General features: G+C 36.5%; 2 protein-coding genes and 1 long non-coding RNA gene across 3 annotated transcripts; 2 read left to right on the top strand and 1 right to left on the bottom strand.

The window, feature by feature from the left end:
* The first annotated feature begins 32,909 nt into the window (after window positions 1-32,909).
* On the top strand, window positions 32,910-33,719 carry LOC131438650 (uncharacterized). The gene is made up of 2 exons (XR_009230962.1): window positions 32,910-33,390; window positions 33,470-33,719. It is a non-coding gene; the product is annotated as an uncharacterized LOC131438650 (long non-coding RNA).
* A 6,410-nt stretch (window positions 33,720-40,129) lies between these two features.
* On the top strand, window positions 40,130-42,197 carry LOC131434824 (guanine nucleotide-binding protein subunit beta-like protein 1). The gene is made up of 2 exons (XM_058601995.1): window positions 40,130-40,638; window positions 41,038-42,197. The coding sequence occupies exons 1-2, from the start codon at window positions 40,501-40,503 to the stop codon at window positions 41,887-41,889; spliced, it is 990 nt and encodes a 329-aa protein (XP_058457978.1). The 5' UTR covers window positions 40,130-40,500; the 3' UTR covers window positions 41,890-42,197.
* A 2,640-nt stretch (window positions 42,198-44,837) lies between these two features.
* LOC131434823 (sine oculis-binding protein homolog A) lies at window positions 44,838-114,739 on the bottom strand. The gene is made up of 5 exons (XM_058601994.1): window positions 113,877-114,739; window positions 107,081-107,618; window positions 63,727-64,318; window positions 52,512-52,829; window positions 44,838-52,456 (listed from the first exon to the last, which is right to left on the bottom strand). The coding sequence occupies exons 2-5, from the start codon at window positions 107,171-107,173 to the stop codon at window positions 51,087-51,089; spliced, it is 2,373 nt and encodes a 790-aa protein (XP_058457977.1). The 5' UTR covers window positions 107,174-107,618; window positions 113,877-114,739; the 3' UTR covers window positions 44,838-51,086.
* Between the last annotated feature and the right edge of the window lie 3,658 nt (window positions 114,740-118,397).

The raw sequence follows: 118,397 nt of genomic DNA, 5'->3' as shown, positions 1-118,397 counted from the left end.
CTGATTCATGCTGTTTAGCACGCAGTAGTAACAGAAACGCAGGTTCGTTTTGTTAGATTTAGTTTAATTGGTTTGAACGAAATAGAGCATGAGATAGTAAGTATAAGTTTAACTACGTTCAAAATTGTTCCAATTTGTAGGTCATATTTGTTGGTAGCAAACGAACCAACTTCGGCTATTTCGTTCATCTGAATCCGGTTTCGGGAGAATTGGAAATAGTGATTAGAAACTGCAAAAAGGATCTCACTCACTTTTCTTGGAGATGGCCGAATAGATTTTCACAAACTTATAGGTTCAAAAGAAAAGTTTTACAGTTTCATACGGAATTCCTTAATTTGTTGTGGATACTACTTTCGGTTCCGGAACTACAGGGTAAACAGGATTTATAGAGTTTGTGAGATTAGATCCGAACAAATTATCCTATTCCTATTCAATAATCAGTTGTTTTTGCGAATCTCACGGTTATATTTATGATGTAATGAGTAATATGAGAAAGGCATTATTACACCACTAGGTGGATTAAAATAGGTTTTCCCTTTTTTAAGGACTATTCACACATTTCAGTTCCGTGACAGTTCAGTGAATGTGCCTTCAGTGAGCCGTCAGTGTTCTTTTTTTGTCGGAATCATTCCGTTCTGTTTCCGTGCTGTATACATTCCGGCACAGCAAATGCAGTGACATACCGACTTCAGTGAAAATAAAAAAATATCGGTGACGACGAATTTGTGTTTGCCGGACGGACGCTACACTGACGACGAGCTGCATTGAAACGGTACGGTTCCGGATAGGTGTAAATGCGCGCATAGAATACGAATTAAATAATATCAGTATCCGTGCACGGTGTCGTGCCGGCACTGAACTGGACCGGATATATGTGAATAGTCCTTTATATATATATATATATATATATATATATATATATATATATATATATATATATATATATATATATATATATATATATATATATATATATATATATATATATATATATATATATATATATATATATATATATATATATATATATATATATATATATATATAATAGGTATAGAATTCGCTCAAACTTTAGAAAAAATTTCCGAGGCCCGAGGGCCGAGTGTCATATACCAATCGATTCAGCTCAACAAACTGAGCAAATGTCCGTGTGTGTATGTGTGTGGGTCTGTATGTGTGTTGTCAACAAAGAGGTTGAGATCTCAGAGGCCAAATCGAATTTCAAAACCAAAAATTCAATTTAAGGAATGTATGGTCCCATACAAAATTATTGAATTTTATCTAATCTGACTTCCGATTTTGGAAATACAGGGTAATAAGTTTTTTAAATTCTAACCGATATAGAAGATGACACTCCCACAAAGCTTCAAAGTTGGATTCAAACTATTGCAATTTACTCGTTATAATAATTTATGGCTATACGAATCCTTTTAGGTTATGCTGGTTCCTGAATACCGGCTCTAAAAGTACCCTAAATAACCGTGAACTCTAAAGTGGAACTTACTTCGACAGCTCATGGAATGTTCAATCGATTGTCACACGTTTAAATTTAAATTCGATCCGATTTGCAGTTTCGACATTACACGGTAATGTCGGAAGGACTGAAATCTGTAACTGAGTCTTAAAACGACGGTCATAAAAATAATGTAATGAGAACTAAAACACCGAAGAATAATGCATAAAACACTAAACAGGTATCATCTCACTGCTAGGTGGATTATATATATCACTGCTAGGTGGATTATATCATCTCTCCAACTTTCTAAAACATTCATTAGTTACCTTGTAACTTGACGTTTTTTGTGATATAAAATTAAATAAAAACTTGTGCGGTAAAATAACTGAGAGAATTTTTTAAAATAAATTTTATTTTCGATTTCACGAAAACTCGGAAGATATTTTTTTCAGTGTACACTTTTTCAAAAAGCTAGGTAATCATACAACCTCTTCTTAGATATATTTTTTGTAGAAGCTATAGATTTCTAGTTATAATTGTTGAAAGATAATTTGGCTAAAAACACATACACCCTTTTCAAAAATTAGTCTTGACTGAACAAAATCTCTATACCAGTGAAAAATACTTCATTTGCTCTAACGAACACACATGCAAAGTTTCATGCAAATCGTAGGGGGTCGTGCCAGGATTTTGCATTTTTCTACGATTTGGCGTGGAATTACTCAATAGCAACTTTACATTTAGTGGATAGGCTATCGTGATCCGTAATTATTTTACCCAAAACCAGATATTTTGCAATTTTAATGGTAACAACGATTACACAACACTCAAGCGTAGTACAAACAACAGCAACTTAGACTTCCCGAGAATCGTGAATGTCATAGTCATTTAATGACTATGCTACTCATCCTAGAATTCGAGGAAGGAATGGTTTCATGCATATTCGGGTACAAAATCGTCAGGAACTTGAAGGTCACGTCCGTTCGTCGTATATAATTGCAACTGACTGGAAGTGCTGTTTATCCACGTGTGTCTCTGCTAGCCGCACTATTTGATACTGAAAATGTACAATTCTGTAATTATCGTTTAAATAATTATATCCTTAAGGTGTTCCGGGACGACAGAGAAGCATAGAATGACAAATAATTACTGCACGTGGAATCTCCTTCATTAGAATAACCTTGTGAAGACAGGATTATCTTATTTCGAACTGCGAATTTCCGAACAATGCTAGATAAAGACCAGTGTCCTCTTTCAATCAGGCTCTACTTCCCAAACTATAGACACGACAACATGATTAATTAGCTTGCGTCCAAAGTCATGTGGTAATTACTTCGTAATTTAATTACAGCAATTATTCACCAAAGACGTAAGTATCTCATCATTGGACTGAGCAAGAGTCTACCTTCAACATAATAATTAATCACTCACGTGTAGTATAGAATAAGTGTGTTGTTACAAAATATAAACAAACACAACGCCACAAATCACATTCGAATAAAACTAGTCCTGAATAAATAAAATCAAAACGACAAACTGCTTTCAATAACTGTCATGTGTTGCATGGGATCAGATTTATACGTGCACTAATGAGGCCGACATTAGGAAATTAGAATATTTTCATTTCAATCTGATTCTGGTACCAGTTTCACCACAAAAATGCAATCATAATTGAGCACCCATTTATATCAACTGAAATCAGAATGAAACGCGATACTAGTATAGCCTCTGAATTGTTTGACGGTGTGATGGTGAATCCGTAAAAATGATATACTGAATAAATCCAATTTGTTTAATTACTACCCATGGCATTATTAAAGTGTTAAAACACAACACTGATTACACACAAAACAAATTTAATCTTACAGCACATGTACATGTACGTTGAATCGAAAATCTGATTTAAAACCAAGAACGATGAAAAATTAAATTGGAATGCATTAATTTTTCAATTAACAAGACTGTATGTTTGAAAATAATCACTTTGTTTTACTTTCAAAGTATATTGAAAAATGAAGAACTGTAAAGTTAATTTCCATTCAATTAATGTAAATTCACAAAATATGTTTATCTGTGTATTCTGCTGTCGTCGTGGATATGAAGGATAAAATAATTTAGTATTCATAGCCTATAAATAGAGATAAACATTGATACCTGGTCCTAATCGTGTATCGCTCTGAATCTCATTTTCATGCAGTGGATTTGTGTGGCAAACTGAATGTCATATCAAACCTGATTTATTTGTGTGCCCCTAACCGTACCGTTTGTGTGCCCGTTAAGACCGTGGGTCCGAGGGCACATGCCTCCACTATCCCCTCTGTGAAAGCGATCCTGTAACAAATGACAACAGGGGTATTGCGCCACTACAATAAGATTTCCTGCTTCAAAACATGTTTAAGGTGACCATTCATCGTATGGATCTGAGTTATTCGATAAAATATCAACTCAGAAGAAAGATTTGTGCAATGAATTGCTCACCTTCATTGGAAGTTTCTTCTTAGAATATTTTTGTTCACTCACTTCAGCATTTCAACGCGTTTTTATTACTCTTTGGCATACGCAAACTATATGAAACTCGATTGTTTATTGTTCTTCACCAATATACTTATCCTTTGATCTAAACATTTAGCGAAAAATTCTTCGGAAAACTGAAATTTGTACTTTTAAAATTTTCCAATATTCTGCGATATAAAATTTGGTTAAGTGTCATATATGAGAGAAGTTATGTTTGTCATATAAATTTCGCACAATGTTCTTAAAAGTTTCGTATAATTTTATAAGGCTTTTTATTATGTTAGAATTCCAATTTTCCGGATTTCAAAAGGCGGATAATGATTATCGAGTGGAGCGATGGTATGAAAGTTTTTAGACACTTTACCCTAATATTCCGGATCCGGAAGTCGGATCCACATGAAATTCAGAAGTTTTGTATGGGACCATAATACCATTCATTTAAACCAAAGTTAGTTGAAATCGGTCGCGCCAGCTCTAAGAAAAGCGAGTAAATAATTTCAAATTGGAATTTCTGCACTAATCACCTTATAATTCCGGAACCGGAAATTGGATACAGATGAAATTCAGAAATTTTGTGAAGGACCATGAGACCATCCATTTGAATCTAAGCTTGATAAAGTCGGTCCCGCCATCTCTGAGAAAAAATATTACACATATCTTTGATTTTGTCGTGAATACGAATCGGTTTGTTTGACCGTCTACTGATAAAAACTATCAATTGGAAAAGATTTGAGGTCGATTTAGAAATTTTTTTTAGGTTTTTCCCCATTTTCAGTGATGGTATACAATTTTTAACACACTTTACCCTAAATTTCCGGATCCGGAAGTCGGATCTGCATGAAATTCAGGAATTACGAATGGGACCACAGGACCTTTCATTTGAACCTAAGTTTGTGAAAATCGGTCGCGCCATCTATGAGAAATGTTAGAACACAAATTTTCTTTTTTTTTGCACATTTTAACCCCATAACTCCCGAACCGGAAGTCGGATCCAAATAATATTCAGGAATTTTGTATGGGACCACAAAACCTTTCATTTGAATCTAAGTTTGTGGAAATCGGTTCAGCCATCTCCGAGAAAAGTTAGTGCAAAAAAACGTGACATAGACACATACGCACATACACACACAGACATTTTGCGTACTCGACGAACTGAGTCGAATGGTATATGACACTCGGCCCTCCGGGCCTCGGTTCAAAAGTCTGTTTTCACAGTGATTGCATAACCTGTCTATATGAGAAAGGCAAAAAATACATTTATTTTAAAAAATCGCCATTTTCCGGTTCGTAGCGAACGGTGCATCGTGTAACTTTTAGGTGGACCGATTTTTTTCCATACATTATTAAGATGGAAATATATTCAGAGACCTCAAACTATTAATAAAAATTCATCCAGCTGACGTTTATCAACCATAAACACGTTTTTGCCAACTTTTGTATGGAGAGGCATCACTGTGCGGTGGTGAAGTGATATCAATAATAATAATAATAATAATAATAATAATAATAATAGTAATAATAATAATAATAATAATAATAATAATAATAATAATAGTAATAATAATAATAATAATAATAATAATAATAATAATAATAATAATAATAATCCCACTTCATGTTATATGCTGCTGCTTCATGCTGTTTAGCTTGGATTACATATGCAGAAATTTGGTGGATTTTGTTTAATTTTTTTTATTCATAAATATGTACGTTTATTTCACAGGCAATATACATGCTTTTCTTCACCGTGGCATCCACAATACATAGTAGGGAAAAATGTTCGGTTACCGGCACCTCCCCGTACCATTTGACAGAAAGCAGATAGCGTCATTCCGACGAATGCCATGTGTGTGTAATAGCAGCACGTTCTTTTTGTGCCGAATACCAAAGCAAATAGACGCTTGTACTTTTTACTGCGCTTAAAACAAATTGTAATTGCGTGAAAATCAACACAAAAGTTTTTTATGACTGTTTATAGTATAATATGTTGAAAATCAACAATCAAAAAGGTGAGTGGATTGAATATTTATGAGGTAAAATCGATCTATTTCGTGATTTAATACCGGATGCTACCAAAATTTTCGTAACCAAAGTTTTTTTCGTCATTTTTAAAATATCTACCGATTTCGGTTACCGACACCCGACACAAATCGTGAAAAATTGTCAGTGATATGCAGAGATGCCAAGTCTGAAAAATTGTCTGTAAATTATCAAATTTCTTAGTTAACATGTAAACCTATTTTCGACTAAAGACTTTGTACAGACTTTTGAAACTTCAATTGTTTGCAGAGATTCGTCAGAAATTACAAACTTTTGAAAATTGGCGCGATCTTTTGTTTTTGATAACTGAACTTATTATATTATGTGGCATCTCTGGTGATATGCCACGCGAACAACTTGACGGCTTTAATACATCCGTAGTATAAGTAAATACTTTGGTTCTATGGTTCTGTTAGCCATGGCGACTTCAATCAAATCGTCCAAGCCAAGGAAAATGAACTTTAATGCACTGATTAATGCCATTAAACGTTGTTTAGTGGATAAGAAGCCAATAAATTCGACTGCAGCATCGTATTCAATCCCGCGAAGCCGGTGGAAGACCGGTCTCATCAACACCAAAGACGCCACCATCCAAATCATTGGCCAAGAGAGCCAAGGCGAAGTCACCATCAGACAATAAAGACTTTTGTCCAAAACGCTTCCGAGAAGAATACATTCCGTTTTTTCTTTGAATAATTGCAGTTTTTACTTATATTTTTCCATTTATAGCGATATTTCTTGGGGTGCCGGTAACCGAACACCTTTTTTAAAATGGCCAAAATTTATCACTTTACTAAATTGATAATAAAGATTTTTCAATCGATTGAATCAACTTAGTTTCTTATTCAGTTGTTAGCTAGGGACCTTAGCTTTCCTTTGATGTATATATGTCCGCACAATGTGCCCTTAGTCAGAAGTTAAAAGCTTAAAAAAAAGATTCCGCTAACCGAACGCTCTCCCCTACATCAAAGCTAATACATTTCGAATATCATATTAGTATGTTGGTATTCATTAGTTAATCTAAACAGTGTTTTTATCAAGCGATTTGCTATTACAAATTACATCAAATATAATATATTTGTTTTGTACATGATCTTATAACTATTTCAGGTTTGTTTGTATCAGTTCATCACTTTTATTCAATATAATATAGTTGGCTATTGGTTGAACTTATGGAAGAAAAAGGATTCTAACATAAAATAAAATTTAAATATGAACTTCAATGGACTCAATGAAATGATAAAGAAGTTTCATGTAAAGAAGGTTACGACAAGCAAGAATGTCACGAACTGGGAGATTGGATAGTCTACCTTGGGCACGCAAGGAATTTATTAGTTGAGATCTGACATCACGACACTCCACGCATGTCCAAACGACATGATCAATATCGCGGTAACCTTCGCCACAAGCACAATGATTAGTCTCGGAAAGTCCAATTCGTAGGAGATGTGCATCTAACGTGTAGTGATTGGACATGAGTCTGGACATCACAAGATTTGATAATATGGGAGTTTGCAGTCTCTAATTTGATAATATGGGAGTTTGCAGCGCAACGAAAACAAATGCATGCATATTTCATCACTGAAAGTATCGTTGTCTGATACAATTTTATTAGATCTTCCGGGTGAGCACCCTACCAAGATCCTGTTATTGTTCGAAGAAAATTTACTCTTTGTTGGCATTTTGTTATCAGATACCTAATGTGTCCTCCCCACGTGCATTTGGAATCAAACCACACCCCGAGGTATTTGAATGTTCAAACCTGTTGGATCATTCTTCCCATCATATGAAGCTGAAGTTGCGCGGGATCATGCTTTCTTGAAAATACGACCAGCTCTGTTTTCTCCGCAGAGAATTCGATACCCAGATGAACAGCCCAAACGGACAAGTTATCTAAGGTATCTTGCGATGGTTTTTGCAGATCAATAGCTTTGGGTCCAGTAACTGAAACGGCGCCATCATCTACCAATTGTCTTAGTGTGCATTGGGTTACTAGACAGCAGTCAATGTCATTCACGTAAAAATTATAGAGGAGCGGACTGAGGCATGAGCCTTGTGGGAGACCCATGTAGCTAATTCTGAATGTTGCCAAATCGCCATGTGATTTCATTTAATTGGTTTAATCGAAATAGAGCATGAGATAGTAAGTCTAGGTTTAACTAGGTTCAAAACTGTTCCAATTTGGAGGTCAAATTTGATGCTGGTAAACGAACCAACTTCGGCTATTCCGGTCATCTGAATCCGGCTTTGGAAGAATTGGAAAAGGTGATAATAAAAACTGCAGAAAAAAATATCACTTACTTTTCTTCAAGATAGCCAAATCGATTTTCACAAACTTTTAGGTTCAAAGGAAAAGTCTTATTGTCCCTTGTAAGAGCCGTCGGCCTCGTTGGAATAATCAAGAGGATGACATCATTATGACATGCTGCGATTGACTTGCGATAACATAAGTCAATTCAATCCGATTTTTCAATGGTGTACTACTGAAACACTAAAACGACGTAGTAATACGTGTTTAAGCCAAATGTTTCCGAATGTTCGATGATCGGGTATAGTATAAACATCAGTGTATAGATTTCAATGTGTGCAAAACATTTAACGGTTATATGACAAAGTGATCAACAAGAATCAATTACCACAATCTGTACGGCCAGTAAGCCGAAACTTGTTTCGTTCGAGACGTCAGTTTAGACGTTAAACTTTTTGTGTAATAAAAAAAGTGTCTTGCAAATAGCATTAACTTTACGTCTGCTCAGCGGATTATGTTGATCCGGGGGTTCAACATAATCTGCTGACGCACTGATGAGTCAAAGACGAAACGTAAACTTAAGTTAAGAATCAATTCACCTATAGAAGCGCCTCGAGCAATCCAGCAATCACTTATAAGCACCTGCGTTCGAGCTTACATACAATGGTTATTCATGAGTGCAAAAGCGTACGCCGCAATGATTTTCATCAAATTTTCACTTGTATTTGTATACTGTATATACTAGCTTGACTGTTCTCTGTGCGATTCCCATAGTTTAACTAAGGTGCGGGTACGAGTCCTTCCTCTAAGTATTATTATTCCTGATTCCGCTGTAAGAGCCTTTTCTTATGAAATACCAAAATATTATGAATAGCTATTGTGCAAATAGCATGAATTTGATAAAATGCACAATCATAGCCGCATTATGAAATGGATACTTCGTCCTAACCTTCTTACTGCCTACTATGCATGATACCTAAATTTGCCCTAATATTCTTACCAATAAGGTCAACCTTTTCCCACGTCACCCAAAACATAACTTAATGTTAAATCGAGGATTAAACGGAACGAAGTTTACACAAGATTTTACTCTAGAGTTGTTGTCTCGAAACGACCAAATGATTACGAGAAATGTCCCACATCAAGATCGTAGCCTTACTGGGGTAGACTTTTTTTTTATTTGTGTGCATTCCCTTCTTAGGGATTCGGTTAGTTAGCAGTCTTTTATATAAAACTCCTACCACCACATACCCCTGATCCCCTTGTTAATAATCTCCCCTTGGCATACAACCACGATGTAAAATACCTGGTGATCACGTTTTTCTATGTGTTAGTGCGGTTGTCATTTTATTTTGGAATAACAGAGAGACGTGAAGAAGAAAAAACATAACAAATGACGTTTTGGGAGTTGCTTTTATGAAAATATTTAGAGTTGGTTCTGTTTGCGAAAATATTGACAGTGAAATGCAGTGTTTTGTTCCGGGATGTTTCAATCGTTTTCATCACCTGCATTTGAAATGCCACCCACAGCACAATCACTCCATTATTCATAATAACTGTAATAGATACCACAGTGCGATCCGCCAAATCCTTCCTCCAACGAAATGAACAGAATCGGATGTGTGTAAAATTTTCTATATTTCGACGTTACCTTGCAAGCCCTTGAAGAAAAAATGTCCAGATTTTCAATTCGTGCCAAAGATTTGCCAGGCTGCGCGACAACTGGAGTAACTTAGAAGTGAAATCCCGATCTGAAATGGTCATTTGTTTATGTTTACATGTTTGAATCCCGGCACGCCATACTTAATTTCGTGAGAAAATTACCAACACAACCAAACCTGTCTTACTACGCCACCAGTGTATTTTACGTCGTGGGATACAACGGCTTCTTGACTAGCCGGCTGGTCTGGTTTGCGACTGATGAACAGGGATGCCAGGCTATCTTTTCCGTCTGTGCAAAAAAAAGGTCTCGCCACTTCCGAACGCTCAAAAAATACATTTGCACTACGTTTTTAGCAATTGGAAGACTTTGGGGGGCTCATTGACAGTCTGTGATCGATTTCTGAAATCTGTGAAAATCTGTGTCATTTTTAAAATCTGTGCAGCATATTGAGAATCTGTGAAACACATATTAAACCATTATAATCCAGGGGTTCTCAAATTTGAGCCAAATGAGCAGATATCATTAATTCCGTCATATTTTGTATTAAAGATGTTGAGAAATGCCAAATCACTACTAAAAATCTTTTCTAAACGAAATTATCCTATGTTTGATATATCATACGCTGGGTCAATACAGTTGCAACAAAATTATAAGAGATGCTTATATTTTGAGAAAGGTAATTATATATATATATATATATATATATATATATATATATATATATATATATATATATATATATATATATATATATATATATATATATATATATATATATATATATATATATATATATATATATATATATATATATATATATATATATATATATATATATATATATATATATATATACATATATATATATATATATATATATATATATATATATATATATATATATATATATATATATATATATATATATATATATATATATATATATATATATATATATATATATGTATATATATACGATTTAATGTCTTAAATAGTACCGGTAGAAGTAGTATCAGAGACAATATACAATATAAACCGAAGTATTTGGTGCAATTCGTCCAAAATATACACCTTCCTTCAAGGGGCAAATCACTCTAAACTTTGTCTGAACTCAAACAAGTTTTACCGGGAGTAAAAAAGTTTAGCAGGGATCTCGCTGGATTGGAATGGGATTAGAGAAGTTTAGCCGAGATCTGGAAAAGCATTATTTTGACATAAGAAGCTGTGAACGTGGGAGCAGAGATGCCAGATATTTTTCATAGAAAACCTGTATTGTTTTGTATAAAAAATCTGTATTTATCTGTATTCAGAAAGGAAATTTCGGAAATAAAATGATGTTTGAAGATGTTATTCCATTAGATTATTGTTATAGAATGGCAGATGCAAAGAGCATTCCTTTATATAGTAAGTCCTTGCCGCACGGACATGAACATTCAACGACGAAATTTAATTGTTTTTGTTATCAACCACAATTGAATTGTAAATCCATATACTTTTTTCGTTTGAAAATGATGACTTGGAATTCAAACATGGAATTCAAACGCCCATTACGCAACGTCAAGTCAGGTCATACAACTTTTCAGTCTGACAATAAAGTTTCATGACGCTGCACGAAAAAGTTTTCATTTGAATATGGGTAATCAAACACGCTCAGACGGAAAAGTTTAATTATTTCTTTCTTACTTTTTGTGGTATCTGTATAAATCTGTATTTAATTTGAGAAATTTGTATAAAATCTGTACTCTGTATTAAATCTGCATGCGCATGTAAAAATCTGTATAATACAGATAAATCTGTATAAATGGCATCTCTGCGTGGGAGCTCGAATGACAAATACACTTCAAACAAGATTAGGCAAAACTAGGTTGGATTAGTTTTAAATTACCCAAATTTATCTAGACTAGTTGGGATCAAAAGAGATTAGAGAAAATTGTTTTGGAATGACATGAGTTTATTAGTATGAGATTGTCTAGAGTTTAGAGTGATTTGCCCCTTGCCTTCCTTTATAATATAGTTAATGTATACACAAGCTGCAATTTATAAGCTTTACAATTTACAAGCTGCATTTATAAGAAAATGGATTACCTATTTGTATTTGTATATTTGGGATATTTGTTCAACTTGTCGGGAGTATCGTAATCTCATTCAATAGTTTTCCAATGTTTAATAAGTTTTAGAGGCATTCATACTTCCTTTTCTAAGCTAGCGTTCTACTCAATATTCACGTGTTCGTCAAATCCGGAAAAGTCCTTATTCTTATCATTTATTTTTTGCAGCCATGTTTTGAAATATTGCACTTTTCAAAGATATAACAAATTGATTTGATTTTCTGATTGCAAAGAGATTTTGGAAAGACTTCAACTAATCACAAAACTCTGATTCTCGATTTATCTCTGATTTATCGGTTAACGATTTGCTTTGGGAAAAATACTGTTGTATTATCCCACCGTATGATATATCATAAGTTCAAATATTAACTACATTTTTATATTGTTTAATATATATTTTTGGAATTTCGGTACAGTAATAATTAATTTAAATCTTTGGCAATGGTTTGTTAAAAGATGGAAGTATTATCATATAAGATTCACATGAATATATTGCTTACTTTTCATTGGCCATTTGTGTGAACTTTGCAAGGTTAAAATCTAAAACAATCGTTGACAATCGAGAACAATTTTAATCTACAAAGAAATTACATGAAAATATTGTAACTATTAAATAAAATTTTGGTAAAAAGTAAGTTCAGATGAAAGTAATTAGAACTTCGTGTAAATTTCCCAAAATTATTCTATAGAATCTACAAAAAGAATCACGTAGGAATTTCGGGACACAAATGTAGATTAAAAGTTCATGAGTTCATTCTGTGTCACTCATACTTCACATAAGTATTTCAAGAAAAGTTATATGGATAAAAATCACATACGTTTTCTCGTAGCATTTGAGTTTTTCTTATTTTTATAATAACGAATATGTTAGCTAAATTGATAAACACGGTAGCGTCCACATGAAAGTAGTATTCCGTTGCCTATATGAAACGAAAAAGTCGCTGTTGTCCGACCGTATTGTCCCCAGTTGAAATCGCATTCTAATTATTTTTAGAATTTATTTTCGATCGCTCGTATAAACTTACGTTCAAAAGCTCATTCAAACAATTTCCGATCCTAAATCTGTGAGCACTTACCGCATCCTCCTCTTCGTTAGTTACTATCATTTTTATTTCAAACAATTTTCACAGCTTACAATCACGAAATTTATATTTGCTTCACACACGAAATCTACTTACGTACTTCACACATAAGGTGTATGTTCTGTACACTTAAAAGTTATCGAGATTTCAATTGAATATTATAAATTAACAAATAAATGTTACATGATGCATATGAATATAATGTGGTGGGCTTTTTTTTCAATAAGTATGTGATTTATCACGTAAAACCAACGGGAGATTTTGGCTCACTGTATACAAAACTGTTGCTCGTAGCTCGACACCTTCCGTGATTGTCAACCTACGTCACCGTCACCGTCAAAATTAGTTGAATACATTCTTATGAAGACACCGTCACGGAACGTCTTGACGGACGGATCGTGTGAACGTTCCGGTAAAGAAAGTATTAAACTAATTTTGACGGAAGCGTTCCGGTGACGGTAACGGAAGAAAGCGGACCGCCTGAATCGTACATTAAGTTCGATTCAAACGGTCCGTCACCTTCCGTTAAAGTCAACCTCCGTCACCATTTTTTGGTTAGGGTAATTTCTGGCACGAATTATCAGCAATCTTCTTTGGAACCGGAAGTGACAGCCAATTGATCTTCGAACTTGATTCACAACCCAATAGTAACTTTCAGTCGAACCTAACTTTGTTATAATCGGTTAAGCCATCTTGGAAAAAATTTAGTTTAAGAAGAATAAATGCGTTTTGTCAGTTACATAACTTATGCTTTTATATCTCCCCAATTGATCTTCGAACTTGATTCACAACCCAATATTAGCTTTCAAACCAGCCTAATGTTTTTTAAATCGATTTAGTCATCTCCGAAAAAAATGTGCGGAGAGAAAAATGCACATGCGAACATGTTCCGATCTCGTCGATTTGAGTCAAATAGTATATAATACTAGGGGTCTTGAGAGCTCCGATTGAAATTCGGTTTCTCCAGCAATTTTATTACCCTCTTATACTGCCCAAACTCGCATATCAGTACAATATCGATTTTCGCCAATTTTCAGTTAGCTTGTGGAATCAAATCTATTCTCAATATACTCTCAGAAATTGCAATAAAAGTTGAGGGTTTGTTCAGTAAAATGTGAAAAAAATATCAACTCATGTCTGTCCCATATGCAAAGTACCCGCATGTCAATCCCATTCAGTGCAAATTTCAATAATTTTATTTGCTGCAATATTGGAACAGCAAAGGTGTATTACCGATATTTCATGTAATAATACCAGGATTTAGCATTAGGTAACACAATAGATCAAAAATTCGGAAATAACATTTTAATCGTCTTTTTCTCGACTTGCGATTTTCCATATGGGACTGATATGCAGGTATGGGCAGTATAGAGAAAGCCAAAAAGAACCATTTCATTTCAAATACTTTCTGGACGGATCCCCGATAACCAGGACAACGTGCGTTAAAGACTTCAGTGTTTTTCTCGATGAGCAACTGACATTCAAGCAACACATCAGCAATATAATACAATATTCAACATATCATGTCAATTGTATGGGTGCGCAGCCCTGCTATTTTGGCGCGCACGAATTTGACATTTCTCTCCCCTACTTCTATGTATGGGATTCGATGCGGACTCACCTGAGGGCAACATGCTCGCAAAAAAGGATGTTGTCAATGATTTGTTCGGGAAATGTTAGAGCTGGATATCTTGTTAATATGATGTCTTTGGCCCAATCTAATGAAGTTGTCGTCATGGTTGTCATTTGTATGGACGTAACATGTCGTTACACATTGCTTTATGAATCTTTACATGCTAAAACTGTTGGGCACTTTCAACACGTTGCGAGCGTCCAAGTTGAAAAGGTCAAACGGTTCTTGCGTTTTCGGTGAGCTATGGAACGGTGCTGGTCCAGTTGTTGCAGGTATACCTTTATCCAATACATCTGGCCACAAAATTCATTCTCGTTTCGCATCAATTATTACTGCGGTGGCCTGATGAAACCCTTAATGGAGACTTGCTCGCTCGAGAATCGGTGGCGCATATTCTGAAGTTTAATTTCAACCTAATTAATTAATGGTGTCGGTGCTTGCGAAACACGTTTGTTTAACAAGTTGATGTGATGTGTTCACGTGTTTTTGATGAATATGGGAACGCTTTTAGCTTTGATTGGCGGAGTTGGACCCGAGAACAGGTTAGAAGGAAGTTACCGAATTTAACAACCGCTAGTCGTACCTTGATTTTCTCACGGTGGTTTGGAAACTTCTCTTCCAGTTTTATGCACGGTTCTGCTTTCAATATAGACAGATGGCTAAGTGACTTTCGAAAATGGAGACGGAGACAGTTCATATAAAAACCATTTCATGAATAATAGATTTATTTTTTCCTTTTTACCTTTTTTTATATATATATAGAAAATAGGTATAGAATTCGCTCAAACTTTAGAAAAATTTTCCGAGGCCCGGAGGGCCGAATGTCATATACCGATCGGTTCATCTCGACGAACTGAGCAAATGTCCGTGTGTGTGTTGTCAACTAAGAGGTCGAGATCTCAGAGATGGCTGGACCGATTTTGATCAAACTAGTCGCAAATGAAAGGTCTCCCCGTCACCCAGAACGCTATTGAATGGTTTTGAGATCGGAATATATTTTTATACTTAGATTCCGCACGGTAATACCTATCCAACAAGCCATTGATTGTTAAAATCCGTCCATTTTTAACGGAGATATCGAAATTATTGTGTAAGCGACTTTTTCCCCTATTCCAGCAGTAGAAGTTTTGAGCGCTTTATGGCAAAGAAATGCTTGGGAGCAACATAAAACTCGATTTTGTATACTGTTACATACATTTGTTTTTAAGCACCATAAAGACTGTGTACAGCATGATATTTTGCCTCAGACCGATTTTAGCACGGTTCGTTTTTGGAAACATAATCGTTCGAATATGCCATATGTAAACCAGATGATGGCAGAATTTTCGAATTGAAAGCAATTCCATAATTATATTGATTTAAACTACTTACAGCAATAAATGCTGGATGAACATAACACCCATATACCATTCGAATCAGTTCGTCGAGATCAGCAAATGCGTGTGACAAATAATTTCACTCAATTTTTTTCGGTTTTCTCCCAAACAAGGTTCCTGAATTATGTTTGGTTCCGACCTCTGTTTCAGGAACTACAGGATGATATGTGGAACGAAATTGAAACTGCGTAACTCATTTTTCTCGTAGATGGCTGAACCGACCTAAGATTCAAATGAAATCTAAGAATCATCTAAGATTTAAATGAAAAGTTTTAAGATTCTATAAAACATCTTGTTTTTCAGTCAAATCCAACTTCCGGTTTTGTAGATACAGGGTGATTAGTATAAAAATGTCTATTTCACAAAAATTAATCAGGTTTATCAGGTTAGCAGATTTGGATAGTCGATAACCAAAAAAACTTATTTCATTTTTGGTTGTATTCAGTTTTCGTTTCGGAAGGCACCCAAAAATTTAATTCGCACTACGATTCCTCAAAGATGTCTACATTGATTTTCAAACATTTTGAAACAAATGTAAACTATACAGCTACTCAGGTGAATTTGTCTGACTTCAGCTACACCGCATTTCGAATTCCTTTTCCAGTATCGAATCGTTTATCAAAGCTCAATTGTTTTCTCAAAAAAAGCCATATCGAATTTCAAAAACAAAAGTTCAAATTAAAATAAATCCAGATTTATCCAATTCTGACTTTCGATTCTGGAATTGCAGGATGAATTTTTAAAATTCAAAGCGATATAAAAGATGACAATCCCGAAAAGTTTTAAAGTTGGACTCAAAAATATTGCAATTTATTCGTCATATGGCCATACGAATCGGTTTGGGTTATGCTGGTTTCTGAATACCACCTCTGGAAGTACCTTAAATTACCCTAAACTCTAAAGTGGAACTTTCTTCGACAGATCATGGAATGTTTAATCGATTGTTACACTTTTAGATTCAAATTCGATCCGATTTGCAGTTTCGACATTACAGAGTAATGAGTGATTAAAATCTCAAATTGCCACTTAAAACGACGGACATTAGAATAATGTCATGAAAACTGAAACACCGAAGAACATTCAAGCAAAAATCACATGCGGATTAATAAAAAAAAAGTGTCATCTCACTGCTAGGTGGATTAGATACATTTTTTTATTTTATATTAGAAAAAGAGATGTCAAAGATATAACTGGATGACGTGACTACGAATAAAACCTGTTTTAATCCACCTAGTGGTGTAACGATGCCTTTCTCGTATTAATCATGTTATAATATAAAATACTGTGTTATTGTGGTTTGTATGGCCATCAACTAATAAGACGTATAAACCCTACTAGTTTTTATTCGGATTTTTAACATTTTATACGCTTTTGACATCGTACTCTAAACGATAGTGTAAATTTTTTATTGAATCCGAAAATATTACCCTCGGCATCTTAGAGCTAAGCTAAGGCTGTGTGCTTTATAAAATAAATCGTTAAATACAAAATAAATCCGAAAATGTGCAGTAATTTTTGGTAGGACCATAAGACCTTTCATTTGATCATATTATTATGAAAATCGGTTCTGCAATCTCTGAGAAAAGTGAGTAAAATCCATTTTTGGGCATATGGCTATTATCTCCCGTCGTTAATCGAAGACCAGGAACCAGGATAGCTTGTTTGTTTAGCTGCCTACTGATAATGGCTATCAATTTGTCCAGTCCAGCTTTGAGTCCAGTTTAGAAATATTATCACGGTATTTATTTCACCGCGTCAAGTGATGGTATAACTGCTTTAAGTTCCGCCCATATTAGGTTTTCAAAACTAAAGCATTTGGAAAGTTGCTTCATAAAAGATTTCCGATATGAAGCTGTCATAATGTTATTTGGGATTCATTTCTAGTCCCTAGAGGTTCCATATTGTGGAATTTTCTCCCATATTAAACACTGCTCGGTGCATATTTTTTTTAACTGAAAGCTACTTAATTTTGGTTTTGTTTGCATTCGTTGTATGCGCAGTTCACTATACTGATTATTTTATTAGATTTTTTCTAAACGGACTATTTTTACTTCTGATATGCATATTTCAAAGAAGAATAATTCTTATAGTCCATTGAGAAACCTTTAGAATGGCCGATTATTTGATTTTTCTGCGTCGCTCACATTTCGGTGTATTTTTCTCGAATGCGAATGACACAATCGTTCATATATTTCAATGAAAGTAACTATCAAAATACTGTACGGGACTCATTTCTAGCATTCAAAAGGACCAAATTGTAGAATTCTCTACAATATTAAACACTGTCCGGAACATTTTTCTCGAACGCTATGCAGCAAAATGATAGTTAACGTTTGTTTGGTGCACACCAAAAATGTACAAAGCTAATCAAATTATTCAAGATTTGCACTAAACTGATGATTTTTACCTGCGATTTGCAAAAAAGCAATCTTAACAGTTCTTTAGATAACATTTCGAGCCATAAGAACGGCTGATATTGTATAATGTTCCCCTTCGTTGCCCACTTTTCGTTTTCTTTTTCTCCAATGCAAACGACTACCAGCAAGATGATGCAATCACTTTTGTTTGAAGCAAAACTCACACTGCGAATGTCCAACAGAAGATATGTATGTATGCGTATGTATGTGCGAAGCCACCATCAGTTCAAGGCATTACCAGTGTAAGCGGGTAGACTTACAGTAGATCCGAATTTGATTATCAAATAGCTATCATATAATTGCTGTTAAGAAGGCAAAAATGGGTTTTGAGGACCCGGCGCCTTCCAGCAAGAACATCCGGCTATATAATAAAAAATTTCGCTGTACCAGCTTAAACCCGCCTGATGGTTTGTTTGTTAGAAGGGTGCATCTTACTCATTTCAGACCTTTAGGGAGAAACACAAAGCTTCCCCCGCGTGACTCAGGTTGGCAATCCACTCCATCATCCAGTCATTCACTTGTAAGATATCCTGATGCACTCCCTGCCCCTCCCCGTTGTCAATATACTTGAGCATAATACAATATAATATAATGTAATATAATATAATATAATATAATATAATATTATATAATATAATATAATATTATATAATATGATATAATATAATATAATATAATATAATATAATATAATATAATATAATATAATATAATATAATATAATATAATATAATATAATATAATATAATATAATATAATATAATATAATATAATATAATATAATATAATATAATATAATATAATATAATTCAATATAACATAATAGAAGATAATATATGAAATAATATGCTATGATACAATGTAACAGTTGATGTCGCAGTGTAAGTTATGCTCTTCTTTCGTCGCAGTACTGCAGGGAATATAATATTTCATTTTAAATAATAATAATAATAATTATAATAATAATAACAACACTATATAATACTATGTAATATAATTCAATTAAATATATAACAAATAATGCAACACAACCACATGTTGCAATATACTATGATAAATATTGCACTTTAGGATGTGCTTCAAACTACAAGCCTTTTCGCACACTCTCATTCTGCTACTAACACAGAAGGCGATAGCACCCAGTCGACGCCGTTCTATTGACCAAATGTCATCATAGACGCTCGGGGAGGCATGAGATAGGAACTTGTGAGGACTTAGTTATTTCACCATTTGACGACCTTAATGTACAACAGCAGATATGCTCACAAAAGAATTAGTTGTTGTTTTTCTGCGTTTAGGCTCGATGAACGGAATCTCATCTTCGCCATTGACTGAAGCACCAGTTGAATAATGCCGGGTGTCAGGCGCGTAGCCAGAGAAAATTTTCGGGGGGGGGTTTTAGAACATGGTGATAAATCAACACATGTACAATTTATATCACAATGTTTCCCATGGGTTATAATTTTTTGTTTCGGGGGGGGTTTGAACCCCTAAAACCCCCCCCTGTATACGCGCCTGCCGGGTGTAGTTCCACTGTCTTGGCGTATATGGCAGACGGCGCACACGATGTGCCTTCGTTCATGGATAATCATAGACTTGTTGGGCCTATTTTATCACTATTTAAATAATGTTTTCGTTATAAACGTTGTAGGAAAAAAGTTATTAAGAAATCAAATCTTGAGTAATTTCGTTACACTTTCGTGTCGTGAAATTTTGAAAATGCACCAAGGTTAACATAGTAAAGAAAGACGTAGTTCTACATCAAAATATTATGAAAGGACAAATTTTCTGCGGCAGTGAGCAGGTTTACTGCTTTGTGCGTGGTTATGACAGCTTTTCCGGCTATGGCAGGCAGTATATGAACGAGTTATAACTACGAGTTCAAATTTTTTCATACCAACTGCTCTTTACTCTGTGGACTATGTTTTTGAGAAGATACTTAAGTGTATTATTCTGCGAAGCTTTCGGATATTTATTGTGATATTTAATTTGGATGAAATGTTCAGTAATCTTAATTGCTTTTCAATTTAGTGCTCTGGAGGACTGCCATATTACCGTGGTATGCTTATTTCCTCAAAGATCAAAACAATGAAGAATAAAGGCTAACACAAAAGTTTGATAGAACTAATTAAAAACGTTTTATCAACCGCCTTCACAAATTATCAGATTTTCTTCTCTACGGCAAAGAAATTTACTACGCTAGAGATTTTGCTCGATTGTCACATACATTCATATTGTAACATATTAATATTTAAAAATTAAAAGTCATTTGACGTCCGTATGGTGACAATAATTCCATCTCTTCAATAAAGCTATCTCATGAAAAGCTTCTATTCACTTTGAAATTAGCACTACCCATCATAATCCAATTTCTACTGGCATGAAAATTGTCATATTAAAGCTAAATCAATGGGAAAGTGCTTTTTCGAACAACATTATCTCTTCTTTACTGCTTTCAGCGTTATGTGACCGTCTATCTCTATATCTATCTTTCCTTTCCCGAAGCTAACCTGTTGCGTTCATTGCCCCAAGAGGATAACTCGATGCTTAAAATATTTCTCCGGAAGTACTAAGGAAAATAACGACGAATATCCTGCATCCGATCTGATACATAACGATCTTCAATACGATGACTCTCGCACTAGATAAGCAACTCAATTTTCCTACACATCTGACCCCAATTCATTCTATCTCCGCCCCCATCAAAGATAGAATTTTTTTCCTATCATCCGACGGTCAAGTTGGCTTTGAACGGAAAAGCATCTTTCCAGGAAGATATCGGTACGTGAAAGAAGAGAACAAAATATGTCCAGGCTACTTACTCTCGGAACCTAATAAAATGAGTGGTTTTCCGGCCAGAGGTCGACCCATTCCGATGTCACTGAACAAGAATCGTATCAAACCATTATTATCATCATCCCCAACATTACTCTTACCATTAACACCGCCGTTGAGTTTAGAATTATTTGCACAAAAAAACTGGCTGAATCGTGAACGAGAGGGTGTAAATCTAAGAAAAACATTTCATTTGTAAAATTGTAAACAATTTTCCAATTTGTAGATTACATTGAAAACAATTTCCACACTTGAATTGCACATGATGCAAGTATTTGAACTATCACTAGATGTTGAAATTCAGGAAAATATACACTTAACTTATAAAATGAGTGTAAAAACTGTTTATATTTAGTGGAAATCAAGCTACATTTATCCGAAATGTACTTCAAAACAATAAAATGTATCGTTATATCTAGATTATGTATGAATTTCATATATATGCCACATTGTTTTCTAAATAGATTTTAGTTGAAACACGGTTAACCGAATCAAGTGTTTTACTCATTTTCCACTAGAAAATGAAGTGTTTAACATATGTCGTTCGACTCAATAGCAAAACACATCACATCCAAAGGAAAAACACATCAAAGCTAAGTCATTACACTTACTGGTAGTAAAATCCTGCCGTGTGAAAACACGGCTATCAATTATCAGGAATGTGAAACTAGCGGAACTAGATTAATTTCAATAACTCCAAACAGAAGTTCATTTTTCTTGGCATTGAAACATTTGACTATGAGGGAAGTTACAGACTATAATCACGACATTCGGGGCTATTTTAATACACTTTTGATGCTTAGGTTTTGCGATTTCGAGTGTCATGTCATGAATTTTGTTGAAAATTACTATCACCGTCAAGAATGGGGCAAGTGTTTACTTTTATTACTACAGCGTACTACATGGCTCCACCGAATACAAGCAACCACAGTTTCGAAAACCCAGCTTCTGTTAGCTCGATGATCGAGATTGATGGGCCCGAATCCACTAAACAAACAACAGACGAGAATACAAAGATACTGTATTTCTACCTCCGGTTGGAATTCGTAAAATAGTCTACAAATTCGCTGTCACGCTTATGAATAGGAACAACAAACACTTTAGAAAGCAAGTGGCACGCGGTTGTTACGTCTGTGCGGTGCGTTAGCGGCTGTCACGCATAGAATGCTTGCAAAAAAGTCCTCTAAAGTATGCTGGATTTTCCGTAACGAACTTCCTGAATGATTTATGACTTATCACGTTCAGTGCCGTGCCATTAGCCTGCGGCATCCTGAACAATATTCAAGAGCCACCAAAAGTCAACACTTTTGAGCTTTCAATTTTCCTGATGTTTGAGGTGCGGCATCGGTGTCATTTTGAGTCGTGCATTGTACTATACATTTTTAAAGCAAATGTATCTATTTTCATTTCAACAAAATAAAACAAGTGTACGATAGAAACTTATCCATACACAATATTACTGCATAGTCACAATTTCTTAAAATTATAGAAATGCCTTCCGAAAACTCAAGCATGAAACTGCATAGACAGGTTTCAAATATTTATAGCTCTGTCAATTCTGTTCTGATTAGCAATGTCATTTTTCTGCTGCTTGGAAATATTTCCCCATCAGAGTGTCGTTGAGATTTGAGGGAGTAAGCAACATACTACACTAAGATCTCTTTTCACGCGTTTTTTTTTCGCACGGTTTTCTTTTATACACGGCTTTTTTACACGGATTCCGGAATTAACACGTTTTTTATTTACACGGTTTTCGCAATCAACACGGTTTCTGATGAGAGTTTTAAAAACACTTTCATTTGTGATTTGAAAAAAAATTTAAAAAGGAAACAGGCTGTCTGTAAGAATACGATTATGAGAGCTAATTTAATATTTTGAAAGTTAACTAAAATCATTCATACAACAATTCACGGGATCGTTGACTGTCGTTCCATAAAATGATTAATCAATCTTTAGATCTTGAATCCCTGTTGTGAATTACACGACAACGTCTCTTTCACTCAGTTGTGGTGTATGATGTCAGCATCGTCATTGATATCATCGAGAATATCGTAGCGTTGAAGAACTAGTCGGAATTACTAATCTCGTCAACTCTTCGTCATATCAAACAGTACAGTATTTTTTACCCATTTAAATTCTATATTTCTTGTAGCATTATGATTTATGCCGATGAAATGAGTTTCTTCAGCATGACACATAGTAATACATTTTCTAATTTGATCCATATTCATCTCAATAAATTCTTCCCCTTTGATTCTGTCTCTGCGTGCATAGATCTTCACCCAACACCCATGTCTTTCCACTCAGTTTAGTTGAGAATTACTGTTAAGATCGTTACTGTTTACTACACAACGCACCTTCGGAAATGAAAAGAACTTATTCTCAAGCTTTTTTTTGTAGTGAATGTGTTTATGGGTTCTAATTGTACGTATTATCGTTCTTTTGAAAACTGAATGCAATATACAGAAGGCATGAGCCATTTAGAATAATTAACTTATCGTACAACGCGTTTCCTAAGTGTTCTAATTTGAATTTGTCATCCAATGTGTTTTGTAAAGCATGACTGGACCCTTCTCGTAACCTCAGGCTGTTTTTGCCTTTCTCTATAGAAAGGTATAAGAATTGCTGGAAAACCTGACTTTCGAACGGAGCATCGGAGACCCATAGTGTTATATACCATTCGACACAGTTCGACGAGATCGGAAAATGTCTGTGTGTGTATGTGTGTGTATGTATGTATGTGTGTGTGCACTTTTAGATGATATTTATACGCGCTCAATTTTCTCAGTGATGGCTTAAACGATTTTAACAAACTTATGCTCGTTTGAAAGCTACTGTTGGGCCTTTGATCAAGTTCAAAGATCAAATGGCTGTGACTTTTTGTTCCAGAGATATGATGTAACCGACAAAACACGTTGTTTTTTACCGCTCTTATACATATAAGGGTGCCAAAACTTTGGGATCACCTCTAATTTCGTAAAGCGCTAGTGCTCAAAAGTCGAAAAATGTCCTCATGCAAAATTTGAGCTTAATCGGACATGCGTAAGAGATGCTGCCGGCCGTTAAGGTTTGAAAATTTTTTTTGATGCCAAAAATCTTAAAATTACATAAAACGTCGAGATTTAGTGTTATCCCAGAATATTTTTTTTTGTTGAAAAAATAGACTTTCTGGGACTTAGAAAATTTTGATATTAGAAAAATTATAAGTCCCAAAAAGTTTTCAAAAAAAAATTTTCGAGATGACACTAAATCTCGACGTTTCATGAAATTTTAAGACTTTTGGCATTTTTCAAGATATATGAACTATGTGGACTAAGAAGAGTTTTTGCCTTTCTCATATAGAAAGGTTATGCAATCACTTGAAAAACCGACTAGTGAAAATTGGCCCGGAGGGCCAAGTGTCATATACCATTCGACTCAGTTCACCGAGCTGAGCAATGTCTGTGTGTATGTATGTGTGTATGTGTCAAATAATCTCACTAGGTTTTCTCGGAGATGGCTGAACCGATTTTGACAAACTTAGATTCAAATGAAAGGTCTTGTGGTCCCATACGGAATTCCTGAATTTTATCCGGATCCGACTTCCGGTTCCGGAGTTATAGGGTAAAGTGTGTTCAATATTGTACGCCGTCATTTAAACCGGCGAAACAAAAAACGTAAAAAATTTTCTAAACTGGTCTCAAAACTACACAAATCGATAGTCATTATCAGTAGGCAACTAAACAAACCGGTTCCGGCTATCCTGGTTCCCGGCATCCGGTTCCGGAAGTACCGGAAATAGTGGTCATATATACCAAAAAAGGTCTTACTCACTTTTCTCAGCGATGGTTTGACCGATTTCCACAAACTTAGATTCAAATGAAAGGTCTTTTGGTCCCATATGGAATTCCTGAATTTTATCCGGATTCGACTTCCGGTTCCGGAGTTATAGGGTAAAGTGTGTTCATTATTGTACACCGTCACTTAAACCGGCGAAACAAAAAACGGAAAAAATTTTCTAAACTGGTCTCAAAACTACACAAATCGATAGTCATTATCAGTAGGCAACTAAACAAATCGGTTCCGGCTATCCTGGTTCCCGGCATCCGGTTCCGGAAGTACCGGAAATAGTGGTCATATATACCAAAATGGATCTCACTCACTTTTCTCAGCGATGGTTTGACCGATTTCCACAAACTTAGATTCAAAGGAAAGGTCTTTTGGTCCCATATGGAATTCCTGAATTTCATCCGTATCCGACTTCCGATTCCGGAGTTATAGGGTAAAGTGTGTTCAATATTGTACGCCGTCATTTAAACCGGCGAAACAAAAAACGTAAAAAAATTTCTAAACTGGTCTCAAAACTACACAAATCGATAGTCATTATCAGTAGGCAACTAAACAAACCGGTTCCGGCTATCCTGGTTCCCGGCATCCGGTTCCGGAAGTACCGGAAATAGTGGTCATATATACCAAAATAGATCTCACTCACTTTTCTCAACGATGGTTTGACCGATTTCCACAAACTTAGATTCAAATGAAAGGTCTCCCGGTCCCATACGGAATTCCTTAATTTTATCTTGATCCGACTTCCGGTTCCACACTTATTGGGTAAAGTGTGTTCAATATTGTACACCGTCACTTAAACTGGCGGAACAAAAACCGTAAAAAATGTTATAAACTGGACTCTAAACCGTTATTCCCAATCTTAGGATCAATTGCAAGGTCTTATGGTCCTATCAAAAATTACTGCATATTTTCGGATACAACAAACATTTAAATCGTAATTTAGAGTGCGTACTAGTAGAGTTTGTATGTCATGTTAGTTGGTGGCCGTACGAATCGACTTTGATTATACCGGTTCTCGGGTTCCGGTGCCGGAAGTGCATATAATAGTGAACCCACTTCGTTTTCTTAAGAATGATTTACGCAATCAAAGCACTGTTTTATTCTGTATGTTATACTAGTTAATGTACAATCAATCTCTTGGTTTCTTTCATAAATGGAAGAAAAATTTTTTGAATAGAATACCACAATATTATACATGAGAAAGGCATTATTACACCACTAGGTGGATTAAAACAGGTTTTTTATATTAGCATCACTCTTCTTATACAAATTGGCAACGCAAATGTCAAGCACTAGTTTGGAAAAATGATGCTGACTGTGTGACATAAACACTGAAGCATGCTTTTGTGAACTACTTGAAGCAATCTGAATCAATTGGTGTCAAAATTAGTATCCGAAATTATATAATAAAAGTATGAAATATATTTTCATGACACTGTTATGAAAGAGGAGTAAGGCACTATCACACCACTAGGTGGATTAAGAAGGGTTTTTAGATTTCCGTTTTTATTGGGAAATAACAGTTACATTTTCACAGTTATGTGCACCTTGCATAAATTTGGGGGTTAAAAAATAATCTTTTTTCTCCTTCAAATAATCAAAAGTTATATTTCATCCAAAACAAAACAAACAAATAATCAAATCTGAGGTTTTCGAAATTATTACGTCAAATTTTCCACGCGGCTTTTTTTTGCACGGTTTCCGCAATTAACACGGTTTTCTTTTACACGGATTTTTTTAACACGGTACGTAACCCCCGTGTAAAAAGAGACCTTAGTGTAAAAAGAGACCTTAGTGTACCTCTTTAACCATCATTCTGTCATAAGAATATCATTCGATAGTCCCACGACAAAAGGGCCGAACTGCAAATGACAATTCCTCGTTTATTTTTTCTTTATTCTCATTTACTTTTTCTTTCTCGGATTGATTTAATATTTTGCGCCGTACTCTTCGCAAAACTTTTAAATGAAAATCACAAATTTTCGATTTATATTGAAAACTTTAGATAAATTGCAGTAATGGCTCCGTTATAATCAAAAGAGAAAGTAAACAAAGAGAGCTCTCATTTGTAGTTAGTCCCATTTGACGTGGCGCTATCTCATTGTAAGTCTGTAGTCATTAGTAGTTAGTCATTTGGTTAGTAAGGTATGCGTACAGGATAAAACTTACCATGGTTTATAAGCCACAGCATTTGTCAACATAAAGATGTAACCCAAACCGCTAACGCAATATAATTGGTTGTGTGTGTATGTGTGTGTATGTGTGTGTATGTGTGTGTATGTGTGTGTATGTTGTCGCATTCTCAAAACAGAGTTCCCATATTCACAGATTTTTCTGTGAACCCACAGATTTGTTTGCCTATTTTGGCACACAGATTCTTTGTCACAGAACACAGATTTTAAAATGGCAACTCTGACTCAAAGTGTTCTCTCCACAAGGTATTCACTTCTGTGAGATCGGTCAGCAAGTTATCGATCTGGTCGTCACCGTCGTAGGTAACCTTCGTGCGTGATTCCCAGAAAAACTATTATTTGCTTCCTCAAGCATTCATTCGCTATGCTCGTTATATTATATTATTGTACTTCTCTATTATACATTATAATTTATGAATAGCTGAACATTTTTAACATATATGAACACGAGAATCAGATTAACCGCCCAATTGATTGCCGAATCAGCTTATATGAAAAGCCAAATGGAATTTTTAAATGGTGGTTTCGTCAAAATTCTGCATTTGATTTTCCGTTCATCATCGTTGAAGTAGCAGTTCTGTTTGAAAAATTATAAAATCAAATGATGAAACATGTACTAAAACTTTAAGTAACTTATTTCTAGGACCCCCATGGAAAACAACGCAAAGTCCACTGTGATTAATTCCCTGCTCAAATAAACTTGCTGTAATGCTGTAATTCTTCAAGAGTTTTTAGTTTTAAACTGAAGCACATAAGGTTTCCTTTGAGCTAATTTTAATAGTATTCATCATAAGGAAATATAAATATGCGCAGTGTATGCATGTGTTTTTGGTCTTCCCTAAGACAAAATCTGACAACTGGCTTTTTAATCTTCTTTCATTGTTCTCCTTTTCAACTTAGCCATGCTGAAAATATTTCAACTGTAACTTCGGAAATCCGCGTGAAAAAGCCGCGTTAAAAAACCGCGTATAAAGAGACCCCTGTGTATTTTTTGTCTATACTATCACATCAGGCTTAATTTTTGTTTTGCTATGCGCCGGAACCGCAAAAATATCTAGTTTTCAGTACTTTCCACCTAATTTCGAGGTTCTATTCAGGAACCTAATTTTAGTTTCAATAGCTTTAAGTATTTTCCATTAGACACTTGCGAAAATATACTGAAAGGTGAGTTATATTTCAATAGTAAGTTATATTTACTCGATGGCTGAATTATATGGACTCAACTTTAGATTGATCTTAGTTTTAGCTCATTGAACGAAGCTCTCGCTGTTGTATGGTGTTGCTTTTTGAGTTTTGACAAGCAGAGAGCGAATGACTGAAAAGATTAGAAAAAAGTCAAAATTAAGATTAGAAAAAAGTCAAAATTAGTTTTTATTTTATGCGTCCCTACGCATCACAAGTTTATTTTTGTTTAACTCCGATTAAATTCATATGTGTTCCAATTGACATGGAAATACAATGCCTGTTTCACACATGTATAAAACATGTAAGAAGTGTTCCAAATTCATTTAATAGCAAGAGACCCTATCTACAGTTCTGGAACGAGGTGAACCCAGGAATTTCTCTAGAAGCTTTTGTTTACATACATTCGAGTCGATTTTGAAGGTGATAGAGTTTGAACTTTCCATATTGTTGATCTCATGAGAAGATATTTCCGGTGCTTCATAGCAACTGTAGTCGAAACCCTAAATCGGAAAAGTTAAAGCACTTCCTGCCATGATAATAATTAAAAACTTACGAACTGAAATAATCAAAGCATTGACATTAACCGTCTAAACCTCGGTTCTGCAATCACAAAAATTAACAAGTTATTGTTCACTTGTGATGCACAGCACTGAAGAATACAAGACAAAATATATACAATTCAAAAAATGCATATATTTATATACTAGGGAAACAGAGGTATTTTGGCCCACTTTAGGATTAATTTTATTTTGGCCCACTTTGTAAAAATATCTACCAAATGTTGTAATATCTTTGAAAAACCTTTCCGCAATAAGTAATTTAATGTGTTTAGCTTCAAATTGATGCATCATAAGTTACTTAACATCGGCTAAATCCATAAAGTTTGTTAGGCTAGCCAAAATATATGAAGTGGCCAAAATTACTCTGTTACCCTACTTACCCCAATACTAAAAAGGAAGAATATTTTCGGTTTATCTTAATTAAGAAACAAGCAAAAACAATATACAATTTTGTAAATACAGTTAAATGAGTGAATAAAGATAAACGAGATATTCAATTGTTATATTTGTCGAAATGCGAAATGTTATATTTGTCGAAATGATTGGACCTGTTGACAAACCTTTTTTCCTTCGATCGAAATGTCAAGCATACATAAGAATGGCAATGCCAAACAATTCAATTAGAATAGATTATAGGATAAAATAACAATCTTAAGATTTTAGTTCACATCATTCCTACTGGCACGAAAAAATGTATACTTCTTAGTATAATGCAGTTAACAGATACCTTCGGCTTTTGGCAAAGACATTATATTATCAAGGTATCCAGCTCTCACATTTCACGAACGCATCGCAAGCAGCATATTTTTTCTGAGAGCATGGCGCCCTCAAGCTGGTACATAGAAGTAGGGGAGAGAAATATCAAATTCGTACGCACCAAAATAGCAGCACTGCGCACTCATACAATTGACATGATATGTTCAATGTGATGCCGTGCGATGGCGTAGCTGAACTGAAGACTGATTTCTCTCTAAGCTGACAGGGTCTGCTTTCGGTCAAGCTCAAGCGACTGAGTTATACAAAAGTTCACTAAGCTCTGTATAAATCATTTACAGTGTATAAATACTTATCATCATTGTCAATTATTAGTATATTTTAGGATGGTATTCCAGTTCTTTTGTTCAATCAGCATCATTAGTTCATTCAAAAAAGCAAAACATCACCAATGAAATGAGCTCTCGTAAGACAATTGTTTTTCAAATATTTATAAAACCATCGATTCACTTATATTCGATAGACTGAAGAATATTCTGAAGCTGTCCACCTCAAATCTACATATATCTGTCACGTAAAAAAAAACTAATACGGAAGCTGAACTGAACATCTAAATTGCACCTTCTTTTTTTTTAATCTATGTAACGTTCAAGAGAAGAAAAATCGAACGGACATTTTTGGATCAATGATAAGACGAAAATGATTAATTCTCTTGAACATCAATCATCAAATGTTACGCACATGCATGACGCGTGACGATACTAAATTCCAACTGAGAATCATCTTGAACTTTCCTCTTGATTAAAATAATAGGATTAGGAAAAAACTCATGTCACCGATAACATAATTACAACAAGTACATTTTTGCCTTCTTTATGTGATCATATTCAAGACAAAATAGTTTAAAATGTATGCAAATAAGCACACTGTGAGATCCAAAATTTCATATGGTGTATATGTTCTAATAGATATTTACTACAAATTAAGCAACGTGACAAGTACGGCACGAAAATATGTGAAAAATATATGTGAATGACGCATCAGCATAACATCATAAATATACTGATATATTAAACGTAGATTGATCATATACATATCTCATCATTTAGTAATTTATTAATTTATTATGTAAACTAGAAGATAAGATGTATATAAAATAAATGCCTCAGTCAGTATGAACAACCAACTCACAATGTCGTATCTCACTTCTTGACCCAACTTCTATTAATCCGAACTTCAAATATTAGCAAAGTACAATAGAATCACAAGCCATGTTGGCCTGATAATGTCAAAGCATTTTAAGTTTGACGCCAAGTCCCTGCTGGGCCGCCATGTTTTTGTGACCATTACCTTTTCCGCAAAGACGAAAACAACGAAGAAGTATGTAAACATAAATAAAAAAATTTTCATGCTAAATATCTGTGATTTGTTGAAACAAAGTTGATTTTTATATGTTTGATTATGAATGTGATATCGTTATGGAACGTGCGGTGCCAAATTGCAATACTGACTTTCACAATCGATGATGTTGTATTTGTTTACTTTGCTCTCACTGACTTGCTAGCTTTGAAGGCCCCGATGGACCGAGATGTTGGTTACGATAGCACTGGCTAGAGCGCCTTATTATTGCCACCGGGCTGTTTGACGCAGCAGATCAATCAACTGGAAGCCGACAATTCTCGGTTGATTTTTCATTAGGGCGTATAAGCAAGTGACAGTTTCTCTTTGTTTACTTTTTCTTCTATTAATCACCAAGCGGTTTCCACGTTTATCACTTAACTCTTTGCATGAAATGATACCCGAAACTTTCGACTTTTAAACAGAATAGTGATTGTAGGAGAGATATGTGGAACCAAATGAAAATGTAAAGTATGCAGTTACAATACAAAATATTATAAATAAGTGAGTTCATTATTTCATATATTAAAAGAAAAACGAGTCCCTTTATAAAAAAGTAAGGAAGCCTTAATCGGCTCATTTCACAATTCGAACGTCGTTGCGAAAAGTTCTTTTCTGCCAAAGCAGTAGAAGATCGTTAGCAGCAAGCAGCAGTCTCTCTTTCTACCTCTCTCTTGCTCTATCTCCGGCAGCACGCCAGTATAAAAGAAGCCGTCTCATCGTTCATGATTTTATTCACAATTCGGACGCCGTGGCGAACACTTCTCTTCCGCAAAAAAAAGTAACAGACGGTTAGCAGCAAGCAGCAGTCTCACTCTCTTGCTCTGTCTCTGGCAGCACGCCATTATAAAAGAACCAGTTTCATCATCCACGTAGGGATGTCGGAAATTTCGAATTACTCGATTATTCAATAATCGAGTATAATTTTGAAACTAATCGATTGAAATTTGTTCGATTATCTGGGTTATTAATCGATTACTCGATTATTACTATGGGATTTTTTAAATTATTCGATTAGCGCAATAATCGAATATTAGTTTTAAGCTATTCGATTAAATATTACTCGATTATCTGAGTTATTAATCGATTACTCGATTAATCGATCGATATTACGACATCCCTATACTCGATTATTACTATGGGATTTTTTTAATTATTCGATTAGCTCAATAATCGAATATTAGTTTTAAGCTATTCGATTAAATATTACTCGATTATCTGAGTTATTAATCGATTACTCGATTAATCGATCGATATTACGACATCCCTACATCCACGGGCTCAATCAGGTAGCAGATGGCGAAACATACGGACACATTCCGGCAAACCAGCAGTAGTCTCTCCCATCTTCTCTCGCTAGCTGCAGGCCGGCACAAGGGGAACAGTTTGATTCAGCGATGCCAACCCTACGGATTTATCCGTAGATCTACGGATTTTTATCTTTTCTACGGATCTACGGATGGACCTTTAAAAATCTACGGATTTTTCATTATTTTAAAATAATGCATTTTTTCCAAGCAAAATACGGAAAATGCTTGAGTATTATCGCATCATTTATCCAGATTTTTCTTGTATGTCCAATTATAAAAACTATCAAACATCTACCGGCACTGAGTACTCGTTTTAAGGAAGCCTGTCTTTATCGCTTGGCATTCCAAGTTGATGATTTTACGTAGTTTTTTATTTATTTATTGATTTACTTGTATTTGATACGTACTAATTTTCATTCTAAACATTTTTTAGATACATTTAGTGAGTTTTCCCCATATAAGTTCACGGCAAACTCGTCTCAAAGGAGCATGTACGAGTATAATTAGACTTGGAGTCTAATCTACGGATTTGACCTCAGGAAAAAGTGGCATCACTGGTTTGATTGTTGACGAGTCTACACCGGGTGGCAAAACGTTCAAACGCGTGAAGCAGCAATCAGCCGTCATGGACGAACGTAATTCGGTTGCTACAAAAACGAAAAATCACGACAGTGATATCAAAGAAATTCTTTTTAATTACATCACAATAATCGAAATAGAGAGTGGTTAAAGAGAAACTGTCACTTGCTTATACGCCCTAATGAAAAATCAACCGAGAATTAAACAATTTGACATCTTTGCATCCATGCAGAGTGCGCAGCAGATATGCCAGGTAAAAATTTCAAATATCTGCAGGCAGGGCTTCAAAAGTCTGTAAATGTTGTTACGTTTAGTTTTTTATCACACTACAGGTGGCTGCTTTTCAGCACCGGACCACCAGTTCAGGGTCGTTTACCTTGTTGGTCTCCTGGAGAACCTTCACTTCACTATTTTTAGGGCGGACTTTTCTTCCCACCTGTGGTCACTGAGCGAATCGTTTGCGGCGGAAACAAGTTACACAAAAATAAACAAAATGGACGACACAGCTTGTATATAAAAAGACCGCACAATTTTAATCTTAGGCACTATATTTTGTAATAAAAAAAACAATAGAATATTAAACTTTTTACTACTTGCACAAGTTTATTCGTCGATAACTTCTTCTCAACACTCCGTTGCGGCCGTGATGATCGTTGGTCGACTTGATGGTTCCTGGCGACGACGAGCGGGACGGCACTGACTTCGGGGCGATGGGACAGCAACTCCAAATAAATCAGCAACTCGGCCTGTTTGTAGCGAAGGCCTATGTTCCGGAGAGTGATACTGCGCGCACTATTTTTCGTTTCACCGCAAAGCCACACACGTCGGGTTAAAGGCAAACAAATTCAACCGGTCAACTTTGTCTATCAAATGTTCGTGGGGCACCTTCGGAATACTGATCCCTTTGGATCCACTTAATTTGAACTTTTCGAACTGAAACGCGTTGTCACTTTTGGCGTGTGACTCGCTGCTGCGACCTTCACTCTTCCGGGTCAGAATAATACAAGCTCTCGCTAAAGGGTTTTATCGGCTTGCTGTCCATTTTCCATGCCAATCCCACCGCCACCTTCAAAGCAGGCCACCCCGCATTTTATGCTACGATGATGACGACGATGACAGTGTGTGGGCAGATGACGGTTACAATGATTTATCGTTTGTGTTTCAGGTTGGTGTCCTGGATTATATTTGTACCTACTACACTTGTTTCCTTTAACCGAAATAATCATAATTTGTTAAGCAAATTTGTATAAAGAAATATATGAATTTACGAATGTAAATAAATGAATAATATAAATAAATAAATAGTGTAAATAAATGATTTTAAATTTATTTATATATAAAAATGTAAATAAATAAAAAAAAGATACATATGAAACGCAATCAGTTATTGCCCTTCATATATACTAATCATGGAAAATGTTATTTATTGAAAAAATATAACTAAGACGCTTAAAATGTAGAACCGATTCAAAACAGTTCTGCCAATCTTGTATGGCAAGAATCCGATAGAAAAGAACCGTTAATAACCGCTAGGCAAAATTCTCTGCCGGAAACGGTTGTTGCATTGTTGCCAGACTTTTGCCGGAACTCTGGCAGAATTCCGGCAAAAATGGTTGGCAGACATAGCCAGCCGTCTGGGGGGAAATCTGCCCGCCGCGTACAAGTGGGTCTTACTGATAGTATCATCTCTGAACAAGCAGCGCCTCTACATTTCAGTTTTGCGACAATATGCCAATAAAAATATTGCAAATTACAACTGCCGATATGAAAATTTTTGAAAGTATCCTCCTTTTCTTGTTCTATTTTTCATTGATAGGTGTCACTACCGGTAGTTCAGTTAAATACAAATAATAATACCCCTAAGTGCCATACAAACGAACGGCCAATGTTTGGTTCACAGCCTGAACAAATAAGCCTAGCAAATTACTCCCTTTCATTGCTATAGTTTGAAAATGTGGAAGGAGATCGTTTCTGGCAACGCTTTATGCTAGTTGTTACGGTGCAAAACAAACTTGTTTGTTTATGTTTATCGTTGCTGTATTAAACTGCAGCAATCAGTCTAAATATCACCGGCACTAGCACAAAGATGAAAAATGAACACAAACACCCACTAATCTACAAATATCAATACAGCTAGTAGTATATTCATGGTGGCTAAACCATTCTAGATTATTGTTGAACTTACATTTCGCTTGTGATCATGATTATCAGATAAAAACTGTTTGTTTATTTATTTTTCACTATAATAAACAGTAATAGCACATTCAGCAGCTAGAAGTTCTATATGGAAGATCTATAATAGAGCAGAAACTGGAACGAACGTATCCCCAGCAAACCGTTCTAGTTTTATTTATTCGACCAGTTTTTCTGTCAAATTTAAAACTGGTCTACGATGCCGTTCTATTTTTTGTACATTTGAAACACGAGTGAAACACTGCTGGGGCCGAGGGGGACGACACTAAAAAACTGCACTTCGCTTCGATTAGGCTTTTTCACGCTGCATACGATTATGCACACTTTCCTTCTCTTTGCTACACATAGTAACGGTTGAATATGGATCGATCGTCTTTTCTTGGATTTTTGCTGGTTAAAAACATAATCATGGAGATATGATGTATCGTAATAGGCCATGAAACCTGAAAGTTGCAAATGTCACATGAAGATGCCAGATGCAGACAGTTCGGAGAGTTGTGAACTATCGTCCTGTAAAATCAGTTTTGTTATATTCTGGTGCATAGCGAACCCACACACCGAGAGCGTATGCTTCGGAATATCTGCCATATCCTGTCGGAATGTTGGCCATTCTCGTTTAATATCTGCGTCATTTTCCACAATTTCTATATTCAACTCGAACTAAAAATTATTCCGAATTTCATCTACATCGTACACTGTTGAGTTTCTCTTGTAGAGACGTTCCATTGTCTGATTTTTTTAACGTCTGCGATATCTGAGATATCTTCGGGTAAACCTTCAAAGGGCTACAATAAATTGAAATATATTCCATCTTCATGCTCCCAGCTACTAAGAGAACAAATTTTCAATGTTTCATTTACCAATCTGTTGACGAATCAATGTTGACGCTCAGTGAATGTCAAGACCAGTAACAGAAACTTTTTAAGAGATCATATGTTCTTTGACTTTCTTTTACACGGTTAGAAACGCTTTCAAACGGATCGATCTAGATGTTTGAATAGATGTAGTTTTTTTCGCTTTCCATTGACTTTTTGTATTTTATTTGAAAAAACCAGATCTGTCGTCCCCCTCGGCTGGGGCTGCCAGTTTTGCTTGTTTTAGAATCCAGATTTAAATTTTGTAACTGACATAAATTATGCAACTAGAACTAGAACACTACTGAACATGCCCTAACTATAGTGAACTTGTTCTTACCCTTCAGTGTTGCTAGTTTTATAGAAAACTCGTTAAAGTACATTGTCACTCTGACAGTGTATCATGACAGTGTACCGCACGATGCAAAATGTGTCCTTGAAAATTTGTCGAAGTATTCCTTATTATAAATTGTATTTGGTTCAGTTTCGCGGCAATATGCCAATACCGTTTTTGAAATGCCCGGAAATAACAAATAAAACATCCAAAATGAACAGTACACGATCGCTAAACATTCTAGCACTCGAGAAATTCATATTACACTGGTTTCTGTTTAAAAAAAATGTTGGTCCGAATAAACCTAACCTTACCCAATTTCACACATTTCTGAAGATATTCCATGTTTAATCGTAGTTTACACTAAGAAAAGTAGTAGTAATCACCTTGAAATCAATTTTCTTCTATTCCGAGTTTACTTTTATTGTTGATACTTACTTGTACTATGGAATAAACGAGAAAATTGTTGTAAATTACAACTGGCGATTTGAAAATTTTCGGAAGAACCCTCCTTTTCTTGGTTCCATTTTTCATTTGCAGATGTCGCTACCGGTAATTCAGTTTCGCGGCAATGTGGCTATCTCGAAAAATCAAATATCGGTTCAGTGAGAAAACTGATTTTACGAGCAAAAAAGTGGCTCCCCTCTATGGAACCAAACACAAAAACAGAAAATCGGTATTTATCTGTATGAAAATTGAAATATCGGTATTTTAAAAGAGCATATCTGTATTCCTGCATCGAGTCTAAAAATCTTGGCATAAGTTGGCAGCGCTGGTGAGTTTAAACAATGTAGAACGACACTAGATTTCAAAACATGAAGCCAACGTTGCCAGGTATACCGATTTCTCGATATTAATACAGATTTTTGACCTCTATACCGCAATACAGATATTTACTCCCAAAATACCCCGATAATTTAGGGATCATTCAGATAAATCCCGATTTTTTTTAGTTTGGATAGACTTGAGCAGGGTCGTCGGGAGAAAAAACCGGGCCCGGGATTATTTCAATACGGGTCCCTTCGTTTAGTGAGCAAAAACAAACGACCTGACTCTATTTTGTAGGATTGAATGAGCGAAAAAAAAGGTCCTGAGATATGATTACCCCTAAAAAGTCCATTCCGGGGGGATTCCCTTCCCCCTCCCCTCGGCGGCCCTAGGCATGAGAAAAGGTTGTCGTGGGAGCTCACCTAAATAAGCCTTGGTGACATTTTCCTGGTACTTAGGTTGAAGAGATTCTGATACCGATATGGTACAAATAAATTTTTGCACCGAATCAGAGATGCCAGATATTTTCATAGAAAATCTGTATTGATTCGTATGAAATGTCTGTATTTATCTGTATTCGCTAATAAAATGAAATTTCTACAATACAATTATGTTAAAAGTTATGTTATTATTCCAATAGATTATGGTTATAGAGTGGTAGATTAAATTTCATATCTTATATTATATTCATCGACGAAATTTTATAGTTTTTTCCTATCAACAACAATTGAATTATGGTGCCATATACTTGTCTTATTTGAAAATGTTCACTTCATAAGTAGAGATGGATTTCCAAATCCCAATATGCAACGTAATACAACTGTCAGTCTGGCAATAATGTTTCACGATGCCAAGACTTGTCTAACTTTTAAGTTCAATTTAGTTATAAATTTTAATATCAATGGATTTCAGTGTTCTTCATTAAATATCTGCACAAAAAATATATATTTTAAAAAGTGATTTGTACGTTGATTCCTAAACGTTTATCTCGTCATTGCAATCAAATACTAATAGATAGCTCAAATACTAATAGATAGTTCAATTTTTCCCTAATACTTTTGGTGAAATCTGTATAAATCTGTATTAAATTTAAGAAATCTGTAAGAAATCTGTACTCTGTATTAAATCTGTATGCGCATGTAAAAATCTGTATAATACAGATAAATCTGTATAAATGGCATCTTTGCACCGAATACAGATTTTTGGGAAAATGACCTGGTAACGCTGCAAGACGGTTCGAGTATTTGCTATTTGCTATCTGTCCTCGCTAACCCCACCATGGATGCCAGGTTCACAGATTAATGTGTTTCACACACTCAAATAAAAATTCACGTTCGATTCACTTGAAAAATCACGTAAACTGATTTCAAATGTCAAATTGAATGTTTTACGTGACGAAATTGAATGTTACACGAACATCCCCTAAAATGAATAGAGTCATCACATAAGATTTACGTGAATTGACCAAACGTCGAACAATCTACGTGAATTTCCAGTGTGAAAAACTCGAATTTGAAAATGGCGAACAGTGGCCCTCAAAGTGTGAGTAGTGTAAATATTTGAGAGAAATGGCATTTATTTGCAATTTTTTACTACATCGGCCGGACCATTCCAGTATGAAAGTTTCCATGTGTTCGATTGAACCGAGTGCCTGCGTGAATCCGGAAGTGTGCCCGCTCCTGTCGAATGCTTCAAACAGGCCATTGGTCAACCGAAAAACGAGTTCAGAATCGGTATGAAGCTAGAGACACTGGACCCATGTAATGCGAACTCAACCTGCATCGGTAGTGTTGTGGGAGTTCTTGGATCTCGACTTCAGCTTCGGTTGGGTGGCAGTGAAAACAAAACGATTTCTGAAGGCTTGTCAATTCGAGATCCCACGACGTCGTTAGTTGCTTTATATTTTCAGCCGTTAAAATACTATGCTAATTTTCTCAAATAAATGGTTTATTTTTCATGGTATTTTTCATTTCCTAGATTTATATAAAAATCTGAAATCTCCTTTTGACTTCAACAAGTATATAAAATAGTAATTCTCTGGTATCTAAATTTTATATTAACTGATAAGTAAATGTGATATGAGCAGTACATTATATTTTACCTATGAAACACGTAGCTTATACTGGATTATGCATTAAACAGTTTTTAAATGCCAGTCCATTAAAACCTACGTGAAAAGTAGGGTGGAAAATATTCACATAACTTTTCACGTAACTATAATCACAGATGATCACATGAAAATGATCACAGATTCTGGAATAAATCACAGATTTTTTAAATCGAGCACAGTTTAGCACCAAAAAGTACAGAGCGGTAGAGAGAAAAGCTTTTTTTTATCACCACATTGATTTCGATATGCTATTATGGTACGGGAAACGGACACAGATTTTCACAGACAGGTTTTTGGCTTGATCAGATTTTTGAAAAAATGACCTGGCATCCCTGAACCCCACTGCTAAAGCGATTCGTCTGACAAAATTATCGATATTTATCGATAATATCGATATCGGACTGCACAGTATCGATATTATCGATAACCGATTATTGTCGATATTTGCCATCTCTAAATTAAAACTGTAGGCAGGGATGCCAAATCATTTTTTTTAATTTGTCGTAAAAGTTTATCTGAATTTGTCAGGGTCCAATTATATACAAGGAAATTTTGACCAGGCTTCATTCTCAATAAACAACAAAAAGGTCTCACCACCTATCGTATACAAACCAAAACCATTAAGATCCGGTGAGATCTAACAATATCATGGAAAATTTGTAAAATCTGGCAAAAGATCTGGTTCGTTAGAGTGTCTGCCGAAGCGAGAAAAATCTGGCATTTATCAGATTAATCTGGCAACCTGGCAACTGACTGCAGGAGAAAGCGGCGAAATCTAATGAAAACATCTCAATTTTTTGCACATATTTCGGTGTAGTTGTGGTGAAGGTTGTAAGGAAAAGTGATTGACGTGATTGGGCTTGCAACCTAAAGGAAGAAGAAAAAGCTTTTCTCTTCGCAGCAACTTCTAAATCCGTGGCGTTCGATCAAAAGCATATTGTGGGGTCACTAAACTCCCGACTGATCCTCTATCGACGATGGAATATATCTATAGGTAGACCGGTTAAAACTATTATTCGAATTGCCCGTTTCGGATCGGAAAAATCAATTGCGTATTAGACTGCTAGAAAACAGCTGATTGCTCAATAACATAACAGTAACAAGATGGCACTGCTTCCGCCAGATCCCGTTTACTGTTTGAAATCTCCGGATCTCTGCTCATTTCGCTCGTTGTGCTTCCATAGTTCCGAACGGCTGCATGCTGGTACTACTAAGGGTACCGTCCAACTGTGGGATCTACAGGTAAGGCGATGACAATCTATACGAAATTATTTTTTCACAAAAATGTCCTGAAATGATAACGGAATTCATACTCGAAAGACATCACACATTTGTTTCAATAATTGTGGGAAATAATATATATATGGGAATTTTTCTGTTGTGTGCATCATTCCCTAATCTGCGTTTAATTTTCAAATACAAAATATTTCTGATTGGGTGAAAATGAGAAGAATCAATAAGAAAATTAACTGTAAAAATTTCATGAAATTTAATAAGCAGATAGGCCAGGCTAAGTCAATTACAAAAATACAATAGCATTAGAAATTGTCAGTGACTGCTAAAAGAAATCTGATTAGATTAGCAATCAAATCTTCTTAAACTCGGACCTAAAAATATTGTTTTCACTTTTTTTTCACTCAGAGCAACCGAACCAGCTATCAACTGTCAGTGGGCACCAGTCCCATCATCAATATCGCACACACCGAAGATGCCTTGATCACTCAGGAAAAGGAAGGCTACGTGAAACTGTGGGAACTGACCAATTCGGCGTATGTTCTTCGACACGAGATCGTAACAGGTCACGTTGGTTTCTGTCGTTTTGTTTACCTCGGCTCGCGTAACCCGGCCATACCGTCGACTGTGATAATTCCTAAGAATGGACCGAACATCTCAATTCTTTGCGCACGTACTTTTTGCGAACGTGAAAAGTTGTGTGAGCCGACAGTAAATGGAAAAAGACACCCGTTGCTCCCTCCGCTAGGTACGGTGATGTGTTTAACACCTATCGAGCTAGAAGGTGGCATCTACTTACTGGCCGGTTATGAATCCGGTACCATCATTCTCTGGGACCTGACTACATTCAAACCGATGACCCATTTACAGTTATATCGTAATGAATGCCCGATGGATCTGGATTACGATCCAGTCACGAACCGGGGTGTCTGTGGAGGATCTTCTAACGAAATTACTGTCTTCTCAATCGACCGCAAAACATTTGAATTAGAGAAAAAGTCTATGATAATTATTAAAAACCCCGGAGTTCACCGGCTGAAGATCCGCAAAGACTTAAAGGTGTTCGCTAGTGCCGGCTGGGATGGGAGAATTCGGATATTTTCCTGGAAAAGTCTACGGCCCCTAGCCGTACTTACTGAGCACAAAGGCGAACTTATGGACATTGTCTTTTCGGACGAAAAAGTATCCATGTGGAAGGCGGTCATCATGGCGGCAGCCGGTTCTGATGGGCAAATATCGCTCTGGAATCTGTATAACTAAGGATGAGTTGCATTTTTTTTATTATACGTTTCGATTTTTATTCGTTACTTACTAGATTCCCAAAATAGTTACTTTGAGTAAACTGCCGGGCAATCGGCTAATATAATTCTAGTTAAATTATTACTGTATTTACATTTATTAATATATATAACGATAACCACATTGTTGACTATGAAAAAAATCTTACTTCAGCTGGACGCGTTACTAATTTTAAAGCAGTTGCTCCTGGCTAGCTAAGAATTGAACAAATATCTGATCAACGGCGTTTCTACGACTAGAATATATATCATTATTTTTCTAAAAATTTACATGATCATCATCTGTTTCTTATGTATTCCGAACACACCTTGTACATTTTTTTTAAAATAAAGATTTTGATCTGATGTCTTCTATCAGGATAGGATTTTGTCAACCCATGCCCACTCGTTCAAATCCTATCATTGCAAAATCTCGACATTAGAAACCATGTTTCTGTTGATATATAAATACAAAGTTATTTTTAATTCAGGAAAGACGATTCCACTTTGCAAACATTCTTGCTAATCAACAGAATTTCAAAAAAAAACTATTTCCTACATGTTGTTCAGAAGGATCTCAATTCATCTAATCTTGATTCACCTTGTGGTGTGATACTGCCTTTCTCTTGTCATTCAGTTTTAATAAAACATATTTTTCGATAGGATAATCGACAATGACACGAATTTGGGCTGATTTTCAACACAAATTCATTCAGAGGTTAGTTCAGAAAAGCATGACTCAATGCTAATTTCGTATATTCGAAAATATTATCGAAACAGAAATCAGCAATAATGCATTTGAACTTGATCATTGGGTACTTTCCAAAACAAAAGTGCGGATAGAATAAATTGCGTTTTGTCGGTTACGTCACTTATACCAATATAACTTCGGTACCGGAAGTGACAGCCACTTGATCTTCGAATTTGATCAACAATCTAATATTTGATCCACAATTCAAATGAGCCTAAGCTTGTGGAAATCCGTACAGCCATCCGAGAAAATTGATCGTATCGAATGATTCTTCGAATTGTACACACCAGTGCGATAAAACTTCATTTCAATCGAATATTATTAGATGAAAATGAAATTTATTGCCGTTGACTGTCAGCATATCCCTTCTCATTCATTTTACTTTTATTGTCGAAGCTCCCAGAATTCATCGTCAATTCTTGATTTTTCATTAGGGCGTATAAGCAAGTGATAGTTTCTCTTTAATCACTCTCTCTTTCAACTCTGTCAGAATTATTGCTGTTGTCACATATATTTTATGTGTCACTCACTTACTTGAATTCATTTTGTCATGTTCATTTTGTGCCCGCAATATGGCGTCAGTTGAAAAATCTAGAACAAACAACATAGGCCAAGTCCCTTTTGACGCTTCTACGGTATTTATCACAGTGATTTTAGGGTAAATAATTTCTCATTGATTTTATCGACAGTTTTGAAGTTTAGCTAATTTTTATTATACTTTCAGATCTAATATTAGTACCAAGCAGAAGTATAATTTACCATTTAGTGAGTTTACTAAATGGCTCTGTGAACCCAATCTTCAACAACTTATTTGCATGGCCAATTGGCATTACGCGAATTCTGTGCTCCAAAAATACGAAACTGAAACACAATTCAATTTTGTTTTTTTCTACAGCGGAGTTCAAAAGGCAAATCCTCTAGATTGTGTTCCAGCACATAAATCACATCTTGAACTACTAGTTTCAGCTGAATGCATTCCTTAAAGGGAACAATGTTTGCTTCAGTTTAGCTGCTCCGGAGAAAGGATTTAGAACAATGCATTCTATATTTTTGATATTTTTCGAAAGTGATTCAACAGAAACGAATTTAAAAGTAAAATTTTCAGAATATCTGCGTGCGAACAATATTTATCGCAATGTTATGTCCAACAGACTATGTAATCTATTAGTTTTTAATACCAATATACATTATTAAGTTTCAATACAGAACTTTATAGTAACAATTACATGAAAATATTGTGACTATTAGGTAAAATTCTGGTAAAAAGTAAGTTCAGATGAAATAAATTTTACAGCACAATTTAAATGAACTTTGTATAAATTTCACAAAAGTATTTTATAGAGTCTACGAAAAAAGTGACGTAGATACTACGTGATACAAATGTGGACTAAGAGTTCATTCTGTGCTATCTATACTTCACATAAGTATTACAAGAAAAGTTCTATGGATAAAAATCACATACGTTTTCACGTAGCATTGAAGTGAGGATTTTTCTGAGTGTAGTCACTTGAAGTTTTGCTTGCTCAGCTTGTACCCTCTCAGCAGTCGGTTCTATTTTGTTGGTCGGTGAGCGTTTGTTGAACAACATACTGCACGAAATATTCGATCAGTTTGCTGAAACAGTTTGTTATTATTTTTCTCTTGCAAAAATAGTGTGAAAATACCTTCATATAGAAAGAAGATTTGTTGTTATTCTACGTAAAGTAGAAGTATTGTACAGGTATGTGATGTTAGTTTAAAAAATAAGTGGAAAAAACACTTCGGAAATTGTCCAGTAAAAATAGTTCAACGTGGTTCCAACTCCTCATATTAAAATTGGTTCAACAATGGACCTCTGTCTGCCGGGTTTTATTAAACGAAAAAAAAATGGCATTCGGTTCAACCGAAGACACGACCAGACACTCCGAAGAAAAATCGGAATAAAAAGTGTTCGTGAGCGATTTACCACCAGTTACCATAAATATAGCGACCCCTTGAAAATGACAAAAACTAACTATTCGAGCAACACTGTTTAAGTTGCTATGAGCTAGTTACCAAGGAGCACCAGGATAAATAAACAAACAGTTTGAAACAGTTGTGGAATAATTCCACATTTCATGGTTATTAAAAATCTTGCAAAAAAACTGCAAAAAATAACAATAATTCATTCCAGGGCTGAATTGTATATAAAGTTTGTCAAACGCCGATGCTTGGTGAGTGTAAATGATATTATAATTCGTATAAATGAATTTCTAATCGCTTTGTGTTTTCAGTTCGACCTTGAAAAAAGTTCTCTGGAACCAAATACTTAGGAAACAAAGCTAAAAACTTTAAATGAGTTGATTGAAAAGTCCCGATTGAGTACGCAAATGCAGGAAATTCTTGGGACATATTTACTTTTAGAGCGTTATTTCATGGCAAAAAAGCGTCCTGAAAGCGATAATTTTGTACAGCATTGAAACGGGGCAGCAATGCTCCATCATGTTGGATGATATATTTTTCATTATTCGGAAATGCATTCGACGTGGAACGTGGAACGTGGAACGCAATCACTAGACGGAGTGTGTGCTGTTGTTAATAACGCTGCTAGTTGCTTGGAACTAGACTTCATAAATGTTTTGAAATCACCTCTGAAATCTGGTTACCCTACCGGTTACATAGATCTAGCCCAATCGGCACTTCAAAGTTCAATCCAGCAAGGGCGATTACAAACTAGTGACGTTGAACAGGCACGTGCAAATTTTTTTTAAATCTCGTTTGCATCCGTGGGTTGACCAATTTATCAAACACAATCACAACCTCGCTGAGGAAGAGTTGGCATCGTATGAAGCTGGGGAAACATTTATATAATGCCTTACAGTGCAAGTCGACGCCTTATTAACGGCGTTCAAAACTGCCCTCACACCAAGAAATTATGATGGATTATGATTATTCGGTTAGTATCATTACTAGTGAAGTTACAAGTCGCCTGGAGCGAGTTATCAAAAAATCTACATTCAATCGACTTGGTGGACTAGTTTTAAATTTTTTGCTTAGTTAAATGAATATATTCCCCCTGAAGATAACACACGAGAAGTTTTTTATTGCCTTAAACAATCAAAATCAAATTTTTAGTAGTGAATAATTTGCGTTGCCGGTACGGTATGTCACTACGGATTACATATTCGTTATGAGAGAAGTACTCCAAAAGTGTCGAGAATACAACGCGCCAGCTGCAAAGCTGAAGATTATTCGGTTAGTATCATTACTAGTGAAGTTACAAGTCGCCTGGAGCGAGTTATCAAAAAATCTACATTCAATCGACTTGGTGGACTAGTTTTAAATTTTTTGCTTAGTTAAATGAATATATTCCCCCTGAAGATAACACACGAGAAGTTTTTTATTGCCTTAAACAATCAAAATCAAATTTTTAGTAGTGAATAATTTGCGTTGCCGGTACGGTATGTCACTACGGATTACATATTCGTTATGAGAGAAGTACTCCAAAAGTGTCGAGAATACAACGCGCCAGCTGCAAAGCTGAAGATTATGCAACTGCCAAGCTGCAGATTATGCAGCTATGGCAGATCTCTGAAAGAATAAATTTAATACCTGCCAGCGGGCCAACTACACTCAGTGAGAATCTCTTGTTTTTGTTTACATTTATTTTGTGGTTCTTCTTCTTCTTCCTTTCTGGTTGGCGTCACCTCACTTGAGATGACGCCGAATTGATGGCACAGCAACTAAGGCTATATTGCCAGTTAATTTTCGTTTATAGTCCAGTGGACTTTCTTTTCACTTGACTACAAGCGAAAATCTCGCTGTGTGGCTGCGTCGAATCGTCAAAGTACGGCTGAAAATCCTTTCTTTCTTGCGAAATACTCGAATTTTCCCCGGACTAACACGATGCAACGTGCTCACCCGTTGAGAGTTTCACCGGAAGTGATTTTGTGGTTACCAAGGCTACTGGTAACTGTTTTTCAAAATCAATAATTTACCAACTTGTGTTGCCAGTTCCAACATTTTTTCAAGCGATTCCATTTTGACATTACCAGTTACTGAGGGGTAGCTCGATTTACGATACAGTTTTAAAAGCGAGTGGCAGGTCGTGTCGTCGGTTCAACGGTCTGTTTCAAAATCGGCAAACGGAGGTCCCGTGTTAGCCTCTCGTTGCACGATTGATTGGACTTTCATTGGACCAACGATCCAACGTATTGAACCAACGAAGTACCACCGTTGAACGTTTTTTTCTAAGAGGGTAGTGTCAAGTAGTCTACTTGTTTCATTTTATTTCTTGTCTTTACTGTGGGTAGTTAGCAAGTGCGAATGAATAGGCATAAACATCAACTCGATTACACACTCTCCAACCGTAATGATAAATAGAGGGTGGCGGTTCTCATTTCAGTTTTCAACTATCACCAGCAACTTAAAATCGATTATTTCGACTGTTTGAAATGTATTGAGATGTGTTTCTAAATATTAAAAATGCAAACTGAAGGAACAATTAATTTGTTTTTATTTTGTAATTAATATTTCAGTTATCATGACTGGTTTACCTTTCATCCATTATCTTGAACCAATTCGAATGCTTACATGATCCTTACTTGAAGGCCGCTCTCTCATTCTATTGTAAGAAATATCTGTATAAAACGTTCATTTCGACCTAAGTACTGATGAGAGTGTCACTTCGTTTACTTTCTTTGCACAAGATTAATTTCTATTTTTAATTACGGGAACTCGTTCAATAACGAAAAACTGTCATTTTCAACAACATTGTAGACTAGAGAAGCAACAGCGCGACCACGAATCGCTACGTTACACATTCGCAAGTGAAATATGACGCTATCAAAAAAAATGCATGCAACACAAGTTTTACGGAAAGTGGTTAAGTTTCTATCACAGAGAGCAGATATCCAAGTAGTGATTTCAATGTGTGTAAGAATTTCAACAGTTCCTCGGAAAGTCCAAGTAGCAATTTAAATTTAAATTATTTAAATAAGTTAAACACCCTTTAAATTTTCTTTTAAATTTTTACTTATATTATGACCTTTGAGAAACCGCATAGGATACATTTTTATCGATCTGGCATCTAATGAATATTGATGTTTGAATGTTGACTGGTTTTTGATAAAAAAAAACAATCATAACTTTTTACTGGTAGCTCATATGAAAAAGCTTGGTTTAACAAAATTGTGCGCAATAGTTAGTTCAACAACTCTTCTGAAGACTACTTTGCCATATAACGTTTCACAAAAAAGTTAGAACAAAAAAAGTGATTTTTCAGGTGCCACCCTACTTTCACTCGGGAAAATTGATGTAACTCGATCAAATGAAAAGCTACAGAGGTGCTTTTTTCAACAAACTTTTACAATTTTTTCTACCACAACAAAATTATTTTTGAGTTCAATTAAGAAAGTTTGATTTCAGATTTCAATCTAAATAAGGACCATCCTAGTAGCTTTTTTCATCAAAAGTAGCGCCCTTCGATTACAAACAACTTTTGTGGAGACGCCAACTACAAAAAATTAAAATTTAATAGTTAAAATATTTTTGTCACGCTAATTTCCCGCTTTGGACCACTGTGCAATGGTTGTTTTTCTAGATTGTAAATTGTCCCTTAAATACCGAAATCCCGAACACTTGAGCCGAACAGCACTACAAATATAATTGCATACCTTTCGGCTACATATATAATTTCGTCGAATGCAAGACGCGTGCTCGTCGTTCTTTTGATTTTTTATTTAAAAACTAAAAACTGTGCGTTGTGAAGAAGTATCGATCAAATTTGATGCTCGTGCGATTGATTGAACTGTTTAATAAAAAATATCGATCATTCAAAATTTTGGATACTTTGTTCAACAAAACGAGCTCGAACAACCCTATAGGACTAATCCTTGTAGTTTTTTTGTGTTCCACATATATTTGTTTTGTACTTACTAGACAAAATATACATTCAAAAAAAATTCTTTGAAGATTTTGCCCTTTAAAGGTTCGTTTATTTTGTTTATTTTTGCTCTGGCGTTTCGTCTTCGACTCATCGGTGCAATAGCAGTGAACAATAAACTGCCATCCCTACCTAGCAGTTTAATTCAAACCGCTGAGCAGACGCAAAGTTGCTCTATTTGAGACGTAATAGTATAAAAAGTCGGCTCTCGAAAAGAGTCTATTTAGCGGTTTAAATTGAACCGATAAATAAAGGCCCATTACTTTTGACCCAAGTAATATCGCGTATCCATCAACTGCTCGAATAGATATCCAGCACAGACCATACTTCGAACGCCGTTAGGCAAAGCTTGCATACCACAAACTAAGATGCGCAACAAGTTAAGCTATTCGTTCCATTCAAAAACGAATTGGGGTTAGTCAGAGGAAGCAAGTTAGTAGCAATTCCTGGTCGTTTACGGTCTCGTATTCCAGAGTTAGCTCATGAGGACCATCCGGACGGATCGGGGATGAAGCGTCGGTTGCGGGATCAGGTTTGGTGGCCCGGAATGGATCGGGATGCAAAGAAGGGGATAAAGCAATGTGACGGGTGTAGATTAGTGAGCTTGCCTAATAAACCAAAGCCCAGGCATCGTCGTGAAATGCCTTCGAAGCCATGGATTGAAATGTTTATTGATTTTCTCGGGCTCTAACCTTGTGGAAATTCTTTACTCTTTATGATTGACTACTTCAGTGTTTACTAGGAAGTGGCGATGAACTGCGAAAGAGACCGTAGAAAGACTTGACCGAATATTTGCCCGGCTTCCTGCAAATAATCACTTTAGATAATGCGAATTTTGTAGATACAGAACTAGATGAATACAGCAAAATGCTACTTTTGTAACCCTGTCCGCAGATATTTGAAATTTTTACCTGGCATCTCTGACCGAGTGTCATATATTATTCGTCTCAGTTCGTCGAGTACACAAAATATCTGAATGTCTGTGTGTGTGTGTGTGTGTGTGTGTGTGTGTGTGTGTGTGTGTGTGTGTGTGTGTGTGTGTGTGTATGTAACGTTTTTTCGCACTAACTTTTCTCGGTGATGGCTGAAACGATTTTCACAAACTTAGATTTAAATGAAAGGTCTTGTGGTCCCATACAAAATTCCTAAATATTACTTGGATCCGACTTTCGGTTCCGGAATTAAGGGATAAAATGTGCAAAAAAATGAAAATATGTGTTCTAACTTTTCTCATAGATGGCGCGACCGATTTTCACAAACTTAAGTTCAAATGAAAGGTCCTGTGGTCCCATACGTAATTCCTGAATTTCATCCGGATCCGACTTCCGAATCTGGCAATATAGGGAAAAGTGTGGTAAATATTTTATACCATCACTGAAAAGTGTGAAAATCCGAGAAAAGTTTTCTAAATCGGCCTCAAATCTTCTCCAATTGATAGTTTTTATCAGTAGACGGTGAAACAAACCGATTTCGGTAATTCTTTTAAAAATCGAAAAAAAAATATTTTGAAGTATACCACAGTATTATATATGATAGTATGATTGATATGAGAAAGGCATCATTACACCACTAGGTGGATTAAAACAGGTTTTTTTTTATTTCGGGCTCATATTCATAGAATTTTCTTGGTCAAGACCCAAAACCAAGTGGTTTGACCGCCAACCCGGTTCAAGCCCTACTGGATGACGAAATTTTAAAGGGGGAATGTTGGACATACAGAGGTCTATCATGCGTATTTCGAACTCAAAAACACTTTTGATCGATAAAAATAAACACACAGTTCAGAATCTACTTAATGCTCATTATGTCGGTAGGCGAACGGCGCTAATTGCTGACGAGCGCAGTAATCTTCTTTACGGCATTAACGAAACACCCAGCGTCCAAGCCGGTTCAATTCTAATTTTGGTTGTGTGGTTCTATTTAAATAGTAGCATCTATGCTATGCAAAATGAACTTATGTACACGAAATTGTCATCTCTATTAGAGAAAGCCATGATAAAAACTTGGCCAATTGGAAAAATTCGGAATTTGTCTTCAACAATTCAAGTATCGATTACTAATTATTAAAAATATACAGTTCCATCAACTTGAATCGATTGGTAAAATATTTCCAAGTACTGTAATATTCAAAATCTGTTTAACAGTGATCGAGCAGTAGATATTCAAACTCTAACAACTAATTTTTCGTATTTGGAATTAACACCCCCATATAAAAACAAAGACAAGGGAACGGGAATAGCTTTCTTGCAGCCCAGCTGGGTACGATTCTAAACCCCATTCATCGGGTCAGAAATCTTTTCTAACCCGAAAATATGAAGGACCTTAAGGTTGAAACATCTGTAATCGAAAAAAATAACAAAAATCAGTCCTACGTTAATAAACCGCATAACATTGAAATTTTGCATTAAAAACGCCGCATAACATTGAGAATTTCGCATAAAAATAGACTTCTGTGTATCATGAGCATTGGATTTCATTTCACGAGTTTTCTCTTTCGCCAAGCGTACATACATAATCCTTTTGTCGCTTATTCCTTAGCATCACCAGAATCTCTTTCCTTGGGAGATACTACAGTAGCTTCCTCGTGATGCACCACTAATCTTTTACGTTTACGCAGAGGCCTACTCCGTTCTACCATTTCTCTACTTTCCGCATCACTATCTTTCATGGACAAAGATTCTTTAGTATCTCCGCCGCTCGTACTTCGATCTGCTGGGTCACACTCTGCTAATCGTGTATTCACTCTGGTAATCTTGAATTTCGGTAACTTTTGTTCCGGACTTCTGTCCCCAATGTCGACAACCCTTGCGCCATGATTGATGGTCTCCAGTGAATAGTTTCCTACATTACTTGTTCGTTCATATGATCGTACAGTTACTGTTTGTTCTGCCTCCCTTAATCTTCGCTGTTCAGGGTTCATAACAGTGAAGTCTAACGGAAGTTCGTCCGTTCCTTCTTCCGGTTCAACTTCACTCAACCCTTCCCGGTTATCACTGAAGTTAATCGGAAGCTCGGCTGTGCTTAATGACGTCGACTCACTCGTGGCAGATTCCACCTTGGATGGATCCAAATTCGTTTTCGGAGCCGTTGCTTTCAGGAAATCGATCAACGGGATTGGTATTGGAATGGGAAGAGGTAGTGGAATCACTATCGGATATGGCACGAGAATAGTTACGGGAGGTGCCGGTAAACCAAATATAGATGACGAATGGCGAGTTGAACCCTCCAAATTGGTTAGTGGATTACTCAAAGGGGGAGGTGGTGGCATGGCACTTTGAGGAGATGGCGGCGACCCGTAACGGATGTTTGAATTAAGTGGGAAGAATGGATGCCTCATACCCACATTCGGCGGGAGTTGAAGAAAGGGTGGTGGTATTGCGTTTAATGGAGGCCGAGGAGTTGATGGAGAATCACGTGATTCGAATTTCGTTGGATGTGTTAAATTCGAGATCATTATGCCGGTTCGCAAATCCTGAACGTTACTACCGGTGGAAGTGGCAGGTTTCGATATTGATGGTGTACTATTAATAGCAAGATTATTGTTCAACACGTCGGAATTATTGTTGTTATTTCCTTGGGGAATATTCAGCTTGCTATTTGGATTCCTTCGACAGTGAAGAACGGTTTGTTGGTGTGGACGAAGTCCAGAGCGGCGCTTGCGAGTTGATTTTACAACTGTTCGTGTAATAGCCGCTTGTACATTTTTCGAAAGTAATTTTGAAGGAGGGGCCACAGAAATAATTGGTTTTTTAACGGACGGCGAGGGCATGACCGGCTCTGGCGATGGACGCATTGGCAACGATGGAGCTGGAGAGATCGATTCCGACCGATCGGATACTGGTGAAACGGACCGACTTTTGCAATTCTTCAACCACAGATCGGGAGTTATGAGACTTCCTAGAATAGATCGATGGTTAAAATAGGATTTATTCGGAAAAAATATGTCCATTACCAGTTGAAGCACTTTTCTCCTTCAGATGTGGATTCATGTCCAGATGGGCTTGCGTTTCGTTGCAGAAAATCTGCATCTTGTACTGGTTCAGGCATTTCTCCGAGCAAAATTGCAGCTGGGTGACGCCGTCCTGGAAGTCGACATAGCTGACAGCATGCCGAACGTGGCGGCACCAATCACACGTTTTGGCGCGTTTGAAAGATGCACGCCTACTTTGAGAAAAACACGATTCCGAACAGAAGATGGTGCCCTCCGTTGTGCCCAAGATACCAGTATGATTTGGCGGAACTCCACGCCGGCACCACTGACATATAGGTTCTGCGAAGGAAAAGAAATAGGTATGATAAATGTAGAACATAGTATCATCTAACTTTTTTGATATTCAAATCCATTGACACTAAACTTTGAGCAACGACTAATGATTTGCGTTGCGTTGTTACGATGGCCTTATGGGGCGGGTAGGGTCTAACACTTTTGAAAACACATTCATTATTTTCTTTGTATTTTCTCATTGTAAAACATTCCAAGAATATTCTGTGAAATTTTCAAGCCTATCGGAACAAAACTCAGCAAGTTATGGGCCTTTATCTTTACTTATCCTATACTGCGATGAAGTAAGAGCTCGGCACACAGGCTTAAGATTTCTTTTTCGAACGACTTAAAAACTTGACAAAACATTTTTGAAACGTTTCATGATAACAAGTTATAAAAGCAAAAAAAATATTTATTTTGAAAATGTTAGACCCTATGGGCTCCCGTTTTCTTTTTCGTTGTTTGCAACTTTGGAGAGGTTTTATAGCTACAAAATGGCGATTTGTTCTCGTGAAAAATTGTAGTTTTCACTTTGAATATCCACCAAAAATTAAAACAAAAATCAAACAGAAACGTTGGGGTTTAGAAAAACTTCTACTCTATCTATGCTGCTTTGATTTGTTGGCTTCTGATTAGTCTGCACAGAGATACAGTGGACACCGCAAATCATGATTTTAGGAAGCGTTCTCAAAAATACCTCTTCATTGACTTATTTCTCAATATTATTCCACGAAAAAATTACAAAATGTTGTTCGAATGATCCGTTTTATCATGCAAAACATTTGAATTTATTTTGTTGCACAATAATTCTGAAAAAAATCTCAAAAGAGCTGCAGAGAGCTGGTCGGCACTGTTTAGTCGCAATAACAAGGATTTCTTGCGTTGGTATGAAACAGTGGACGAAACATGGATCTATCTTTATTCTCCGGAGTTGTTTCAACATTTAGACGGGAAAAACGAAACAGGTAGGTGCAACAAGTATGGCGTCAGTTTTTAGATACTCGAGGTATAATTTACGTCGACTATCTTGAAAAGAAGAATCAACAAAAGTTTTTATTTATTAATGCGTTAGGAGTTATTAATGCGTTTGAAGTATGGAATCGTAAAAAACGGCCTCATGTGAAGCAAAAAAATCACCTTTAACCAAGACAATGCACCGTGCCACAAGTCAATGAAAATAATGGCCAAATTGAACGTATTGGGCATCGATCTGTTTCTTCACCCACCATATTTTCAATAACCTTGCCCCCAGCGACTACTTGTCATTTGAGGAACTGAGAGAGCCATTTCCGCTACTGAAGCCTATTTTAAGGCCATGGACAAATCATTATATATCATTCTATAAGTATTACATAAGAAATTTAGATAATAAATAAAACAATTTTGCTCAAGAAATGTTGTTTTCGTAGTTAGTTCCTGGACTTTTTAGACAATGTGGAAGCAACCTTCTCTACGGCAGTATCGAACCGCACAGAGTGCAAGTCGATTCGACACTGAATTTTGTTTTCTGTGAATAATTTTCTCAAATGCGAACGCATTCATTGAAGAGCAGAAATCATATGGAAACCGGGAACTTATGTGTACGATACCGTCACATCAATTAGAGGTTGGTGACAATGGTTTGAAAAACAGGGAGAATTAAACATGGTTCGTGGTTGAGTTGTAGATGTTCAAAACCTAACCACTGTCTATATTGTTTTACTTCTATATTTTGAATTTGTACCCCGGTATAGAAAACAAAGACACAATCCTACGTCAAAAGAATTTGAGTGATTTCATTTATGTGAAGATAAAGAATGGAAAGGTGAGACGTGACAAGGTTGATTTTAGCAACCAGAAAACTTTTACTAACTTAACTTTCGCAAGAGGAGTTGATCTTAAGCATCTCATCAATGCAAATCACTCGAGTCTCTGGTATGCCGGAAAGTACCGATAAAGGTCTTTTACCACTTACTATCCGAACCGACAAAAGAATAGTTATCAGAAGTTGTTACTTTCTACTTGCTAGTTATTCTCGTACACAATTAATTCTTCACTATCTCTAATAGTGAAAAAGTAAAAATAGCATGATGGGTCCATCAGGTAGCAGTGAGTGCAGCGCTACCGAATACCGCTTACAACCTAGACTAAACAACCAGCACGCTGTGACTCTGGGGACATAAGCAAATAGTTCGAACAAACCTTTCATTCTGATGTTCAACTAGCTGTATAGAGATTGGGAAAAATATCCATACAGCGTAGAACTCAATGTGTATAAGAATGCTGTCGGAAGTAGAAACTGACAACTTCTGGTAATTCTTTTTTTACCAGTTCGTATAGTAAATGGTGAAAGACCTTTTTCGGTACTTTCCGGCATACCAGAGACTCGAGTGATTTGCATGAATGTGATGCTTGAACTCGACCCCTTTGATTGAAGGTAAAAGTTTAGTCACTAAAAGATTTCTGGTTGCTCAAATGACCATTGTCACGCCTCACCTTTTTGTTGTATATCTTCACATCCTTGCTCTACCTTGAGTACTAGCATTTTATAAATCTGATTTTATTTATTATTCTCAGTTACAATAGAACTATTTTTAATGTTATAAATGATACTCATATTACTATTATTTTTCGTTAGAAATTTCGTTAGAACCTTTGGAATTTTCGGGTGGGTAGTACTACCCACCGTACCCACCTCTTGAAGAGTCCTCTTCCACCGGCTCTGGTCGGATTTACTGGGTAGAAACGTTCTTATGGGACATGGATACATATTTTGTACAGAACACAAATTTTGTGGCGAACACAAATTTTTGAGAACATGATCTGACGTCCTTGTTAGGAGACACTGCTAACACATTTTTCTCATTAATTTTGTTACAATATTGTTTCTTTGAGTTGATGTCAATATATTGGTTCCGAATTCATTGCAATCTATTGATTGTAGTTTAATCAGCAAAATGATGTGGTCTCCAACTAAAGAGATGACTATTGGTACAATAGTAATGTATGAGTGTCTTAGACTCCGTAGAAAAAAGCTAAAGTCGAAGAGAACCCTTAGGTCAAGGCGAACGTAGGAATAATAGTGTAGGAAAGAGTTGCTGTTGATCACCAGTCAAAAAATCGACCGGTTCTAAGTACCGTACTTATGCAACAAATAACACACAGTACTCGTTGTTTGACCATTTTCTCATGCACTTGGCTGCATACAAAGTTCTGAGAAGATTGAAAGAGGTACACCATCTAACACTAGTAGACATCTCCATTAACCCGCTTGATTTCCGAAAACGTTGCTTTGATGTTTGCATCAAGGTGACACACTCATATGGCTCTTTCTGACGACGACGAAACGAGTTGAAAGCGTCTTATAACAGTAGACACCTTTCGAATGTTGCGTTGAGCAGTTACCCATTAAAGTACGATACACACTGACTAGCAGCAGCAAAACGAAACCTTTTTGAAATCGATCCTTTCTCAAGCGGATCAATTTTCACATTATTTTAATTGATAATCATCATCGTCAAACGAGCATCTCTGTCCGGTAACGAATGAGCATGGGCATCGCATCTGAACCTCATGCCTAAATATGGGACATGCTACAGCATCATAACAAACCATTCGCCAACCGGATAGTGAGCGAAATCGAACATGAACATGCGCTTGGATGTTTGATTGGTGATTCTCGTCATTAAAAACACGGAATTTTATCCAACACTCACTGCAGCTATTCGTCGGCGGAGGTAAGATGTTGCTGACCACAATCATCGATCCGTGTTCTAATTATGATTACTGTTTGGATATATTCGGATTCATTCCTTGAATGCCCACACGTGGTTTGACTCTAGAGGGAGCATGACCGCATCGTTAGCAATGCTCATTACTGAATTCTATGTCGGAATTCCTGATTGAATGTAATTTGACACCTATTGCTTCATTGTGTGCAAGTGAATGGGACCACGAAAATTTCGTTTCGTTCGCCTACACAATCTTTACTCGATCGCGTATAGGCATGAACACCTGCTGTTGAGCATATGCTACCAGCTGTGGAGTCATCAATTTATCCCCAAAATACTGAATCCACTGAAATGAAGCAATGCCGTCAATCTATCTTTATTCACAAAACATAACTTTTATCGGACAATATATTAAATTAAATACCTAAATTTTCCACGAAGTAACGAAACACAATAGAACGGAAAGGTCTTCTGATACAGCGTTCCTTTTAATCAAAAATGAAATACAACCCGCTTGTGAGGAATTCTGGAAACCGGTAGAAGTCTGACTGCATTTCGGCTGCTGTCAAAATTACCCAGGCGAAATTACGTCATTCTCTCGCGCCGTACGTGTCTTGTTTAATTCACCATACATGTATTGTTTAATTGAATGGCAAGAAGTCGGCAGCAACAAAACCGTTAATAACCAGCACCCTCGGCAGTGTGTCTTTGGATATATATATATATATATATATATATATATATATATATATATATATATATATATATATATATATATATATATATATATATATATATATATATATATATATATATATATATATATATATATATATATATATATATATATATATAAAAGGAAATGGTTGTTGCATTGTTGCCAAACTTTTGCCGGAGTTCTGACAGAATGCGTTGCACTGGATGAATACTGAAATTGGGGAGGAGGAGATTACAAATTATACAATACAATACAAATTATTTGTATTCGATTTAGCTCTAGTGAGTTCACATGAACAACATAATATACTAATATCGAAATAGAAAAAGCGAATTGATATTAAACATATGAAGTTTGTTGTCAAAAAAAAAAACTCACCGACAAATGAAAAAGGTGTTTTAATCCACCTAGTTGTATGACGGAGCCTTTTTTATTGATATTTCATGAGAAACCGATGCATGTTTCATATTGGTTCTTACGGCCATCAAATAGCCAGGTCTACAAGCTCAAATAGTTTAAAAATCGGTTTTGAAAAGTTTGTTCTTATCTGTGTCGTAAATTATATGATGACTAGACATTTTTAACTGTCATCATCCTGTACTTTTAAAACTGGTAGTTTCTTTAGAACTGTTAATACCGTTTTCGTTTTAGAACCTACAGCCGAGTAAAACGAACACGTGGTACGCGCCCTAAACAACAACTCATATGAAAAAGAAAAAATAAACAAACTCGCATGGATGCGTGGTGTGACCCGAGAATATTTTCAGAGCGAAACTACGCGATTGGAGTTCGATCTGAAGCGACCCCAGGTTGCTAAAACAAACTCATCAAAAGTTGTTTTGGCGACTCTGGGTCAGCTCTCGGGCTGCTCTGATCAATAAACGAAAACGGTAGTTTGGAAAAATCTGTCAAACCATCACTGAGAAAAGTGGGTGAGACCCATTTTGGGAATATATATTTTGGTTTAACTACTGATTGGAGTAATTTTGAGGGCAGTTTAGATTTTTTTTACGTTTTGCCTTTTTCATATACAAACACGGAGAATCCACCGACCATAAAGTTGCGATATCGCAGTTTTTGATTTTTGCGATAGTTGATTCAACTAATTTCTTTGATTTTGATTCAACCAATATGATTTTTGATTTGCATATATTCAAGTAGTTGAAAAATGTGTTGTTTTGAATGCTGTCAAATGCCGGAGACATCTGAAAGCAAAACAATAATCGCAAGGGAAAATCAACTTTTTTTTAGTTGAAATCTGTTCGCGTCGCTTCAAAATATCAATGAAAACAACATCGATGGTTTAAGCATTTGGGAAAATTGTATTCATCCGATGTGAAGAAATTTAAGATTCCATGACAAGTGTTTATCGAACAGCGGTGTTGTGATAAAGTTAACCTTATTTCAGTTGCTAAAGATTTGGTGACAAATTAGAAAACGGTAACTGATTTGGTGTTACAAAAATCGAACAAAAATCAAAATCACTCAGAGATCAGATCAGTTGTGATTTCGTAACGATGATTTATTCTTTGGTTAAGATCACTTGTGATCAGTAGTGATTTTTTATGTACAAGATCAGTGATCTTGAAATCAGCTGTGATCGGTGGTTTTCCCAGCCCTGTTAATAACTAATGATATTTCTAGTCAATATAAAATACTGTTTATATTGGAACAACGATACTTATTTCAACTAGATCAGGGGTTCCCAAACTATTTTGAGTCATGGACCCCGTTACTAAAATTAAATTAGGCCTCAGACCCTCATCAACAAATTCCTTTGAAAATTCAATTTCTTGATTTTTTAATATTGATGTAAAATACTTACCAATTTCTGCGGATGGTCAAATAAACACAACTTTTTTAGCGTAAATATTTCAAATAACAACTTATATCAAACAATAGGGGGTCGATTTCTAGACCTCGTCGACCCCCATAGTCTTTTTTCTTTTATGTCGACCCCCGCAAAAAGGATATCGACCCCAAGGGGTCTATATCGACCATTTTGGGAACCCCTGAACTAGATCATGACGTATATCACTAAGTATATTTTGATTATTATCGCAAATTAATAACATTGTTCAAGTTGATTCAACTAGTTGCAATGTCTAAAACAACTAAAACCGATTTGTTTTTCTACTAACAGAATTTTGTTTCAATAACAATGCCAATTATTTCAACTGAAATAGGGTAACAGAGGTATTTTGGCCCGCTTTAGGATCGATTTTATTTTGGCCCACTTTGTAAAAATTGCCACCAAATTTTTTAATATCTTTGAAAAATCCTTCCGCAATAGGTAATTTAATGTGATTAGCTTCAAACTGATGCAACATCGGTTACCTAAGATCGATTGAATCCATATAGTTTGTTAGGTGGGCCAAAATATATGAAGTGGCCAAAATACCTCTGTTACCCTATTTGTTGAAATTGAATGTGTGAAATATGTGTCCTCACTAATTGGCAGCATTTTTTTTTCAACCAATTAAATTAGTTGTTTCAACCATCGTTTCTGCTACTCGAAAAACAAAAATGACAGTTTAGTTAAAACAACAATTGATTAGTTGTACCAAATTTTAACCAATCAAATTCAGAAAATCAACTAATATTCTGGTTGAAATGGGATCGCGGGTGGTTCCGTGCACGGAAAACCCTCCAATAAAAAAATTGCGATCTCACAATTTTTGATTTTTGCAGTTGTTGTTTTAACTAATAATCAGTTGATTCAACCAATTTGCTATTTGATTGTACCATTGAAAAATATGTTGTTTTTAATGCTGCCTAATGTCAAAAACAGCACAAAGCAAAACAAAAATCGCAATAAAAAATCAACCATTACTTTAGTTGAAATTCGTTTCTTAAACCTTTTCATGCAAACGAAATTCGCTTAATATACGTTTGTGAAACTCGTGAAGAGTAACATTTGAATGATAGTAAATTGATGTTTATCATAATACTAGTTGTCAGAATATTAATGTGATGACAAATTATCTATATCTTTACTGCCCTGGCGGAACAATAAGAAACGATTGATATAAAGTAGTGCTATGCACAGAACTGATAGCCGTTAGAGATATTGCAATTAACAAAACGTGTTTAACCAAAACTAGAACCCAGTGAGTTGTATGCGTTTGAAAGTTTTTTGGTCTCAAAATCAACTTGACTATCCATCGTGAAATGCATGTTAATGAATGAGCATCATGTTATCTTCAAGTCATGTACAAAAATCGTATGAACAAAGTGATTAAATTGAAAATGTTTAGTACACTGAAGTCTTTTTTTATGCGAATTTACGTACCGCATAACTCTGAAAATTCGCATAAAAAAACCGCATAACTCTGAAACTTCGCATAAAAAAAATCGCATAACTCTGGAACTTCGCATAAAAAAAGACCGCAGAAGGGTAAACCGCATAACTCTGAAAATTCGCATAAAAAAAACCGCATAACTCTGAAACTTCGCATAAGAAAAACCGCATAACTCTGAAAATTCGCATAAAAAAAGTCGCGTAAAAAAACTGCATAAAAAAAGACCTCAGTGTATTCCTTCATATAATCTGTTGAAACTGTAAGTTGCAATGACTCAAAAAATAAAAATCAGTGCATTCGGTGCGACTTTTTGTTCGTAAGTAATATACAGGGTCCGGCACTCGAAGTGTAACCAATTAAAAAGGCCATAAATTCAGTTTGGAAAATTACTTTTACTTAATTCAAAGCACAAAATGTGTAAAAATAATACAAAATTCAGAATCAATTCACTTTTGCTCGATATGACCACCTTTTGCCTTGACTATGGCCTTGAGACGGTCAAAAAACGAATCGCAAGTTGCCGAATGTGACTTGCAGGTATTTTGGCCCACTCGCGGACAATAACTTTTTTCAGCGCCTCGAGACTGGTGTATCTTTTAGTTCGGAATTTGCTCTCCAAAATGGCCCAAAGAGAATAATCCATTGGATTCGCATCTGGTGAATTCGAGAGCCATTGTGTGGATGTTATGAAGTTCGGAACGTTGTTTTTCAGCCATTCTTGGTTCACTCGAGCTTTGTGAGACGGTGACGAGTCCTGCTGAAACGTCCATGGTCTGCCACCGAAATGTTTGTCTGCCCACGGTTTCAAGGCAACCTCCAGAATACTTTCCCGATAATATGTCGCATTTACCTTGACGCCAGGCTCGATGAAAACGATTGGAGAGCGCCCATCTGCGGTTACAGCGGCCCAAACCATTATCTGTTGCGGGTGCTGCCTCCTGGTGGCCAATCGATGACTCAAATTCTCGTATGAACGGTCGGTCAAGTAAACCCTATCGTTTTGAGAGTTTACGAATTGCTCAATTGGAAAAATTTTCTCGTCAGAAAATACAATGTTCGGAAATTGACCGCTTTCGGCCAAACGAAGCAACTCCTTCGCTCTCTCAAGTCAAGATTTTTTTTTCGCGTTCACTTTTGGCAAAATGCTTTCTTGCGCTTGTAAACAATACAACTCCGAACTGTCATTTAGCAAATTTCTAGAGAGCTGATGCCCGTGCGTCAGCTGCGCGAGCGGTCTGAAGTTGGTTACACTTCGAATGCCGGACCCTGTAGTAGTCACAATTAGAAAGTTTCGTTGACACCAGCACTACTAAAAGACAGTATATTATTTATATTAAATATTACATATTTTTGCCTTTCGCATGTAGAAATCAAATCAAATAATCTCACTAGGTTTTCTCGGAGATGGTTTGAACGATTTCCACAAACTTAGATTCAAATGAAAGGTCTCCCGGTCTTATACGGAATTCCTGAATTTTATCCGGATCCGACTTCCGGTTCCGGAGTTATAGGGTAAAGTGTGTTCAGTATTGCACACCGTCACTTAAACCGGCAAAACAAAATACGTTAAAAAATTTCTAAACTAGTCTCAAAACTACACAAATCGATAGTCATTATCAGTAGGCAACTAAACAAACCGATTCCGGCTATCCTGGTTCCCGGTATCCGGTTCCGGAAGTGCCGGAAATAGTGGTCATATACACCAAAATGGATCTCACTCACTTTTCTCAGCGATGGTTTGACCGATTTCCACAAACTCAGATTCAAATGAAAGGTCTACCGGTCTTATACGGAATTCCTGAATTTTATCCAGATCCGACTTCCGGTTCCGGAGTTATAGGGTAAAGTGTGATCAGTATTGTACACCGTCACTTAAACCGGCGAAACAAAAAACGTAAAAAAATTCTAAACTGGTCTAAAAACTACACAAATCGATAGTCGTTATCAGAAGGCAACTAAACAAACCTATTCCGGCTATCCTGGTTCCCGGTATCCGGTTCCGAAAGTACCGGAAATAGTAGTCATATATACCAAAATGGATCTCACTCACTTTTCTCAGCGATGGTTTGACCGATTTCCACAAACTTAGATTCAAATGAAAGGTCTTGTGGTTTCACACGGAATTCCTGAATTTTATCCGGATCCGACTTTCGGTTCCGGAGCTATAGGGTAAAGTGTGTTCAATATTGTACACCGTCACTTAAACCGGCGGAACAAAAACCGTAAAAAATGTTATAAACTGGACTCTAAACCGACTTCGATTAAACCGGTTCTCGGGTTCTGGTGCCGGAAGTACATATAATAGTGAACCCACTTCGTTTTCTTAAGGATGACCTACGCAATCAAAGCACTGTTTTATTCTGTATGTTATACTAGTTAATGCACAAACAATCTCTTGGTTTCTTTCAAAAAATCGAAGAAAAATTTTTTGAATAGATTATCACAATATTATACATGAGAAAGGCATCATTACACCACTAGGTGGATTAAACCATGTTTTATATATCTTAACATACCGAATTTTCATTTAAAAAATCAGCACGTATATCAATAAGGAATATATTATTGCCACTCAAAATCAATAATTTTGCTTAAGTTGAAATAACTAATCGTAATATCTAAAACAACTAAAACCGATTTGTTTTTCAACTCACAACTTAAATCAAAAACAAGTTCGGTTGTTGTAACTAAAATCTTTATTGAAATTGAAAGATGTGTGTCTTTACTAACTGACAGCATCTTTTTTCAACCAAAAATTTTGTTATTTCAACCATCGTTTCTGTTGATCGAAAAACAAAAATGACAGTTTAGAAAAAAACAACAATGTATTAGTTGTACCAAATTTTAACCAATCAAATTCAGAAAAACAACTAATATTTTGGTTGTTTCACGATTGCGAGGGGTTCCGTGTAGTAGCGTAAATCATTTTGAAATGTTCGAAAAAGCCATGGAATATAATGTGTGGACTCTGTATACTTTTCGAAAGAAAAAAATCGCCGCACGGGTATCCGAAACAAACAATATACTTTTATTAGGTGAAAATTATCGACCGAATCGAGTTCAAAACATTTCTAATGTCGGAATAAATAGAGCAAGGAGTTAAATTACTCTCGAGCTTGATTACACCTGAAAATTGCCATTTCAGAACTCCGTGGAAATCTAAAACAAATTACCTTGCTTGTCCAGCATCTTCAGTAGCATCGGACTTTTGGAACTTTCCCGTGAGCTGTCCTTCTCGGAAGTCGAGCTATCCCCGTGGTGATGTAAATTAACACCATTTCTGCTGCTGCTGTTGGTATTGTTGTTATTATTGTTGTTGGTGGTGGTGGTGCTGCCACTGGTAGTACTGCCACCGCTTCTGCTTTTGATGCTATTGGAGGCAGATCCAGTGCAGCCACCTGCTACGCCGCCCCCACTGCCATTACCACAGCTGGCAGTCGCCCCTAACAAGGCTGATGGCGATGGTATACCTGACGCGATGACTGCTACCGTTGCAATAGTATCACTTAGCTCACTGGAATTATGCTGCCGCATATTGAATTGCCTTGGCTTGTGCTGCTGCTGCTGGGCTTTGTTGTGCTTCGGTTTCATTGTGGATGAGCCTTTACTTGTGCCGTTATTATCCTTGTTGCAGCCGCTACTACTGCGATTGGATTCACTTCCGACAGCCGGGGTAGACGAGGACAATGCGATATCGATACGATCCACACTGTCCCCGTAGCCGTACCAGCCGAGAATATCGTTCATGGCCGTCTCTGCAAAGTCCTGTTTGTGCAAAATGAGCAAGAGATGGGATAGAAGAAAAAACACGATGAAAACCTGAGCCGAGCAATGTAAGGTGATATTTTCTAAAGTAAAGTCATTATTTTATTAAAATCATGATACCGGACCACGGTCGAATTTCAGCCGGTATCCCTGCACACGAGGAAGAGAATCATAATAATTGTAATAGTATCGGTGTGCCGGTTTGTCAGTCCGCCTAATGTCCTGACTAGGAGTAACACGCTTGCACGACATACCGACGGTTTAATCGAACTAGACGGCAAACATTTTGCGTGGAAAACAAATTTATGGATGTTCATACGTCGCTTCCGCGGAAATGCTTAGTAACACTCATTCAATATTTATTCGAACCTCATTTCTTACTAATGTATATTTATCTCATTCTGAAAATGACATTTCCATGCCATGTCACGTATTGTGCTGTATCCTAAACAAGGCCGGAATTCCAATTCAATCGTTCATAATCATAAAGTTCGAAAATAGTATATAATAAGGATATTGTTGGAATTTTGTTCCGACAGTCAACCCTTTTCATGCCAAGCTGGGTGTCATGATGCTATGGGGAAGGATGCCAAATTACGATATTCGCAAAAACTTTTCAGGACAATAATGCTGGCTGTCAAGGGTGCTAGTGTAGAATTCTATAATTATCCTTCCGTCATCACCGTGAAAAGGTGCTATCACATTTCACCGCCCATTCGTAGCAACAACATGAACGAAATGAATGGTATTTATGTCAGATTTCAGCCTGCCCTGATCGAATAAATATTTTACTACGTGATGGGTGTCAAAATTTGATGCAAATAATTCCCAAATTATTCGATAATCCAGGTTACCGAAGAGCAACAATACAACAAATTTTATGCATCACATTCAGTGATCTTCTTCTACATCGACTGAAATCAACGCAGTTTAGAGTAATAGTTCAGTTCTAAGAAAAACGTCACATGACGAACGCAATAGGATCCGTCGATTGAAATCCGATGACATAAAACGAAACGAAAACAACATCAACAAAAGCAGTGAAAATTTGTCCCGCTCTGACCGGCCATTAAATGTAACTTGAGAAGCCATGAAACCGTGCCGTATCTTGATGAGCACGTTTTTTTTCGGGTGTTGCCATGTCAACCGGACAGGACAACCTTCAAGCATTGCACGCCAGTATCACGGGGTTGTGATAAATCATTCCGAGATATCGTTGAGAATATCGTTTACAATCGCTGACCTTATCGATTGAACACGATAAGCCCAACGGATTCCGTTGGTCGTGCTGATCAAGAGTACCCTACTACGTAGTTAGCGGTTGTCCGACTGAAAATAAGGGGCCGAAACTCGAATATAAAGGCTAGTCCGCAGAGTGATGCGGATTCAAACCAATAAATTTTCGGAACACCAATAAAAGTCAGTTTCGTTTCGGTAACATGAACGGTCTACAGATCTGAAGAAACGTCTAGCAAGAACCTTCAGAATGTTCGTGTATCAGTTGGCACCCAGCGGATCTATTAAATAATTTATATCATAGGTTACGAATCTCCCATCGGGCATGGATCGATTACCATCAGGCAAATTTGGCTGGCGCTAAATTCTGGCTGGGAGCTTTACCAGGCAAATTGATACTTGGTGATCACTTTACCAAACAACAGCTAACACACATTGAGACCTCTACTAGGGTGTCTGTTCTCTGTGAATAAAGGTTGTAAATGCATTCCATATGTTTGCCTTATGATGCAGAGAGAAAAATTTCGAAGACTACAACAAATAGGAATTTCACAGGTAATCTAATTCCACATGCAATTCATAGGAACCCAACCAGTCAAATGACTGGATTTTACTAAAATCTGCGACGAATTTGAACTAATTTCATCCGTTTCAATTGCTAGCTACATTCGGTCAGCAAGTGCAACTGTACCTGTCAAGCAGATATGTGCTTTAGGTTGCGACGCTCCTTTTTTGTGTATCTTACAAGATGTGAAGTCATAAGTCTTGAGATATTGATGAGAGAGTCGTATGCAAATCACAAAAAGTGAGAATGGATTATTCAAATTCGAAACCATTTAAATATTTTTTGTAATGCTTTGTACATTAATAATACTTCATTCACGCATAACATTAGCGGCCCTTACACGAGTTATTAAAAATGTCATTACTAAAAAATAATATCATTTTAATGAACGTGTAATAGTGCAGTAATGACGAGATTCCTATCAAATTTGAAATATATCATTACTTAGTCATCATTAAAAATGACAAAAATAATGCTCATGTAAGGGCCGCTATTCGTATGTCCTACATAATCAAAGTTGCCATTAAGCTACGATCAGACTAGCCAGTTTATCTGTTACAGATTATGTGCCACATTATACAGGGGCTGGGGTCCACTAGGAGATTGATAGTACCTATTAGCTCTCTCCGGACTGTACCAGCCTAGATGCCGTGTGGAATCCGGCGGAAAAAAATGAACCAAGAATAGATCCACTGGGTTCCTGCTTCCATGTCGTAAAAGGCGACAATTGCAGGAGTTTCTTTTTCCTTTCAGTTATCAGATATTTTCAATGTTTTACTTCTGATTACTCTATTTTACTAAATCATCTCTTTATTCAACCTATCAATTTCCATCTAGCTTCGGAGAAAAGTTTTAATAGGAATGATTTCTTCTTCCATGTTATTGATTGTCTTTCAGGATTATAAAATGAATGATAAAAATCAACCATTGCGCAAATCCGTTTATATTACAAAGTTGATAACAGCGATAACATATATCGGTATATTGAATACATAGTAAAAAACACTTGATATTAATATTTCAAACAGTAAATTAATATTTTTCTCGATAGCCGGCTGCCCAGATCAAATAATATAACCAATTAATAATTTCAATAAATAATTAAAATAATAAAGCGGAAATAATAAAGAGTCAAGACGCGTGTGAAATCTGTTGACCTTTGTTTGGTGATTTAAAATGATTTTATAATAACTGTTTAGAATATTTCAATGCAATGAATCAACTTTTTTGTCTAAATCCTATTCGCTCGTTTATTTTGTATCACGTAGTTTCATTTATAAAAACGTGCTTAATCCACCTAGCAGTGAGATGATACCTTTTTTTATACTGATTGACGGATGCGGATTTTGCATGACTAAAAAAAACGCGAAAGGTAGATGCATAAACGAGTGACTGCATACTCGACAGCCGGCTGTCCGGAGTTTTGTCAATTTCGGAGATTGACTGTTTTGTGCATTATATTGCCAGCACAATGTAACACATAAAACGATAATACTTTAAAACATTCTTGGTAGCCGGCTACCCAGAGCAATAAACACATGATAACATTATTAAAACATTTACTAACAAAGTATCCTCTCCTGTGATGCATGTGGGAATGCAGAGGATTCCTCGGTTCTTAGTAGCAACATGCATCGAACTAACAATCCTTTCCCTCCCAAGTAGATCTGCATTCGGACGTGGCCGGCGTCGGTATTGATCAGCATGCATGGTTCAATACAGTTTGCACAGTGTGAAGCAATGTGTTATTCCCAAACATGTTACTTCAAAAAATCATTTTGCAATCTCAATTGGTCCAGATCAATAACGGAGTAGCAACACACGGGCGGTCTCTAATGCTAATGCTAATGCTACAGATTATGTGCCACATTATATTTGACTGCGACAAACCTTTTGATTATGTCTGTATTGTGATTACATTGATCAGACAGATAAAACTGGTTAACAGACTAAAATATAGGAAGTAACCCGAGTTGAGTGTGAGATCAAAAAGATAACTCAATTTGATGTTGTGCTGTTCACATATATCGATTATTTTTTTTTAATTATAGAGGTTTTAACACCTTAAGGTCATTCGCCTCTTCGGACCAGAAAATCTTTCTGACCCTATGTGCGGGGTTGGGAATCGAACCCAGGTGGGCTGCGTGATAGGCATCGACTATCCCATCACGCTATACCCGTCCCCGTATCGATTATTTAATTTGCTATCGTTTTGGTCGTTTTAACGGTTAAAAGATCAAAATCGAAAGCAAACAAAAATGCTGTGTGACATCTAACTGAAAACTAATTTGGCTCTCATTGAAAGCACGTTGAAAACTTAATATGATGTAGTTTTTTTTCGAAATGACATGTCGCGAGCATAACCTAAAAATAGGCCAAAATAGAACCGGGATAGTATACATTTAGGCGATATTACTCGCAAACAAAGAAAAAGCGATCTTATGCAACCGGTTATCCTTATTTCGAACTTAGGTGATTTGGAATGTGAACTTTCTGCAATTGCTATGGATTGTAAATGCTAACTGTAAGTAGATGGAAAATGTTCGATTATATGACAAGCGGTGCACACTCGTTGCGTCGCTTCCATCCTGCATCCACCATGAATAGCAGTGAGGCTATTTGAGCCAAAACTGTAGCATTATAACATCAAACATCAGTTATCTACCTGAAGACCAAGCGTATTACAGTGAAGTCTTCTACAACACTGGGAACGTGAGTTAAGAATCCAGCAATAAGGTATCCCGGATCATTTATTATTTTGACTAATTGGGACAATGGACGATTATCTCGCTTCTGATCATAAGTAGAACTATAATGTCTTGAGCAGTCACGTACCCAGAAGGGTGGCCCGAGGGGCCCTGGCCCCTCCCGAAATCGAAAACAGATATATAATTATTTAGAAAATCTCAGACATGTGTTACAAAAAAAATAAGACAGTAAACAGATCCAGTGGAAAAGTTTATAGCGTCTGTTAAAAAAAACCGTAAAAAGCACACCGAAAATTAGGTACATAAGCAAATCTTCAGTAACATTATTTTTTATCTTTGGGCTCCTCCTGGGTACCGGCCACCATACCCACTATTTCCAGAATCAAGAACAGAAATGACTCATCAACTAACATGATCTGTTAATTAGAAGATTTTACCAACCAGTTTCAGATAACACAATCGAATTTTTTTCGAAGCACAAAAATCGGTTTTCACAGTGATTTCAATCAATGTCAAAATTAAAGGAAATGGTACAGGATGACCAAAAAGTGCCATGAGGATTAGTACTGAGCAAAATTATCATACTTTTAGCAAGATTCTGCGAATGAAAAAGATGTCCTGCCGCTGGATGCCGCACTTGCATACTCAGGATTAAAACGATGAACGCGAGCACACGTCGGAAGCTTGTCCTCCTATGCTGATGATGATGATGTCGATTGGTTACTGTTGACGAAATCTGGATCCATTATTATACACCAGAGAATAGAATGATTAACCGACAATAGACTGAATTCGGCACGAGTGCTCCGAAGCGACCTAGGTAGGCTAAATTAGGCGAAATGGTTATGAGGTCGGTTCTTTGGGTTTGTCTCGGTATACTTTTCGTGGACTACCTCGAACAAAGAAAAACACCTTCGACAGCAAGTATAAGTGTGCATTATTATAGCGATTGGTTTTTCGAGACAAGGCACAGAGCAGAGTGTGAGCTTCATTTTGGAGTTCTGACCGCTTCTTCCGGACCTGTTCCGAAACCGGAAGCCGGATTGGGTTAAAATAGCATACAAGTCTATGAATCCATAAGACCATCCATTCTTACATTTGTGCAAATCGTGCTAGTCATCTGTGAGAAATTTATGTGACTTCCATTTTGGAGTTTTTGACTACTACTAAGAAGATTTTTCTGTTGTAGCATCGTCACTCTAAATGACGATTTTAAATTTTTATACTTATCACCCTGTATAACCAGAACAGAGATGCAAAGTAAAAATTTTGAATATATTCATGCAGGGCTGAAGAAGTCTGTACTGTCTGAACTCCAAGTTTTCTTCAAAGAATGATGTAAGGAATTGGTATAGTGAACAAAACAGACCGCGGCGATTTCAAAAGTCTGTAAATTTTTACAAACATCTACAAAAAACGTGATTTTCAAAAGTCTTCAAAAAAGTCTGCAACTGAAACATGTATGCAGCTTATTTTATAAATCTGCTGATTTACAAACAAATCTGCAGGTCTGACATCTCTGATCCAGATACGGAAGATGACTCGATGAAATTAAATAGGATCATGTGGGATTATAAAGCACTTCATTTGAATATAAATTTATTTAAATCTGCTCGATCATCTGTTCAACAAACAATCAACAAATTTTGCAAACTAGAAAAGCTTGAATAGTTTCAAAATATTTGTTTCTTTTTACATAGTGAACACATAATAACATTTACATAAAATACACCTTTAAAATTGAAGGTATTAATACTCATCACTCAGTTTTTCTAGAACCAGAAGTCGAAGCCGAACTATGGGACTATATGATTTATTATTTCTTATTTGTGGGCCCCTCCCGAAACGAAATCCTTGGTACGGGCCTGGTCTTCAGTATAGTTTTAGTTCTTGTGTAGACTTATAAGGTTCTGAAATCTGTGACATTCAATGTAGTAATAGTTTGAATTTCGTAAAAAATGATTTTTTCCATACTGTCGGATAAAAAGTTATGGGTACTTTCAGAACGGGTTTGGAGAGTAGATGTTTTGTATTTTTGTTTTCCGCATGTAGAAATTCGATGACGGTACCACCATTCATGTCATCTCCAGTAGTCATCTAATAAACTAAAACCATAAGTTAGAGTGAGATCTATTGTGTCTGTTTGAGAGCTACATTGACTCTACGGGTTAGATAAAAATCTGCTTCGAGTTTTCTCGTGGCTATAACAGCAGTATCGCACAATTGTCGAACTATTTTTTCTTCGGTATTGTTTCTTACAGTCGAAGCAAAGACATTGCATTCAATTTTACCACAATTCGTTGATTTAGAGTCGACTAGTTCTCAAATTAACATTACTATTGCTACAATAACCCTACTATGCTGGGTTAAAATAAACGATATACAATTCAATTCAACCCTTCTATGCAATCACTGTAACTACCGAATTTCGTATGATTTGCATAATGAAAGATCCATTATTCCATGAATTGAATTTTGATTTTATAAATCACGATTTAAAGAAGAACGAGTTCTTTTGAAATGAATTGATCTAATTTAAAGAACTTGTTTTATGGTGCACAAAAATTATTCTGGCCATCTAGATCCCCGATTTCTGGATGCACTGAAAATAATGGTCAAAAGACTTTGGAATTGAACTTCGCGACGTCGTATGACTACAAACATTTTTTTAAACTGAACGCAAAGATTGTTACAGGACCGGATGCTTAACGTATCTAGAAGGAAATCGATGATCTGATATATATTTCTCATATCAAATTCTAAATCTGCCTTCTACGGCAGACGATCAGCAATATGGAAATGCCAAAACCACTATTCAGATTGACCAGCTTCAAACAAACGTGGTACCGATGATCGCCAATTTATCCAATGCCTCCCAGATGTGTGGTTCTACACCAATATTATCGTGGCTAAAAAGAAGAAGCATTTTTGGTATAAAAACTGAAAAAATGTTGAAAAAAGTTATTTCTTCACGGTTATGGTTGCAGTCAACTGCCACAAGGCTACTCGGCAGGATGTCCAAGCATTTATGTAAAAGGCAACATAGTATTGAAGGAATAACTCTTCTATTGAAACTTAACTTTGTATTTTGGTATCGCCATTGGTAATTTGCCCAATTTCAATGGAATTTTCATTTTTTGATTTTGACAAAACTTTTGCCTTGAAAGTTTTTTTTTTAAACGAACAGCAAAATGATAAAATGATGTGATATCAATTGAAAATTTGATGAGTCGGTATCATATTACGATTTCAATCTGATGTTGCTATCTTAATCAGATTTCAATTTGTTCTCATTTTGATGTTAGACTTTACTTGGGTTAAGCTACTCATTACAGTTTTTCTGTACCAAGTGATCACATCACAATGGTCCTAAACGGAAAATTAGCGAGACAAAAATATTTTCGCTATCAATTTTTTTTTGTAGTTAATGTCTTCACAAAAGTTGTTTGTATTCAACTGACGCTTCTTTTGATGTAAAAGATTATTAGCGTGGTTAAATTTAAATCTGAATTCTAACTTTCGTGATTGAATTTAAAAAATATTGCACCTCACAGAATTTTGTTACTACTAGTTCGGAACAACGGTATTAAACTGTATCTTATGCTTCCAATCATGCAAATTCAATCGAGTCAGTCATTTTGGGAATAAATTTATTGAAATTGTTGAGCGGAAAATCTATATTTTGCTGCAGTTTTCTTGTTTTAATTTTTCGAAAAAATGATTTATGAGACACTCATAGGCCTCATTTGAAACCATAGTTTTACTGAAGGTAGTATGTTTCTACGTTTTGGCGTTTAAGAGTTATATGACTATTTCGATTTTTTGTAAGGCAATTTGAACACTAATTTAAGTGAGTTAAAAAAATAACACCATCTCAGATTTCTTTTCAAACTTTTCTTATTTATTGACCTTTCAAAACCCATATGAGATTAGTCATTATCGATCTAACACCTGTTGAATATCTATATTAGAAGGTTGACTAGTTTTTGACGAAAAAATAATCATAACTTTTGAATGGTAGCTTATATTGAAAAGTTTAGTTGAGCAAAATTGTACGTAATAAATAGCTCAATAAATCTTCGGAAGACAATTTTCTCAATTCAATTCAAGATAATTTGTTTACTTTCTCTTTCGATTATTACGAAGCTAAAATATTAATTTCATCAAAAATTCCAATATTAATCGGAAGTTTGTAGATTTGACTTGAAAATTATTCAAAGAGGTAAGCATCAAATATTAGATCAATCCGATAATTCGTGAAAGACAAAATAAACAAAGAGAAACTGTCATTTGCAGTTAGGCTCTTTGGCATGGGATGATAGATATAAAAGAAAACAAAACTAACATTTATTTGATTCTACATACCGTTTGATGATTTGATGATCCATCGGTTATTCAATTTGGTTATATTTGAGTAAACAGAAATCTTATGACTGCATGAGCTTCATCAAGTTAACTCAAACTAAGTGCTGAATTCAATCAATAAATCAAATAATGAATGAAGTGAAAAGAAAGTAACTTAGGTCCTTTGATAATTCTACAGTCTGAATAAGGTTTGAATTTGGGTGAATTCATGATTAGGGTAAAGTGGGGAGTGATGTCCCACTTGAAATAAAAAAAAAATGAACTTATTAATCCAATGTTTATGCAAACACCATTTGAGTTTGCAATGATATATGAACTGGTGAAAAAATGATAGCACAATTATTCACAGATATTAACAGTTTTTATTCGTGTAAACTGGGGGAAAATTTCAAACGCTATTGCGGAGCGAATAAAATCTTGACCGCTACAGTAAAAACGAGTGAAAAGAATTTAGACAAAATAGTTGATTCATTGTAGTGACTGACATATTGCAATCATCCGAGAGTTCTATATAATAGATGAAATTCGTGTATTGATTATTCTATAGATTATATTAAATTAATTTAAATCACCAAACAAAACGCGTCTTGATTAATTATTATTTCCACTATATTATTACTACTCATCACGAAAATGGTTAATTGATTATTTTGGTTGCACTGGGCAGCCGACGACCGAGAAAAAATTATTAAATTATTTACTTTAAATCTGAAGTGTGATACGTAACCCCTTCTATCGGTTATCAGAAGTTAGGTAATCAAACAAACAATAATTTTTCCTTCGCGATATTCGATTTATATCATTCAATGTATAATCTTGAAAGATAAGCAATACCATGGAAAAAGAAAAAGTACCAAATAAAACTTTTCTCAGAAGCTAGATGGAAATAAATACGAAATCAGTTTGTCGAAAAATGGAGAAAATAGTTCTGAAAAAAACTGTATGTTGAATGAACAGATAATTTAATAAAATAGAGTGAAAAGATGTGAAACGTTGGAAAAATCTGATAACTAGAGGAAAAAAATAAACTGCTACAATTGCTGCCTTTTGCGGCATGGAAGCAGGAACCCAGTGGTTAAGTCGTTTTTTCCCGCCGGATTCCACGCAGCGAATAGGCTGGTGGAATCTGTAGATCCATTGTAAATTTCAAAAGCCGTAGATCTACAAATATTCTCGTATATCTGACATCGCTGAGTTTCACCGGAAGGGAAGACAAACCCTGACAACTGGCTTCTTATTCGAAAATGTTTCGAATTTCAAATTATTTGTATGTTTTAGTGTAATTCCGGAAAAAACCGAATTATTACCGAACTTGATACAGGGACTTCAGAGAAGGTCATAGTGATATTTTTTGGGGAGCTTAGATATTATAAGGAAAAATTTATCGAATTTAGTGATACTTTTTGACGAGCACAGATACTTTCTTCACAGCTCAGAGATGATCAAGAGGGAAATCATGGAGGAAAGCTGTAGGAAGCACCACTAAAAACTGGTGTAACGATTCAACGAGAAATGTAACCTATTGATGAGCCGCTTTTACGTATTAATGGGCCCGAGGGCAAGATTTTTTTGTGTGCCCCTAGCTTACTGTCGTTTTTTTGCTCGGTTGGTCCTGTCCGTCTTGTATTTTTGTTTTTGTTTGGCTCGAATAATCCCCTAATACCATGGGCTCGGGGTCACTTGCCCCTATGTAATAACGGCCCTGGTACAGACTTTACTTTCACATCAGCGGTTCAATGCATAAGGTGCTGGTCTTACAAGTCGGTGGTCGTATGTTCGAGTCCCGACCTAGAAGGATTTATAGTGTCAGGAGGATCGTAGTAGTACTAGCCATGCAATGATTCTTTACGCTATAAATCGGCTGCGAAAGGCCAAATTCCACAAAAGAAATGTAATCCCAAGACAAAACAAGGCAGAGCAAGTGTCTTAAACTTGAGGGAGTAGAATATAATGCGATCATAAAAATATTTCAAAGCAAGGAGGCAGTAGTAAGTGTTCATGACCACGGAAGACTTAGGCATTATTGATCGGATGTGACGAGTAACGGTAATTCTTCACAAGCACTGAGTTCAGTTGAAAAAATCGGGTTTGGAATGCCGGTCAAGAATTCAGTTGAAGAATTTAGTTTCATGAAGATGAAAAAGATTTCTGAAATCTGAGTTAAATTTCAGAATCCAGGTTTAATTCTCAAACTGAATTCCGAACTCGAATTCCGAACTCGAATTCCGAACCTAAATTGAGCCACTGAACTCAATTCTAAAATCTAATTCCAGAACCCATGTTCCGAATTAAACTCCAGCATGCAGGTTCTGAATTCTGAACCTATTTTTTTTTTGTTTTTGATTGTAGGGGTTTTAACCAAGAGGTCATTCGAATTTCCCTATGTGCGGGATTGGGAATCGAACTCAGGTAGGCTGCGTGAAAGGCATCGACTTACCCATCACGCTCTACCTGCCCCGAACCTAAATTCTGGAAACAATTTCTGAAACTGAATTCAAAAATTAAATTCTGAAACTAAATTCGTGAATAAAATTCTGGTTCAGGAGTCAGTCTCAAAATTCTGATTCCGAGTTCAAATCTAAAATTTTATTCCAGAATCCAGAACTAGAATTCTTATTTTAAATTTTATTCCAAACTTCTGAAGTTGAATTCCTGAATTTTGTATACGAATTCTAGTCAAGTCAAGAAATCAGTTCCAAAAATCTAGTTCCAGGACCTATAAATAGGATTCAGTTCCAGAGTCTTAGTTTTAACTGGAACTAAATTTTGAAACTAAATTCCAGACTCTCGATTAAGTTCAGAGCTGTGGTGGATTAGAATCCATGATTTGAATTAGTGGTCAAAAACTCAAAAATAGATCACACTTGGATTCTCAGAAATGGTTAAACCGCTTTTTACAAACTTGTATTGAAATATAGGGTATTATGCCTCCGGATTTTATTCGGATCAAACTTCCGGTTCTGTAATTATAGGATAATGTGTGCTAAAACTGACCAACCGTTGTTTAGAGCGACGATGCCAACAACTAAAAACGCTTCTTAATCCACCTAGTGGTGTGATAATGCCTTTCTCTTCCTTCATAACAGTCTCATGAAAATATTTTATATCTTTTTATAAAATAATTTCGGACACTAATTTTTGACACTAATTGATTCAGATTGATTCGAGTAGTTCACAAAAGCATGCTTCAGTGTTTATGTCACATAGTCGGCATAATTTTTCCAACCAAGCGCTTGACATTTGCGTTGCCTATTTGTATGAGAACAGTGATACTAATCTAAAAATCCCTTCTTAGTCCACTTAGTGGAATTTTCATATATCTTGAAAAATCACCATAGGGGGGGACATGAAGTTTCCGAAATCGAAAAAAAAATGTTGATGCCAAAAGTCTTATAATTGCATGAAACGTCGAGATTTAGTGTCATCTTGAAAAAAAATTTTTTTTTTTTGGTAAAATCGACTTTCAGGAAAACCAGTAGCCGTAGCCACTTGATCTTCGAACTTGATCAATGGTCCAATACTAGCTTTCAAACGAGCCTAAGCTTGTTGAAATCGGTTAAGCCATTTCTGAGAAAAAAAGCCTGTTTTAATCCACCTAGTGGTGTAAAGATGCCTTTCTCGTGTATATAATATTGTGGTATTCTATTCAAAATTTTTGTCTTCGATTTTTGAAAGAAACCAAGAGATTGTTTATGCATAACATAAAGAATAAAACAGTGCTTTGATTGAGTAAGTCACGAAATGAGTTCACTATTATATGCACTTCCGGCACCGGAACCCGAGAACCGGTATAATCAAAGTCGGTTCGTACGGCCACCAACTAACATGACACACAAACTCTTCTAGTACGCACTCAAAATTACGATTTAAATGTTTGTTCTTTCCGAAAATATTTTAAGTGACGTGTACAATATATGGTATATGGGACCAAAAGACCTTTCCTTTGAATATAAGTTTGTGGAAATCGGTCAAACCATCGCTGAGAAAAGTGAGTGAGATCCATTTTGGTATATTTGACCACTATTTCCGGTACTTCCGGAATCGGATACCGGGAACCAGGATAGCCGGAATCGGTTTGTTTAGTTGCCTACTGATAATGACTATCGATTTGTGTAGTTTTGAGACCAGTTTAGAAAAATTTTTACGTTTTTTGTTTCGCCGGTTTAAGTGACGGTGTACAATATGTAACACACTTTACCCTATAACTCCGGAACCGGAAGTCGGATCCGGATGAAATTCAGGAATTCCGTATGAGACCATGAGACCTTTCATTTGAATCTAAGTTTGTCAAAATCGATTCAGCCATCTCCGAGAAAACCTAGTGAGATTATTTGACACATACGCACACACACACACACACAGACACACACACACACACACACACACACACACACACACACACACACACACTCACACTCTCACACACACACACACACACACACACTTGGCACTTGGCCCTCCGGGACAATTTTCACTAGTCGGTTTTTCAAGTGATTGCATAACCTTTCTATATGAGAAAGGCAAAAATCGTCAAAAGGTGCACATACACACACAGACATTTTCCGATCCCGTCGAGCTGAGTTGATTCGTATATAACACTATGGGTTTCTGGGGCTTCGTTCGATAGTCGGGTTTTTTCCAGCAATTTCAATACCTTTCTATAGAGAAAGGCAAAATCTTCTAAATTGAATTAAAACCAAATCCAATTTGTGGGAACGGGTATAGCGTTATTTAAATTTTTCTGGCCCGAAGAGACGGATAACCTTAAGGTTAAAGCCCCTATAATCGAAATAAACAAAAATCCAATTTGCAGATCATGTTACTTGATGGTCATACAATCATTCAACCACACCAACTTCCCGGATTCCGATTCCGGAAGTGCCTAAAAAAGTGTAACTTACTTTGTTTTCGCCGAGATGAATTAACCTATCTGAAAACTGTTTTAATTTGTGGGTTATGGTTGTTGTTATGTTCGAGCAACTTTTTTATTTTCCTTCACGAGTCAAAGGTAACTAGAAGAATACATCAGTATAATATATATAAATTTTAGTGATCAAAGGAAGACAACATGACACCACTAAATAAATTAAAATAGGATTTTTCAGTGTACCAACGGGTAACAGAATAAAAAAACCTGTTAAAAACTGACTTCTGATCATAATGACTCCAGCACCAAAAAAGAAGCGGATTAACCGGGCATAATCATAAACTGCTATACGTGGACCATCATCAATCTCGAATATTCTAGCTAGTTCTAGTTTACAGATTATGACTTGTTTTTTTAATTTTTTAAATTTGAACAAAAATTCCGTAGTGAACACTAAAGAGTTTTCTCGCGACTCTCGTTGACGTCCTAATTTAGATGCCATTTTTAACAATTTACTCGTAGAATCTTGAAACATTCTACCTTATTGAAAAAAAGCATTTATAAGCCGGTATATAGTCGGAAACAAACTGTAACATGAACATGGTATCAAAATATCACTCGTAGATCAGCAACCATCCGTATGATACCCGAGAGAAAATGATCAACAACCAAACGGAAAATTAATACGACCAACAAGTTCTCGGGTTTATTTGGCAATGCAGATGTGAAGCGGGTCGTACTACTGCCTGGCCGGAATTCGATCCGAAGTGACTCAGAGCTGTCAGAAAGCCTCGTTCCCACAAACAAACACCGGACTTATCGATTGAAAACGAGGGACGCTGGTGCAAATGTGTCGTCCATTGGTGGAAACGAATTAAAATTAACATTTAAAAGCTCGATATGAAACTTAATCAATTTAAACGAAGCTTGTTACTCGATTGATTGGGCTGCCAGTTGGTCAGTGCCGTGTGACAGTGCGCTTCGATGAGAATTACGACCCGTCAGACTCCGGCAGACCAGTTGAAACCCTATCCAATATGCAAAGTCAGCACCGCCGCCCGGTGCAATGAAGGTAATAAATATATTGGAAAATAATAGTGAGATGCAGCTGAGGGCGATGAAATATCACGTCTAAGCTCCAACCAGCAATGCCAGATATGCCCACGGAGGATTCGGATTTCCACGCGAACAAACAGAGCTCTCTGGACCCCGTCATCAGACTAGAGGCATTCGCTGGCCCCGCGCTCATAAAAGTATCCCGGAGTTGCAATGCGATACGATTCAAATAATAATTGTACATCTTATATGGCAACGGATTGTTTTTTGTTATTGCTCGAAACAACGTCGAAAACGACACCGGGTGGAAAAACCTGAACCGAAGGGAAATTCTAGCCGACCGTGCACATCGACGAGCACAAAGTGCCAGTAAATCGACGAAAAGCGGCCTGAACGTGACACAAAATACCGTAGCCGTACCACCGAATGTACAGGGAGAAAAAACGGTTCAAAAGAAGAATTGCTAATTGAAATGTGATACAGTGCAAATAAACTTGCAAAATATCTCACAGCAAATACACCGAAAGGTGAAAAAATGTGAAAAAGCGAAAATAAACTGCACCACGGCAGTGGATAAGTTTCATATACTACAATATTGCGAAAGTGAGACACGGTAAGCTTCTTGCTTTGCCGGCTGAAATTGTGTTGAGCATGTTGCCGTACTAAATTCATCACCCGGTTCGGTCAATACATCGGATCAAAACAGGAACACGGTCCGTGGCGTTATCAGACTTGATTTTTTCGTTACATTCTCCTTTGATGAAATCTTCCACGATCTTGTCCTCACGAAGTAGTGGGAAATAGAGTACCTAAAACCAGAGTGACGACAACTGTAAAGGACAATGTAAAGTTAACAAAAGTGCCAACATTTCGGATTAAATGTTTTGAATTGTTGTCAACATTACGGATGAAATATCGTCACTCTGGTTTTGGGGACTCTAGTGGGAATGACAATATTATTACGATACTAATATTGTCAGTGGTCATTTTGTTTTGAGTGTAGCTAGCCGAGAACCCATATGATCCACAGCACGTGTTTACAGGTACGACAACAGTAGTATGAAACATCGAACCGATGTGTGTTCCTGCCAGTGTGCCCACGGATACGTAACCCATCAAAAAAGAAGCAGTTATAGCCCATGGGTATCATATTTCGCTGCTACCACTGTTGGAACCCCGCCCGGCCATTTTGCGCTTGATTTCATAAAGGAAAGGTTGAAATATTGCTTGAAGACTCGAAACGTTTAACTATGATTGATTGGTCTCCGTTTTGTATGGAGGCAAAGGGCCTTCGGGACATGAAACGGGGCAATCTAACAGTAGCATACCAAAGTGTCAGAAATTGTCAGCATCAAAAATAACCAACAGCAGCAGGCCGATGAATGTTTGGAAGCACCATAATTGTCAACAAGATTCCATTTCGATGTTTGGCATCTAAGATGAAGAGAAGTAATAGATCGAAACCTTGCTGAACCATTAGTTTTCGGGTTGTTGTTTATACAAGTTGGTATCCGATGATTGATTAGTTGCAATTTAGCACCAAATAGGTCAAAAGGTTAGGGGTAAACGTAAGTATTCGTCAGTAGTAGTATATCATTCTGTCACTATCAATGACAAGTTAAGGATTGTCGATTTAACCTGATTTTTGTTTTATTGAAACAGCATTCTACCGACTAAAACTAATTGGAAATGAGTGGAGCATCTATAAGCTTTTTTCCTAGCGATGTCAACAACTTCACAAGACTCAGCTTGAGTAGTGCAATAAACAATAGCACAGAGACAGGTAAAGGATGGATGGATGGTTCCATGACTAGTTAGTTTGCTGACTATTTTGTTATATACATAGCTCTCGCACGACTTGATTGCATTTTAATGACCTACGATAGAAGCGGAAGTAAGCAAAACATCACGTCCACCTGGGTTGGTAATCTATATAATCATAAATACAATATTTGATTATACATATATTAGTAAAAAAACTTGTAATACACCTAGTGGTGTAATGATGCCTTTCATAAATATTACTAAGGGAATCTACACAAATCTTTTCTTTGAATCTTGAATAAGAACAAGAAAGTTAATTTGGGCATAAACGAGAACAACCGTTTTCAATTTGAAAACAGTTTTGAGCCAAACACACCCAATGCGATAGTCGAATCCGAACAAAAGTCAATAGCATTCTATGAGACCGCAAACCCTTTCTTTTGGGTTAAAGTTAGAGAGTTCCGTTTTTTGCCACTATTTCTAATACTTCCGGAACCGAAAACTGGGAACCGGTGCATCTGAAATCAATTCATTTGGCCAGTAACTAATTCAACCTATACATCGAAATAGTTTTGAGCCAAATTTAGAAGAATTTATTCGTCTTTTGCAACGAGATGCAATTTCATACACTCTTTATCGTGTATTTCTGAATCCCTAAGCCGGACAAAATTCCACACCAACTTATGGGAAAATAATGCTTTTCATTTGAATCTCAGTTTGTGTGAATCGGTCCAGCCGTTTCTAAGAAATCGGAGTGATTTCCAAATGTATTGGAAACTCAGTGCCAACCTAAACAGTGAATACGGAAATCTGAATTAGACATAATTTTTCATTGAATGTAACAAAAATTTCCGAAAAATTGATTGACATATATTGGCCCTCATTACCGGTGTCACTACACGGTAAAAAAAGTGAAGTGACTGTGACCCTTATGGGAATCATTTCACGGTTAAAATCAAGAGTAGTGAAAGTAGGTCCTTATCACGGAAGTCGCTTCAGAGATAAAAGTAATTACTTGGATGAACTTGATGTCATTATAAAACTCACGCCACCAACATTTTGTTGGAAAAATTAGTTTTCTCCACCACAGTGATCACTTCACTATGCGTGATACTGGTAATAGGTAAAATCAAGTGAAGTGGCATGTAAGTGAAGTGAATGTGAAAGTGGAAGTGAGAACGGTAATAAGGGCCATTATGTGTACAATTTAACTGACCAGCATCTGTGGCTAAATCGATAAACGGACGCTCTTTGTTACCTTACGATTCTTGATTCAAATCCCACACACTAAACTTCGTTCGGAAATTTTTCGAGAGTACCTTAAGGTACCGCTGTGATGGAATGTTATTTTAACTGAAAAAATCAGCTACTGAGGTTTGTCGTGCCGTTTTGTCGCCATTGCTGCCCGTCAACCAATTTGCTCCCGTAACGCGTGCAATCGTGCTAACATTTCGATTTTCGGACGCTTACTCCCTTATTTTCCCAAAATGAACAATATGCTGAACTATTGAATGGCGGGCCATTATCGCTCTGTAATATGCGGGGACATCCCCACAGTTTAAATATATCACAGAGTGCTGCGTTGGTTGCTTCCGCCGTTTTACGTTTCATTTCAACTACTGCGAGGTAACGTGAGTAAGTATCTACTACCGTTAGGAACTCTCCTGTTCCAAACCCAGGAATTGAAAGAAAATCCGTTTGAATTACATCCCAGGGACTATCGGGAAGTTTCCGAGATGAAATAGGAGAAGGAGGGTTTTTCTTAGAAAACATACAACATGTTTGGCAATCTTTTACAAACTTCTCAGTCTCCGAAGCCATGCGTGGCCACCAAAAGAACTCCCGCATTATTCTTTTCATAGCCACTTCTCCTACGTGTCCACCATGTGCTGATTCCATAGCTTTTCTTCTTAACGATCTGGGTAAAACCATTTTATCACCCTTACAGATTAGTGAGCCAATATAGTGGAGATTTCCCTTTTGCGCTTCGTATTTCCGCAACTCTCGGGGCCAATTTCCATACTTCAATGCCTCGAGTACTTGTAACAACTCTTCGTCCATTTCGGTAGCTGCTTCAATTGCTCCAAGTGTGATTTCCATGTTGCCGGTATCCAAGACGAATAACGCATGGTCCTCGTTGCAGTCCTCGAATGGTTCCTCCTTATTGGAAATTCGAAACAGGCGGGACAATGCATCTGCAACATTTTGCTCTCCTGGTACTCGCTCAATCGCAAAATCAAAGGGTTGTAACCTTAAAGCCCATGTTTCTGCACGTGAAACTGCTCGCTTGCCAATACGATGCTTCCCTCCAAAAATAAATTGATTCGCTTCGGAATCGGTTCTTATAACAAACGATCTACTGAATAAGTAGTACGCAAAACGCTCTACACCCCATACGACCGCAAGAGCCTCTCGTTGTGTCTGCGGATAACGTTGCTCTGTAGCTGTTAACGCTTTCGAAGCACATGCGATTATTCTCGGTGTCCCATCCTTATTGAACTGTACGAGTACTGCTCCCAGGCCCACTGCTGAGGCATCTACAAATAATTCAGTTCTGTCTACTGCATTGAAGTATCCTAGAGTCTTGATGATTTTTACTGCATATTGTTTAAACATTCGGAATTCTAACTCTTCCGCATCGTACCAATAAAATCTTTCTGCACTTGCTAATGCACGCAGTTTTTCTGTCCGTGTTGCTCGGTGCGGCACAAACTTGTCAACAAATGTCACCAAGCCCAAAAAACTTTTTACCTCCGCTGTAGATTCTGGTGTTCTGAACTCTTCAATTGCCTTCATTTTTTCTTTTTCAATTTGCCACCCTTCCGAAGTTATCGTGAATCCAATAAATTTAACCGACTGACGTTTAAATACACATTTGGATTGGTTAATTTTAACATTGTGGTCGGTAAGGCGAGCCATTACTGCTGCCAGGTTTTCGTCGTGTTCTTCGCAAGTTTTTCCAAAGACAAGGATATCATCCAAGTAATTTTTAACGCCTTTACAACCTCCAAGAATTTTTCGTTGCAACACCTCTTGAAATATGTCCGGCGCATTACATAATCCAAACGGCAACCTAACACACCGAAACATGCCAAACTCTGTGCAAAAATTTGTAAGATGCCGACTTTTCTCGTCCAGCTCGATATGGAAGTACGCATTAGCTAAATCTATTGTTGAGAACCATTGTGCTCCATCAAGTTCCGCCAGAATCTTTTCTAGGCAGGGCATGACAAACGGAGATCTTTGAATATAACTGTTGGGACCTCTAAGGTCGATCACCAGCCTTATATCATCTTTTCCTTTGGGTATGGCCAGCATTGACGAGCAAAAAGAATTATCCATATCGTCCGTTACACATTCAATAATACCCGCCGACAGGAGTTGCTGGAGTCGCCTCTCAACAATCGGCTTATCTGCTATAGGAATATTCATAAATATGTTGCGACAGGGGGGCCTTGTTTGGTCATAGCTTATTCGTACAGGAGGGATATTAAATTTCGGAAAAACTTCTTCTATTTTTACGTTTGCGATTTCTTCTGGATTATGTCCTGAACACGATATAAACTTCTCTGAATTTACTGGAACTTTCAAACCTAGTAGGAGAACACTGTAACGGGCTGCTGTAGCTCGTCCCAACAATGAACGACATTCTTCCACTACATAGAATTTTTCTAGTAAAGTTGGGCGATCGTCCGAAATATACATGTAGGCCTCGAAGGTAGATTTTGATTCTGTTGGCAAATGTTAGCACGATTGCACGCGTTACGGGAGCAAATTGGTTGATTTGATTCCAGAATTACAGGTGTTTTTATACATGACACGGAAAAATTATGCCAAATACATTCAATTAGCCGTACAATTCTGCAATTAGGCTGGTATGATTGGTTGATAACCAATTACGTTGATTTTTGGCATACCGGACCATCGTTCCGGAAGTACCAGGAAAGTGCTCGAATGCTCCAAATTTTTTACCAGTGATGTAAATGGTAGAGGAAAGTTTTCTCTTCCGTCTTGTGTAAAATTTAATACTCTATTTTTCATAGGTCCCCTGCAATTTCTTTCAAAAGTGGAAGTTGAAAGGTGGCTTATTGGTCGTTATAAAAAACGCGTGATATCATGTCAATCGTATGGGTGCGCAGTGCTGCTGTTTTGGCGCACACGAATTTGACATTTCTTTGTTCTGCTTCTATGCACGAGTACGCATCTATACTCACCTGAGGGCGCCTTGTTTGCAAAAAAAGATTTTGCCAATGATTTGTTCGGGAAATGTGAGAGCTGGATATCTTGTTAATATGATGTCTTTGCTAGAGGCGAACTAGTAAGAACGTTATAGCCCGGGAAATAACACGAGGTAGTGTGATGTTTTTACCCATTGTAATGTGTTGTTTGTATTTTCATGTGTTACCACGTTTATTATTGAACCGTACTGGCTCGTTCTTTCTCCTCTTTTGGCATTTAAACAGGTAACAAGCATTTTCGAATTTCATAGATTGGCTGGGTGATTCCAATCCAGAAAACCCGAATACTCACAGACCCAATGGGGCTGATCCTTGTAATTGTCTTGTTTTCTTCAATTAAAACTTTATTTCACTAGTGAAACTTTTAAAGATCATAGAAATTAAGTTTTCAGAAATACCGACACGTATGTATACTTTCATTTGGGCCTAATAATTGAGAGACATTCAGAGTACGATGTTGTGGACACATTATGTTGGTTTTTTTTTTTCATAAATACGTTTATTTCATAGGCAATATACATAAGTTTTTCTTCGCCGTGGCATCCACAATACATAGTACTTTAAACGTATTACATTTCGAATATCATATTAGTATGTTGGTATTCATTAGTTAATCTAAACACTGTTTTTATCAAGCGAGTTGCTATTATAAATTACATTAAATGAAATACATTTATTTTGAACATGATCTTATAACTATTTCAGGTTTGTTTGTATCAGTTCATCATTTTTATTTAATATAAGATAGCTGGCTATTGGTTGAACTTATGGAAGAGAAAACAGTCTAACATAAAATAAAATTTAAATTGGAACTCCAATGGACTTAATGAAATAATAAAGAAGTTTCATGTTACGAACGTCACGACAAGCAAGAATGTCGCGAACTGGGACATTGGATAGTCTACCTTGGGTACGCAAAGAAATTTATTAGTTGAGATCTGACATCACGATACTACACGCTTGTCCAAACAACATGGTCAATATCGCGGTAACCTTCGCCACAAGCACAATGATTAGTCTAGGAAAGTCCAATTCGAAGGAGATGTGCATCTAACGTGTAGTGATTGGACATGAGTCTGAACATCACACGAATGAAATCTCTACTCACATCCAGTCCCCTGAACCATGCCTTTGTCGATATTTTAGGAATAATTGAGTGCATCCACCGACCCAGATCATGTTTATCCCAAGAAGCTTGCCAGCTGGCAAGTGTTCTTTGGCGAGACGCGCTATAGATTTCGTTGAAAGCAATCGGTCTCTCATAAATTTCACCCTCAAGAGCACCACGTTTGGCTAAAATATCGGCTCTTCCATTGCCTGGAATGGAGCAATAACCGGGACCCAAACTATTGTGATTTGATAATTATTATTCAATATGACGTTCAGGTCCAAGAAAAAAGGTTCATTTTTGCTAAAAGCGTTTGAGAGAACGGCTTCAATTGCACTCAGACTATCTGTGAAAAGAAAGTAATGGTTTGGAGATAATGTGACGATTACACTCACACTATAATGAACTGCTGCTAACTCTGCTATATACAGTTCGTGCTAGTATCTCATCAGACACAGTCGACAATTGCTTACGGTCGAGACGATAAAAACAAAGACAATACAGTGTAGTGGACAATAGAGTGTACAAAATGGGCAAATACGATTTAACAAAGCCTGAAACTTGGCCTACAAGGCCAAATTCAATCTGTATTGATTTCAAGCGATGCAAAGTTAGACCAGCAGCAATCGAAATTGAAATCTTGCTTAAGGAACGAATGCATCTAAATGTTACTGATGTAAGTGAGATTCAATTCAACAAGGCGTCTAACTGTGTGTACATTATGTTCAAACGTGAAAGCGATGCAATTGCATTCGCTTCGGTTAACAACGAGGTGCACAGCGTTGAGTGTGACAACATTAAATACAAAACTCCTGTGCACATGGTGGACAATGCCATACAAGTACGCGTGCATGACCTTCCCCCGCAGTCCAGCGATGAGTATGTTCGGGAAAGTATGTCGCAGTACGGTGAAGTTCTTTCCATCGAAAGGGAAGTATGACGGAATTTTTTTCCGGGTATCCGGAATGGCGTGCGAGTGGTACGTATGCAACTACGTAAAGCAATTCCATCTTACATCATTTGTAATCAAGACGGGAAACATCCGTGTAAAACGCTGTTTACGTATGAAAATCAACTGGTTACATGTCAGTTTTGTGAACAACCTGCACACTACGGCAAACCTTGCACTGAAACCGAAAAAACGACATCTTCAAACAAAAATAAGGACAACCACCCAACAACGGAAACTAGTGAGCGCAGTACTCCTGTTGCACCATCAAACCCACCAGCAACTGCAATTAATGCACAACAAGGCGCGTCTACAGCAACTAACAACCAACCCAAGAATGCGAATTACAAGGAAAACGAAGAAAAAACGGAAACCAACAACGATACCACCGATGCGGCAATGGAGGACGAGACGAGCCACGAACAAAGTGCCCCTCACTCATCGCAAGATAAAAATGGAAGCTCCTCTCCCCCTAGAAAAAGGGTGACAACGAGATCCAGCGGTAGAAAAATTATTTTATGTAATAAAAACAAGGCTCATTCGGCCACGTAAAGCTTGTACGCAAATTGGCCTGAATAAAAAAATTATAAAAAAAAACTCTGCTATATAAACAGATGCAGGTTCTTGAAGCCTAAATGAGACCGAAACATTATTGTTGAATATACCAAACCCAGTAGCATCTTCAATTCGTGATCCGTCCGTGTAAAATATTTTCTCAGAGTCAATATGGCTGAACTTACTTGTGAATATTTTTGTGATTTCCAACGAGCGTAGGTGTTCCGGGATTCCACGCACTTCGCGCTGCATGGATGTGTCGAAAAATAAAGTTGAGTTAGAGACATTTAGGAGGCTGACACGGATAGGAATATATCTTGACGGGTTGATTTCCTGTGACATATGATTAAAATATACTGTCATGTATCTTGTTTGAAATTGAAGCTCAACTAGCCTTTCGAAGTTATTAATAACCAGGGGACTCAGTACCTCACATCTTATTAGCAGTCGCGATGAAAGCTCCCAAAAGCGATCTTTCAATGGAAGAACTCCCGCCAGAACTTCAAGACTCATTGTATTTGTCGAATGCATGCAGCCTAAAGCAATTCGCAAACAACGATATTGAATTCGCTCTAATTTGATATGAGATTTTGCAGCGGAACGAAAGCAAACGCATCCATATTCCATCACTGAAAGTGTCGTTGTCTGATACAATTTTATTAGATCTTCCGGATGAGCACCCCACCAAGATCCTGTTATTGTTCGAAGAAAATTTAGTCTTTGTTGGCATTTTGTTATCAGAAACCTTATGTGTCCTCCCCATGTGCATTTGCAATCAAACCACACCCCAAGGTATTTGAAAGTCAAAACCTGTTGGATCATTCTTCTCATCATATGAAGCTGAAGCTGCGCGGGATCATGCTTTCTTGAAAAAACGACCAGCTCTGTTTTCTCCTCAGAGAATTCGATACCCAGATGAACAGCCTAATCGGACAAGTTATCTAAAGTGTCTAGCAATGGTTTTTGCAGATCAATAGCTTTGGGTCCAGTAACTAAAACTACGCCATCATTTGCTAATTGTCTTAGTGTACATGGGGTTACTAAACAGCTGTCAATGTCATTCACGTAAAAATTATAAAGGAGCGGACTGAGGCATACATTATGTTGGTAATCAATTAATTGATGAGAGTGAGTAGAATCACAGATTAGTAAATGTTTCAATGTTTCTGACTTCATAGTATCAACAATATTAGCGATTTCGAAGTATCCTAGTGTTTCGCCACTGTTTGCAAATGTTGTAAGAACTAGCTGTTTAATCTTGCATGAAACCAACGGTTTCCATCGGTTGGAAAACTTGCAACTGAAATTCACCGAAACTTTTCTGCTTGGCACCTTTAGTGGTTGCTTAACAGTACGTCCTAAAAATATAACGAAAAATTGTTACAACATATAGCACTTCTCCCATTTTAGACAAATTTTTGAGGCGTCTACAGTACGTATTAACCGAACAGTCCGTGCTGTCTCATAGTACAAACTGGCTGTCGGTACAAATGATTCCAGTTTCTTTCGTGGGACATACTGTAAGCAGAAACTCTTGTAACAGAATACTTTCCAGCCAGAGCCGATGTGTGCGACACTGGAGAGACGCAAACCTGGGGTGCGATGAAACGAAAAACATGTGGAGGGTAAAACATTTCGTCTCCGATAGCACTAACTGAATAAATTTGAAATATAATCCAGCTGTAAAGGTAGGTTGTAAGATGATAATAAATCATTTATCGTACATTTATAGTTCGAGACAGAACTGGTACGAAACGGAACGAGTTCGACGTTGTTTGGCAAAGTGTCAGATTTATAGGTCTTTTAGTGATCACATGAATAGAGAATGTCGGATTTAGGTTTTCAACCTCTACTCTATCACTGAATAACACCGGAATCTATGCCCATGGAATTGGAATTGCTATGCCGAAACTCACACAGTCCATTTGAGATAATCTTACGAACGGAATGCAGTGTTGTGCTAAATTTTCGTCTGGTTTTCATTTAGCAAAGATATTTTGATTGAATTCGATGTTTGCTTGATCCGCATTGTAACGGGAAACCGATGTCAACTGGACCGACTCGTAACCCAATATCTTTGACCGACCTCCTTCGTAGATGTAATCTAATTATGACAAAGTACGCCTCATTAACGACTTAAATATGATAAATAGACGATCTGTTCATCCAGCTCTCCTCTATGCAATGGATGTGAAGCGTAACATCTTGGTCTGATTCGAGCGCGGCAACTATGTATGTATTTACGAAACGCAACCAACCACTTCAAGAACCTCGCGCACAAGAGGAATGTAGCAAAACTGTTGACGAACACCGATCGGTACTGCATGGACGAAATGGTGTTTTACTGACAGCCGACAGGTGCACCATTTTCTGGTTGCTGAGCTGAAACAGACACTGCTCTGCGCTTTCGATCTATTAACTCATAAACTCCTTATCCTATGGAGCTGATATACGAGCTTGTGGTTTGGTTTGGGCCATTTTAAATGCTAAAAAGAAAATTTTCACTGATTTTTTCGCTAATTACTATTTTGTAAAGGTTGTTGATATAAATAAGACAACATTTAGTCATTGTTCGGTAAGAATAATAAGTAAAGTTGCTGATATACAAAACAACGAATCTGCAAAATCTTCATTTTTCTGTGGTAAGATTCTGTTCATCTTCCGAACAAATATTCGATATATTTGTAAATGACTCTAACCAATGTGTCATTCTCCGTTTCAGTTCGTAAAACTAATTAAAAACCAAAGAAACGTTTCCAGACTCGAAGACACTTTCAATTGCTATAAGGGGCTGGGGTCCACTAGGAGATTGATAGTACATATTATCTTCCTCCGGACAGTACCAGCCTAGAAGCCGTGTGGAATCCGGCGGAAAAAAACGAACTAAGAATAACAGTTCGGCTGAAAAGTTCGTATCGTTTAATAGAAACACACATTTTTTTGCCAAAATTCGTTTTTATTATTCAACATAATTGCCATCAGAGGCGATACAGCGATTATAGCGATCTTCCAACTTTTCGATACCATTTTTGTAGTACGATTTGTCCTTTGCCTCAAAATAGGCCTCAGTTTCAGCGATTACCTCTTCATTGCTTCTAAATTTTTTACCAGCGAGCATTCTCTTAAGATCTGAGAACAGGAAAAAGTCACTGGGGGCCAAATCTGGAGAATACGGTGGATGAGGGAGCAATTCGTTCAATTTCAGCATGGTTTTCATCTACTTGTGACACGGTGCATTGTCTTGATGAAACAAAACTTTTTTCTTCTTCAAATGAGGCCGTTTTTTTTAAATTTCGTCCTTCAAACGCTCTAATAACGCTATATAATAGTCACTGTTGATGGTTTTTCCCTTTTCAAGGTAGTCGATGAAAATTATACCATGCGAATCCCAAAATACAGACGCCATAACCTTACCGGCCGATTGTTGAGTCTTTCCACGCTTTGGGTTCGGTTCATCGCGTGCAGTCCACTCAGCTGACTGTCGATTGGACTCCGGAGTGAAGTGATGGAGCCATGTTTCGTCCATTGTTATATATCGACGAAAAAAATCGGTTTTATTTCGATATAACAGCTCCAAACACTGCTCAGAATCATCAATTCGTTGTTGTTTTCGATCGATTGTGAGCTCACGCGGCACCCATTTTGCACAAAGCTTTCTCATATCCAAATATTCGTGAATAATATGTCCAACACGTTCCTTTGATATCTTTAGGGTGTCAGCTATCTCGATCAACTCCACTTTACGGTCATTGAAAATCATTTTGTGGATTTTTTTCACGTTTTCATCGGTAACAGCCTCTTTTGGACGTCCACTGCGTTCATCGTCTTCGGTGCTCATATGACCAGTACGAAATTTTGCAAACCACTTGTTGCTTCGCCCGGTGCAGAGTCTGGATAACACTCATCAAGCCATTTTTTGGCATCGGCGGCACTTTTTTTCATCAAAAAGTAGTGTTTCATCAACACACGAAATTCCTTTTTTTTCCATTTTTTCACAATAACAAAAGTAGCTTCACTCAAAATGCAATATCTCACAAACTAATAATCAGACAGCTGTCAAATTTATACACGTATCTTTTGAAGGTTGGTACTAACTGAAAATGGTGTGGAATTAATTCAATTGGCGCCCTCTCATAGAAACGATACGAACTTTTCAGCCGATCTGTTAGATCCACTGGGTTCCTGCTTCCATGTCGTAAAAGGCGACAATTGCAGGAGTTTCTTTTTCCTTTCAGTTATCAGATATTTTCAATGTTTCATTCCTGATTACTCTATTTTACTAAATTATCTCTTCATTCAACTTATCAATTTCCGTCTAGCTTCGGAGAAAAGTTTTATTTGGTATGTTTTCTTCTTCCATGTTGTTGATTGATTTTCAGGATTATAAATTGAATGATATAAAACTCAACTATTGCGCAAATTCGTTGATATTACAAAGTATTATAATATTTAATACATAGTAAAAAAATACTTGATATTAATATTTCAAAGAATAAATTAATATTTTTCTCGGGAGCCGGCCGTCCAGATCAACAAATATAGAATCGGATAGAATAATCCACCAGACGAAGTGTTATTTCCAATGTACAGTGACGTGACTCAGCGAGTGTTGTACACTGAAAATCATTTTTACCTATTTTTTAGGAGAAATCACTCATTGACAGGATCCGCCATCTAACATTTTTTTTTAACTAGCGGTTATTTCGATATTGGTAACCTTAATGTCTTCTGATTTGACAGAAACTTAGTTTTATCCTTCCGCTGAACGAAAATGGTTGTGTATACGCTTGAGGAACGCGTGAAAATAGTGCAGTTTTACTTTGAAACTTATGGTAATGTTGCGGAATTTGAAAATTACGTATGAAAATCATCTTCTCGGATGAGGCACATTTTCATCTCGGCGGGTATGTTAATAAGCAAAATTGTCGCATCTGGGGGGCGGAAAACCCGCACGTTATCATGGAGAAGCCGATGCATCCTCAGAGAGTGACGGTTTGGTGTGGATTTTGGTCTGGCGGCATCATCGGCCATCATACCGCGCCATGATTAGCGATTGGTTCTTCCCGTTACTTGAAGAGAAAGACTTGGACACCATTTGGTTCCCACAAAACGGCGCTCCGTGCCACACAGCCAACGCTACAATCGATCTTATGCGCACAGTCTTCGAAGATCGAATTATCAGTCGAAATTCGGATGTCGTTTGGCCGCCTCGGAGCTGTGATTTGACGCCGTTAGACTATTATCTTTGGGGAACTGTCAAAGATAAGTGTTATGTGGACAAGCCAGAGGCAATTTAAGCCTTGAAGGACAATTTTTCGTGCAGCCATAGCTGAAATAAAGCTGCATATAATCGAAAATGTACTAGAAAACTCGACCGACCGTATGGCGTACTGCAAGGCAAGCCGAGGCAGTCATTTGAATGGAATTATATTCCACAATTAACCGAAAGGATTGTACTTTAATATGAAAAAATAAAATTCGAAATCGGATGAACCGTTTGTGTTTTATTGCATGTTTAAAAAAAAGTTACATGGCGGACCCTGTATAAGCTACCTATAATTGAGTCGTTATCTACTCAAACTTTGACTTGATCGTAAAAAAATGGGTAGCATGCTTTGTTATGACATAATATTCTGGGTAAACTTACATTTACCTGAATTTTGAGGTCGTCACTCGTTACCTAAAATTGGAGAGATTCACTATATAAAACCTTCGATTTCCTCTGTTTATTCAAATTTAGACAATTCTTGGAAAGCTGTTTGACAAAGTTCCTACACCAAAATTATTTCAATCAACAATAATTTAATCATCTTCCAAGGAATTACATTCTCGAGTTAGGTAGAGACTGAGTTTTTTCAATGATCTGTTGGAAATGAAGTATCACTTGAATACCTCAGAGCTCACATTCTCAGAAGTCGTAACTTCGGAACCGTGCGGAGAATTTCGCGCCAACTGGAACAAATATTCGCCGCGCCCGATTTTCGCCTCACTCTGATTTAAACTATCTGAACTTGTGCAAAGTCTTTATTTGTTTTTTTTTTAAATTGATCTAAACTGTCTTTTAAAAAGGGCCAAACTTTTTGAATCGATTTTTACCTTCCTCATATATTTTCAAATGGTTATAGTCGAATGACGAGTCCTAAAAACAAGTGTTGTAGTAGTAATTCTCACAAATTCAGTCAAATTTTCGAATTAAAATACGAAAATATTCCTAATCGAGCCCTACAGTGGAAAAATCGATTTGACGATAGATAACAACCGTTTAAACATTGCAAGATGGGCCCTTTTAAGAGGAAAAACTGTTCATTGTGCAAACTGAAATTTTTATTTCCAGTAAGCTTTCAGTATGTAAAGGACCTCATCGACAAATAAATCTATTTTCAAGCGTACAATATTAAAGTAATACTTTTGAAACAAGTTCAACTTCAACAGGTGTAATCCATCGCCAATAAATCTAATCTAATCTAACCTAAAAATCTGTCGTCGGTAGCTTGAAATTTATCAGTTAGTTACTGGAGATTGAAAATCCACGACGCACATTGTGCAAAAGTGACTATCCAGCGAGCGAATGGAGCAAATTTTCAATTTAGTCATCCACCTGCCTCACTCACAGCCAGTCTGACTGAGTTAAACATATGAGGGAGCATACATTTATAGATCCCGTTTTGTGCAATAGTTTGTACTGTAAAGAAACAGTCGAGAGGATGACATCATTATGGCAAGCTGTGATTGGTTCGTGAAAATATAGGTCAATTCAAACCGATTTATGATATGTTTAAGTTAAATTATTCCGAATCGATTAGTAGTTAAATTATATAAATTCATCAACAAATGACTGAGTTATAGGCTTTCAAAATTATGACAGGAAAAGGTTACGCGGCTAGTTTTGCATTTTTTAATTGATATTCGGCCCCGTGTAGGAAACAATGAAACATTTTTGATACTGTCAAAGTATGCAAAGTGCCTTTTTGTGACAAAGCCTACATGCTCAGAGAGTTTCATTAAAAACTGAGAGGGTACTGCCAACTCCAAATGCGACTCGGTACAAAATCCATTGTATTAAAAATGAAAGAAGCAAGGTTTTGAATTCCGAGTGCGATACACACAATAATTCGTCGAATAAGTGCTACCTAGAGAAGACGATGTTAGCATATAACAGAACAGAATTTCATCTGGGTTATGGGGCATAAAACCTTTCCACATTAAATTTCGGAGACTAAAATGATTGCAGTATAAACATTATACACTTAATTCAACAAATCCGGTTGTTTATTTCACAACAATAGTACATAGTTATATGTACATTAGAAATAGTTGATTATGATGTTAATCATTATTGCTGTAAAATTCTCAAACTTTGTGTGATATACCCACCATTGATTTAGATGCCCGCGGTTACTATTCCCCATCTTGAATTCATTGATACTATTTGCTTTCTTCTTAGTTTCCGCTTGACTAGAGCCCAGTACGTATCTATTGGGTTCTGGACAATTTCATAGATTGGCTGTTTATGGCACGAATTTGACCTCTTGTTACCTTATATAACCTTATACCATTCCGTGACCTGATTTTGCATAGTAACAAAAGGCCAAAACATAGCTGTTACCAAAAAGGCCAAAACATAGCATAGTAGTTGCTTCTGATAAATGTTAGCATTTGTCCATTTGTCGGGAGTAGATCTGTGCGCCGAGTAAAATTGTCAACATCAGCGGATAAAGCGTCATCTTGACCAGCGGCGGCGATGAATCGCCATTTCTTGAAAATATCGGCGGCGGAGGCGGCGCGATTCGGCGTAATCGATAATAAACATATTATTAATTTTAATATTGATTCACACAGGACAATTTCTCTATTTTATTATTTTCTCAATCTACAATCAACGATCCTAATGGTTATATGAGCCATTAAAGCCAACGTAGTGAATAGAGTTGGTAAATGGTTTCGAATGCAGCGAATTAAAGGAGCAATTGAGATGAGAAGGAGTGCGATTATTTGGAGATGGTCGACTATTGTTTAAATAAATATATCATTCATACACAAAGGGTTTTTTACAATGTGAAAGAAATATAAAGTTTTATTCGGAACTATTTTTCAAATTTCTCGCGTTTTCAGATCAGACTGCTAAGGCTACTGTTTTAATTGGAGGCTAATGAGTGGAAAAAAATAAATATATCTTTTTCGTATACTTACGTATGTAATTGACATAAAATTGATTTTTCGCTCAAATTCATTCAGATATCGAAAATAATATCAAATTAACACCCGATATCTCTGAGATTACTATGACGTTCATTTCCTACAAACATACAAATCTGATTAGAAAACAGTTTTATCAAAAGCCTGAGTTACAGTTATTAAAAATGTATTTCTCACCTAAAAAGTAAGTAATCTGGAAATTTCGTAGACAGGTATTATTATACTGTGCGTAATGTGTATTTTACTCATATCGTGTGGTATAATGAAAAAACAAGAAAATTTTCCAAAATTCTGCCAAACAGTCTATTTTAATACAAACTTTCTAGAACATAACGACATTTAAATATATTTTTTAGAGGCGAACCAGCTTATTGGCACAACGACGCCAAAATGAAATGTAGAGGCGCTGCTTGTTTAAAGATGATTTTTTCAGTACGAGCTGTCAAATCGACAGGAAAACTTTTAATTACTCCACATTTTTAACGATTTCTAATAAAAACGGGTAAATTCAATTGAAAAATCATAGTAGAAGTAGAAGAAAATGTTTTTACTTTGAGTAGGTAACGTTGATCTTAATTTATTGTGCGAAAACTAACGTTTATTTAGAATGGAGTATTAAACTTGGTTCAATACCATTTTTCGAATGCCCGGAAATAACAAATGAAGTCAAAATCCAAAATAAATGGTACTCGATCGCTATACATTCTAGTGCTCGAGAAATCAACATTACACTGGTTTCTGTTTGAAAAAATGTTGATCTGAAAAAACCTAACCTTACCCAGTTTCACACATTTCTGAAGATTTTACATGTTTAATCGTAGTTTACACATAAAACTAGTAGTAATCACTTTGAAATCGATTTTCTTCGTTTATTGTTGATTGTCAGTACAAAGAGACTATTGCCAACATGAAAATTTTCCGAAGAACCCTTCATTTTTGGATTCATTTTTCATTTGCAGGTATCGCTACCAGTAATTCAGTTTTGCGATAATGTGCCAATAGCTCAAAACCTTTGAAATAAAGACAAAAAATAGACTTTGAATCAAATGGTATTGACTTCGGTTGACGTCGCTAGTACTGATTTTCAGTATAAGAAGGCGAAAAACTCTTTAGTGATTAATTTTCAATGATTTGTCATGAAAACTGTAAACAATTTTCCACATTGATAAAATCATTTTCTCGGCTGATGTAATATAATCGGCGGCTTGATTAAAATGTGATAACCGGCGCGTTGATAATCTTTTTCTTAAATCGGCGGCGTGTCGAAACTATCGAAGGCGCACAAGTCTAGTCGGGAGTATACTTTTCGATTTGTTCCACTTCCAACCTACCGATTCACAGTCATGCGCTGGTCAAATGATTTGCAAACACAAAACACAGTACTTTTCGATAGTTTTAGTTTCGTGACAAGATCGCATACTGATTATTTTGTATTTTGCAGCCGTCCGTACAAAATTCGTTGACGCACTTCCACTAGATTTGACGTCGTTTTACTGACTGTAAACATGTTGTACGACGAAATCAGGGATGCCAGGTCATTTTTTCAAAAATCTGTGATCAGCCAAAAACCTGTATGTGAAAATCTGTGCCCGTTTTCCTCACCATAATAGCAGATCCAAATCAATTTGGTGAGCAAAAAAAAGGTCTCACTACCAACACGCTCTGTATCTTTTCCCTCAACCGCTCTGTACTTTTTGGTGCTAAACTGTGCTCGATTTCAAAAATCTGTAAAAATCTGTGATTTATTCCAGAATCTGTGAAAATCTGTGATCATTTTCAGAAATCTGTGAAAATCTGTGTCATTTTCAAAATCTGTGCAGAAAATTGAAAATCTGTGAAACACAGATTAATCTGTGAACCTGGCATCCCTGGACGAAATAAAATGGAGAGTTTCAGCTGTCATAGAAGTGAAACATTACAGCGATCCGTAATCCGCAACTCTCAAACTACACTGAAAGAAAAGCGTCCGAAATTTAACTTAGAAAGACTTTAGAAGTTTTCATAATATTCTATTTAATAGATCTTAACTAAAAATCCAAATGCAAAAGGTTCCAAGTAACAAATATGCTGATAGATAATGCAAACAGAGCATCAAATGACCGTAATTAATGAATTCAGTCACTATTTTACTATTTCGTTTCATCCGGCCATTTTTCAATTTAAAATTCCTCTCTTCAGCTCTAATGTTTTCCTTAAATCATTTCAGACTGAAGACAGCACTATACAAAACAGAAATCTCTTTGGTCAACCCTGTTTTTTAAGCAAATACTTGTTAATGAGTAAATCTTTTAGAAAGTTTTAGGACTTAAGCATTCGATTGCTAATCAGTAACTTAAATCAATTGAATTATTTACATTGTCTGAAACAATAGGGTTGTTACAATTTACATTCCGAAACCAAACATTTCAATTTGATTTTCCACTGGCGCCATTTTAAATTGTTTTAAATTTATGAAATCAAATTTATGAAATCAAATAGTCGTATAACCAAGGGGAGAGTCGCTTAACACAAATTATATTGTGCCTCTAAAAAAACACGTGATATACTGTGAGCCTAAGTGTGCCACGCTGTTCCCCATGAAACAGCTACTTGTCAAAACTGAGCCTTTTGTGTGCCGCAACTGTGCAACTGTATGAAAACGAAAGTGCCAATATTGATAAATGCGCCAACGCATTGTGTTAATGTGTGATTGGCACATTGTTCAAAGCGTCCTCCCCTTGCGTATAACTCTTTAGTTGGGCAGGCATGGTTAGTTGACGACCAAATACGTTGATTTTAGATACACTGGATCATCATTCCTTGTTCCTGAAGTACCGGGAAAAAGCTCATGTGCCCCAAACCGGAAACACTCAAATCTCACAGAAACGGCCAGACCGTTTTCCGCAAGCTCTGATTCAAATGAAAAGTATTAGGTTTCCATAAGTTGCTATACAATTGTATCCAGATCTGGTTTCCGGCTTCGAAAATAAAGGGTAGCTTAACTCTCTTAATTTTCTCAGAAACAGCTGAGTCGATTTTCAGTCGATTTTGGACTCAAATGAAAAATAAATTGCTACAATAAATAGATTGCTTTTGATTTTTTTTCGGATCTCACTTCTGGTTCCGGAGTAACAGGGTGATATATGTTCAAAATCTTAAACCGTCATTCAGAGCGAAAATGCGAAAAACGAAGAATTACTATAAACTTGCGTAATAACTGAAAAAGTTATACTAGTGTACGTACAAATAAACTTTTTTGTTCTTATTCAACATTGAAAGAAAAGTTTTTAGAAGAATCCTTTTATAACATTAATGAAAACATGAGTTATATGAGAAAGGCATCATAACACCACTAGGTGGAATAAAACAGGTTTTTATAGATAGTTTAACACAGTTTCTAATTTGTTCGACCTACATCAGTTGTGTCATCCCACATGATTATTGCTTTAATTGACGTGTGTCTTCACTAAACTTCACCCAATGTGAATCGCGCGCGAAGAACCCGTAATACACGTAAAATAACTGATTCCAAATCAGAAAAATATGCGGCCAGGTAATTCAATACGACTTAGCGTACTGCTGTCCGTTTTTCCGATATTGAAAACACATGGAAATCGACCCCGCACTGGTAGCTACTGATGAACACACTCCGACGACGCACATCGATACACACGACATACGCCCTGGCACGGTTGTCGCCATGGAAAGCACATTCTAGTAATCGAAGCCAACTTCATTATTTATTGCCCGCTCTTCGGTGGTAAATATGTTTATAATTAAAGTTTTAAATATCCGTTTCATTAATTTGCCTTTTGATGGTGACTTTCCGCATGCAATCATGAGAGGAACATGAACCGAGGATGGAGCGAGTATGCGACTTATTCAGACGATGGATATTTGTTTCAAGTTTCAACTTAAGCTCGAGTCGCGTCTTGAATTGGATGATCCCCAACTAGCAGCTTGCAACCATCACCCATCTATCCGCCTCCAAATCTGAAGTGCTGCAAATGCTAGTGAAGGATATTGCTTGCTACGATTGCCACTAGCTACGAGTAGCTGAGAGGGAATGAGTAACAGTCAGTTCAGTACTCGTACAGCCGTTTGGAAGCTTGTTTTGTGAGTGAACCGAGCTGTGCTGAGATAAGATGAGATGGTGTTCCTTGTAGCAACGAGAAAAGTATTCCGTTTCACGGATATCATGTTTCGTTGTGATGTTATTCTCGATTTCGAAATTGTGTGATGCTTTGTTCACTGGTCGGTTGAGACACTAAAATGACTGGCTGTTTTAATTAAGTAAGGCGATCTCTTGGGATGAATTCACCAGTGGTACTCCTCAGCTGTGTTGGTATGAACGATATCCTCAGCAAAGTAATTAAAGGTAAGGTTCATAAAAAAATTCATTTTAAAATTGCCTAAAGAAAGTTTTGAAAAAAATCATTATTGATTAGCATTAGATACCGCCCCTGTGTTGTTATTCCGTTATTGATCAGGACCAATTGAGCCTGCAAAACCTTTTTGCCATATAGAAGAGCTATGCAATCACTGTGAAAACCGACTTTTAACCGAGACCCGAAGGGCCAAGTGTCATATACCATTCGACTCAGCTTGACGGACTGAGCAAATGTCTCTGTGTTTTTTCTGTGTGTATGTATGTAACAAAACTATGCACTCACTCTTCTCGGAGATGGCTGAACCGATTTTCATAAACTAAAATTCAAATGAGAGGTCTCATAGTCTCATAGCCTGCTATTAAATTTCATTCCGATCCGGCTTCCGGTTCCGGAGATATAGGATTATATGCACCAAAAAAAGGAAAAAATATGCACTAACTTTTTTCAGAGATGGCTTAACCGATTTTCAAAAACTAAGATTCAAATAAAAAGTCTTATGGTCTTATTGCTTGCAATTGAATTTTATTTAGATCCGACTTCCGGTTCCGGAGTTACATGGTAATATGTGAAAATTAGAGAAAAAGTGTGCACTCAATTTTCATTTCAACGGCTCAACCGGTTTTCACAATGTAATAGCGTGCTGGTGGTGTAGTGATGTCAATAATAATAATAAAAATAATAAAAATATTAAAAATAATTATAATAATAAAAATAATAATAATAATAATAATAATAATAATAATAATAATAATAATAATAATAATAATAATAATAATAATAATAATAATAATAATAATAATAATAATAATAATAATAATAATAATAATAATAATAATAATAATAATAATAATAATAACAATAATAATAATAATAATGATAATAATAACAATAGTAACTCCATTTGAAAAAGGGCGGGAAATCTACGATTTCAGACGTAGATCATTCATGTCTTATCTTGATCATACACAGAAAGAAAAGATGAAACTTACACGACATGTAAACCAATCGTACTATTAAACAGACATCAGTTGAAACGAAAAACTGATTTAAAGCTATGATTGATGTAAAATTACATTGAAATGCATTTACTTTTTCATCGAACAAGGCTGTATATTTACAAATCGCTTAGTTTTGTAATGTAACATTCCATTCAATTACCTGCTCCAAATATGTGCATGAAATCCAAATATGTGCATGAAAAATTCACAAAATATTTTTATCTGTGTATGTGATTTTTCTCCACCAACATCAAAGCTTATCGAATCATCCTATGATTGAACTTACATAAATCAAGAATCATTTTAGCTCAAAATCACTACCCATTGTGTGACGGAAGATCAGTACCGATATTGATCGATGTGATTTAAAATTCACTGATCAACTAATCTTGAAAAGATTCTTCGGCAGTGATTTCGTTTTGATGAGGTTTTGGTCTTTATTTTCTCAGCCCTGTATGCTACACTAAGGAAATATAATTCTTTACCTAAAACAATAATATATCTGTGTACCCCTAGGAGGAATAAAACAGATGATTTCAATGTTTCATCAATTCCAACCAAATACTTTTGTTAGTTTTTAAAATTGATATTAATAAAATAATTCCGATGATTTTGTAGTTTTAGGGATATTTTTTAATCTAATGACAGCATGTATTAAATCGATTTTTACCTCATATTTGTATGGTTTGTCATACATTTTGAGAATGTATTGAGATGAATTTCATTTATTTTGAATTTGTGACATGTGACATAGGGGGGTGGGGGGTCTTTGCTTCTGTTATAATTTGTGACAAAGGAGGGATGGGGAGTCAAAAATCGTCAAAAAAAAACGTGACGTCTTTTATGGACAGACCCTAATATGATATCCAAACTCTTCATCTTAAGAAAAATCTTGAAAAAAGAAAACTTCGTATGTTTTGTATTGGATTTGACAAGGAAATTTGCTCATTGTGAAATATAACTGTCGGAACTCTTGTTGAAACGACCTCTTGAAAAATTAACGAACACTCATCGTATCTTTATAGTCGGCTTATAAGCAATAATAACAGCATATTATGATTAATATATACATGATTACATCGCTCCCCACATTAATGAAATGTCGGAATGAGAAAGAGATTCCTAATCGACTGTTTTCTGGGTGCTCGATTAACACAATTGACAGTGACATTATAAACGTCATTAATATTTCGCTCATGTGAATAAATGTGTGTAAAAGTTAGGCGACTTATGCCATTCCTTTACATACTGGCTAGAGGAATGGATAATTCTGACTAAGGTAAGCCTTTTTGTTATATTCCAGCGAATTTCACAGTTTATGCTGGAATTCTAAGAAGAAATGGTTAAGGACGTCAAATGGTGAGATAACTAAGTCCTGACAAGTTCCTATCGCATGCCTCCCTGAGCGTCTATGATAACATTTGGTCAATAGAACGGCGTCGACTGGGTGCTATCCCTTTCTGCGTTGGTAGCAGAATGAGAGGGTGCAAAATGGCTTATAGGTTAAAGCCCATCCTAAAGTGCAATATTTATCATAGTATATCGCAATATATCCCGGGTTGACGGTTCAATGCATAGGACGCTGGTCTTACAAGCCAGCTGTCGTATGTTCGAGCCCCGACCTGGAAGGATTCTTAGTGTCAGTATGATCCATAGTACTAGCCATGCAATGATTCTGTACGCTAAGAATCGGCCGCGAAGTCTGTTGAAACAGAAAGGCCAAATTCCACTGAAGGAATGTAATGCCAAGACTTTGCTTGACATATCGCAAAATATTATTATTATTATTATTATTATTATTATTATTATTATTATTATTATTATTATTATTATTATTATTATTATTATTATTATTATTATTATTATTATTATTATTATTATTATTATTATTATTATTATTATTATTATTATTAAAATAGAAATTTTATATTCCCTGCAGTACTACGACGAAAGAAGAGCATAGCTTACACTACGACATTAACTGTTATATATTGTATCATATTATATTACATAATATTATACTTTATTGTATTATGTTACACTACGTTATGTTATATATAATTATATCTACAAGCGGTATGTCAATCGCATTCAACAGAATCTGTGCCGCAACCCGAAGGGATTCTGGTCGTTCGTCAATACAAACGTCATCGACATGGACATGTTTGCAGTAGATGTCCGAATGATTATCACGGCTATAAGCAAAATCAAGTCGTCATATTCACCCGGCCCGGGTATAATTCCCTCAGCTGTTCTGAAAAAAAATGCTCCGATATTTTAGCTGCTCCGCATTCTGCATTATTCAATTTGTCGCTTCGTCTGCACAAATTTCCATCGGAATGGAAACGCTCTACGATGTTCCCCGTGTTTAAGAAAGGGGATAAATGCAATATAGTGAACTACCGTGGCATCACCTCGCTGGGAGTGGAATTCAAGGTATTTGAGTCGTTGATTTACGAAAAACTCTTTGCATCTTGCAAGCAATACATTAGTCCCTACCAGCATGGATTCTTTCCGAGTCGCTCTGTTGAGACTAATCTCATTAGCTTTACATCGTTCTGCATGGATCGAATATGCAAAAAACTGCTAGTGGATGTGACCTACACGGATCTAAAAGCTGCATTCGACAAAGTCAATCATGACATTCTGCTCGCTGAACTTGAAAAAATGGGATGCTCGTCTGGATTCTGCGACTGGTTAAGATCGTACCTGGTGCAACGAGAATTATCTGTCTGCGTTGGAAATAGTTCTTCTGACTGCTTTTCCAACTGTTCAGGAGTTCCGCAGGGCAGCACACTGGGTCCATTGCTCTTCTCACTATTCGTCAATGATGCAGCTTTTGTCCTACAGCGTGGAGGAAAATTGTGTTTCGCTGATGATGTTAAAATTTATCACGTCGTTCGTAACCAAGCTGATTGCCGAGAACTGCAGAACCTCCTGTGCATCTTCAACGACTGGTGCGAACGTAATATGATGGTCTTGTGTGTCGCCAAATGTTCTGTAATTTGCTGTCGAAGGACCAGGATTGCAGTTCCGTTTGATTATAACATCGCTGGGACCCCGCTTCAACGTGTCGACCACGTCAAGGACCTTGGTGTCGTCTTGGATGCAAGGCTTACATACGTTCGGCACTTCTCAACTACGATCGACAAAGCGAATCGTCAACTTGGATTCATGTTCAAGATATCGAGTGAGTTCCGTGATCCGCTATGTTTCAAGACCTTGTATTGTTCCTTGGTTCGCTCGCTGCTTTGATTTTGCTTCTGTTGTCTGGAGTCACTATCAGGAAGTGTGGAGTGCACGTTTCGAAGCTGTGCAGCGCGGATTCGTCAGGTATGCACGTAACCTGCCACCCACGTAACCTGCCACCGTACGCCGACCGCTTTTGTTTACTGAGTCTCGACATCCTAACTGAAAGAAGGAATGCATCAAATGCTACCTTTGTTGCCAAAATCTTGCTTGCTGAGTACGATGTGCCAGACTTGCTGGCTCGAATCAACCTATATGCTCCTGCCCGCTCACTCCGACCGAGGACTCTACTGTTTGAGACTCCGCAGTTCACGAACTACGCTGCAAATAGCTTTCTAGCTGCTTCAATTCGCCACTTCAACGAGGTCTCCGAGCACTTCGACTTCAATCGCACTTCTAACAGCTTCCGTCGGCGTTTACTATCAGTCCGTCCGTAATTTTAATTTTATTACTTGACCACTATGTATTTATTATTGTTGTTTGTTCGTTTTTAGAATTAGACAGTTCCATTAAGACCATGTTGGTCAGATGGACGAAATTAAACAAAACAATAATAAAATAATAGTAATAAAATATCATATTGCATTATATGTTTTATGATTTATTATATAATATATTTTATGTTTCATTGTGTTATATTATATGATGTTGTACTGTATTATATTATGTTATATTGTATTCTATTGTATTGTGCTCAATTATATCGACAACGGAGAGGGGCAGGGGTGCATTAGGGTATCTTACAAGTAAATAACTGGATGATGGAGTGGATTGCAAGCCTGAGTCACGTGGGGGAAGCCTTTTGTTTCTCCCTGACGGTCTGAAATTAATAAGATGCGCCCTTCTAACACACAAAGCATCAGGCGGGCTTAAAGTGGTATAGCAAAATTCGTTATTATATGGCCGGATGTTTTTGCTGGAAGGCGCCGGGTCCTCAAAACCCATTTTGGCCTTCTTAACTGCTGCTATATGAAAGCTATCTGATAATAAAATTCGAATCTACTGTATGTCTATTCGCATACACTGGTAATGCCTTGAACTGATAGTGGCTTCACACATACACATACATGCATACAATTCTAAGAAGAACTGGTTATTAACTAGTATATCAGAAAAACTTAAAGATTTAAATCTATATTCAGTTATATAAATTTTGAATTTAGAAATAAACCGAAAATCAGTACGAAAACGTGCAGAATCAGGAAAGAATAAGAAAAAAAAAAGAATTGACTATTCAGTCCGCATCTTCTCACTCAATTCCGAGCCAGCCGGTTGGAGGCGAAATTCTTTCGGAATCGGTTGTTGCACTGTATTCCGCGTTAATTCGGATTTTATACTGAATTCCACATGGAGTTCTGAATGAAAAATTTTCACCCATTAGGATTTGATTCGGAAATCATTCCGAACTGATAATGTGGGTCATACTTAAGAATTGCCAATAACGGTACCCAGTTGATAAGGCTTATGTGCAGTCCGTCACTCGGTTTCCTAAGCAACTTACGCATTGACACGCTCACCAGTCAGTCAGTCACATCGAAGAAAAAAAACATACATTCTCGGACAACGGCAGTATCCGATTACAACATTTGAAAACGAGTTCAAAAATAACTGCTACCGAAAATCATACCTACTATGTTTTCGTATCGTCCGTTTTCTATCTCTCTTCATCACATTCAGCATAAAGCTAAACGCGATTCCCAAACTTTGTGGCGTATTACCTGTGCAATACGATGTCACTATCGACGAATTCAGTCTGCGACGGTCTTCTTCGAACGCAAGCAAAATTGTTTACCTGTCTCGCGTGCAAAACTATTTTTAGGAAATATCTTTCGAACCACATTATCAGTGGGAGATAGCTAGTAACTGCTAAAGATATAATGAAAGGAAAAAAAATTAAATGTTTCACTAAAGACGTCAACATACACTAAACAAAGACGAGAAGAGTTATTTAAATGAATGAGCGGAACAATACAAAATAAATTAGTCTTCTAGTTCTATTCCAATTGATTCAAAGACACAGCTCATTCTATATTATAGTCACTTTGCGTCATATTAAAAAGCTATGATACCCTATGATAGCTGGATCACCAGAAACCAAAAATAAATTAGCATAACAATAAAACGAAACACACACAAGAAATGTGATCGGTACAAGCGATTAAAAATACAACTCCACATTTTGTCCCACTTTTAGTGCATTACACTCGTCTTTAGGAAAAATGCACGAAAAAAATTTCTTCTATATCCAATACAAATCAGGTGGTGTCGGATTACGTTCACCATATCGGACGGGATTGGATTACCGCAGACGCGTTACTGGCTCCGGCTTCCTATTATGCCGTTCGACCGTTCAGTTTGCTGTAGTCCTCGTGCTGTGACTGTAATGTGGCGAAACGAGAGAGGGTACCGGTAATTTGACCAGCAAGCAAGTGGGATTTTAAATGAGTTCTGGTAGAACTTTGACCGTGTTGAATCGCTAAACACGAAATTGCGCAACCGAAAGACACCGGCGCACAATTAATTTAGCCAAGTACTTACCTTAATATTCTCCGTTTCGCTGCAAACCTCCTTCTTGACCTTAATCCGGTGGGGCGAAGAACTTTTGGCCGGCGCTGCCATGACTAGATCCATAAGTCGACGATTTCTGACTGATTGGTCAACCAGCAGCCAGGTCAGCAAACGTTCGCCTCGGAGTTTACACTCGCGCTTCACGTAACCCGTTTCTGTCGTGAAATTTGATCCTTTTCACATGCCTCTATGAGCAATCGATCGTCGGTTTCGGGCAGAAACTAAAAACATCCAAACACATACATACACACACCGCACCCGAAGGTAGTCAAACGGTGGACTGGGTCAATGATGTGACGTCACTCTATCCGCCGACCGCAATCCAATGGAACCGTAAAAAACTCTATCCCACGCGGTTCAGCCGAGCAGAAAAATATTTGATCCTCAAATTCGAGCACTTATTGATCGGTGCACGACAACGGCAACGCAATGTTTAACGACATGATCCGCATCTTTCTTCGATCGGTGTTTGGATGGTTCGGGATAGAGTTATCACGATTATGTCAGCCTAGTGTGAAAGAGATAATAACGAATGAATATTTGAGTTTAAAATTGATCATATTGTAATTTTGTTTTCATGACGCAAGAAATTGCAAAATTTGTAGTTGGTGCTCTCTTTTGCGTTTAACTTTATATTGCATGAGTAAAAATTGTTGAAATTTTTGGTAAAAACTAGGACAGAAATCAAGTGAGAATGTATGATATCTTGTGTGATAGATTAATAGATTGATCAAAAGCAGACATTGGAATAAACGTACTATTGAATTGGTGTGCTTGATTCTTAGAAATAGTTAGTTAATATTCTGAAATTGTGTTTATCGATTCACTGACTGATATACAACTGACATCCTATAAGTTCATGGAACGGACTTATCGCGGCCACACTTTTTTATTTGTAAACATTAAAATTAATATATCAGAAGGTCTTTTTGAATTTTTGATACTTTTGTTGTTGTTGTTGTTAGAATAATATTCCTATACTTACGGTAGAGCATATTATATTGTAAATTTAGAACATTACCTAAGAAAAGACATAAACATTATTTCCCTTAACCACTTAGTTTAATGTTCATAGAAATATCACAAGCTGTATTGATTCACCTGAATATTTTCCATATTCATACAGTATTTTGGGTAGGGATGAGAAACATCAAATTCGTGTGCGCCAAAATAGCAACACCCATATAATTGACTGTAGACTGATTTCTCTCTAAGCTGACAGGATCTGCTATAAGCCTACTCCTGTGGCGTTCTTTACTGTATCTTTCAAACGTTTTCATGTAGCTCGGCCCATGGCCGCTCGTCGCCAGCCACTCAACTCCTGGATACTTCATAAATCCTCCTTCACTTGATCGATCAACCTTGCTCGCTGTGCTCTTGTTGCCGTCCGGCATCCTAATGACATGCCCAACCTATCGTAGCGGTCCAATTTTAACTGTCCGTACGATAGGTCGTTCTCCAAGCCCAAGTACACGAACTCGTCAACCACCTCGAAATAGTCACTGTCCATCAATTTTTATTACGCATTTTAGTCCGATGTACGTTTCCATCACCTTCTCAAAGTTACGTGTCACAATATCAATGTTGTCAGCGAAGTCAAAAAGCTGTACGGACTTTCGGACGATCGTGCCACTCGTGTTGACCCTCGCTCTATGAACTCTCACCCCATCCAAAGGAATATTGAACAAGCGACAAGAAAGTCCATCACCTTGCCGTAGCCGTCTCCGATACTCGAACGGACTCGTGAGCGTTCCAGATACTCGGGCGTAGCACATAACTTTATCCATTGTTGCTATGACCATTTGCGACAGTTCATCCGGAAAACCGGATTCGTGCGACATAGATGTTCTCGATAGATTGTGTCGTATGCCGCTTTGAAGTCAACGAATAGGTGATGCGATGGGACATTGAATTCACTTTACTTCTGGAGTATTTGTCGCGAATATGTGGTCCGTTGTGGCACGGGCTCCAGTAAATCCCGCTTGGTATGCCCCTAATAATTCCTTAGCTATTGGTGATAGACGACGGCATAGGATTTGGAAGAGTACATTGTAGGTGGCGTTCAGCATCGTGATTGCGCGGTAGTTGCAACAGTCAAATTTATCACCCTTTTTGTACAACTCCTTCCATCCATTCCTGCGGTAGAATTTACACCTCTCAAATCTTAGAAATCATCTAGTGCAGCGCTCTAGCCAGTGCTTCTACGCAATGTTTGGCAGCTTGTAGTAACTTCAACTGATGCGCGAATTCCTCAGCACTACAATCGCTACAATCGAGATTGAGCCTCGGCGTTCGTGTTCGTTTTAAGCGCATACAAACCGAGCCAAGATAGTCGTCCGAATCAATGTTTGCTCTGCGGTAGATGCGATTTTATGCGTATGATTGAGGGGGGCGATTTTATGGGTAGGGGGGAGGATATGGGTATTTTTCGAATGGATATGATGAAGTGGTATCGAGTATCGATGTCTAAAAGGCATTCAAAAATCCGAGATGGCGGCTTACAGGTGGTCGAAGTTCTTCAAAATCCAAACAATTTTTTTTTGTATGGGTGTCGAGTATCGAAGATTAAATCCATTATGTAACTCCTGATGGCGACTTTAGGAATATTTTTTGAATGGAAGTCAATTATCGATGTTTGAAGTCATTTGGAAATCCAAGATGACGACTTCCGATTTGTCGAAATCCTTCAAAGTCCACGTAAAAATCATTATGTTCAGAGATTTTACAGAGATTGAATACCGCCACCTTGAATTTCACAATGATCTCAGATGTCGATATTCGATACCCATTCATCATTACTATTCGAAAGCTACTTATATTGTATGAGTATGCATAGGTTTAAAAAAAAGCGACAAGCCCAAAAGTCGCCATCTTGAATTTCAAAATAATGTCTGACATTAATATACGACATCCATTCATCGATCCACAAATAGTCACATAGCTGTTGAAATTGTTTTTAAAAACCATTCTCACCTCACTGAATGCTATCAAGTTTCAATGAACATCGCTTCATAGATGATAATCGTGAAAATGGTATTGTATGATTGTCATTTCATTATCATGCACACAGGGAAAAAAATTGTAAATATAACCAAATTTGGGTTTCACGCAACGTTTTTTTTGTTAAAATAGTGACAAAAGAAAATCTGGTTTGATATAGAAAATATTGCTGCTTGAAACTTCAAAACATGATAATCAATTGTACTCAGTGTGTTAGTTTGTTTCAAACGACATTTTGATAAAAGCAACAAATATTTCACTTGTGCGTTCCTGTCAATTTCTTGACAAACAATTTCACAATGAATTCAATTTGAAAAATTTATTATGAGTGAACGAACTTTAGACAAAGTTAGGAATTGTTGTGCTTTGAATTCACAAACTTTTTAGTTGAAATAAATTACCTTAAATTTAGCTATTTAATCTAACGCTTTTCTTTTTTGAAATCATACATTTTTGTTTGTTTTTAAAAATAAAATGATTTCTCTCAAACTAATTTACAGGGTTATATTTTATACTACGTTTATTTCGATTTATATTGGTTTAAAAATTTCTAGAAAACAATTATCTTTAATTTTGAATTTTTCAAGACATTTGATCATTTCGTCATTCCCGTTGCTACACGATCGAATTATTCACACATTGCAGTGAAGCCCTTTTTTTATTTTTATGGCATCCAAACGATTCGGTACTCCATCAGTCGGGCCAAAACAGAGAACCTGCATCAAATATTTTTTGTAAAGAAAATGTGTTATTTTAAGCATTTTTTTAAAATATGCTTAATCATCAATACATACACTTGAATTGTTGGAAACCCCCTAGGAAATTAAAGAAGCAAACTTCTTACGCGTGAGAAAAAAATGTTCTGGTTTATATGAAATAAAACTAACGCGATTCATTTAAACTGTAACTTATGTCTTTTTCGCTTGAGAAAACTGAAACTGACCCAGGGTAGTTTCATCAAACAAACACTTTTCACGAAACTGTTTTGATTTCGCACTTAGCAACGAAGGTTTGAGGCAACCTGATATAAAAACCAGGTTCGAAACTGACTCGATTTTCAGTTCAACAACGTTGAAACTAGGTTCGAAACTGGCTTCAAATAAACTGTTTGACAGCAGTTAGAGTGGAAACTGGGTTAGGTTTGGCATCAAGCGAAAACGACATTAGTTGTATCATTACACAAATAATATCATAGATAAATTGAACCAAGTTTTTTCTTGATATGAAGCTATAGCAGGATTGAGTCAACGAGGAAATTGCCGATAACATTAATTCAACTTTGGTTGACATGTAAAAAATTGTTAGTTTATTTCAACAATAAACTCAGCCGGAACTAATATATTTTTGGTTTGGTTGAACCAAAATTTTGAGTCAAATCAAACAGAGATCATTGTTTTTGTTGAAGGGAGGAATTGGATTGTAACAATCATATTCTAGCTTGAAATGAATATAAATCAAATTTAAAAAGCTACTAACTGTACTGTTATTTTAAATATGCTCAATTTCTCTGCGTGTGTGTGAGTTCATAAAACATCACTGAAGTGATATTGATTTTACGGAAAGTGATCATCGATGCCGAATTTATCGGTGATAGTTGATTATTTGATATTTTCGAAACACTGATAAGGTTCGATTAACTCATTTTACTAAGATCGATCATGATTTAATATAATAATGACAACATGAACCTTGTTGTCATTATTATATTAAAACCTTAACATTTACTGGAATTTGTGTTTTTTTTTCAATTCGATGCTAGGACTGATCAAGTGAGCTTCAATTTTATAGGAGTTTACTATTTTGTCTTTCTCTATAGAAAAGTAATAAAATTTCCGAAAAAAAACGACATTCGAACGGAGTCTCGGAAACCCATAGTGCTCTATACCATTCGACTCAATTCGGCGAGTTCAGAAAATATCTGTGTGGATAAGTGCGCACTTTTAAAAAGATTTTTTACCGCTCAATTTTCTCCGAGATGGCTTAGCCGATTTCAACAAAAAGCTACTAGCTTTTTATATACTAGCGATGATATAATGGTAATAGTGACGTAAACAACAAAACTAATTTTGGGTGGTGGGTTGAGTTAGAACATCAAATGGTTGTTCATTCTGACTCCAAAGATATAATCGTACAAGTAACGTAACCTAGAAATCAATGCCTATCTATCCGCACAATTATTTCAGAAAGTGACCAATGATCAAGTTGAAATGTGGTATTGCTGATACATTTAGTTTCAGGAATGTGGCCGAATATGTGACGAAAGCGCTTAAGCCAGCTTTTGTAAACTGTATAAATCAATCGGAATGAATTTGAGCCCAAATTCGTTTTTATCCAGATAAAAGAGGGCAGAAAATCTCGTGATAAGACTGTGTCAATGACAAAAGAAAAACATCACACCACTAGGTGGATTAGGAGTAGGTTTTTGTGATTTCCAGTCTATTTTCTGTCAAAGAAAATAAGTTTTATTTGCTCAGCTGGGAAAATACATCAATTTTAGCTTCCTAGCCAAAGCTGATTGTGAGTGAGCTTTCAACAGATGTCAAAAAAGTGTGGAACCAGAAAACATTAATCAATTCGTTCAAGAATTAAAAGAGATTCGGATTTAGCGTATGGATACTATGTTGAAATTAAAACTTAGAAGAAAAAAACTACAATGATCAGCCCAATTTGGTTGTCCGAACCATTGATGAGGAACAAGGTAACCAAAATTTCTAATGATCGACATTTTCAATCAAACAGTTCAATCAATCGTCACACTTTTGAATCCGCAGTTGCATGATAGTCTGCTTAGATTGATCTTTATTAAAAGCCAACACCGAACACGCGAACACAGAATATGGACTCGGTTTGTCTTGATTTGTATTTGTTTTGCAGCCTACGAAATTACATCAATATCCCCAATGTATGCAATTATATCTTTGTACATACTTGAAATACGGTTACGGGTTTCGATATTCAAGCTTCTCTTCGCCAAGCTTGTGTTCAAGTTTTTTTTATGCACGCAGTTATCTTATAGCGTTAAGTTTCTCTACTATTACTGCCATTCTGCGATGTCGGTTGAAGCGATAAACTTTTTCTCATTATGTATGGAGTTCATCTTATATAAATTAGAAATTAATCTTAAGCACTCAAAATTTACCTTTGGGGTAGTTGCAAATTTCTCAGGCGGACACGACATAACATAGAATTTCCTCCCAACTCGCATGACACAAGATTAGAGCATACCAATTAAAGCTTCAAATCGTTTTATAGCGCTTTTTGTCTCGCTGTCTTGCAACAACTTCCCTTTGACATGCTACACGTAGGACTGAAATGTTAGCTATAATTTAGCTTATATTTATAGATTTGCGTGCTTCCAACAGTTTTGCTTTTGTATTGGTTTACCAATCAGAGCGATGTTTTCCCATTGATATATCGTTTACTCCTTCAAAACGATCGCATACGTTAGGGAAATCCGGTATGCCGGAGATTTTTAGCAGACAAAATAGGACATTGCTAGCTTCTAATAAACATTTGAAAATACATGGCTATGAATATTCAAGTCAATACGTAAAAATATTTCCGATCAATTGGTGAAATAATATTACTGATTGAAACTAAGCTGACTGAGCTGTAAGTGTTTAAAAGCTGACCGCATGTCTACTTGTACCTACTCTTGAATTTCTAATTTGCTCCCCTATATAAAAAACAAAGATGTGTTCCACATCAAAAATTAAAAAAGCTGACAACGAAAGATTCCCTTAGTTGCCCAGGTATTGAAGCTTACCTGCGTTCTACTCAGGTACAAGCCTCTAACGAGGCCTGCACTAATTGGTACCCGGCATCTGAACGTGAATTTGCTGTCAAGCCAATTAATTCGCCCAGTGAAAAAGTATAACTGAATGTTTGCTAACTTCCGTGCCAGGTCCCGTAATATTCTCCACCTCAGAACTGGATCAAAATTAGCACGATACGTATGAATTCTGCGAGTTACTGTTTTAATTCTACCAACACCGAGAGTGAATCCATTTCGCTAGACATCGTCAGTAGAGCTTGGTGATATTTGAACCGAGCTCACACAACGCGCGCGATTCGTATTGGAAATGTATCAAGTTACACTTATTTGCCTGTTCTCTGTAACTCAGCCGGACTCTGCAGTATAAAATTCTCATTCACAGACTTTTATGCTGAAGACCTCGAAATGCTATTTTTAAACTTTTTTCTCCAAATTGCCAGCAGCTGAAAAAAACACTGTGAGCATCCAACCAACAAGCGACTGACTTAAATGAATCATTTTCCTGCGAATAAAAAAATATCACAAAACACCATGCGTCTCCGTCGCAAACTGGCACTGCTTCACTATGTGTCGTAATTGATAATCCGTCATCTACCGATGCCAGGTGCCAGGTTGTTCTTTTTCACTTTTGGCGGCACTAACTGAAATATCTACACCGGCGGGCATGTACACTCAATTAAAAATAAATTTCCCACGAATCACACACATGCAGAACCACAATCGCAGGAAGGGCCGGAGAATCTGATGTGCACTTTGGTAAAATATGGACCAACCAGAAGCATATAATATATTATAGGAAAACGCACATGGAACCGGTTTACGAGCACAGGCGAAAACACGTCCACTCCGAACGGCATTTGAAAAGAATCTGACCGAGCGGTTGGCTCGCTGCGTTGTGTACCTTCGCAATCATTCACCCGCAAGCTACTGCTCCTGCTGCTGCTACTGATGATGGTGATGATGGTGATCATAGTGGTAATGGCAGAAAGAGGATATTGAATTACAAAACGGCACAAGTATGGTTGTGCGAATCAGAAAGGTTCCCATTACTCCTGTACGTAACATAATGTTTTGATTCTTTTGTGATGCTATGCGGAACCGTTGTAATGCTCGCAGAGGATTTTGTTCCGAAGGTCAAAGATCATAATTCGCAGTTTGTGCTCATTTTCGAGTCTTGAATGTTTTTCGAAAGTAGGGATGGAAAACTTTTCGATATTAACTTGAAATCGACGAAATCGATAATTTATAGCGTTGACAAGAAATATCCATATTGCAACCATGATGTTGAAAGTGAAATTATAATTTCATGTTTTAACTCAATGAGAGATATTGACTATTGACGCTTTACTAAACAATAAGTAAAGCAGATTTACATAAAATTAACTTCTACACAAAGACCTTCTATAGGGTCTACTTACAATCTCAGAATATAGCCATTGTCGAAAAATACTGAAGCAGTTTACTTCGCTTTCCCTAGAAAAATATCTGAGAAAAAAATATCTGTTTATTTAGAAAAATGTAGAGAATAAACTCATATTTCTTTTTCGAATTTACGCTCGACGACAGTGGAGAAATCTGCTTTTCCGTTTTGTAACAATGGCTGTTTTACTAAGATTGTAAATTGCCCCTTAAGAGGCGGGTAGGGTCTAAAACTTTTGAAAAATCATTTATTATTTTCTTTATATTTTCTTTTTGTAAAACATTTCAATGGACCTTTATCTGTGGATATCTCATTCTGAGAAGAAGCAAGAGCTTGTCTCTCAGGCCCAACATTTCTACTTCGATTGACTTCAAAACTTGACAAAACATTCTTGAAATGTTTCATTATAATAAATTATAAAAGAAAAAATATGACTTTTTGAAAATACGGGCTCCCTTGAGTAATAAATTGTTTCCATTGATTTTATAGACAAAAAATTTTAAACGCGTTTTTCTCGAAAGCAGGTTTTGAAAGTCCACACACTTTCTACATAGAAAAAACCAGACCCCAACGTTTTCTTTTTCATTGTTTGTTACTTTGGGGTGGTTTTACAGCTACAAAATGGCGGATATTTTCGTGAAAAATCGTAGGTTTCACTTTGAACCACCACCAAAACTTTAAAAAATCCTAAAAAAAAGTCAAACAGAAACGTTTGGGTCTAGAAAAATTTCTACTCTAACAATGCCGCATTCATTTGTTCACTTCTGATTAGTCTGCGCTGAGATACAGTGGACACAGCAAGTCATGATTTTCAAGAAGCGTTCTCAAAAATACCTCCTCACCGACTTATTTCTTAATATTTTTCTACGAAAAAATTACAAGATGTTGTTCGAATGATGCTTTTTATCATGCAAAACATTAGATTTCACTTTGTTGAATGATAATTCTGGAAAAAAAATCGCAAAAATGATGATTTTTTTTTCATCGTTTAAACCCCACCTAATAACCCCCACCACCCACCCCCTTAAAGGTTGAGGCCAGTAGGTCGCGTATAACCCCGTGTCTCGCTCTGCGTACTACATTTTTCTCCATGCTCTCTCGCATATGTACAAAATGACTCTCAATGGGCCGGGTGACCAGAAAAGTTACGATATTTACAAATTTGCATAAAATGTGTCTGCATCCAATAAAGCTACCGCTTGTTTGGCAGCTTTGATGAGCCGATTTTATTTCTCTTGCATATTTCGTTACGTTACTAGGAAACAAGAGCAGAAAACAATAGCGCCGCCATAGAAATCGACTTACCTTCACAAAAATAACATTAACTTCAACTTCAACATATCGCGATAACATACATGTTTTATGCACTTATCGCATCTAAATTAATTATCTAGACATTGTCAGGATAGATTTTTGATCCATGCTTTTGAAGGCGAGATATTCAATGAACAAGTTGAAAAGCGGCGTTTTCAGCGTTGCCATTCTTCCTTCAGAAAAAAGACTTTCCTGACCGCTAATGTCAATGAATCACTCTGAAATTTTCACAGTATAATCAAAACTAATTTTCTAAAAGATTGTCAGTTGGGTTTTTTTATATTCGTCACCGTTTCTGAGAAAATAAAATTTGAAGCGTGAAAATAGCCCTCTAAACACTGGCCTCGGCCCTTAATAGCGAAGTGCAACAAACAAGCAAACAACAACTTTTAGCCAAAGAATAAAATAATAGCTAAAGAGTACAGTAAGTAATCCAAACGCGTCTTCAAGAAAAATCTACGGAGGAAAATGCAACGATTCTTCTTTAAGGTGTCTTTGAGAGGAATTATCTGATTTTCCTCCTGTTTTTAAAAGGTTCAAAAAATTTTTGAAATCCTAGAAAAAAATTAGAAAGTAGACACGAAGCTGTTCCATGGGCATCAGTGTTTGGATGAACGATGCAGTGTAGATTAGTATATATGCTTCACGGGGTACGATATTCACGAATAAACCTGCTTTATGAACCAAGTCGCTTTTGAGGAAGCGTGAGTCTTACTGTTTTATTGGAATGGCTGTCCATGCACGACAATGGAAGAGAGCGAAATATTCACTCCTACTACTGCTTTTCTTTATCTCGGTAAGAGAGAATATTTAAACCCATAATTCATAGCAAGCAAATATCTTCACTAGACTGGCTTGTTTTGAAGATTAAATATTCACACGCTCATTCAATGTTACTCTCAAGTGAGTCATTTGTACTCACTTTTGCTTATTTAATTCAAATGTCAAAAAGTGAGTAATACTGATTTAGAAGACTGAGTAACTTCTACTCAATTTTTAAATTGACTCACAGTGCTTTGAAAACGTTGTGTGAAAATTTACGTTCACTGAACTTTTCCCTTTGTCGGAGGCGGAACCACAGACTAACAGACAGGACACTCAAATTAGATTCTTCAATCATTTTAACGGTAATTTCGAATATTCCTTTATTTGGGACAGTACTCACATGTGTCATGATGGCGCCACGTTACCCTATCAAAAACATCCTGTCTGTCATATAGACTGTGTTTATTTTTTTCATTTACCAACAGAGTTGCCATTCATACAGAATTACCTGTAATGTATTGATTTGTATACGTCCATGCGAATTTCATGCAGGATACAGATTTAATACATATTGCCAAAACTATATACATAATTGTGCCTATTTCTCATCCTCCAACGCAAGACAAAATCGAACCCGTTTTGTTACAATATTTACTTGCTTCTGGTCTGCCGCCACTTAATTTCTGGTGAAAACTACCAACACAATAAAAAATAGTCTAGATGAACAACGTTGAGTCAAATAAATGGTTATCTTCCAACATCGCGAAAAAGTTAAATATTTTATCAATATTTATTGTGACGATTCATTTTCAAATATTTTGATGAAATCAGGCATCCCTGCAAGCAGCTGATCGGTGTTGACAAACGAGGGGAAACCAACTAGTAAAAAAACTTTTACATAACACAAGGGGTGTACAGATAGTAAATAGTTCGCGCAGTACAATATAGGTGGAGCTAGTGCATAACGAAAAATTATTTTTTATAAGAATTTACTCATACTGTCATGTCTGTTA

The sequence above is a fragment of the Malaya genurostris genome, chromosome 3 (assembly GCF_030247185.1).
Source record: "Malaya genurostris strain Urasoe2022 chromosome 3, Malgen_1.1, whole genome shotgun sequence".
NCBI classification, from domain to species: Eukaryota; Metazoa; Arthropoda; class Insecta; order Diptera; family Culicidae; genus Malaya; species Malaya genurostris.
The sequence above is the reverse complement of the archived record's forward strand: the minus strand, read 5'-3'. Positions and strand labels throughout refer to the sequence as shown.

Excerpts from the sequence above, each read along its gene's own strand:
- LOC131434823 (XM_058601994.1), bottom strand. The coding sequence starts at position 107,173 with ATGGATCTAGTCATGGCAGCGCCGGCCAAAAGTTCTTCGCCCCACCGG. Across the intron at positions 52,830-63,726 it reads GAAGATGCTGGACAAGCAAG|AACCTATATGTCAGTGGTGC; the intron begins GTAATTTGTTTT and ends TTTCCTTCGCAG. Across the intron at positions 52,457-52,511 it reads GGAGAAAAGTGCTTCAACTG|GAAGTCTCATAACTCCCGAT; the intron begins GTAATGGACATA and ends GATCTATTCTAG.
- LOC131434824 (XM_058601995.1), top strand. The coding sequence starts at position 40,501 with ATGGCACTGCTTCCGCCAGATCCCGTTTACTGTTTGAAATCTCCGGAT. Across the intron at positions 40,639-41,037 it reads TCCAACTGTGGGATCTACAG|AGCAACCGAACCAGCTATCA; the intron begins GTAAGGCGATGA and ends TTTTTCACTCAG.